The sequence below is a fragment of the Thermobia domestica genome, chromosome 1 (assembly GCF_964235325.1).
Source record: "Thermobia domestica chromosome 1, izTheDome1.hap1.1, whole genome shotgun sequence".
In the NCBI taxonomy this organism is placed as follows: domain Eukaryota; kingdom Metazoa; phylum Arthropoda; class Insecta; order Zygentoma; family Lepismatidae; genus Thermobia; species Thermobia domestica.
Window position 1 is genome coordinate 168,088,889 of NC_137454.1, and position 144,179 is coordinate 168,233,067.

At 36.8% G+C, this 144,179-nt stretch overlaps 1 protein-coding gene and 1 pseudogene across 2 annotated transcripts; both read right to left on the reverse strand.

The window, feature by feature from the left end:
* Positions 1-8,384: 8,384 nt before the first annotated feature.
* LOC145671497 (KRAB domain-containing protein 2 pseudogene) lies at positions 8,385-10,094 on the reverse strand (annotated as a pseudogene).
* Positions 10,095-19,519: 9,425 nt separating this feature from the next.
* On the reverse strand, positions 19,520-110,106 carry LOC145690894 (aldo-keto reductase 1B-like). Of its 2 annotated transcripts, none has more exons than XM_081766316.1 (7): positions 109,947-110,106; positions 60,738-60,905; positions 55,538-55,654; positions 47,622-47,813; positions 43,187-43,393; positions 36,767-36,915; positions 19,520-20,611 (listed from the first exon to the last, which is right to left on the reverse strand). In XM_081766316.1, exons 1-7 carry the CDS (start codon positions 110,019-110,021, stop codon positions 20,569-20,571), a joined length of 951 nt encoding a protein of 316 aa, XP_081622442.1. In that variant the 5' UTR covers positions 110,022-110,106; the 3' UTR covers positions 19,520-20,568. The 2 variants fall into 2 exon arrangements, with proteins under 2 accessions (XP_081622442.1, XP_081622433.1); XM_081766307.1 differs by lacking the exon at positions 109,947-110,106 and adding an exon at positions 103,744-103,914.
* Between the last annotated feature and the right edge of the window lie 34,073 nt (positions 110,107-144,179).

The window sequence follows — 144,179 nt, forward strand, 5'->3', positions numbered from 1 at the left end:
CAAAGCAATCGTGAAGAATCAAAGAGTGACTTCTTATACTAAATGGGCGATCCTTAAGAAAGTAGACCCAAGCACTTGTATCATGATAGAGACGATTTATGCATGTTAATTTGGAAAAGGAAGGGAAATTATCAGGAAATTCTAAACACTTCATTGATCTGCAGTATACACTTTTTGATTTATCGTTCTAAGGAAAAAGCACTACACCATTTGTTAAACAAACTTTGGCTAGCGCAATCGGTGGTGTATCATGGTCTCTGCAATAGGCATATTTCTGAAGAAGTTTGTCTGTTGTAGAGACTCACATGTGTGAAATTCGGGAAGATTTCGTTTTTCCGATCACCGCCCTCTGATACATACCCCTGATTACATATACCTGCTACCTCGTTTTCATTGTTTCACTTCTCTAATAAATGTCACTGGAATTTTTGCCTCGTTTTCTCTTAATGTTTCAAACGGGTAATACGCTCTCTTTTACCACTTCTCACGTGCTGTATGCATTATTTTAAAAAATCGTTCTTCTTTGAGTGGATTCGAACTTACGTTACGGCTGTGTCTACGTGCAACTTTGAACAGTACTTATTCTGATTTAGTTTGTTCCTGTTGTAAGCAGTGTCTCGGTATGCTCTTCCCGCTCGCCAAGTGGCTAGCTTGTGCTCCTTTGGTGTGCAGGTCCCAGTGGGAGAGCCTTTGTAATTTTAAATGTCTTCGAAGTTCCTGTGTTCGTGTCCCTGTCGTTTTAGGTTAATGGAAAAGCGAGTTAAACGAGTAAAAAGCGAGTAAAATAAGTTGAAACCTACTAATAAGTAGTTAAACAAGCTAATGAGGCACGTTCGATAAATCAGTTAACTTTAGAAAAAAGTTCGAACACAAGGGACTAGTGATTGCGGGGTTCTCAAGTCGATTCCCACTGAAGCCAAATATTTTTTGAAAATTATCCTGTCATGTGAGAAAAGCAAATTGAGTAAAAACACATTTCACTTTGGCAATCACAGTAGCTCGAACAAATATTTTCATTTCTTGCAGTACAACCTGGACAATGAGCTACTAAATACGACCGTTTATAGCGGTATTTAATACGACCGTTTATCGGTCGTTTTGTAGACAATGTTCAGTGTGTTGTTGGCAATGCTCTACACTGTAAATTTTAGTCTGCAACCACTGGCGTCGTTAGCTTTTCAACTTGGGGAGGTCGGACGAATCAAAATCAAAATCCTCTTTCCAACAAAAGTTATATATAGAAAGTAGTAAAGTTTCTTTAAATATATTTGACTAAAACCTGTGGGGACGCGTCCCCCCGACTCCCCACTAACGACCCAAGTGATGTATCAATTTCATTGAAGTTAAAAAAGTGAGGAAATCGGCAGTCAATTTATAGTATAAATAGCACCACTCATGTGATAGTGGCTAGAATTGGAACTCGTGCGCTAGCCTGTGAATTGTCCGTAGCCGTCCGTATGTTCATAATTACGACTACGATAGAGAAGTGGACAGTCAAATTCTCAAGGTTCAGTATCTGATCCTGGGTCTTCATTTTAGTTTTCTACATACTCAGAAGTGAAAACATGGAAATGTATACAAATTCATGAGTAAGGTCCTATTTATCAAATATCGACGAAATGTATTCTGTAACAATTTCATTCCGAAACTGGAAGAGAAACGTTTAAAAGGCAAGAATCTGTATGTTATTACGGGAAGTTAAGTTTTGTATGAAATTTTGTGACACAATGTTCAAGTTATTGCTATATGGATAGTAGAGTTATATAGCAATTTCTTCCAATATCTCAAGATTTATTCTATATTCTGTGATTGATCCGAAAATATGTTGAAGTTTCTTAGTGGCAAATGCTATTCTGCTTTTCATGAGTTTTGTGAATACGGCTATAGTGTATGTATTAGTCAAATTCTTGTGAGTATTGAGTATAAATGAATTGTGTTTAAAGTTGTTTCGAAGGTTCCTTATTAGCTTGTTTTGGATCAAAACCATATATTTATTGTATAAAGTGTAATATTCGCTATGAAAGATGTTGTAGTGATATGCGAAAAATATTGGTAAATGTTAACTTTCCTAATTGAATACTGTTTTATCTCAAAGTTATCCTATTAAGTTGATTGAAGATTATTGAAGATTATCAAGTAAAATAACTTTAATAGAATATTGAATATATTTGTGCTGATAATCAATGAATACACAGTTATTAATTTTTTATATTTGTTGTAGGATCTATTTTGGAGTGATCAAATTGTTTATAAAATTATTTAAGTCAAATTTTATGTTCTGTTTCCTTAATGAAATTTACATATTATAATCCGACGAACTTTATGTATTATTTCATTGCATAATTCGAATAGCCTATTGAGCGATTTACTCAGTTGATAGTATTAATGCTTCTGTTTCAGCTTATTTATTACACACCGACACACACACACACACACACACACACACACACATATATATATATATATATATATATATATATATATATATATATATATATATATATATATATATATATATATATATATTTCTTTAGTTATTTAAAACCAATTTACCAGTACTTGTCCCATAGCGTTAGTTTTTGTGGAAATATTTTATCTTCCACAGGCTACGTTACAAGTCACAAATTCAGTTTTCCACAAAAACAGTATTGTTTTATTTTAATAATTACGAAAGATGGAAAGATTGGTCATTCATTCTACGTGCACAATTGTGTGGGTCCGGGCTGAATGGGCTATGACTTTTCTTATAGGTGCCGTCAGAATGCTTTCTTCAGGGAAGGTTTTTAATCTAGCTATTTTATAAACAGACAATAGAAATTGAAATAATACATAATCATCTTGTCCATCACAAATAGGGATTTGTTTATATAAATTACTAAAGCTGTCTGAAGCAATGCCTACACTTACTTTATCTAAATTAGTATTAAAAGGCATAAATGAATTCCCTACACGTGAATCACCAGACACAATTCTTCCAGGTTTAAAGCCTAAAGAAAAATAACTTTCGTTTTCATTTTCATTTGACTTCAAAACAGCTGATTCGCACGAGACGCTGAATGAATTGTTATCAGCCAAGCCATCTAAACAACTCGCGTGAACGACCTTTGGCTCTGTATTCACACACACACTGTCAACCAATACCCGTCCCTTAACGCTATCGCTACTAAGCAAACAATTGCTATGATCACTCTCTGTTTCTACGAGAGAACTAAAAATATCGCCAAAAGACAATTGTTAGTCGTCTATCTGAGTAGTTATATCATATTTTTCTGAATAAAAATTCCATGCCAGCCATTAGAAACAACATTTAACACTAACTGATTTGAATGCTACTTCGGATTGCTCAGGTTCCATTATGAATAATAACTAACAAAAGTCAACTCAACAAGTCGGATCACGACGAAAGTGTGTAGCTTTCGTCAATGTACTATCATGGCGTTCGTAGTTACTTAATCTCATCAATTCTCGCTACCATTTTTGACTATTCTTGTTTAATATGAATGTGATATTAAGATAGAAGTTAACAACCATTAATATAAATTATAACAATGTAAATATACACAAAATTATATATATATATATATATATATATATATATATATATATATATATATATATATATATATATATATATATATATATATATATATATATATATATATATATCCTCAAATTGTTTTAAGCAGATACATAGGGATTTTATAGAACAAGAAGACTCTAGGCAAATACCAAGATTATATAAATACACACACACACACACACACACACACACATATATATATATATATATATATATATATATATATATATATACCAGCTGAATATACCCGTTCTTCGCATGGGGCCAGTACTTGGAAGTCAACGCTTGTGGAAGTATTACTATTCATTTCGGCGACCGCGAAAACTTTGGATGTGACACTAATATCGATCATTTTGGATTACTTTAAAATGTCTCGGTATCCCCCCTCCCCGCTGATTTCCGGCCGCATACAATTGTAGCTGAATTTGCAAGTCATCGCTAATAAAAGTCTCACCATTGATCTCACCGACTGCGAAAATTATGGAATTGACGCTAATATCGGTCATTCTGGATTATTTTTACATGCCTGAGTATTCCCCCTCTGACTCCCGGCCCGCATACATATGTAGCTGAATGTGCAAATCATCGCTAATGGAAGTGTCACCATTGATCTTAGCGGCCGCGAAAACTATGGATTTGACTCTAATATCGGTCATTTTGGATTATTTTTACATGTCTCCGCATTCCGTGTCCCCCTCTCTCCCCGCTGACTCCCGGCCCGCATACAATGGTAGTTGAATTTGCAAATCATCGCTAATGAAAGTGTCAGCATTGATCTCACCGACTGCGAAAATTATAGAACTGACGCTAAAATCGGTCATTTTGGATTATTTTTACATTTCTCAGTATTCCCCGCTGACTCCCGGCTTGCATACAATTGTAGCTCAATTTGCAAATCTTCGCTAATGGAAGTGTCACCATTGATCTCAATGACCGCGAAAACTATGGATTGGACACTAATATCGGTCATTTTAGATTACTTTTAATTTTTTCGGTATCCCCCCCTCCCCGCTGACTCCCGGCTCGAATAAGGTGAATTTGGAAGTTAATGTGATCAGAGTTTCACCATTGATTTCAGCGACCGCGAGAACTATGAATTCGACACTAATATCGGAAATGTTCTACTACTTTTACATGTCTGGATAAACGCCCCCCTGAGACCCCCTGGTTCGAATTTTGAGAAAAACGTTTAACTCTGATCTGGAGCGTGGACCAAGGTATTTGTGACTAAAATTTGGTAACTCTCGGTCTATTTGTCTGGTTCCCAAGCCAGTTCCGGTAAAAGCCCCACTGAGACCCCTCTGGTTCGAAATTTGAAAAGAAAACGGCTTCGTCTTGATCTGGGGCCTAAGTCAAGGTACCCCTGACCAAAATTTGGTAACTCTCGGTCCACTCGTCTGGTTCCCAGGCCGCACACAGACAGACAGACAGACATACAGACAAATACACAAACAAACTCTTTATTTTATTTATATTAGATAAAGAATTAATATACTGAATATCAGCTCTCCAACTTGAACGGCTTCTGAGATACTAAAATTTTCGCCAAAATTCGGAACCTCTTAGAATATGTAATATAATGAAACCGATACATGTATGATAACTTCCTAGTTGAGATTGAGGCCTAAGTATATACCAAAAATCATTTCATTTGACTTTGCAATTTGGGTATGATAATCATGCAGACATAGTTACATTCAATTTTTTATATAATAATTCATATATTACACATGATTCAAACATTTTTCCCAGTAGTTAGCTCCTCTAAGAAATCACAGGCTGCGTCTCAAATAAGTTCTATTGCTATTATTACAGTTGCAAATATCAATATTTAAAATTGCCTGAAGTTCTTTGTCAATAGAAACAAATGAAAAGAAAAAGGATGCCTTGAAAGTAGACAAATTCACCAGTGTTCAGAAGCTGTCTACAATGCACTGAGCAGAATGAGTCTGTGGGTCGTAATACGTTGTTAAGACAGAGTGGGTCCTGGTGGGTGGGGGGTTGCAGTGGGTCACGTTCTGTTGACCCGTGGCCCCCCGACCCGCTCCATCTCTGGACTGTACATACGGATAAAACAATCATATATATGTATTTTAACCTTCTTGATATTACTGAACCTTCACTAATTTAAGATAATTTACAAAAAATGCAAGAAATCAATTATTAATAACATATATAAAAATATAGAAATGTATTTTGAAGGAAAAAGTAACTGGTGTACTCAAGACTCGAACTCGAATTGCCTACTCAATAAGCAGACACCTTACCGACTTATCCACGGCACAATGTGCATTTTGTCGTGTCGAACCTTTATTTCTAGTGTGTGTGTTACGTAACACCGCTACCAGATGTCAGTAGTCGTGCGATCACCCATTTCGCAGTTACGAAATCACTTTTTTAGCTCCCATTAATCCGATTTTTATATACCTCTCTCTCTCTCTCTCTCTCTCTCTCTCTCTATATATATATATATATATATATATATATATATATATATCTATATCTATATCTATCTATCTATCTATCTATCTATCTATATATATATATATATATATGTTACCGTCAGAACCCGAAATTAGGTAAAACTAGAATTTCCTAGTTAAAACTAGTTTTCTCAAAGCCGCTTCGAAAGAACTAGTATTAACTAGTCAATACTAGAATTTACGATGTTAGTTAGGTAGTTCTAGTTTTTACTATTTTTCCTTCTAGTTAAAACGTGTTATTACTAGTCAAAACTAGTATTAACTGAAATGTGTTACCGTCAAAACCCGAAATCTGTTGAAACCAGAATACCCTAGTTAAAACTAGTTTCGTCAGCCTTTCGTATTAACTCAGTATTAACTAGTGAATTGTAAAATTGACAACGCTTATTAAGAATGCGTAGTTTACTATTTATTTTCATTAAAATACAATATTACTAGTGAAACCTGAAGAAATGTATTTATTTTAAGACACTTAGAAATAACTTTTCTTTTGCACAAACATCATAAATGTTTCTATATATTTCTAAAAAGTATTATGGCACTCACAATATCATAGAAATACTTTGTTTTTGCAGTACCTTGCGAAATATAAGCCCTCTTGCATGCATAACATGTGAATCCTTGTCGTTCAAATACAATTCTATAGAAACACTTATTTATTAAGAAATACACAGAAAAGACTTCCGTTTTGCAGAAATATCTGAAATGCTTTTGTATGTTAGCACAAGGTAAAATACACACTACTATTGCACTACTACTTATTCAATTCGGTGGTGCCAAAGCAAATCTACTGACGTAATATTGTATATTTATTATGAAATACAAAGAAAAACGTTTTTATTGCTAAAACATCTGAAATAGTTCTATTTGTTACCACAAGGTAAACTATCATGGCATTTTGAGTTGCAGAGAAAACCTTTTTTCTTGCACAAGCATCTTTTCGAAATACATGCTTTCTTGCACACACAACGTGTGAACCCTTGTGGGGTTAATGCTGCTTCCCTGGCTGCAGTTCTCAACGAAATTTCAGTATCTGGTACTTCGACTGGTGTCAGGAACTGCTCGTGGCAAATGTCGAATTCAGACCTACAACAGACACATTTTGTTTAATCACATGGTGTGGGAATCCTGAATCACTTATATTAAAAAATAATAATGACTTTTCAAAACAAAATAATAATGTATTTTAACGCACAATTTCCACATCGTCATAATTAGTATTTCAGAGAAACACCGGTAGTTAATCTGCGTATTTCCTACAAAAACGCCTATGCACTAAAGCACATTTCACGAGTACCGGTTTCACAAGCTAAACAACAGTCTTTTACCGGAATCAAGTTCGTGACATGTTATCAATCTACTGGTGAGTACACAGCAGACAACAACAGATGGATTACACATTATTAAATCGGTTCCGGAAAAACATAATGGACATTATAACAGAAAATTATTTTGACATAAAATGATGTGAAGAATCCATCATTATTTCGGTTAATAATAATATTACAGATACGTATAAAACACTTGACCAAACTCCTCCCCATTAATTTTTCCGTTTTTTGAAGATTGTGAGAAGTTGTAGGTCACTATCACCATTTTGGAAAGCAAGCAAGACAGAATTTAAGTAATTCTATGATCTAAAAGGATCAGCGCTGTAAACAATTTACTTTCTGTATAGAAATTTGAATAGCTGTGAATAATGATGTCACACGCTGACTACTCAAAAATCTAAACAAAAAAATAAGTTGTTTACAGGAATAATCCTTTCAGATCACAGACTTATTAATTTCTATCTTGCTTGCTATCCAAAATTGTGATAGTGACCTACAACTTCCCACAATCTTAAGAAAAAGAAAGAAAAGAAAGTGGTGGGGAGCTTAGTCAACAGCGTTAACATATACAATATAGCTCTTAATTACCGAGCGGCCATAGATCAGTTGGTAAAGTGCTGGCTTCGCATTCGGAAGGTCGCAAGTTCGCGTCCAGCGGCCTACCATCCTGACTGAGGATTTAGCTTTTATCCCTCTCATACCAATCAAAGAATGTGATAGTGCCTATAAAACTAGGCCTTAACCAACTTCCTTCCCATATGCTATCTCGTACCAGAGATGCTTAAAGGCCTTAAATGAAAATGCTTAAGGCCTTCTGCGGGCGTGGTCGCGGGCTCTAAATCCCGCTGGGAGCCCTCCGCCTCGGATACAAACCCGAGCAATGGTTCGGATCATACTTTAACCTGTAGGTCCCGTCGTTAAAAGCTCCTTAGCTTGTTTAGGACGTTAATACAAATTCTATCAATAAGGAGCACATAAAAGACAGAAAACTTACCTGCAATATAATTTATCCAGCTTTCCATCTTTGGTTCCAATCTTGTGCAGATCTTCATTTTTTTCTAGAACAACTCCAATGACATTCCGAAAATCCGCCTTTGCTCTATCCACATCCGGGATTGGTATTATGACATTATCTCCCACTTCAACAGGTGGATGGGTGGCATCAGAGATACGTTTCATTTTCTTGGCCTGCTTTGACAAATTTTCACGTGCTTCTTTCCTGGATGATGTGATATCAACCGCACTAGGACCAGCCTCATTTTCTCCTTCATCAAATGTTTCATGTTCACTAAGGCGCTCATTCATGTCCTCAATAATACTCACGAGGTCGTCCTCATCGTTTATGTTTTGGAGAACATCTGATGACAGTGCTGAAGTCGTAAGTCCTACTCTTGGCTCAATGCCGAACATCGCACGGTATGGAGACTGTTTTATTCCGGAATGATAAGCTCGATTTTTCATAAACTGAACAAAGCGGAGACCATTTGACCAGTTTGTTGTTTTATTATCATGCATCCACGAGGCAAGCATATTTTCTATATCTTGATTTGCCCGTTCTACTGACCCTTGGCTTTGGCTGTGCCTGGGCTTTCCGTTGACTAACTTTAACTCAGGCCAGAGTGTCGTTAGTTCCTTGATGACAGAATTAACAAACTCTCTGCCATTATCAGAATGTAAAATGCAGGGGGCACCAAATGTCAAAAATATGTCTGTCAGTTGGTAGGCTACTTCTTCAGCTCTTTTGGTTTGCAGCGCTCGCAGTAAGACAAACTTCGTCAGATGATCCTGGTATACCATGATAAACTTGAACTTACGATCAGGGTGTGCTTGCATGTCTATCAGGTCCACTTGACATCGGCTGTTCATTTCTGTGTGAAGTATTGGCTTAGAAACAAAGCCCTTCTTTTTCATACTTTTCTTCCGTTGACATGTTTCACACATTGACAGAAAAATATTTATCATTTGAGTCGTAACGTTGGCATATTTCCTAGAAGTTTCAGCTTTCATTCTATCTCGACCTCCGTGTCCCACAGCAACATGTGATGCTTCAATAACATCAAAGATCTCCTCGGCAGGCAAGTAGTACTTCACAGGCTCACTATTCGACACCAGTTTTTTTGTTTCACCAATTTCCAAAACATTAAACCGTTTCAAACGTCTGTACTGTAAAGGTGTTTTCTTTGCAGCAGATTTTGCCTCTTCAACTTCAGTTAAAAGTTTACTGTAAACGTCCTTGGTCATTGCATTATAGTGACTGTCTTTTTCATTTTCCAAACGAATAATTTCTTTGAAGAATCTTTCCTTCAAAATTGTTTCTTTATCGGACTGACTCATTACAATGAATAATCACCTCACACTTCCCGAAACACTAACACACGCATAGCCACGACAAGAGAGACGCACCTGCACACTTTACAAAGGCTCCGAACAGACTTAGAGAAAACAAAACAATACTTTCCCAGTAGGAGCAAGTCCGAACTTGCAGAAACACTGTTAACTGATCCATTTTGGTCAGAACTAGTTTTAACTAGTAAAAACTGTATATGATTCACATTATATAGCCTTTTTCGTTAATTCCAGAATTACCTAACTAACATAGTAAATTCTAGTATTGACTAGTTAATACTAGTTCTTTCGAAACGGCTTTGAGAAAACTAGTTTTAACTAGGAAATTCTAGTTTTACCTAATTTCGGGTTCTGACGGTAACATATATATATATATATTGACAACAGTAAGTAAGAGTATAGATTAAGTTATTCTTGATTTTAATCTACAGAACAAATGCTTTTAATGAAAACATGGGGCCTGTTGCCGTAGATGGCTAAAGGCCGTAAATAAAATTCAAACTTCAAGTGTAACTGGGGTAACTCCCGACAATGGCTGATTTAAGACGTTTGATAGCGCGAGTAATGGCTGGTTTATAAACATACTTGCTATAGCGTGTGTAGGTAAGTGGTTACAGCGTCTGACTGTTATGCTAAGGGTCCGGGGTTCGATTCTCGGCCTGGACTGAGTTACATTTTTTCAAGGAGTTAAACACTATAAATTATGTTCGCGTTTGATGCTGAATGAGATTTATCCTATGAAGGGAGAAAAACCAGGACGGATACAGGGGGCAGGAGGAAAGACGGACACTGTTTATCCTTAAGTGCTAAAATTTAATTTATTCCCATGTCTTTTGCTCTTTCCTTTCCCTCTTTCCTTCTTTTCTCATTTTGTTTAGCTTTCCATACTTTTTCGGTCTCTGCATGATGCGTATTATTGTTTTCGTTTCCTTTGCATTAATTCCTATCTCTTTGATCTTAAAGTGAATGGAATTTCTGTAGATTTATCTCGTGGTTGTTTCTCTAAGTGATGCTCTCAGATAGTAATACTTTTTCCTCCAAATGGAGGAATATCCTGGCATGTTATGTTTTCGGGCATGTATTTGCTGTCATGTTGGTTGTCCAACTATCAGACATACAGTGAAACTATTCTGCTACTGGAAAAAGCTATCATTTCTTATGTATCCAACCTCCAGTTTCTACTGTCGCTGACTGTACATGTAATAATCTACGCATCAGGTTTAAACCAACAGATTACACGTTTTAATTCCTTCCCTCCCATATTCATCTCCTTTACTAGACATTTGTGAATTTCCCTTTACTACAAGAATGCCTCGAAAGCATGATTCCCACCATTTGCTCAATCGAACTTTATTTTGCTTTTTCCTTATAATTTTGTTATTCTTTAATATGTTTGGGAACAAAATCTTTGCAAAAGTGAATTTGTAATATATGTAAATTTAATACTATTATTTAATATAAATACTAGCCCCAGATACCTGCATTTGCTCGGCCTTCGGTCTCGCACTTCTCATACCTTTGACGTAAGGTGAGTTCGCCAATAGTCAACCGCTAAAAAAAAAAAAAAAAAAAAAAAAAAAAAAAAAAAAAAAAACTTCTAAACACTTATAAAACGTGATGATTTCATATTTGATGAAAGTGAATTATTTGCTTTATTTGGGTTATTTTGTATCATACCGTGAGTTAACTGCTCACTTTTAACATTTTGCAATGATATAAAAATACGTTTTACGAAAACATCAAAATTCCCACTTGTCGACCATCATCGCTCAGTAGTCGACCACATTCATGCTATTAGCCGACCGCGCGCAATTTCTATCGTTTTGATCTCGTAGAAGTAATTGATTGCCTTAGATGATCTTTGGAAATTGTATTATTCGTAGAGATTTGAACTTGACAAGACGAATACAGATTTTCTTTAATTTTCTTTAAGATTTTCTCCTTAGTGATTATAAATGAAAGAATCAGGCTATTAGGATCTGATACATCGCTACTTTATTTGAAATTGGAAGGATCGCAACTATTAGGATTTGAATATTAAATGCTTCTTCCACGTGAAACAAGATTTCTCTCCTGCGTTATATGCACACGTTATCTTGTCACTTGTATTACGGCTTTACAAATTCTAAACAAAGTACGAGTCAGTAATAATTTAGAAAATCCTAAGTGTTCACGTTTTCCCTGTATGAAATAGATTTCTCTTCTGTGTTAGGTTTCTCTCTTGTATTACTTGAGCACATCGAGTTATCTTCTCATATATGATAAGGTTTCTCTCTCGTGGTAGGTTTCTTTCCTGAGTTACTTGAGCACATTGAGTTATCTTTTCATGTGATAACAGTGAGTTCCTGATTGTTTGTTCAAATAATTTATATGCTACAATCCGCACACAGTAACAGCTTATCTGCAAGATCTTCCCATGCATAGCCAGATAAATCGGTACATCGAAGATGGAACCATTTATCACATTGATTGGAATCCACTAGTTTATCCTCACTTTGCAAATAAAAATCATAAATTATCACTCCACATCCTGCGCATATGGCTCCATCGCCGTAGTCAGTTACATCTTCTTCATTGTGATGTTCTTCTACAACAGCAGTGGCCGTCTTCTTCGATCTTTTCTTTGGATTTTCCGGCTTGTTGCTCTTTTCTGCCGTTCTTTCATCTCTTTTTGCCTTTTCCTCGTCTAGTTTCTTCTGTTCTTTTTGTTTTGTAGTCGGTACTCGGCGATATCTTCTGAGCTAATTGCAAACGGTATCTTCTCTACTTTCCTCTTATTCTTTTTGACAAGACTCTTGGGCCAGAACAGATGCTTTTAAAAAGTTGGCATTATATATATTGGTCTAATAGTTTTAGATGTTGTGATATTCTTCTGACTTGATTCATTTGGTCCAGCAACATCATCGCTTTCAATGTCCTTTGTTTCTTGCTGTGCTTCTGGTATAGAAACCAGTTTCAGTAGAAGGTTATTCGGGAGAATAAGTATCTTGCCGAATATCCTTCATAGGTTCAGTTTCATTCAGTAGAGTTGATGTGTAACCTTTCTTCTCAAGTTTCATTTATCAGAATAATTAAAGGCCTCTCTGATTCTGTTGTTGGAGCAGACATAACTGATTCTTGGTTTGGCACAACAATGATTTTCTCTTTCTTCTGTGCTGCAATGGCGTCGGATTCCTCAGGTTTCGTTGGTAGAGTAGGCGCTATATTCACTGTTTCACTTCAGCAGCCAATGACTGGAGATCATTTAGTAATTCTTGACTAACAGTAAGAGTAGCGTGAGACAAGTATTCATAGTTATCATCAACTACAGGGATTTCACCAACTACAACTTCGTCATCTGCTGGTAAGCTGTCACTTTTATCATCTGTTTGTACTGCTTCGTCCATCGGTTCTTTTCCTGGAAGTTTCAAAACTTCAAGGACTGTGTTGAAGCCAACCGCAGCCTTTTGAAGTTCATTCTTGTACACAGTAATAACTTTTCTTGCAGTAAGATATTCTTTACTAACGTTTAGCTGAGTGGAAGTACTCTGTTTTTGCATACACACTTGATGCATTTTGTATAGTTAACGGCGTCCGGATTCAAAGGATACAGTTCACATTTGCGAAATCCATTTTTTATTGTTGATGGTATAGCTGCTGTTTGTAGGACCTCTGCAATAGGTGGTGCAAACTGATCTCTTGTTATGGAAGATAAATTATGTTCCGTTAGATAGCTGCGGAAAACGAATTTCCAGCTTGTTTTTAACGCCTTAAAGACGGATACATCGCATGATTGCAAGATATGCGTTGCATGAGGGTACAGGGCATACAATATAATCTCGTTGTTGTCACAAAATTTGCTTACTTCATAAGTTAATCGTCCGTCAATGAAAAAAAAAAAAAAATACATCGTGATCTAATAGCCATTTATTGAAACCATTGGCTACCCACTCAAAGAATGTCTCGCTATTCATCCAGCCAGATTCGGATCGTCCTATCACAATCGACGAGGGAATATTGTACACAATATCTCTGGGTACTCGCGACTTGTATGGATAAACGATCATTGGAGCTACTGTTTCTCCCGAAGCACTAAACGTTCCTAGAAAAGTAAGGGTTTCCTTTGAATTATCTTGAACCTCATAAAAATTCTTCCAGCGTTTTGTTCCAAAATTTTCCCGCATGATGGGCACAATTGAAAATAAGATTCATACGCGTTAAAAATTCTACGTGGATCTTCTAGAACGAAAAGATTGTTCGTACTGGTGAGGTAGGTCTTAAGATCATAGCACGCGTGCTAGCCATTAGACCAGCGAGGAGGGCTTCTTGTTCTCGTGTAAAAAACTTGGTTTCACATTGAAATAGAAGATTGTCAGAAAAAGAAACTTTCAACTAATGTAACTGAACAAATTCCAGACAGCAAAACGCATAACACAGTATGAAACAGTGTGGTCGATAGGTGGCAAGAAATATTCCAATAGTCGACCAACATGAGAAACAGGCGGTCGATTTTTAGAATATGTCACGAAATCGAAAATTTTATACATGCATGTTGAATAATTGATCTTAATGCCAAACGGAGAATAATTTGAAGCAATTTGGAGTACTCTTAAATAATCCAATAATTGACCACCCTAGGTCGACAATTGGTTTGTATGGGGCAGAAAAAATGCCAAATTCCAACCACATTTTAACGCTTATTTTTTCATTTAATACTTTCTAGTTATTGACAAATTATGCTGATACAGCTTCTAGACGAACTTAGTTATGTAACAAAAACATTTCTTACCTTACATACTATCTATATTCTCAGAAAAACGAAAAATAACAGGATCACAAGACACTCATTACACGCTGTCGTAAACTGCCCAATTGAGTCGTAATTCCACAGATACGTCAAAATTTATTGGTCAAAGACTACCAGCTAATCAAGGGAGAGTGAAACAATGAATGTCATTGGTAGTATATGATGCAAGCTTTATCATGAATAATTTTTCGCTCCAAAAGACCATTAGATATATTTTATATACACAATAATAAACAAAAATTATCGACTATTGGATGGCGGTCTAGTGGCGAACTCACCCTATCTTGGCTTGGTAATCTTATATAAATTGCAACCCCCTACTTTGTTTTATTCCCTTCTAAAGGAAACAAACACAAACACACTTAAAAAAAAAAAAAAAAAAAAAAAAAAAAAAAAAAAACTGAAACACGTGTTTCATTATCAAAGCTTAAACTCCAATTTTCATTCCTCTAACTTTAAGATTTTGAGATATACCGATCTTACTTTCACAATTGCAACCCTGATTTATTGTCCTTCTAGAATAATAATAATAATAATAATAATAATAATAATAATAATAATAATAAAAACGCTTGACATGTCTTTATTTTAAATACCAAAACTCTAACTATAATAGATTTCAAGATATGGAAATCTTGTTTTAACAATTGCAACCCCATTTTTTTTCTTCCCTTCTTTCGATTTCATTTAAAATAATTAAAGATGTGTTTCATCCGTTTTTATCTTTTCCTTCTAACTTATACTAACTTTGATACTTTAAATACCAAATTTCGTGACTAAGCTCAACAAATTTGGAGGTATGGCCATTTTATTTTAACCTTCTCTGTGAATTTGTACAGTACACTGTAATATCGAACTTTGGTATGCTTTAGGGACACATTGATTTATTTGAGATAAAATTTCATCTTAACATTTATTTGGACCCTTAATGTACTTTATAATGAAACTTTTAAAAATATATACATCTACATTTCAAAATGTACATTTTCCTTCAATAAGTGTAAAAAGAAAACTTAAATTTGCCACAGAGGAGGTTAACAATTGTAACCTTACCCTATTTTCTTCCTTTCTAGACTAAGTATTCAAAAAACGTTGAAACTTGTGTCCATTTTAAATTATTTCCAAGTATCGAATTTGATGTCTCTAATATCAACAGATTCCGAAATATGAACATATTACAATAATTGTAATTCCCATCTCTTATTCCTGCTCACCTCTTTTTCTTCCCTTCTGTCAAATATCAAAACAACGCTAAAGGATGTAATTATTTTAAATGAGAAGTCCACATATCAAATTTCATTCTCTAACATACAGAGATTCCGAGGTATAGGCATTTTAAGATGAGTGCCACTGTTCTTTCCTTCCTACCCCGCTGAATTCCCACCCGCCTAAAAAAATCCTTCCTGAGTGGGACCTTATATCACAATCCTAAGCTGTCAAAATTTCAAGTTTTAACTTAAGCGGTTTGGATTGAGCGTTAATCAGTCAGCACTACTACTTTTATAAGTACAGGTAAAGATTAAAATTATACATGGTTAACGAAATTACGGAGACGGATTACAACCGCCATCCCTGTCACCCAGGACACGCTATGAAGGTTTGGCAACCAACTTTCGTTTATCAAATTGTATATATCTAGGAAGTATGTTGACGATGTTTTCTTAATAAATAAAAAAAAAAAAAAAAAAAACTTTTCATCATTAAGCCTTTACACTTTCTTTGAGTTTCAGAGACAACGTGTGAAAATTTCACTTGTACACTCTGTAAAGAAAAAATAGCGACACCTCAATTCTCAAGCTAACTTACACAGAAAACCATAGTTACAGCCCATTAGAAGAGGAATAGAAGGAAATGAAGAGTGGGATAGGTAATTTGCGTTATCTGTGACACCTGTGGTGTACAACATCGCTTGCCAATTGTTTATCAGTAATATTTTCGCTAGATGGCACTGAGTGCGTCTCGTAAATTATTGTAGTGAGAATTCTGCATTGCATTTGTGATGTGTAGGCTGAGGTAAATAGCATTTTATGATTGTTCTTTGCTTTCTCATTGTTTGGACAGTGTCAAGTGGCAAAATTGTTGTTGTGCAGCGTTGTTTGTGTGTGATATTGTTGCTACATGTGGACTGTAAACAAATAATTTGGGTAAGAAATGTGACTTGTTGCCATGTGAACAAGACATAATTCTTGCTTTGCGCAGCTAAGGTAAATCTCTAAGGGAATAGATGGAATACTGAAAATCCATCATTCTACGGCAGGAAGAGTAATTCGCAAGTGAAAACAGCGTAACAAATCGTCCCTTCGTCAACAGTATGAAAGAAAAAAGAAAGCATCACCCAGAGCAGATTGATAAATGAAATCAATAGCACTGCAGATTTAAGGAGTGATTTCCCCAAAAATCCCTTGTGTAGTTTGACAAGATCTTGGAACTGCAGTTACTCGTACAACTGTATTGTCTTGACTGTATGAAGAGGATATTACAAAGAAGAGACGGCGTAGAAAGTCGAAATTGACAAAACACAGAGGACTTCAACATGTAGTTTTGTGAGTCGATATACAACTTGGACTTATGACAACTGCAAACACGTCGTTTTCTTCGTTGAAAAGAAGTTTAGAATAGTGGGAAAAGATGGTGGTGTGAAGTTGTGGATACGAACAAGGAAGGAACTTGACAAGGATTTTGTTTGAGAGATGCAAATATTCAGTTACTGAGTGATGGTATGGGCTTGTTTCACCGCTAAAGACGTCAGAACGACGGATATATGTGAAGGATCGTTTGATGCACGTAAATATCTTCAAATTCTGGTACGTTAAGTTCTTACAACAGCTAAAGATGACTTTTCTGAAGAAAATTTGGACTACTTCCTTTTCCAGGACGATAATGCTTCATGTCACCGAGCGAAACTCGTTAATACGTGGTTCGAGAATATGACTATTTAGAGACTCATGTGGCCTACAAACTCACCTGACATGAATCCAGTTGAAAATTTGTGGATCAATATGAGCAGAAGATTCAATAGACAACTATCTCAAATAGAATGGAATTCAAGGAACAGATAATCCGGTGTTATTCCGTGAAATCGAGGTTGCATTTTGCAATAGCCTTGTTACCAAAGGGCTCCGATGATTCGCTGCACTACAGAAAGCCCATGGTGCACATACAAAATACTAGTTTGGTGTATGGTACTTCCCGATGTTTGCACACAATATGTCTTAACCTTAAGAAATTCCATTTCTTGTTTTCTGCTATTGTTGTTGATCTTTTTTAGTTTTATGTATAACTCTTCCTATAAACGATTTTGCTCAAAACACACACAGCTACTTATATATGCATATAAATTCATTAAATTCATGTCAAAACCCTGAAACTCTGGCGCAAGTATTAAGAATGAACTGCTCATTAGGAATGTGCATTGTAATATTATCAGGAATTCATGTAAAAATCATATTGATTAAAGTATGTTGCGAAAACCATATCCGAGCAAGTGTCGCTATTTTTTCTTTACAGAGTGTACGTACCTCCACATTATTACCAGTGACTCAATGAACAGAACACACCAATACCATTAAGAGCGTTTGAAAGTAAGTGGTTTAACTTTTATAGCGTAAATTATTTACCTCAACTTCGGAAAGAAATAGGAAAATATTTGACCGTGATTGTAGGATGAAAGATCTAAAAGTAACTCACGCCTGTTTTCCTTCCTTTACGGGTTGTAAAGTAACAGGGTGAAAGTTAATTGACAGGCAACTAGTTCATGCTACAAATCCGCTGAATAGTTTGTCCTTTTAGTGGAACTGATTTAATCATCACAAAAATGTCGCGTATTTTAGAGTTTCCTACAAAAAAGAAACAAAACTTGTGGTGAAATTTTGTGGGTAAACGACAAATTAGGAAAGAAACATAGCGTAGATGTTGAATGCATGGCCTGCATCGCTAGAAAAGGGCTGGATAATTTTTACCGATTTGCTTAATCTATTTGTAACCGCTACAACAGCAGCCACTGTCAGAAGCACACAAGAAGCAATTTGAAATGACCAATGGATCCATTTGAGAACTGATACATAAGGTCAACATTTCATACAGCACAGCACATAAAACTGGCATAATCAATAGGACAATCAGTGCGCGACGGATATCAGTGAACATGACAGACGAACAGAACGCCTAGACAATTATCACCATCCTTGGATCTCTTGCTGTTACACATACAAACGTCGTGACAGTCTGGAGACACTCACAAATTAGTTCAATATGGTAGATATGCAAGGTATTCTCCCGTTCAGATTTCGTCCGTTTGGGACTAATGTGATCTAATCACCTGCGCCAACACATTACGAAAGATGTGCGGTTCTCTTCGCGAAAATAGCCCCAACAGATATGACTGAAAGACTGCTTCATGAAACAATGCTCATTCCCCATGCTGCTCAACATGTCTGTACTAAAATTGCTCAATTGGGCTGGGAAGTTGTGGTGTAGCCACTACACAGCGCAGACCTAGTATGTTTTCATCTCTTCTGATCCCTAAAACGACGTAGAGGCGGTCCAACTATTGTATTCGGCTGAAGACCATCATCTGCAAGGCTATACGTTATAGTAACGTTTAGACAAGGGACTTTAAAGAACAAGATATACTAAAACTACTGGAATGCTAAACCAAAGGTTTATATCAGTTTATAGGTTGCAAAAATAAGGAATATATGAAGTTTCACTGTGTACATGTTTTAGGTTGACTATAAAACTCTCTGCAGGGAAAAAAAGTGTGCTTTATTTTTCCACCTTCCCTTGCAATTTGGATTTGTCTCCTGACATCAGCTTTCTAGCGAACGGGAAACTTCCTGTGTATTAGCGGTATGATAAAATCAAACTGTTTTGCATGTTCCTTTTCTTTTGCAATGTAAACTACCTGAGTTGATTACTCTCATACCTTCATGAGCTGTTCATTTGGTTCTTCCGTTAGACAATAGGATTTAAAAAAATAGAAGAAACAACAACAAAAAAGCACAATTCGAGTTTATTTCACTTTCATTGACAAACACTTGAATAAATTTGCTAACAGTCATCTTTATATTCTCTCTGAGCAACTACTTTCACACGTTTGCATATCTGAGAACAAAATAATACATTACTGTATGTAAAGAGCTTTCAATCTAATAAGAAATCTTGACAAAAATATGAAACTTGCAATGATATAACAAAACGTAAGTGTAATAATAGTAGTAGTAATAATAATAGTAATAAAAAAGCAAATTCAACAGATGTTACTGAAATGCTGCTAAACATACAATCTCTTCTATCACTGGTAAAGTTGGGTACGATTTTTTCTCTTTTGAAAGTGAACTTACATATTAATAGCGTCACGTTACTAAATAAAACTACGTGAAATAAAAAACTAAAGCCTTGCTGTGTCTAAATGGAAATAGGTAAACTACTAACATATAAGGACATATGCACAAATATATAATACAGTTCTCATTCTATGCTAAGTAACAATTGTATATAGTGCTCTGTCAACATTAATACTTTTTTTTCTTCTTTTAGTGCTTTACTCAAATAGTGGTATCTGTGCAACTGCAAAGATAATAATCAATTTCTTTTTTCTTATTGTTTAAGATATCACAGTAATTTTACTTCTGGATGAACAATAGAAGTAAATTTATCTCATATTCAACTGTATGGAACAATTGTGTATATTCAGGTACAGGCTACCTTGCAACTACTTCTGAAACATTTTCAAACTTAAAACAAAAATCGCCAATCACCCGGATTAGCTATCACGAGACTAGCATGTTAAAGTTTAAAATTTTTTCTTCTTTTTTCAAAGACTGAAACAAACTCAAAAATAACTGGAATAAAGCAAAACAGAAAAGACATAGGAATAATACATTATTTTCTTATCTATAATTATCATATATTAAAGCATCTCAGTAACTGTTATTCGGTGCTGAATGTTCCCAAAATTCAAGATTTAGATATGAGATATGGAAAATTGTAGACGCGGAAAGTCACCATCATTCATTCTTAACATTCAGTTTCTTCTCGTCGTTAAAATTCAATGCTGAATGGGTAGTGTTTGTGATCATTAACCCTGTAATGAGAGAAAAACGAAAGTATAGATAGTGATACTTAAATTACAAATCTTTTTTCTCAATGTAACTACATATTTTCACTACTTACAAACGAACAGCTTAGATTCCGATTTTCTATGAATCCGTACAAAAGAGAGGGAAAATCCTTCATGTAGTCTCTTGCCATGTTGGATAATATCCTTTGTTGATGCTCTCAGCTATATATATATATGTACACTGTTTTGTCTAATTCGCTAATATACCATAACTAGCTTTCGATATGACTGTATAGAATGTAATAGTACTTATAGGATTAAATGTTATCAAAACACAAATGGTGAACTAGATATAATAGGAATAAGGTGACGATAGCACTAACATATTCTTTTTTCCTGTATCATATTCCTAGTATTTCAGAACTGTATTTCCTAGTATTCCTAGAACTCAATATGAAAGAAGTTCCATGAAAACTATAGTACTTCTCACTATATTGAGAAGTATTGAGTAGCAGCAAATTAAAATCATTTACTTAACAGTACTTCTACACTATTATGTTCCCAACAGAAAGAAATGCCACCATTTATAACGTGAAGTGTAAAACAAATCAAAATATCTTCATAAATTACATTCTTAATACTAGAAATAATGTTCTGTACAATTGTACATGAAGTAGTCACTACTTTACTTAACAAGTTTACATACTATAAATACAACTCCCAGAACTCAACGAAAATCATTTATTTGTAGTGCTTCTTTGAACAAATTATTATTGGCTTATCTTAACAAATAGGTAAGACGGACAATAGTTTCATTTCCTAACAAAAATCCTCAATTTTCCCTGATTTCCAGGTTAAGCAGCATTTCCCCTGACATCTGACCTTCGTTTCATTTTCACTGACTTTTCCCTGTTTTCCCAGTTTTCCAGATTTGTAAGAACTCTGATGACAGGAATATACATAAAATATAAATTAAAAATTACGACTATCATACGTACCACTATCACAAGATGACAGTTTAGTTTCAGTTCAATAATACTAATAATTTTTAATTACATTTTATGTATTCCTGCCATATTTCTTTCTAATACTTTTTACTTTTTTTTATTTTTTATTCTTTATCCTGACGATATGCATGGCTAAGAAATATAGAATGAGTCAAAAATTCTAGGACATCATCCTTTCTCTGAAAGGGATTAATTATTTCGAGTTCACCACTGTATGTATACCATTGCATATAGACCCCATGTTTGACGGTATTTATGGTTCATGGCTGCCAACTTGAAATCTGCCAGGGGGGCGCGGTGGCTCAGTGGTAGAGCGTTCACCTCCTGTGCTTGGGGTCCCCGGTTCGATCCCAGCTCGTGCCGTGTGGACTTTGTGGTGGACAAACACCGTGCTCGTGAGTTTTCTCGGGGTCCTCCCGTTTCCTTCATTCCACCATTTCACTCGTTTCTCATCCTCACCGTCTCCTTTAGCCTAACCGGCATAACCGTGGGACGTTAAACTTAAAGATTTCATTTTCATTTCATTTTTGAAATCTACCATATTGGATTTTTTTTTAATGGAAAGAAGCCCTCGTGGAGTATTAGATAATACTAGTGAGTTCCACTTATATAATATCTGTTGTTACTTTAGGGTTACGAGCACAGATACCCAGTGTTACTTTCTTACAGGCAAATAACAATGACATCGACGACGGGGAAAGGACAGAAGTGATCTTAAGTCTGTCGAACGGAGCTGCCATGCCATTAGCTGCTGACTAACAACCGTCACCCAGGCATGTCGCCAATTCCACATTACACAGTTACACTCTTAATAGACAACGTGAAACAAAGTGCTCTTGGTATGCCTCCTAGTGGTAGTCCTGAACTACTGATTAGGGTACATAAACAATGGTCTTGGCAGCGTTCACGAAGAGTCCAACTGACAGTACAGGCAATCTATCGACACAAGCAGGTGTTAGCCAACATCATGGTACAGATTGTGCATGCAAATAAGTGGCATTCATTTGAAGCCCAACTGTAGCCGACACTTTAAGAGAATAGCCCTAATATAGACGTATGGAGTTTTGCACCCGGGTTTGTACCAATACGAAAGGGAACTCATATCTTAAGGGCACTCTATTCAGTAATGAGGCCCATTATTTTGTCAGTGGGGGTGTTACCTGTCAGAATCGTAAGTATCCTATCTCATTGGAAAGGCGACTCTAAAGAGCTTGTTTCAAGCAAAATTATGGTGGGTGCGGAATATAGAATACTAGGGATGGCCGGATCCGAAGATCCGGATCTCGAATCTCGGATCTGGGTTCGAAATTCGGATCTGGATCTGAAATCCGGATCTCAGATCTTGATTCTTATCCAAACCCACATCCTACCCAAATTGTGATAAACTTGAATATTAAAAATTCGCCGAAAGTAATTTCACGAAGTCCTGACAGTGAAGAAGAAAACAGAAAATTAAGACGAATATTGACAAGTCTGTCTCCTTCATTCTTCACTAAAGATCAAATGCTTGCCTTACTAAAAAATAATCTGATTTGATCCGGATGAGAGTTCGTATGTCTAATCTAGGTCCACCCTGTTGCAGGACCGAGATGAAATACACACACATATATATATATATATTAAACCGGAATACAAAACTCAAATATTTAAAATTCCTCAATACACCTATTTCATTGACAGTTAAGAAAACAAACAGTTAAGACAAGTATCGACTAGGTTTTACGTATATTTATCTTGCTCAGTCTGCTCAAAGTACCAAATGTATATCTTACAATTAGATTTAATAATTATTTAGTAAATCACAATATGAGCACCGAGAAAAAATATGAATTTTGGTGCCCCTTATCTAGATTTGAAATTACGGATTCATACATAGAATCAGGCTAAAAGATAAATATTTCAGATCTGGAAGCCGAAACAAGTGCTAGCACCAAGATCGTAGCCGTTTGTACCTAGGTAATGCGAGCGGAAGGCACTTGCACTAATTCCGCATGTATTTTGGGAAACACGAGAAACTAAAAAAAGATAAATATTCCTTTTCAGAGGCAAGTCGCGCTTTAACATGACTTTTCATGAGTGTTGTGTTGAAATACGAAAACTGTAATGGCGACTTGTTTGAAATAAATGCCTTTTCTTTTTTAGCAATAAAGTTAGGTACTTTCACATTGAATAAAAATTAGCAAAGCACATTCCACTGATTAAAGTGTTGGTTCTTATGGAAGCTTTCACACTGAACCGAAGATTTCTTCATGTGGGTATCGGATTGCCACAATTCACCTTGCTGAAAGACGTGGTTTATCAGGAGGTCGGCCAAGATTCTTTTGGACTTAGCCTGTAGACTGCTTCTGGTCTCAATTATTCCCATATAACAAGACTAACCATATATAAAGTTGGTTCGAAATGATTTAAAATATCACTAATTGATCTTAAGAGGATAATCGCGATTTAAATATTCGTAAATCAGAAGAGATGTAAAAGTTAAGCGTTAAAATAAATCCGATAATTCCTAATGCAACCTAATGATAGCAATAAAACTCCTTATGTAACATTTTCAAAGCTAAGATTAACAGTTATGTTCTTGAAGAGGATTTATGGCAACATAGAATACTATAAATCCAATTATTATAAGTAGTACCTCTGACAGCCCCGCATTTCCCATCACCATCGCCCTTCATCCTGAGTAGTGGGCAATTCACTTACCCACAATGACTTTTCAGGCGTTCCAGTGACATCAATATCTCAGTTTGGGTTTGGGATCATGCTTCGGTGAACCTTGACTATCACCATCAGCAGCTATTAGAGAATCAGAACTTATTTCTGTATTAGATAATGTGAGTAACTATAGCTTTTCGTCTACAGAAGACGGAGAGCGTGCCTTCGGTGCCCGTGGTCATGGGTTCAATTTCCGGAGAGGCACTCAACAATCTCGATGTTGACCCAGCATCGTGAGGACAATTGGGGAGTTATCTTAAGTAAGAGGTAGCGGACTCCAGTCTAGAAAACCGGCATTAGGGACTTCGGGTGTCGATGCGTTGACTACACATCCCCAGTTTCAACATAAGCCCGCTGGTAGGAACCAAAGGACTGTCGTGCCAAGAATTTAGTTTGTTTTAATTATCATAGATGCCTTCTTTATTATTAAATTTTATCCAATATTTTCTTTTCAACTAGTATGCGAAACTCAGAGCTAGCTACTTGTTTTCTTTTTAATTCATGTTCATAGTTAGCACAACTAATCACTAAGGAAAAACAATCTTTTCAATAAAATTCGCCTCGCGTCTTTCGTAGCTCTTGGTTTTTTTTTTTTTTTTTTTTTTAAGTTGAAGAGCAGTTTATCATTTTCCCCTCGCTTTCCCTATTTTTTTTTTTTTTTCTAATTTTACCTATGTTTCTTTGCACGGACATTGCGCCTATACGCACGTGCTTAGTGTGTTCGTTTACAAAAGCGGGCCATCTTCCTGCCACTATAGAAAGTAAGAGTGCACTGTATCAGAGAAATATTAATTGACGTATGTAAGTGAATATATCTGTGACGAAGCCATAATTACTCAGTTTTTGCATCGTACACAGTTTCCTCATCCTCATTAATCTCTTCAACCCCGCTTCCTGAATTCCAGTTCTAGTATTCTTTCTTGATGGGGGACTGATATCTCATGTAGGCTTATTAACTATAACATCAGCAATAAAGAAAGTAGGGTTTAATTTGCATTAATTTTAAAACATTACGTTAATTAAATAATAATAATAATACGGAGCGAGCTCAGGCTACTTGTTAGGATTCTTGCTTCGCAATTGGATAATACTGGGTTCGAATTCGGAGACCAGCCATCCTGACTGGGGATTTTCCAGGGTGGTTCCTCAGTTATAATGGGCAAATGCTAGGTTAGTACCTTGATCTAAGGCTCTGGAAACCTTCCTACCATTCCTTTTCCAATGTTTTCATCTGTTGATTACTACAGTCTAAAGTGGCCTCTGAGGATTATCTGGTAGCTTATAGTAAATAAACAATAACGACGTGATATATCTTCACGAAACGTGTGGGTTAATTTAACTACAGCCTTACAGTTAAAATAGATAGATAAAGTTTTAATATCAATTTCCTGACTTTTAAATACTATTTTCATATTGTTTCAGCTTTCAATTTTCTCATGTATGTTCCCACCGAAAATTGAACCTGAGATCACATGAACAAATGCGAATATGTTAAATATTTTTGAACACTTTAATATACAAAACACAAAACGCTTCAATGATACGATGCATGGATATGTTTTGGTTACGTCCTGCAATGTATGATTAAAGAAACCTGGAGGGTGAAGAAAAATAACAGAAATCTCTTTTATATTTACTCCTTGAACAAACTCCCGACCTCAGAAGGGCATAAGTAATAAAGTCATACAACGAACACAACCATATCGCTCTCCTGAAATTCTCGTGTGTGTATGTTTAAAAATCTACTGTTGTTCCACGCCAACCAGTCTATATTTTTTGTTGTATATACCTTCGAAGTGAAAGATATTCATTATTACATTTGTTGATGGTTGGACTCTAGTGAGTCAGAAACTACTATTAATAAAGAGTTTGTTTTGTCTAGTATTCCTGCGATTAGAAGGGCCTTATCTAAAAGCTATTTCATTTGTATATGAGAAAAGAAGAAAGTTTATTTTCTAAGAATAAAATAAATATTTTTAATGTGAAGCTAACATTAAGTTTCGAAGAGGAGCTAAACAGAAGAATTTGTTACCATTTACATCAGTTTTCAGACAGTTCACTATACTCTGAAATGGGAAGAAATCAAACTTCGAAACATTTTATTAAAGAGACTTCGACAGAAAGTGCAACATGTAAATATTGCAAGGTTAAAATACAGAACAAAGGTAGCACAAACGTGTTATGGAAACATTTAAAAGCACAGCAACTTACTATATCAGTGAATCCGAAAAAAGTTTTACCGAATTTTAGATATTCAATTTTATCATCACAATTTCAGATGTAGGTTTGGATACAAATCAAGATCTGAGATTCGAATTTCGGATCCAGATCCGAGATCCGGACCCAAATCTGAGATCCGAATTTCGGATCCATATCCGAGATCCGGATCTGAGGTTTGGATCCGAGATCCGGATCCGAAAATTTTTGGCCATCCCTATGGAATACCCGCATTGTTGTGTAGCACTAATTGCTGAACGGTATTTGGAAATGCCATAGAAGACAATGTTTCTTTCCCTACTAAATGAAAACTGAAGTTTCCTTTGTTACTTGTAATAGGATAGGTCCCACAGCACTATGGTATTAGATTCGCACATTTCTCAAGATGCAATGCTCTAGTTATTGGACTGGGTATCGTGGCAACTCGAACGGCTCAACTGGATCAAACGTCTGCAGCTATGTGTTACACATAACGGACAACACACCGAACACATCCTCTAATCCACATACAGTATATGTTCACCAGTGCTTGCCTGTAACATTTCCACACAATTACTACTGGACATGTGATGTTGACGTCGGTTCCTCCATAAATCTAAACTGACAAGAGATATGTTACACCAATCGAATTAGGTACCTCTCGTGGACATAATTGGTAATGAATTTTTCTCTTCATAGGATTCTTGTAATAGTGGTCCTAATCAACATACTAAAAATCCTGAATGATCCACCTTGTGCTAACTCCGCAATCCTGGAAAATGGCGGACGATAACAAATCTTCATTCAGTTTTCGGCTAATTTCTCAAAAACGATTATTTTAGAAAGAAAATGAATTAGTTTGAAAGAGCAGAATATTTCCTATTAGATCGAGCTTTTACATTTCTTTCAAAAGGTTAACTTTCTATCACCATTCACACAGCATTTTTGGTGAGGTAATGTGTGGTTAGCACATCGACACTCCTTGAGATATATTTGTGATTTTCTTCCTTATTCATAAGTAATGAAATTTTCTCTTCACAAGATTGTTGTAATTGTGGCCCTCATCAACTTACTAAAAGTCCTGAATAATCAACTTGTGCTCACGCCGCCATCTTGGAAAAATGGCGGACGATCAGGCACCTTCATTCGGTCTTTAGTTAATTTCTCAAAAATGACAACTTTAGAAAGAAAATTAACTGGACATTTTGAAAGAGGTAAAACAAAATCTATTAAATTTTTATATTATTTTTATAAGATAATTGAATATTATTCATCTCCAATTGATTTTTTTTTAAAGAGGGACTAATTGTAGAATATTTCTTGAGTATTTGAGCGCAGAGAAATGTTCTCTTCCTTACCTAGCCATATCACCTTTGCTAATAAAGATATGCTTTCCGCTTCGTCATTTATAAATCGCAAGCGCAGATATTGCTTATAATGTTTGTAAGGTCTATTTCCACACCATCTTTATCATATTGAGAGGTAAAGTCAATTGGCGTTTTTTTTTTTTTTTTTTTTTTTTTTTTAATAACGTGGTGTCCCCTGGAGGCTTAATCCATGAATGTAATCACCATTTCCATCTTCATTCTCATCATCCATTATTTCTATTACAGGTTGATTACTAGATTCCATGCCGCTGCAGTAAGCGCAAAGATCAGTGCATTACTTTTTTTTTTTTTTTCATAAACAAAGGCCTTCACAGTATTATTATTATTATTATTATTATGCAGGAGAATGAAATTAGTTGCATTAATTCATCAGGTGCCGGTGCGAGAGTCATGGGGATAGGTAGAAAAATGTTTCCATGAACTTTCCATTCCCATTCTTCTGGATCAAGGTGTTTCCATAACTGCACTTGATGGAAAACCCTCAATATGTGCATGGAGGCTGCATCTGAAGCTGGAGGAAGACTATCCAACTTCACTTCAATTTTCCCTTTTGCAATTTCTCTGTTAAAACATTTATACCTGTAGTGATTAAGACACTGAGTTTCATATAATACAAGGACGATATCTCATTATAGTAGCATCAGGATTTTTAATTTCAAGTTCTGGAAGTACTAACCTACTAAGTTCATTATTACTTTTCCTATTTCCACATTTCTATGGCAGTTGATGGTATCATCTGCACTGATACCTGTCGATAAGGATAATTCCTTGCGTTCCACAAGTGGATAGTGTATTTCAAGCCAGCTCACAAATATCTTAGTATCTTGATCGTCCTTTTCCATTCTTGTTTATTCGAGATCAACATGTTGGCTCACTGTGACCGGCCTTACATTACAAAATTCCTCGAAGCTTTCAGCCGCCTCAGATGATTCTGATTGTATCCACTTTGACAACATTTTCTGACACTCCTCTTCCTCGACTAAGACCTCCCAACAGTTTTCATGGTCCACATAAGCGTCTATTCAATAGTCATATCGGTTCATAGGCCAGCCCACAATTTGTCTGGCCTTCTGATTGCATAACTTCTCATGTATACTTTCATCTTCGCTTCGGTTAACTTTGTATGAAGAATGCTCATATGCTGAAAGTACATTTGACAAGATTTGTCATATGCTAAGTGGCCAGCAGCGGCATCATTTGTTTGACATATATCAGATGTAGCTTCCAATCACTCATCCTTTCTGCCTTTAAGAAGTTCTTTACAATAGTCACCATATGGAAGTTTGAATACAAAGTTTGGCAGTTGGCCCTTTTATTAGCTGTCGATTTCAGCAATCTTGAAATCTGCTTAAAAGATCCTTAACTACTGCAGAACCATTAATGGATTTGGAAGTACCTAATCCATTGATAGTTTCTTTGGCAATCTATATATATAAAAGAGAACGCACAAAATCCTTTGTCCGCTCATCACGCTAATACGGCTGAACCGATTTCTTTCATTTTTGGGGGGTTGTTAGGATTTGGACCCTAGATGTTTTTTATCATATCACTTTAATTTTCAATTAGCAGTGTCTTGAGATAATTGACCAATCAGGTGTTCATACGTAGAAAAAATCCTTTGTCCGCTCATCACGCTAATACGGTTGAACCGATTTCTTTCATTTTTGGGGGGTTGTTAGGATTTGGACCCTAGATGGTTTTTATCATATCACTTTAATTTTCAATTACCAGTGTCTTGAGATAATTGACCATTCAGGTGTCCATACGTACAAATCCTTTGTTATTAGTTCATCATATAAAAATAAACGTACTTATATGCAACCCGCATGACCCTGTGACTCGGCGGGTTAACATAAATGACAGGCGCTATAAATCACTTGAAAGCGAAAAAGTAAAAATTATCTAAGTAACAAAGTTTATTGCGTTCCGGGATGACCGCAGCGAAGCGGGGCGGGTTGGGGTGACCGCAGCGAAGCGGGGCGGGTTAACATAAATGACAGGCGATATAATGTTAACATTAGTGCAATCTTCTATGGTTTTTATCATATCACTTGAAAGCGAAAAAGTAAAAATTATCTAAGTAACAAAGTTTATTGCGTTCCGGGGTGACCGCAGCGAAGCGGGGTGAACGCTGCTAGTGTGTAATATTTCTACTTTCATCCCATTGGGAATGTCTATGTTGTTCAGCAAAATGTGTGTTAATGCTCTTTGCGTTAACAAATGAGCTCGAACAGTCCTTGCGTAATGGTGACCAGGCATCATTTCAAGAATAATAATTTTTCTTTGTCTCAGTATTTTTCCACTTATCTGGGGTCGATGTTTTTAATAAATCTGCTCTATACAGTCCGGTTTCGGAATTTCCCCCCTGTTAAACCTTCCTCCTTAAACTCATTCTTTACCAATGTATGCTAGAAATAATAAATTATACATTGTACTGAAATCAGTAACAAACTGAGATAAAGAAAGCCAAAAAGCGGCGAGGTCAGCCGATGTGCTGACCACACGTCATATCACCAAAATGCTTAGTGGTCTGTGACGATCCTTCGGATCTCTAAAAAGTGTGAACTTTATTTTAAGAGTTGAATAATGATCAATCAAAACCACAAACATTTCAATAATCCTGCAAAAGTGACTTAAAAAAAAAAAAAAAAAAAGCTAATTTGATGATCCGAAAAGTGGCCATATTGTTTAGAGAATTTAAATTTTGAGAGAAACGTAAACACACTATTTAATAGGAAATTTTCTACTCTTTCAAATTGGCCCGGTTCATTTTCTTTCTAAAATTAACAGTTTTTGAGAAATTAGCCGAAAACCGAATCAATATGAGTGATCGTCCGCCATTTTCCAAGATGGCGGAGTTAGCACTTGGCGGATCATTCAGGACTTTTAGTATGTTGATTAGAACCACTATTACAGCAATCTTGTGAAGAGAAAAATTCATTACTAATTATGTCCACGAGCACCATATACGAGAATCATAATTGGACTGGCCTATGTTGGTTCAGGGAATCTTGCTGCTATTATCTGATACACCATGTGACCTTTCCATTTGAAAAATTTAACCCTGATTCAAAATGGCTGAGTTCAAGACATCGGCAATGAACCGGAAGTACTCTCAACCCTAGAGCCCAGGTCTCCAATGGAGAAATCGGAATGGCCAACACCTCTTCCATTTCACAAAGAAGGCTGTGAAACTACATACTCACTACTGTAAAGCAAGATACAGCTTTACACTATTGTAATGTAAAACAAATATGTCGTAATCTTGTAGCCCTTCAGTGAAGTTTGTTGTTAGTTATTAAAAACAGGGCTCATAGTGGTCTGGTCTCTTATAAAATTGAAAAGTGACCAAAAGCACACGAAAAAGTGACCAAAAGCAGATGAAAAAGTGACCTAAATCTCATCATGCCCCTTTTTTCCTTTGTCAATTTCTCCATCATCTCTCTCTCTCTCTCTCTCTCTCTCTCTCTCTCTCTCTCTCTCTCTCTGTTTGTTGTTTTGCTTCATCTTTTCTGCTTTACTTCTTTCCTTGAGCTTCCTCCTTTCTTGGGTTTTCTGTGTTGGCGCAGAATGCTGCACATATCATGGACCGATAGGAAAAGGAATGAAGACGTACTAAAGAAGCTAATGAAGGACGACAGATCATGAAGATAACACTGTTCAATAACGAAAATGTAAATTGAACAAAATCAGCTAATTCTTATTGATTTTGCGGTGCTGATCACGAATTTGAAAGTTATTTTCGAATATTAGCTCTACTTTTCGTTTTACAGGCATGTCTAATAATAACGCTTTAAAAATAAATATATTCGCTTCGTTTGTGGTAAAATGTTACACTGATCCGGCAACACTGGAGAAACTATATGAGCGCTTGTTTTCATTGTGTTCCTTATCTCAGTAGTGTTCTGCTATTGTTAGAAAAGACAGGTTTAGTGCAGTTATCAGCGTTTTGGGTGTGACGTTTGTGTAGTGCAGGACATAAAAATACAACTACAAGTACGCAAAAATACTGGTATTTCGAATGTATATTTTTAAATAGTTGTCGGAACTATTTTAAGTGACATTTTGAGGATTTCAATAAACAAAAATGCCGCGAAATTGTGTAAACAGTGCGGATAGCTTCTGCTACGTGTGTGGGGAAGTGACATTTTCCTCACAAAAGCAGACTATAACACCACTAATAAGAAAAGCCTATCAATATTACTTTGGTTGTAAAATTGGAGACCAAGATAAATCTTGGGTACCCCACATTGTGTGTAACACTTGTGCCAGCAATCTAAGAAATTGGATTAATGGGAAGGGGCGCTCAATGCCTTTTGCAGTGCCCATGATTTGGAGGGAGCCAAGCGACCACATCAGAGACTTATTTTTGTATGGTTCCTTCCGTCAAGAAGGGAATTTCCACGAAGAAGAAGCGGGCCTTGATCTATCCTAACATTCCTTCTGCAATGCGCCCTGTTCCACATGGAGAAGGACTACCTGTTCCTGATCCACCTAAAGAATACGATCTTTTTTCTGATGATGATCAAGAAGTTGAAGCTCCTGAATCAAGTACTTCGAAGGACCCTACGTTTGTTGTAGAAGAACCTCCATGTAAACCACATAGACTTACTCAAGAGGAACTAAGTGATCTAATCAGAGACTTGGACTTCTCGAAAAGCAAAGCCGAAATTTTAGCGTCATGCTTAAAGCAATGGAATTTATTGCAGGAAAAAGTAAATATTTCAGTGTATCGGAATAGGGAGAAGATGTTCACTTCATTTTTTACTATGGAAGACTCACTTGTGGCATGTACAGATGTAAATGGTCTCATGAGGGCACTTAAAATTAATTACGAATCTACGGAGTGGAGGCTCTTTATAGATTCGTCCAAGGTGAGTTTAAAGGCAGTGCTTTTACATATTGGAAATGAACTTCCTTCAATTCCTGTAGGTTACACAGTTCATATGAAGGAATCTTATGAAAACTTGAAACGTTTACTTCGAGCTATTAAATATTACGATTTTCAGTGGCTCATTTGTGGTGACCTTAAAGTATTGGCACTGTTGCTAGGTATGCAGTTAGGGTATACAAAGTATTGTTGCTTTATATGTAAATGGGACAGTAGAGATCGTGGATCTCATTACCGCAAAAGTGATTGGAGTACCGGAAAAACTCTTCAGCCGGGAGTGAAAATGTGCAGCATGAACCACTGGTAGATCGTAACCGAAGTTTGCTTCCCCCTCTACATATTAAATTAGGTCTTATGAAAAGTTTTGTTAAGAGCATGAACCAAGAGGATGATGCCTATAAGTACCTAAGAGGACAATTCTCTCGATTAAGTGATGCCAAAGTTAAAGAGGGTGTTTTCATAGGGCCACAGATTAGGCAACTATTCAAAGATCACAAGTTCGACGAAATTCTCCAAGGTGAGGAGAAAGCTGCGTGGGAAAGCTTGAAGAGTGTTTGTTCACAGTTCTTGGGAAGACACCGAGCAACAAATTACAAACAACTGGTAGCGAAGTTGTTATTGTGCTACGAAAATCTTGGTTGCAATATGTCTCTGAAACTCCACTTTCTTCACTCACATCTAGACTTCTTTCCCGAAGATTGTGGAGCAGTAAGTGACGAACATGGTGAGCGTTTCCATCAAGATATTGCAGCCATGGAGAAGAGATATGAGGGAAAGTGGAGTTTTAACATATTGGCCGACTACTGTTGGACTATTGCAAGGGATGCTCCAGATGTAACCTACAAAAGGCAAGCCAAGCGAAGACGCTCAAAATAAAATAAACATAATCCTGTACAAGGGATCACTTGAAACTTTTGTCTACATTGAAGTATAGTTCTTGCACAAAAAGGTATTTGTACATATTTTTCATGTTTTGATGTTAATACTGATTTTTATTACGGAATTGTTAATGTTTAACTTGACCACGGTTACTTTATTTTCTGTATCGCTGTGAAACTGGTATTTGCGCAATTTTGAAAAAGGAAGTACAAGGGTATAGAAAGCTATAGGTTAGGGTACTTCTTAACTCCCCAGCTTATCACATCACAGTGAAATAGATAAAAAAAAAAAAGTGAAATGTAGGTTTTTACACGGATTTTGCTTAAATGTTCTAAAGCTACTGTTGTACAAGGGCGTTTTTCTCACAACCTGAGCTAAGAAAATTCTTCTATTATCATTTCCTTTCATATTATGCCTAAATGAATGTAAAAATCGCAATTTCAAAGAATTTACATACTTTCGATCAAAATTTGTTGAACAGTGTAATAGGAAAAAACAGAAACAGCATGCTGGACCATCTTATTCGACACTCCAATTGGATCACTGTGCTGATAGAGGGAAAGGCAGAAGGAAAACCAGGAAGTGGAAGACCAAGGATAGAATATCTAGATGCAGTTACGAGGAAGAGGCCTTATCAAAGTATAAAACAGCTCTCCCAAGCGAGAGAAAAGTTTTAGAATTTCCATGTTGCCCACCAACCTATGGTTGAGGTGAACAAGAAGAAGTATGCTTTGTAGTTACGGTAAGCAGGCTTAGCAGATGTAGGAAGCTTCTGAGTAAGTGGAACCAGTTCTGGCCTATTTCCGAATTTCTTCATCCCAGACATTATATGTAACTTAGCATTGAGAGTTCTCAAAGCCGTGAAATATTCAAATTCATCACATACTCTTAAGAAGAACATACAAGAAGCATAACACAAGACGAACATGATGAACCACACAAACACATGCACGCAACGTTGAGCGGAGTGTTAACCAACGAGAGAAAACTAAAAGTCTATAGAAGAAAGAACAGACACAGAAGGGTTCTCATCAACCCCACCTTGAGAGCTTAAGCATCCACCAACCATCCACTGTGCTTTAGAAAGAATAAAAGCTGAAGTGAGAATAAAACTGACTGTTTTACATGTGAAAGCAAGTAATGAAGCTTTCAGAAGAGTAATGAGTAACAAGTTTCTGCTTTTTTGCATTTATTTTTATATTTTTCTTAGAAAACTGCCAATGCAAAACACAAATCATACTTTAGTTATGAAAGTGACTCGCTATGAGCCCTGTAAAAAGCAAACCACTGGCTTAGTATATAATATGTAGAAGTTTTCATGTATAAAATCATGAATCATTACAATGTGCTAGTATGTTTTTAAAATGACAGAATTTTGCAGAACCGACATTCTTTCATTCAGTTTTCCAAAACAGAACAAATAAGAACACAATTTTAGGTTGTTCCGGTTTCTTTCATCTTAACTAATCGACATTTAAGATTTTCCTATAGGATTATTTTCTTAGGATTAATTTCTAGGAGGGCATTTCCTCACAGAGTAGAAATGTATAGATCAGTGTACGTTACGCTAATTCAAGATTCAAATTGTGATTCAGTAATGGAAATCTCAGCGCTGCTAATGAGACAAAAGTATTCCAAGAAAGTAGTTATTTCAAATTCTATCGATTAACTGACGACATGTAGTGACACTTAAAACAAGAGCACAACATTGAACTGATAACCTATATTTAGTTACAGCTACTTCTCTGGTGAGAGTAAATTTTCTTTGTACTCTCTTCTAATATCCTGGCACAACAAACGTGAATCTGGCCATTCAGATCTTAGCCTGATGTATGTTATAACGTGTTAATTATGTGATGGATACTGTTTCTAACATTACATTATGACAGAAATCAAAATACTGTAAACATTCTACTATAATATAACAGTTTAGAGATTTCAGCAACATGTAGCACCATAATCTAATTAGCATTACTTATAATATTACGCATCAGGTATTACGAGATACGATCGATACTTGTACTTAAAATTATTGTTTCAGTTGTGTAATTAAGCACAGTGCGGATAAGTAACGATTTCTTACTTTCCTAATTCTGTAACCTATTATATAAAAATTAAACTGATCTTGTTGGTAATCGAATCACGCTAAAACGACTGAACCAACTGAGATGATTTTTTGGATATAAGTATCATCTATCTTGAAACTGGGTTTTTATCATATTATGATTAAAATGTATATCATAAGGGGTAAGCGGAGTCATAATTTATGCGAAAAATTGGGTTCTCACAATCCCTCATCATGCTAAGAACATGGAATTCAGTGTATGAACTCCTCATTAAAAACAAACGGACTTATTAGGACCCTGGAGGAGAAAGAGCGAATCCTGAAATCGGGGTGTTGGGAAATCAAGCTGAAAGTTTTGCAAGCACATTAAGATAGCATGGTCGAATCCTTGTTTATCTTGAAACTGTGAGAAAACTAAGGGCGAACCAGGGCAAAACGCGGTATCTATGGGTTGTCCAGACCTGTCCGCTGTGGAATATATATATATATATATATATATATATATATATATATATATATTTATATTTTAGGTTCGCCCTTTTTCCTCCAAGATCCTGATATATCCCAGCGTTTTTGAAAATTTTTGTTTTAAAGAAGTTAATGGGCTATTTTATATCTATATTATACCCTATATAAATGTATGTATGTACCAGCCTAACTCTGGGACGTTTGGAGTAACTTCCCAAAACAATACATATATCATTTACAGTCTAGGAACAAATACTAGGTTTATGACACCTCTAGGCGACAAGAAGGAAGATGACATGTAAAAATTACCGAAAACCCTCGATATTAGTGTCAAATCCATAGTTTTAGGGGTCGATAAGACGAATAGTGACACTCCGGATGCCATTTAAGTATAGGTTCAGCCCTCATCGGCATGGGGGATAAGAGTTGACATTAGATTTTTATCATTACACTTCCACTGAATTGCGTATCCTAAAGGCGTAAAGAGAGTTCAAATACTTTCCACAAAACTTTTCTCCCCGTAAGGAGAACGAGTACATCTGCTAGTAGATAAATATAATTAATGGAACTTACCAGTTCAAATGACACACCCTGCCATTAACGTCAAATTTATCAAGGTACTCAATGTCCTCTGGAGCCAATTGGAAGTCAAAAATATCTATATTTTGTTCAATACGAGATTTAGTGACAGATTTCGGGATTGTAACAACACCACGCTGGACCTGGTAGAAAGACAAAAATATACGAAAATATAATATATCTATTTGAATACATAACCTGCCAAAGGCATGATGATTATTTATACGCTATTTGCCATACGGATCTGATCACACCAACGTTCGCTGCTGTTATTTTAGACACTTATGACCCGACCTAATTGTTTTGGCACTTACTCTCTCTCTTTCCAGTTCAGTTAAAAGCAATGTAATGCATATTCATTTAAATAAATAAATACGAGTGCAATAAACTACCACTTGCTAATTTCACACGCAACAAGAAAGCACTTCTTAAATCATTGGAATTCTTGAGCGCAGCAGTGGTGGTTTGATCACTTCCCATCACACACAACATGTTAATATCTCCTCACGATGTTATTATGTCGCAAAATACTGTAATTTCGTTAAGTTGGTCGTTACGGTCATGTTGCTATTAAAATTGAAGTATATATATATATATATATATATATATATAGAGAGAGAGAGAGAGAGAGAGAGGAAAGTAGTACACAGTGGATCATTGTACACAGTGGATCAGAAGGTGTTATTTATTTATTGCACAAATTCAACTAGCGCACGTCAGTTATTCTGTTTTCACATTACACACTTATTAATGAAATGTCAACAACAATGGATGCTTCTCACTTGTGGTGAAGTGAAAAATCTATTTTCCTCGTGCTAAAGTAAAAAATTAAGTAACAGAAGTGAATGCTCTGACTTTGTGATTTATCTTGTAATTTAGAATATCAGGACATGGGAAGTAGGTAAGAATGAATTTGTAATATAGCATTGTTTATTTTGTTCTTCTACTTTAATAGTTCCTTGTCGTGGGAAATTGTTTGGGTTGACAGCAACAAGTACACAGTGGATCACATCGGTGTGGTACACAGTGGACTGATCCACTCTGTACCTCATTGTGTTTATAGAAGTTCCAGTATTTGGCATACTCATTTAGATACACATCATAATATTGGAATCTTACGAAAGTTTTACTATCATGTCACATGTTACAGATGAATGGTTTGACCACGAGGAAATACACGCAAGGCAACATGAAAGACATTTCGATGAGAGAAGCAGTGCAATTAGTGGTAGAGCAGCGATATTCTATTAGACGTCTTGGTAAATTGAAGAACATTAGTTACAGAACTTTGAACAGACGTCAAAAAATAAGAAAGTACCAGGTGACAATGTTAAAATGAAGTCAAATTATTCTGTATGACAAATTTTCTTTTCAGAGTTGGAGCATTTATTCCCGAAATATATAAAAATGTGCAACAAAATGTGTTAGTCTACCGTGGCCGTGAGGCATTTTGGCGTATGAAATTGCCAAGAACAACAATATATCGATACCTGCTTCGTTCGAAAAAAGCAAAATTTCAGGTCTAGAGTGAATCGTTATAAAGATCTTAGTATTAGAAATCCCGAAGATGTGTTGGAAACAGTAGCGGCTCGATACCATAATCTGAGGTAGTTCTGCACAGTGTGTATTTTGTATATTAAATTTCCCGTTTGCAGGAATTAATTATAAAATGTACACGAATTGCATATCTTTTAGCACTCTAATCGTTATACGTAAATGACAATTATAATTGAAATTAACAAATATACATACAACTTTATTGTATCGCAACCAAAACACTATTGTTTTGCTTATTGGGTGTCAGTGGCGTATTAAGGATTTTGTTTCGGGAGGAGCTATACACAGCATATGAATAAGCACTTAATTTTTCCTTTGGGATGCCCATAAGTTTAAATAAATTTCGGGGGATCTTGAGCCTGATAAGTCCTCCCTAAATACGCCACTGTTGCGTGTACCAAACTTTAAAAATACCATATCCATATCGTAAGAAACATTGTTTTCAGATACCATAACAATTTCGGATTCACGTAATGTCTACAAATAGAAAATTTTATTAATACTGCTGAATTATAAATATTTTATCGTTTGTAAATAGTCTATCCGGACGTGTCTTCTGCTGTACAAATTGTTCTATTACTCTATCATTAATGTTCGGCACGCTCGATTGATAAGGCAGCCAAAGCATTGATTCTTTCCTGACATATTGTGCTTCTCGAAAATGTTTTAACTATTTTAAAATTAGAGAAGTAACGTTCTGCTTCAGCTATTGTCGTTGGGGTAATTAGAAGAATTTCCAAAAGGTTTATGGTTTCCTTAAAATTGTCACACAAATTGTTTGTTCAGAAAATTTGCACAAACTTGAACATGGAATACTATTACTTTCAAAGCGCACAACAATTATACTGAACACCGTTATCAAAAACAAGAGAGGGAAGCCTCATGTACTGTACATCACGTCGTGTGTCTTCGGCTTCTTCGGAAGTATTCGTGAGTTCTGAGCTGCTGGCAGTGCAGCTCTAGTAAATCCTATCCAAGAGACAAGGAAAACGTAATACAGTGCGGCTGGTGAAGATTTTGGTTTCAATGCTAAAGCATAGAGCAATCGGTGCACAGCTCTTGCAATATTATTAACTTTTAGAAGGTGTCTCCAGTAATACTACGATATGTAGCATATCCAGCAGTACAGTTTCAGGACACCGATAGACCAAATATCATCATTACATGTTATTACATTGATTAAATTAAACACAATTCAACTCAATTGAAAATACTCTTATGCCACTAAAATAGCTGGTAGTTCTGCAGCTCTGCAGCACTTATTGGCAAGCCGCCCCTGGTTGGAAAGCGTCAATCTTGGACTATCAAGATTGTTGTCATTCAACAAACACAATGTTTAGGCATTCTTTAGTAATTTATGTAACTTATCTACGAAATATCCCAAATTCTGTAGCCTTTCACGTATTTCCAACTTAGACATGAACTAGAGCAATTCAGACATCCAAGAAAGTAATAGCAGAGAAAGAAGCCAAGCAATTAAATCTATGCATGAGTGGCGAAAATGGGGTCCTCGTTATGACGTGTGTGACTGTGAGCATCGGGTATATTTTTGCCACCAGCTATGGTTTATTCTAGGAAATATTTTGAACAGCAGATGATCAATGAGACATCGCCTAACCCACTTAATTTGAGAACTCCATCAGAATGGATGAATGAAAAATTGTTACCGCATTCGAGCAATAAAATGCAATCAGTTGGATGTGCCTGTTTTCGTACCATTGAAAGCACATTAAAATGTAGCTGTGGATATTTGATTGTTACAAAAGCCAAGAGTGCCCATGTTAATATACGAAGCAGCTCAATCTTGGGAATAGTATTTGCACAAGCAGTGATTCCAACCAACATCAAAGCAGGTTTTAGAAAGACAGGAATGTCTCCTTATGATCAAAATGTATTTATAGACAATGGTTCTTTTCTACGTTGAATGTAAGCAAAAACAGATAGAAGACCAAATCAATGTACCTTCCTCAAGCAACAATCCTTTAATTCAAAAAGTAGAGAATGTAGATGCAGATTCGAAAGAAAATGCTTTCCAGAAAGAAGAACTTAAACAGTGTTTTGTGTCACCTCAAGAAACATCGTAGAAAGAAAGGCAGAAGCCGTTTCAGGAAAGAGCCAAACATTTTGAAGGCAAAGCCAGTAAAAAAAGGGAGTCCAAATTCAGCAGCAATCTGAAACAAAAATTATAAAAGAAAGACGTTCCGTTCCGAAGAAAGTGAAAGAAAATGGTAGTTCAACGGAGAATGACGATTTTCAGCCAATTGTTTTATAAGATTTTTCAAATGATCATGATACTTTAGAAAACGAAATCTTTTAGTTTGTCACACGATTGTGTCCCTCAGGCTAAGGAAGACGGTCGATGTTACTTTAGAAACAGAAACTACTACTTATGATGATTTGAAACAGAGTCAAAGAGAAGTTCAACCTGGTGATTACGTTCTTGTAAGATTTCTTTCACGGACACATTACATTGGTCACATCACGACTAGGAAAAACAATGAAAATGACCTTAGATTTTGTTTCTACGAAGCAAGAAGATACCTGAAAGTTTCATCCAACCAAATAATCCAGATATTTCACCCATACACAATATTTGAATAGTAAGAGGGCTTCCAAAACCTCTTGACTAATAATTTGCATAATCACACAAATTGAATCCACAACAAATTGCTTATGCTATTGTGCATAATTACTTAAACTTCTAAATTTACTAATCCGGAACCAATGATTCTCTGTATAAGATATCAATTTAATTATCTAAAACGTTTGTTTTATAACAGTCATTTGTATTATTTATTTTGGTAATCAATTCCTGAAATTTATAGTATGCTATTAAGATCTTGTAATACTTCAATTCTAACTTTTATTTAGAATTTTAAAATTTATTTTGTTTTGTGAGTAATAGTACAGATTTTGACAATAATGCTTACAATTTATGTAGATTTGGAGATTTTTAAATGATGGGCCCGTTTATTATACGTTTCTATTCATTACTTTCAATACATTGTTCCTTTGATTCACTGTGTACGCATATATGATCCACTGTGCACGATGGTGGTACACAGTGAATCACTTTACAAGCATTAGCGTTAACTGTAACTGTAAGATACAGAGCAGCGCTACAAATTAACAAATTACTTACGAATGTAGTGGAGACATGTGCCCATGTTCTACACTAAACAAATTCCAATAATATATTAAACGGATTTATGCTCAAAATTTTAAAAATTGATCCACTGTGTACTACCTTCCCCTATATATATATATATATATATATATATATATATATATATATATATATAAAACCTCATGGGCATCCATACTGAATTGAGATAAGAGAGAATTTTATCAGCAGTCTTGCATGCTGTTCAAACTAGCACTGTGTTTATTAGTAACAGGGAATAATTTCTACATTATTACTAGCCATTCGAAGAAAAATATTTGTCCAAAAGTGTGACACATCAATCGATAGACCTGACTGAACTCAACCAAATAATGCGAGTGAGCGTAAATCTTCATTAGTAATTTTCAAGAAAAATATAGGCATTTTTTTAAAACAAAAATTAATGATTTACAATAATCACTCCATCTATTATGATTAAACATACTGAAATATACACAATAATCAAGCTTTTCCATATGAGACTAGCAAGACAACAGTATACAGTATGAGATATAGTTCAATTCTTATTATTAACTCTCAAACTTTAATTTTTGTTTAACCCTTAGATTGCATTTTCTTATTGTCAATGTGAAGATTGTTTTATATATATACGTGTATGACTCCTTTGATGTACGAAATTCCTGACATCTGTACACAGGTTTGAAAACTACACAGTCTCCTAGTCACATTTGAACCGACGGGACAACAGCATATACTTTTAGAATTTTAAAAAATCAACATGTATCTCGTTGATAATCAAAGGGTTAATGTTATCTAAAGATGAGACATATACCAATTAATAGCTCTCGTCGAGTTGAACAAAATGACATGCTTGATGAGTAAATTCTCATGCGTAGTATTTCGAGAAAAATGAATTTTTATTAGCATTAAGAAGTATGCTGTTTTTGTCAATCTGACAGATTTATATTTCTGGAATAAATTTACTTATTTATGTATTATACATGAAAATGTACAATGTTAAGTAGCAATCTTCTTGCAAAAGCTTAAAAGCCTTAGTGGGTGGAATAGAAAATTGATCTATTAGCCTTCTCCTCCTCCTACATGGTAGTAAAACAGATATTTTCTCCTAAACCCGGTGTTGCCAAGAAATTCGAACTGTCTGATAGTTCTCGGCCAGACTAGGGGTGAGTAAAAGCTGATCTCTGTCAGTTGACAAAGGAATGCAATGTCTTCAATGTTTTGGCGAAAAAAAAAGAAGCCTGGAAACTCGAGTGGTTTGTGTTGTTTTATTATTTGACACTTTCAGCAGAAACTCTCTCTTCTTCCGTTGAGAAGGAATGAACCATATGCAGGCAGTTGGTCAGTGTGTTCATTTTCGGAGCATCTACCTTTCGTTGGCGAGAGGGGAAAAAGCAAAGTGGCCTCCCAAACCCACATGTGTAATTCATTATCACAGTTAAAAGGGGACCAAAAATATGGTAACGTCTTTGGCAACACGTTAAGTTACAATGTCACTAATAAGAGGATACAACTGTTCGAACAGTTCCGAATACCACCTTTGTTGTTAAGAGAACTGTAGATTGATCCATTGTTTGATTTCTCCTAAGACTGATGAACATACTACAAATAACACACTTTCGGCAATTTAATATTATCTCGTACTTCGATCAGATTTTCATATACTACCACCAATCTACAAGGCATTTTCCAGAATTGCGAAATGTCTTAATTACCTGATATTTCAGAAGAATCTGTGCAGGTGTTTTATTGTATTTCGCAGCTACTTCCTTCAACTTCTTATCTTCAAGCAATTGAGGATCATCTGGCTTAGCCCAAGGGCGATCTGGAGATCCAAGTGGACTGTACGCTGTTATTACAATATCTCTTGCCTTGCAGAATTCGATCAGTTTTTTCTGATTCAGGTAAGGGTGGCACTCAACCTACACAAAATAAATTAACGATCAGAATACAGAAAAATATTATTGATGTAAATACATATATTTACCACATTTTGTAAATGGTATGGTTTTCTATACCATAATTTGTTGCCTTCCATATTTTCTCATGGTAACTAAAACCAACACCGAAAATCAACTTTTCAGTGTGCGCGCTAATCAGTCAATAACATGGAACACCTAACATAAACAACAAAAATTTTGAAACAACTACGAAAGATTCAAAACGAGATCAACGTTCCAATGGGACTGGTTTCGGCGATCTCTTTTCGGTTGCTGCTTTCGTAACTGCAAAACAAACTAAGATCATATATTTAAATATAAAACGAGGTTTTAAACAGTTCTTGAGGAATTATAGTTTGTTCTTCCCAATACTTTATTTTAAAGTCATCACAGAGATTAAGTTATAGTAACTATGTATAATTAGTGGATAAAGATATGTTGAGTGCTTTGAATTAAAATCTATCTATTACAAATATTGCAGACATTAGAGCAGTATGAGATTCGTTTACGTAGAAGAAATATTCTGTAAGCGTACAGTATTGGGCACAGTCATATGTTGGTTACTTTCCCGACGAGCTTAACCCACGTAAAGAGGAAGAATCATAAATGTAGGAGAAAGGATACGTAGAACTATACTACATTAAGTTAAGATTTTATTTCATAGTAAAGAATGTGTTGTTGAAGATGACAAACAAGTCATTGATGAAGTCATTGAAACATCTACGGCCAAGCTTGCCATTCTTACCAGAGAGTGCTTACGTGAGTAAAACATTATTAAATATTTATCATATTAATATAATAAATAATAACGAAAAATTACTTTGAAAGATAAATATATATATCGTGAATAGTTTTAATTTTTATTAGCATTAGCATGAATTCTCATTTATGTTTATCATTAAAATGTTACCAATAAAGCTGATTCTTTCAGAAAATCTTCGTTATCCTTTAGTACAAGCTTCTTTTATTGTATTGGAATTTTCAACTGAAATGTTAATCAACTAATACAACTTTACAGATAAAACAGTACACTTTTTTTAGAGTCTATATGTTTTAAGAATTTTTAATGTTAGATAATTTAAAAATGATCAAGGAAACTAAATGTGAATTAAACTAATTCATAACTTATTTTCTCCCCTGAGAAAATTGTTAATTGTTTACAGGGTGGATTAGATTTAAATCATTTGATTTTTTAAATGAAAATCGTTGATTTAAATCAAAATCCGAAATAAATCAAGTGAAAATAAGTAAAATCCCGTTTCTGTTCTGTTATTTCGATTATGGAAAATAGTAGTCATAATACAATGAGACTCAAATGTATGTATAGCACAGTATGGAAACGAGTGTCATACAGAGGATGATTAGGGAAAATCCAGTTTTGAACGGGTGACGTAGAAGCCTGCTTTCTTCTCTTCGTAACATAGGGTTTGTAAATCGTTAACTATTCCAACATGGAAATGACCATCGACATTTAGGACGAAAATTATTTTGTGTGCGCATCTGTTTGTTTGTTCCCAGATAATAGAGGCGCATTTAGAGAGGTCCAATCCTCTCTCCGGAATTTTATTTTATTTTTATTATTATTATTATTATTATTATTATTATTATTATTATTATTATTATTATTATTATTATTATTTTTAGTTTTTAACTTTAGGCGAAATTTATGTATTTTATATATATATCGTGCCTCAAACTAGTTCCGATTTTTTAAAAATATGTCCCTGCCAAATATCAGTAACTTTTGTGAAAAAAAAAAGTGTATGTTGATAAACATTACTGTACTTTTTCCTTAATGCTTAAGAAACATTGTTTGGGAATGAAATAGGTTAACGATTGGGGATTAATTCAAAATTCAACCCCATTTTTTTTCAATTAAATGGCATATTTAGCATTTAGCATTCCTAATGTTCTTTCTTCAGTTCGCGACTTGTATTATACAAAGAGAAAGATTGGATTTAAATCAAACAAATCAATAAAAATGTTTTTTTTTTCCCACCCTGATTGTTTATTCCACTAAAACCACTGAATGACGCGTTAATCTACTCAGAATGAAGAAGGCTACCAGTTTTGCAAAGAAGAACGTAACTCCTGAAGAGTGCAAATGATTTTTTTCACTTACACGTTTATTTACGCTCGTGTCCACTTTACTATCAATTTGGGTAAAGTTTGGAGTAAAAATATAACTGAAGACCAATTACAAAAATTGTAAGAAAAAAATTGGCTTGAAGTTACTGTTGTCTACAATATTCATGTGTAAGCGTGATTCTTTTTAAAATATTAGCTATTCTACCTGTCAGGTAAATTACAACTATTTCATAATACACTCAAAAATTCATTTATTACTGTTATTATTATTAGTCACAATTCTACATTTGAAGGCTTAGTACTCAAATAGGAAACAATGGATTGCACTATTAGTACAATCCAAAGTTCAAAATTTTCTGCATATTCACAATATAATTTATGGTCAAATGAGAAAGTGAAACAAAAATGAAATCACAATTATTTCTGTTCATACATTAGAGAGTTAGTATTATTATGTTCATATACAACAGAATTATTAGATTGAGGAAGCTGGTGGTGGAACCCCCAATTTTGAAAGCAGCAAAGTGATGTAATTCGGGAGTTGCTTGAATTCACAGAAATCCAATTTAGAAAGCAATATACAACGACGACATAAGCTATGTACTGACCACATCATCATCACTACCTAAAACCCACCAAACAGTAATTGGTGCTCTTAGCCAAGTGGCTAAGAATATGCTTTCTGTGCGCGTGGCCTCGAATTTGACATTGGTGAGCAGAGATAAAAAAAGCAGCTTTTTTTTTTGGGGGGGGGAGTTTTTTTTTTGTTTGTTTGTTTTGTAAGTCGGGTTTCTGAATTAAAAAAATTAAATTTTCGCTCTTTTTTCACTTTCCTATTAAAGTACAACTTTTGTTACCTGCTGTAGATTCTACAATTAAGAAAGTGAGTTTACAACAATCCAGACCTTCAGTCTGGGACTGGCTGCCTTGATTGGTTTCCTGCAGTTGTTGCCAGCAAGTATACGCTATGCAACCATCATATCAGAAATGTTTTAATTGCCTAACCATCTTATTAAGTATCTGGAAGTTATACATCTTGAAATATGTGTTAAAATCTTGCTTATACCTCGTTCTCTTCTGTTCGGGAAACATTTCGTTCTGAGCTTCAGAGTTACGTTTACAAAATTAAAGCTACAAAAGGCTATTTTGGGTTTATCATCATTATCTAAAGAATTTATTCTTTACTGTTCCATCGTGTCAAAAGTTTCGATGTAAGGACTTCATGGATGGCGTTTTAAATGTTCTCTCCTTCGAATTTTAGTGGTCTCAATAAATGTTATACACAGTTATAATGAAGTTTAAGGATATTCATGAATTGTAAATGGTAATTTTGTTCTACGAAATCTATTGCATTTTCAGAAAAGATGTTGCTAACGTTATTAAACTTAAACAAAACGTTAGTAAAATATTTTTGTCGTTGAACTTAATCTAATAGCTCTATAAACAATTCGTTGGAACTAGATTGCGCCTACTGATTTGCATTTTTTGTCCTATCGAATGTTCGATTTTCTTTGATTCTTCGGTTTTTTACACGATTTTCTTTCCACAATCAGTAATTAAATGTTTTCTCGTGTTATAATGGGGAAGCCAAGATGCAATATATTGTTCTCTCTTCACTTAACCTGAAAGGTTTTTAAAAGTATTCCTGCAGTCTTCTGGCTAAATTAAAGCGTGCTATTAAAGAAAAGCACCGGGGAAGATTGAGAGGGGATATGTTGTTTCTGCATGACAAAGTTTTAGTTCACAAGGCTGGAAGAACAATGGATTTTTTTTTTAAGGACCCAGAGTTTCAGTGCATTGACTACCCACCTCACTCGCCAGACCTTGCCCTCTGATTATTCTCTCTTCCCTAAACTAAAAACAAAGTTCTGAATGATAAAAATTTAGCAGTAAATAGTTAGAAGTTGGTGCAATGATGTGTCAAGTGTGTTGACCTTCGGGGAGAATACACTGAATAGCCAAACTCATACAGCTAAAGTCCTGGTTGGGCTGAGAACTTAGTCCACCTCCCGTTCCCTCTTCATAATAAAATCATCCTAACCCTCTAACCCCTTCAACTTCTTTTACCAAACCGAAACAAACTTTTACTAATCCTTCTCTATCTACCGAAGAAAGATCATACCTGATTGGTTACAGGTTTTACTGAAGCAACGGCCAAGATGCGTTCAATCTGCTCCGAATTGAAGTTCGAAAGTCCAATAGATCGTGTATAACCTTTCTTTACCAATGGTTCCATCGCCTTCCATGTATCAACGTAATCTACGTCACTGTAGAGTGTTTTGCCATTCTCTTCTGGAAACAAGTCCTCTCCTTCCTACATAAAACAAGAAATAGAAATTAAATATACACAAAATAGCAGTAGTACTAGAGAAAAAGTCCAAGAAAACAACAATTAACGAAATAAGCTTGACTTTTAATAATTCAAAATAATAAATTAATTTTTGAAATCTAACAGTGAATTCAATTGTTTATTCTTTCTTCTTTTTTGATACATATCGATGTATTTAATCACTTAAAGTCAGTATTTTGACTCTTGGGCTTTACAATCTATCTTACAACATAACTCATTTCATAATTTTGTTTAAAATACATTCCACTTCTTAAAATACATTCAAAATGAAGTAAACAAAAGTGATACTAGTCGCTATGGAATTTTAATCTCTGAACGATCTTAAACATAATAAAAAGAAAAATAACATAGTAAGTGTGTAATTCATCAACTAATATTCTCTAATGTACTAACAAGGAAAGTACTTGGGCTCGAACGGGTGAATACGCACAAAAAGGAAAGCATTGTAATGTTAGCAGTCCGGAAGCAAACAGTGATGTCCGTTTTTCTGCAAGATGCTGTAAACGTCCGCAAGAGGAGGGCAAAGTAGAGCACATGCCATAATTACAGTGCGTTAGCTCCCATAGCTCGCGCTTCATCAAACTCTGCTATGGTGCCCTGCTTGATTGTCTTTGTAGTGGACGATTTCCTTTGAACGCAGCTGTGTTTTGCCGTTTTTTGCTACATATTGTAACACACATTTAATTTTGCTTTTTGCCTTCAGTTTCGGGTATCGTTGCAGGAGTATTTTATATGAGTTGAATCCGCGCACATGATAATCCTGGAATATGTTCTCTAGTGTGGCACCAGTAAACTGTGTGACCACACTGTCGACGGTTCGTATTCACTTTGGCTACTTTCACTGTCTCTTGCAAGACTTACAGTGTTATACGTTTTTACTTCTTCCTCTTCATTCTCTTTACAATCTTCACCACTGCGCTCTAACCTTCGGTTTCTAACTGATTTTCATATTTTTGCATCATTATTTCTTCTAGAAAACATGGATATGTCTCATCTTTCAGACAAATTACTTCCTAATGACGTACCCTGTGTAGCACTTTCACTTCAACCAATCGCACTACATCCATTGGATTGTTTACCACTCTCCACTCCATTTGACGTTTCACTACATATTCAACCTTTTCTCATGCGAAAAACTAGCGTTTGCAGCTTCACTGTTGGAAGTAGTGTAGCGGTAGATATGCGGTGGGCTATCTTTGTCACTATGTAGCGTCATCTATTGGTGGAAATTCCCACCAACTTGCAGACAAACTGACATCACCTATCACTTTAAGGGTATTAACATTATTCATAATCTTATTTCTATGCGTGTATTTTTTTGGTCGAGCTCACGTATTTTCCTGGACGGGCAAATACGCACAAATATGAAAGCATGTGTAATGTTAGCACCCGTGAAGCAAACAGTAATGTCCGTTTTTCTGCAAACTGGTGTAAACGTCCGCAAGAGCATGTGCCATGCCGACAGGGCGTCTATAAATTCTGACCCCAGGCCATTTTTGCGGAAACGCTTGAATGAGTAGAAAGATCGGCGCACACGTATCCCATTAGTTTTTGGGGCACACATGTTGAATGAAAACGTATTGCCCCAGGGGCTCCCCTAGGGTCCCAGGCAGGGTCCACCTCACAAATTTCAAATGGTAAGGTGGGTGAAGTAGTATATCGTTTGAAAGGCATTGTGAAAAGAAACAATCTGCAACAAGTCCCAAGTCTGTATGCGCTCCTTATGCAAAATGGTGATCATAAACTCTTCCATGACTACTGTGTTGACATTTTGACTGTCTATCATTTTGTACAGAGCGAGCGTAGAGACTCGGGACTTGCTTCATCTTGTTTCTTTTCAAATACCTTTTCAATGATTATAATACTTGACCTCCTTACCATTTGAAAATTTAGGTAGGACCCTGTCTGAGAAACTTCGGGTGACCCTGGGACACATTTTCATTCAAAATGTGTGCATCTAAAAATATCATAATATGATACGTGTTCGCCTATTTTTCCATTCACACAACCAATTTCCGCAGAAAATTGCCCGGGATCATAGACGCCCTGTAATTATGGCACGTGCTATACTTTGCCCTGCTCTTGCGGACGTTTACAGCATCTTGCAGAAAAACGGACATCACTGTTTGCTTCTGGACTGCTAACATTACACATGCTTTCCTTTTTGTGCGTATTCACCCGTTCGAGCCCAAGTACTTTTCTTTAAGAAGCTTTTAAAACTATATATAATTCTTTTCCCTTTATTATGGGTTCCATCAACTGATTTGAATAAGATCTATAACAAGGGGGAAAAATCCTGTCCAGATATCACTTAAATCACACTTACTATGCAAAACTCATGAGTTAGCTGATCACTGATTCACGGGCGGACCCCACGTGTGTTCCACATTCCACGCAGGGCTCCAGGACGGCTCGGGATATTACCCATAACATCTTTAGTAACGTACAAATATATAATTCAACACGTAATGTGTTTCCATGCCATATATAGTGTCTGTACTGCCTCGCTTATATATACCTACCTTTACTGACGCGCCTGCTTCCTACAGACGAACCCCCTCGCAATTATTTGGGCCCCGCCATGCTCCTGCCCTGATTTGATTAGATAGTATTCGTGCTTTTTAGTGGCCACCTAGCACAAATTAGTTAATTTTTTTTTTAACAGTTCTTATGTACATACACTGAAGCCCTTCTAAAATGGTTCTGCACTGAGAAATGAAAGTACACATCTCAAAAATGGTTGTTGAGATACAGAGTCTATTTACAGAAAAAGAAGTGTACATGCAATGAATATGTGTGGATCTGTATAATAAATCTGCACCAGAGATGTGATCAAATTTACATTAGCATCGCCAGTCGGTAATATTATACAAATCTGACAGTAAATTACTAAAACAAACTTTGTTTACTTAGTTGCAAGATACGTCGACATTGCTGGAGTAGAGCGAAACAAATTGACGACACAGATGTAAACTTAAGCCAAATTTTGGGTTTTAAAAAGATTTACGAACTAGGATCGCGAGGGAGATTTCTTGTTGCGTAACTGCTAAATAAAGTGTCAAGGTGTGAAGCGGACATGCGATGACCTAACGTAACCTAACCTAACCTAATTTGAAAATATCGGATAAACATTGGATGTAAAGTGAACTAACGTAACGTAATAATGATGACTAAACATTGAGTTAACGTAACCTAACCTAATCTAATGTACACTACTCTACCCTACTGTACGCAACTCTATAATCCTCTCTACTCTTCTCTTCCCTACCTTACATTTCAGTACAAGGACCAAACGTTGAATTTACGAGAAGACAGTATTTGTGGGAAATTTAGTATCGTCTTTAACCAAACATGATGTAACAAAAGGAGGATGTTTCTCTCAAAATGTCCTTACTTGAAAATGTCGCTTGAAATGCCGATAAGAAAATTTAACCCGTTTTAGAACATTTTTTTTTTTTTTCAATATCTGAACCCGATATAATACATTATCCATAAAATTAAACTGAGCACCCCTAATATTCTGAAATATTAGACATGCAGCTTTCTTTTCAGTATTTGATACCTTTTTTTTTCCGTTCTTTCCCAAGAATACGTTTGTATTTGTCCACCACCATTAGGACATATTCGCTTTCCCGAGGACTGAAGCTCTTCGTTTGCTTTTTTTCCATATCTAGTAACAAAAAAAGTCACCATATGCTACGCGAATATTTTCAGTTGTTACACGTTTTAGCCAATCAAATGTACTATACTGCATGACGTCCTGCCGAAAACGCCATTGTTTATGCAACTTCCGATTATTCGTGGATAAGTTAATTCTTTCTCACAAGCTGTTGGTGCAACGATGTAAGATTCTTATCCAAAGATGAAAATTATCAGATCAGTTATCTGATTTTAACCATCGATTGGTGCAATTGAGCATCAGAGGAATTATTCTGTTTTGAGTCAAAGCGAAGTCCCTTGTTGCTAACGTCACCTGTAGCATCATTATTCTATTTGGTTGCAAAACGCTACATAATGCATACCCTATATTTTCCGGACCTTGCACAGTCGGGTTACTATGTTCGATTCATTAGAAAACCGTCTGTGTGTATAATCGTTCCGAACCCTCGACTATCTGGCTCAAGCACTGGATGTTTTCTTCGGCTCAAAACTTGGTGAATTCTACCACTATGTGGTTCATAGTCTTTTCGGGCATTGGAGACAAGTTACGGTTGCTGATGGATATTTTCCAGGCACATCTTATTTCATGTTATAATCTTTCTATTTGTTGCATCAAAATTCAACAGTACTTTTTTGGATACGTCATACAAAGCTGAGAGAGTTCTTTGCTGAAAATCTATCCCTACTGTTTGCCTACAATAATTACCAAGACTTTAAAGAGAAAATTATGAAACACGACTTTTTACGAATATGCTAATTTCATACTTCTTTTCATGTAGCTGCAGGGTGTCTACTAAAAATCCAAATTAAAATTTCGTGACCTTTTCTTTACCAAATCATACAATTTCGCAACATTCTCAAGATCGAATTTGGGTGCGAATTATGCCCAATATTCATGCATGCGATAGAAGCGTGCTTTGCTTGTGATCTGGTAGCGTCTAAAGCCGATCATAGACATTTTTGGTGATGAATTTTGACGTTTTATAGAATAAAATTTTCCAGTCTATACTTACATTTGTACAGATAAAAAAAATCGTGACCCAAAAGGTAAATTTCTTGACTTTCATGACCGTTTTTTGATTTCGTGACTTTTCCGGGACTTCCGTGACCGACAGACACCATGAGTTGCCATCAATATTAGTTCAACTTCGAAATACAGTACAAGAGAATGGCATTATGAGATTCAATAGAATCACAGTAGAAGTTAACTATAAATAGCTTTACGGAAATATATCAACTCTGCTATTCCAGGCTGGGCCCGAGAAAATTTGCCTACTCTAACACACATTTGAGAAATTGAAGGCAGAAAACAAGAAAACATCCTATAACAAAAGCTTAAACTCATTAATATTCGAAGCAATTACGCATTTTCCATTGGAGGAGAGAGAGAGAGTGCAACCAGATTATGCCATTGTTTCAAGACAGAGCACAGTGTGACATTTTGCCAAAGAATCTGTCACATTAAAGTGACGTCTCGAGTACAGTAGTACAAGTAACTGAACCCATGCTATTGAACCCTATATGTTTTAAAAAAATAGAAATAGTAACAAATCCAAGGCAACAATAACAACTTTCGTAGACACACGTTAAATAAAAAGGAAGAAAGGGTTGCTCACAAAGAAAAACGACAACGAGAGGAAAGTTGATTGTAAAAAACAGTAATGACCATTAGTTATTGAAACAAAGCATGGAAACATTTTTTTAGCCTCTATTTCCCCCTGCCTTGGACAAGTTCTTTTGGTTTTATTCATGGCAGACGCAACTGCCTCTTACCAATTTGTTCTCTCTCTCCTACTTTTTTCTTTTCTTGTTTTGAAACATCAACAGGATGAGCGAGGTTGCTATTTTTTTTTTTTTTTTTTTTTTTTGCATGATACTTTATTAGTTTAAGCCATGCCATTTATTTTCTCATTTTATTAATTTATAATTTATTATTTTTATTACAAAAGAAAAGGGAAAAACACAAAGTTCGTCATTAAAAGTGGACTCGCATAATTGAGGATAAAAAAGAAACAGGGTGAAAATAGAACAAACAAACAAAAAGAAATAATTTAGTATACTACTTTTTGAAGCAGAATCCCTCTCTCCTTCTTGTCTAAGTTTTAGTTAAGTGGCCAACGACAGTTCCTCATGGCTGGTTTCTTCAATGAGAATCTTCACTCTACGTTTTCTGTTTCTCACCATTTTTGTTCAATATTTGTTAATTATTCCTCCCCTGTGTTTTCATTTATCACATATTCTACTTTATATAACACAACACAAAATATAACATAATTTGTACTATAAAACTATTTGGACAGTTAAACATTATTTTGGCTTATAAATTCTTCACATATCACCCTCTGAACCACTACTGCTGAGTTAGTTGGCCGATGAGTCATCTGATGAAGATTGATGTTCGTTGGGAGTGTGCAAAGAAGGCTCATCAAATAAATCAAGTACGACTGTGTTTTGTTTTTGGAGGAAATCGGTAACTTTCAATGACTGGATCAGATATAATAAGCCCGTGGAGCAGATCCTACTTGTATTAGTTCTCGATATATTCCTCGTTAAGAATTCCCTGTATTACCTGTGGTGCTTATTTCTGGTCTGTTGTTCTTCCTCCAAAAGCTCGCCAATACGAAGAATACAAGACGAGATTTCATTCTAGTTCCTCTCTGGGGAGAGGCACTTGAAAGTTCACTCACAATTAAAGCAGGATCCTCTTTCCTTCTTGTCTAAGTTTTAGTTAAATGACCAACTACAGTTCCTTATGGCTCGTTTCTTCAATGAGAATCTTCACTCTACGTTTCTTTGACTTTCGGCTGCAGTCAATGAAGAATTTGTGTGGCCTTCCAACATGACCTTGGGATGTACTAGGCTGTAATGTCATGATATTAGGGAATTGAAGACTTCCTTCAAGCCAAGAGGAATTATTTTGCAGTAAACGTTCGAGATGTTTTGATGCTGTCTTCCACTTCACTTCAAGTTTGTGAGTGAAAGTCCTAAGCAACGCCTTAATAGATGATAAATCATAATCAGATAATGGGGTGTAGCCAACTGATCGCTCAACATGCATCAGTAAGGCATCAAATCTCATCGAACTTGAATTCTGTACCCATATCTCAAATAAAGTGTGATAGGAAATTTGTAGCGCCATTGTAATTAAAAACCAAAATCCTTTAAGAGCGCAAATTTGCACAACAACTCTTTTCACTTTTGAAAAATCTAAATTCTCAGCAATAACTTACATACAATTTAACACTGGAATAATGCGGAATAATATACTAAAAGCTCTTTTCTACATTTCAATATAATTGTGTGTTTAACACTTACAGTTTTCCGTACATTTTTTCAGAACGAACAAAATGTTTTGAACCGAAACACTACAATTCAGAACAGACGTAATATGATCACCAATACATGCCCACTTCCCTTTTGCTGTTACACGACTCGTGTGATCCACACTGGGCAAGCGAAGTCGCATCACAGATTTACGAACGCGCACTGTGAAACCACTGAGCAGGTGTTCCGACAAGTTTGGGCTTATCTATGGGCTAGATTAAATAACAGAATTGGAAACAAATGTTGTTTTGATAAACTATGGTTATTCTATTATTGGAATAACTAGCAGTTATATGTATATTAATAACTTGGAAAAATGGATTTTGTCCTCCTAAATCATCAAAATGTCACACTGTGCAGAGCTCAAAACTAATTACTACTTGAATTGTAAATTGCATATCCATATTTACACATAGGAAAATATCTGTTCGACCGGTTAAAACCTTTCCAAGAATAATGAAGAAAAAAAATGTGTTACAGATAATCGAACATTATTGTTCTCGAACAAAACATAAAAATAAAAAATTTAGTTTACATACTAATCAACTTGTATTTCAGGATATTCTCAAATCTAATTAATGAAAAGATATTCTGAATCATCAAAAACTGTACTTTCTATCGTGTTTTCTCTTCCAATTACAAATGAAAAAAATGTTTTTGTATAATTACCTGTCTTTTTTTTATACACAAAATAGACAATTTACCTTGTATGCCATAGGCCAGTGAATCAGGTATAAATCAATGTAATCTAGGCCCAAGTTCTTCAGAGTTGTCTTTACGGCAGGTTCCACTAGATCAGGTCGGTGGAAGGTATTCCATAACTACAAAACAAACATTTTACTTACACTCGGCAAAGAAACAAATTTTAATAACTATTACCTGAAATTTTACTTTCAATGTAAATTCCTAGACAACGAGTAATATCTATAATAGTAACGTTTCCAAAATGAAATATCGCAAACATTAGTTTTATCACTGTACCTTAATCACAACTGAAAAATAATTTACTAAAACGTCCATGAGAATCAGTAGTTAATTTTCATTTGAATGATCTTCAATAATATCACTTTCGAATGAATCCGAGTCTGCTATTATAACTGGATTGAATGCTATTACACTGGACTGAATTGTTTCAAACCACAGACTGTTCTCGTCACAAATTAGGTATATATATATCACATAATTAAGGCAGTTGTGGAAAAACATGCTGTCAACACATTCATAAAGTTAAAAAGATGTTTGAGTACATTTAAAAAAAAATGATCTACAACAAACTGTGTAAAATTTTATTTAAATCCGGCCAAGGTTTGAAAAAACCCGGGTATTTAAAAAAAAACACCTGGGCCCATATGGGGTTTTCGGGTATTTTTGGGTTTAATTGTTGTTTTGGGGTTTAATTTTTTTTCCGAAATATTTCAATGTCCTTGGGGTAAAAGTGCTAAAATGTGATTTATATTTCAAGATAGCCATTGTGACAACTTGCAACAATATTCTATTCACTGCTGTTTGACCGAAAAAAAGAAGAAAAAAAAAACGTCATTTTGAAATTTTACATTGGATAGCCGAGAAAATCTATATAGCAAATTTCGAATGTCTCGTGCTTCTACCCTCAATATTTCAACTTAAAAATCCGAAAATTGCAACATGTAAAATGGATACCCAATAACTTGAAAAATGGCCACCATTTTGAAATTTTACGTTGGATCGCTGTCAAAATATTATAGGCTAATTTAGAGTGTCTCGTGCTTCTACCCTGGAAATTAAGAAGTAAAAGACCGAAAGTTGTACCCTGTAGTGTGTGTGTATAGTACAGGCAGACAAACGAACAAATGTAGATGAGACGTTCGCCAAATATGAATACTAAATATATTAATTTAAAACAAAGATATAATTCATGTTTTATAAAATAAATGTTTCAAAATGTCTTATATGAAATAAATATTTTCCAGCGTAAAATAAATAGTTTTATTGTTGAAGTTCACTTCCAATGCTTTAAGCGTTCCATTACGGGAATTTCCCGAGCACTTGTTGCAAAACGGTTCTTTCCCGAAAATTACTTTAAAACTATTAACAAAGATATAATTCATATTTTATAAAGTAAATGTTTCAAAATGACAAATATCTTCCAGCGTAAAATAAATAGTCTTATATCTCGAAGTATTCATTTCCGATGCTTCGTGCGTTCAACTGCGGATTTCCCGAGCACTTCTTTTCCCGAAAATGCAGCTTTCTTTACTGTACATCGAAATTTCCACTAGTACGGTAGTTCAATTCAGCATTTGAAATAGTAAGCGTTACGTAATCTTCGAAACTCAAAGCATTAAGCTTCTTAAATTTGACAAGAACAGGGTGTCTACTAAAATTCCAAAATGAAATTTCGTGACATTTTCTTTATCAAACCATAAAATTTCGGAACATTTTCACGAGCGAAGTTGGATGCGAATTAGGCCGAACTTTCATGCATGCGATTTGGTAGCGTCTAAAGCCGACCATAGACATCTTTGGTGGTGAATTTTGATGTTTTATAGAACAAAATTTTCCAGTTTGTACGTATATTTGAAAATATATATATATATATATATATATATATATATATATATATATATATATATATATATATATATATCGTGACCCAAAAGCTAAATTTCTTGACTTTCATGACCGTTTTCTCATTTCGTGAATTTTTCGTGACATTCGTGACCGATAGACACCCTACAGAATTTTTACCCTATTACTGGTGTTGATTCTACAGAATGCTTATTTGAAGAGTAGCAACAAATGACTGAACTAAACTATTGTTGGAAACCAAATTTTACTGAAGAATACTCATGTTATCATCAAAGATAAGAAATAATACTAATAGTTTTACTAATGTATTTACATATTTACTGGTAATACCGGTGCCTATGGCCTTAAATCCATCAAACGTATGAAGGACAACGTCCCTCGGCGTCGCAGAGTCGGCGAGCGCACTATTCACGGAAAATGGTTTCTAAAATATAAAACTGCATGTTTTACTTCACATAGGCTATAAGCATAGTCCATACATTAATTTGTTCTGTAATTATCTCAAGCCAAGTTTTTTTTCTTTCTTTTAATTCATCAGTGCATTCAGAATTTTATAATGGTCTTATGTTGAATTTTGTATACCTTAACACGAAAGCATCTAATTTGCCCTTAGGAAGTCCAAAATTTGATAAAAATTACTTTCAATGTAGTCACCTTAATTGTACCAATAATATACTAACAAAAAGATCAAAAACCCAGGTGGGTTTTAAAGTGGATTTCTTCAGGTGGGTCCAACCAGAAAAAACCCGGTGGGTTTTTTCGGGCTGTGCCCACTTGTGCAAACCTTGAATCCGGCATAAAAATGTCAATCAAATACGTTACGTTATAGGTACGTTGCATTCAGTTACGTTATAACTAGATATTAGATGTTTAGGCACTAAAAATATGGCAAATGGACACTTATGATTCAAAAAAATAGAAACTAAATTCTAATTCGAAATAATGAAGATAAACAAGCAATGATATAGCAGTGCTATTAGTTTTTTACAGGCCAAAGGACAGAAACTATCTGATAATCATCGAGAATTTGTGGTGATCTATGGAGAAAGGGAGATTTATGTTGATGAAACAAGTGAATGTATGGTGCAACGGATTCGCAAGTAGTAGTGGTAGAATTGTCATAGATCTCGACAAAAGTGATTTGATTGAATTGGATTGTCAGTTTAGCGTCCCTTTCAGCATCGAGGTTATATCAAACGTGGACCTACAGATTAGCGTGGAATGCAAACCACATGAGCTCCCACTGGGAATCGAAGCCGGGTGTCTCATGCCAAAGGCGCGTACGCTAACCGCTTCTCCACGAGGAAGCTAATGACAGAAGTGGCAGACCAGCAACATCCATCACCGACAGGGATGTGTGTGATGTCGATGTGATGATTCGTGAAGAGAGAAGAGTGAGGCTGCATGTCATTATAGATGCACTGCAAATTTCATATGGTTCGATGAGAAGTACCGTCCATGACTAATTTGGTTTTACGAAAGTGTGCGCGCAATGGATGCCAAAATATCTGACTCAGAACCAAAAACACTTGACCCACTTCGCACTATATGACCCTGAAGGAAATTCATTCCTTCGTCGCATCATAATGGGCGATGAAACCCCAATACTCCTATGGACACCTGAATCAAAATCCCAGAACTTGACATGGAAACATCACTTATCACCGCCGACCAAGAAATTTAAGACCACAACATCTGCCAACATCCTGTGTTTTGGGACCGTAAGGATGTTATTCATGTATATTCTGGCAAAGAGTGGGAACATAACTGTGGACACCTATTGTCAAACCATGGACAGGTTGAAAGCAGCCATATGTCAAACTAAAAGGGCCACTACGCGAGAGGGTTACTGCACGATAACACACACGACCACATGCAGTCCAACGGATTCGTACACACATCATTGGTTTCAACTGGGAAATTCCTGACCATCCTCCGTCAGATTAGCCTTTGTTTGGACCCCTAAAAATATCTTCATGGGCAGTGTTTCAATACACAGGAAGAGGCAAAACAGGTTATGATTATCTAGTTAGGAAACCTGGAGTAATATTATATTTGTGAAGGGCATGAACGACTAGGTGTCACATTGGAATGCATGTCTGGACCGCAATGGCTGTTATATCAAATATTAGTATGATATGTACAGTCCGCAGCAACAACCCTACAACATGAGCATGTAAGTTTCTTGTGAAACGACGAAGTCTTTTGCTCCAAAATAAGTGTACAGGGGAGGACGCCGAAGTTTCTCCTGGCGTGATTCGAGCTACTTAGACGTTTTGTTGATTCCCTGCGCTGTTAGGCTTAGTTTTACAATAAACTTACATGCTCATGTTGCAGGTTTTTTTTGCTGTGGACTGTACCAAACATGATAACGTTTCAGATATTTATCTTTGCACGTTTTTCAGTAAATCGAAAATTCACTTTACTTTTTGAAACACCTTGTTGTCAGCGTATGTGCAGACGTTTCAATTACAGTTAAAACGCTATGATATATATATATATTACCACAATGAGTAAAATTCTGAAGTAAAAATTTTGAGTACTGAACGGTAAATGGGTTCACCTCCTCAAATCTCATGTACAATATGAAATGATTCAATTAAATACACTGTCGAAAATCCATGGCCCATTTATTTGACACCGTAGGGGTATTATTCATGGCCCATACATGACCTTTAGTCTAAAAACATGCATTATTATTAACATTCTATCATCATGTAGTACGAATTAGGATGCTAGTTTCATACTACTGACGTTCGATTAGTATCCAACAATGATCAGAAATACCGCATTTAATTCTGTTCTAAGCAAAATAAATTTTATTTAAATAACATTTTAACCGTTAAATCACGAACATATCGTTTTCGTAATGTAGAGACCCAACTACAGATATTTCATTTTCGAAATACGACCACAATAACTTTTGTACCACTTTCAATTCTGTTTATATTATCGCACGCAAAGAGCTCGAATGGCTTCTGATATAATCTTTGAAGAATGGAAAGAAGAGGCCTAAATACTTGACTCCAGCTAAACCAAACATTAGAAGTTGTTTTTTTTTTTCTCAACCCTACAAAATCAGTTTAAATGGCTTCATAATTTACGAGACGCAGGGTTTTGAAGCGCGCGTACTATTTAAGGGTTAATATTATATATATATACGATTTAAACCGTGATTAAATCAATCAACCCTGCCAAGGTAAACGCTTCCACATCTACAGCACCCTTATACACTTCTCACATCCCGCAATTGTACGGCAATGATATCCAAAGGATTGGACCTACGTAGAAATCTAATCAGAAAAATCAACCCTCCGTATAATTGGAACTACTTACTTTGCTTGTTATAAACAGATCTTCTCTTCTAACAACTCCAGCATCAATTTTACTCTTCAACCCTTCTCCAACTTCCTGCTCATTGCCATAGACATGAGCACAGTCAAAATGTCTGTAACCGGCATCGATGGCATCCTTTACTGCTTGTGTCACTTCTCCTGGTTTGGACTACAAAGAGAGAGAGAGAGAAATTATACCTGATTAAAAAATGTATCACAATGTACATTTTTTCTGCATAAAATAAATATACATTAGAAAGAGTATTTATTTAGTTTTTGTTATATGTGCGAATGTATGCTATACACTAATATATGTACTGATCCACACAGAAAACAAGATTCATATTATAGGGTGCCTCAAAAGTGCCCTGATACAAGGTAACTATTATCAGAGTTACAACAAAATGTAAGAGGAAAAACCATATCCAAGAATGTTGTTTTCAATCTAAAGTGGAGGAATACTTCAAAATCGGACGAGCCGTTTGGGCTGTACACTCTTTATATGCCCAATGTTAAATGAAAATGAAACGTTGCCATTTACCTGAACCCACAACATAAGTGAATGAAGTTGCTGTCTTTTACGCTAATGTGTCGATGGCCAGCCCTCATTTCAAACAATAACTTAATTCAATTATGTTGTAGGACCAGGTAAATGGCAACGTTGCATTTTCATTGAACATTGGGCATATAAAGAGTTTACAGCCCAAACGGCTCGTCCGATTTGAAAAATTCGTTCACTTTAGATTGAAAACATCATATTTAAATATGTTTTTTCCTCTTACATTTTGTTCTAACTCTGATAATAACATAGTTACCCTATGTCAGGGGACTTTTGAAACACCATATACAGGGTGTTAATGAACTATATATACACACAGGGTGTTAATGAACTATACCGACAAACTATAAGAGGTGATTTTTCACATCAAAATAAGAGATAAAGTTCATATGGACCTATGGCGAAAAGTGCATAGTTTCAGAGCCAGGGTTGTCCAAAATTGCGAAAAAGCTCAATTTCAACAGGCCCTATTTCGTATTCCAGAAACTTTGGATAGTGGTTCTTACCAGCGTAAAGGAAGCCACGCATACACAATTCAAAAGTGCATATTTCGTTAATTTTCAATAGCTATACAGGGTATTCCCTACAGGGTGTAATTCTCAGATATGTTCTCAATACAGTTTTCAGATATACCCTGATTTCAAAGAGAGTTCAAAGCAGGCAGAAGCTAAGCCTTGACAACAATGAACATCCAATGCTTCAGACGGAAGTCGGAAGAGTCTGAAACCGGCAGCTCCATGTATTCGTGAGTTCGGATTTGTAATGTATTTCTTCACAGTATATATTTCAAGTTTTCTTCACTTATAAGCGTGAAAGAAAACATTACAGAATGCGTTTTCCCGAGTACCAGAAACCGTGCTGCTGACGACACTTAAAACTTACGACATCGGGCCAAAGGATTCTGTGTTCACTGCTGTCAATACTTATCGTTTGCCTACTTTGTACCAATCATAAAATCAGAGCATATCTCACAATTCGGTTGATGGCATGTCTGGGAATTTCCCCCTGTACGAAATACTCTGTATACCCACTGAAACTTAATAAAAAATATATATATATATATATATATATATATATATTTTTTTTTTTTTTTGGATTGCGTATTCGTGACTTCCTTTACGCTGATAAGGACCGCCATCCAGTTTCTGGAATTCGAAATAGGGCCTGTTGAAATTTGGCTTTTTCGCGATTTTGGACAGCCCTACTTCTGAAACTATGCACTTTTCCCCACAGGTCCATATGAACTTTTTCTCTTATTTTCATGTAAGAAATCACATTTTACAGTTTGTCAGTATAGCTTATTAACACTCTGTATATATATATATATTACTATTTTACATCTAAGAAAGGTAAAATTAACTGTTATTGTGATGAAAAAATTACTTGTGTAAATGCAGTGAGTTGTGCCTGACGTAGTTTATAGGATCACATGAACTATAGAATGGAATTCAAAGGTCAAAACTGTAATATTTTATTGGGACTTTCATTGCTCTTACAAGGAAAGTACTTGGGCTCGAACGGGTGAATACGCACAAAAAGGAAAGCATATGTAATGTTAACACCTCGGAAGCAAACAGTGATATCCGTTATTCTGCAAGATGCTGTAAACGTCCGCAAGAGCAGGGCAAAGTAGAGCACGTGCCATAATTACAGGGCGTCTATACTGTCTGATCCCGGGCCATTTTCTGCAGAAAAGGGTTCGGTGAATCAGGCACGTAGCCAAGGGGTGGGTCCGGACCCCCCCTTCAGAATCAGAAATGTAAAAAATTAAGGAAGGATGAAACAAAAAGAAACGAGAAAAAAAGAATCAGCGTTGAAAATATAGAGCTACAGCGCTAGCTACAGCAAGCGCTTCGTTGCTCTTTCTTATGAGGAGCTTTGTATGGAGAAAACTGGGAGGAGGTCAAGTTTAAATGGATATTATTGTAACGGAGCATTCCGAATTCCATCTAGCTCAATGCTAATCCTATGGACTACAAATGACGATCGATAAACCGGTTCGATCAGATAGACTCTCAGAACAACTTAAAAACTCGGAAGATTATATATTTTTCAATACTATTGTTTATTTTCTTTTACTGAGATTCTTCATAGTTCGTTATTAAAATACCAAAATATCCTCATTTTATTGTCCTAACAAACCAATATGGGTAATTAGCAGTAAAATAGTTTAGACTGATCGAGTCACTGGTATGTAACCAGAGTATTTCATGCCATGCCCCCCCCCCCCATTACGAAATCCTTGCTAAACGAACCAATATATGTTTGCAGTAAAATTGTTTACAATGATCGAGCCCCTGGTGACAACCGCAGTACTTCGTCACGGACCCCCCCTATTACGAAATCCTGGCTACGTGCCTGGGTGAATGGAAAAATAGACGAACACGTATCCCATTATTTTTAGAGGTACACATTTTGAATGAAAAAGTTGTGTCCCAGGGTCACCCGAAGGATCTCAGACATGGTCTAACCAAAATTTTCAAATGATAAGGGGGCTCAAGTAGTATATCATTAAAAAGGTATTTGAAAAGAAACAAGATGAAGCAAGTTCCGAGTCTCTACGCTCACTCTGTACAAAATGATAGACAGTCAAAATGTCAACACAGTAGTCATGAAAGAGTTTATGATCACCATTTTGCATAGGATGCGCATACAGACTTCGGACTTGTTGCAGATTGTTTCTTTTCACAATGCCTTTCAAGCGATATACTACTTCACCACATTACCATTTGAAAATTGCGAGGTGGACCTGCCTGGGACCCTGTTCCAATACGTTTCCATTCAACATGAGTGCCCCAAAAAATAATGGGATACATGTGCGCCGATGTTTCCATTCACTCAAACGTCCCGCAAAAATGGCCTGGGGCCAGAATTTATAGACGCCCTGTCGGCATGGCACGTGCTCTTGTCGACGTTTACACCAGCTGCAGAAAAACGGACATTACTGTTTGCTTCACGGGTGCTAATATTACACATGCTTTTACATTTGTGCGTATTTGCCCGTCCAGGAAAGTACGTGACTTCGACCGAAAAAATACCTTAGAAATAAGCGTATGAATAGTGTTAATACCCCTAAAGTGATAGGTGATGTCAGTTTGTCTGCAAGATGGTGCAAATTTGCACCAATAGATGACGCTACATAGTGGTAGAGATTGCCCACCTCAAGTCTATCGCTACACTACTTCCAACAGTGAAGATTAGTGCTGTCGAAATCGGTTTTTGAAAAAACCGAAAACCGGTTTTTGAAAAAAGTGAAATTTCATAAAACCGAAATGTCGGTTTTGAAAACCGCTTTTGCGGTTTCGGTTTTGAAAACCGCATTTGCGGTTTCGGTTTCCAAAACCGCTTTTGCGGTTTCGGTTTTGAAAACCGCTTTTGCGGTTTCGGTTTTGAAAATCGCTTTTGCGGTTTCGGTTTTGAAAACCGCAAATGTCAAAAATTCTACAGCACTAATATCAAGTAACGACGAGAAAACAGCAAAGAATCTTTCCCCACACCGGCTCTTAGTTGCCAGATGGAGGGAAATTTCCCTCGGCGGCTTAGGGAAAAATGATCAAAATTTGCAGAAGGAAAAGAAGGTATTTTTTCTTAAAATGTCCTAAAGTGTAGGGAAATTCTATACTTTTACAATTGGCAGAATAAAAAAAAAAAAAGTTGCGATCTCTCAAAGAGGCACGGCTATCGTTATTGGGAAGTAAAAAGATACAGAATAAAATATGATCGGTGTTTCCATCTAGTATAAACTATTGCAGGTGTCTGGGACTTGCGATAAGAAGCCAGTCGACACATGCAAAACCACAACATTCACATTTATCGCAGTGGCAATAAATCAACAATAAAATTGTGTGTTGCGATAGAGATTTTCTTTCTTTCTTTTCTCTTTCTTTATATTAAGAAAGGGAGGTGGTGCCTTTTTGTTAACAAAAGAAAGAGTGGCAGTACTATTTTTATTAAATAGGGATATATCTTATTTCTATTGAGTGTTGGCTTATTACCCTATTTTAGCGGGTACCACCCGATTTTCAGGTTATATATTCGTCCCCCGCTTAAACATATCTTAATCACGAAAAACCACCCGCTTTTTGGGATTGGAGAAAAATCTAAGAGGACTTATTTGATAAAGTGTTGGTATGGTATATTCAACGTAAACCGCTACACCTTTGACAATCTCAATCGCGATTAAGTTAAATTTGGACTCGCGCTCAGGCTCAAGCTCTGGGCTATCTGAGCAGTGCGCGTGTGCAGAATCATTTGCTAATAAGAGATCTGCTCTAATGCACAATGGTTTTCTTTGTATAGTTCATGTGTTTTCTATGTAATGTATTGGAGGTTCTATACGAATGAGTATTCGTTTGTAGATGTTGTAACAAACATACTTGAATTATTCATACCTTCACAAGCTACAAGAATGCCGAACGACAATTTCAAGTGTAACTTTAAAGACTCTTATAGAAGCGAATTTACGTTTCTTAGCCAGGGCAGAACTCAATTTGAAGCAAAATGTACACTCTGGAAAACTGTTTCGTTTGAAAAGTAGGATGCAGGGAAGCAAATTGGACCTCCCCTGATTTTTATATATTTTGTAAACTAGATCACGAGGAACACGAATCTGAAGGCGTTTTGACATTCCGACCTCCGGAACTCGAGATATTAAAACTTAAAGTTTAATATAGACGTTATATGAAAAAAACACAATATTCTCTATACGAAACATATTATGTCCTGAGAGATATATAAAGGTAACCAAGAAAGTTCTGTCGCTTTTTGTGGAATTCTGTGTAAAATTGACCCTCATACCGTGAGTTTAATGCAAATGGAGATAAGGCGAAGGTCAGTTGTTGGTGTGGGTATATCCGACATTCTACATGGTTGTGGAAGTTCAGTTACAACGTAAACGTATGTAAGGACGGAGTGAATATGGAACCTCCACAGAGCGTCATAGGGGCGTGTATGCTGTACGAGTTTCAACTTGGATCAAACGCCACTGTAGCGGGGCGGAAGATACCTCAGGGCTTTGGTGAGGGTGTCGTGATTACGCAGACAGTGCAAGGGTGGTTTAGCAAGTTTAAGGACGGCGACGGAACACTCACGAAAGACGCACCACACGTGCCGGAAGACCAACACATGTACAAAATGAGGATCTTCAGGTAGCAATTGAGCCGAACAGACATGTGAGGAACTGGTGCTAACATTCAATGTTAGTCGAGAAACCATTCGCCAGCACCTCCATCAATTTGGGAAGCACTACAAGTTGGGTCTATGTGTCCCAGATGATTTGTTTCCCGTTCCAGAAAGTCCTCCTGTGTGTTTGGTGGACTGCTCACGACATCGTGCATCGGGAACTGCTACCGGGCGGTCAGAGAAGAACATCAATGCAACTGTCTACTGTCAGCAGTTGAGCCGTGTTCAAGAAAAACTCAAAACCCTGGAGCCAACACTTCTCAATCGCTAAGGGGTTCCCCCTTTACGGGACAACGCTATGCCCCACATAGCTAGAATGAGCCGGAACACCATCCTACACCTTGAATGGGAAACACTATTGCATCCGCCATACTGTCCGGACATTATACCGTCCGGTTATCACCTGTTCCTTTCCTTGGACACTCACTTTAGAGGACTCCAGTTCAACTCCGTAGTAGAGGTGCTAAATGCACTTGATACCTTCTTCGCTTCACGGCAAACCAAGTTCTACCGCGAAGGAATCCATGCCCATCCCGAACGTTGGCAGAAGGTCATTGATACTGATGGGTACTATTTTTGATCTTCCAGGTACGTCTTTGGTGACATATCTATGCTCTAAGTGATAGGTCAAAAAGCGACAGAACTTTCTTCGTTACTTTTATACATATTACATAAAACTACTGTATAAGTTCTAGTATCTCGAGATCGGGAAATCGGAATGTCAAAATTCGTTCAGATAATTGCTAATTTTGGTCCAGTTTACAAAATATATAAAAATCAAATAGTGTCCTTTTTGCTTCCTGGTTACTTTATGTTCGAATATCTCGAGTTCCGAAATTCGGAATGTCAAAATTCCTTCAGATTCGTGTTTCTCGTGGTTTAGTTTACAAAATATATAAAAATCAGTTGGGGTCTAGTTTGCTTCCGTTTTCACTTGATGTTCAAATATCTCGAGTTCCGAAATTCGGAATGTCAAAATTCCTTCAGATACGTGTTCCTTGTGGTCTACTTTACAAAATATATAAAAATTAGGTGGGGTCCAGTTTGCTTCAATGGTCAATTTATGTTCGAATATCTCGAGTTCCGACATTCGAAATGTCAAAATTCCTTCAGATTCGTGTTCCTGGTGGTCTAATTTACAACATATATGAAAAACAGGTGGGGTCCACCGGGTTTGCTTCCCTGCAGCCGAAAGGTACATTGAAAGTGTCGTCAAAGAAATAACTAAAAAAAAAAAAGAAAGAAAAAAGCTAAGGATTGAACGTCATTATTTGTCACCCTAATTTAGCTGTGACTTGTACAATCCGCGGCAAAAAACCTGCAACATGAGAATATAAGTTTATTGTGATACTACGCCTAACAGCATAGGGAATCAACATAAAGTCTAAGTGGCACGAATCACGCCAGGATAAACCTCGACATCCTCCCGTGAACACTTATTTTGGAGCAAAAGACTTCGTCATTTCACAATAAACTTACATGATTATGTTGCAGGTTTTTTGCCGCTGATTGTACAACCATCGAATTATCCCTTTCGCACTGTGCTGCACATATTACCATAATAGTCTTGGAGCAAATAAAAAAAGTTAAAACACACATATAAATCAATACATTTGTCTCGATCGATAGATGCTTTCACAATTGATAAAAGGTGTAATTAAAAACAGCAAACATTGTTTCTGCTTTGAAAAGGACAATCCCTTATAAAACCGCAAACACGGTTTCGGGCGGCTTTCGCTTTCGAAAAGAGCTTTTTCGGTTTCAGTTTGGAAAACCGCATTTGCGGTTTCGGTTTTGAAAACCGCTTTTGCGGTTTCGGTTTTGAAAACCGCTTTTGCGGTTTCGGTTTTGAAAACCGCTTTTGCGGTTTCGGTTTTGAAAACCGCTTTTGCGGTTTCGGTTTTGAAAACCGCTTTTGCGGTTTCGGTTTTGAAAACCGCATTTGCGGTTTTCGGTTTTCAGAAAATCGGTTTTCTCAAAAACCGAAAACCGCAAATGTCACAAAAATTCAACAGCACTAATACGAACCGTCGACAGTGTGATCACAGTTTACTGGTGCCACACTAGAGAACATATTCGAGGATTATTATGTGCGCGGATTCAACTCATAAACTGTAACGATACCGGAAACGGAAGACAAAAATAATATTAAATGCGTGTTACAATATGTAGCAAAAAACGGCAAAACAAAGCTGCGTTCAAAGGAAATCGTCCACTACAGTTAAAAACAATCAAGGAGGGCACCATAGCAAAGTTTGATGAAACGCGAGCTTGGGAACTAACGCCCTGCTATTATGGTACGTGCTCCACTTTGCCCTGCTCTCGCGGACGTTTACAGCATCTTGCAGAAAAACGGACATCATTGTTTGCTTCCGAGGTGCTAACATTTCACATGCTTTCCTTTTTGTGCGTATTCACCCGTTCGAGCTCAAGTCCCTTGCTTGTTAGTTGTAAGCCATCAGAATTGATTCCAAAGACGTCAATGGATTAACAGTTTCTTTACTTAACACCATCTTAGAGTTTGCTTACGTACAATATCTGGAAAGAAGGTGGACCTATGCATACATGTGACTGTTATAAGTTAAAGTTAGTACTGTCAATTCTAAAAGACCAAAAAAACACGGCGAAACGTGCATTCCAACGTTTCACGAATATGCTCTTTAGATTAAGGGAAAAGAAGGATTAACAAAAGTGAATGATTGTGAATTGGTGGAATGTGAATGTGGGAGGAAATGATAGAACCCTGAGAAAACCACAGTAAGAAAGGAAATATATATACTGTAAGAAAGGAAATGAAAATGGGAAAACACGACATGATTACAGGAAGGGTCTCAATGAATACAAAAACACCGTCAAGAACGGTATATTTCTCCACAGCAATGAGTATAAACGTTAACGAAATTGAAAAAGAAAAACACTGACAGAAAGAAATGTTTCCGAGAAATCCAGAATATTACTGTAAGAAAATTTTATAATGAGTTCTATGAAAATCGGAAAGTGTTTATACTAGTAATAACTTGCCGAAAGAGTACTAGTAGTTTTGCGTGTAAGTCACTATTTATTCCTAACGCAGTAAATATCTTATATTGTTCCAAAACTGCCTATACCTCACAGTAGTAATCCGAATTTCAATATTAATCAAAGAAGGACGTTTAGAGCCCACTGTTTCTCAAGATAGCAACTAATCAGATTATTTAAAAACAACTTCAATATTCACAAGCAGCTTACAAAATTTGGACTGTATTTCAATTTTCGATTTCCCGAATTACAGGACCCGACCTAAAATGAATGCTTTATAGATAATACTGCTTTATAACATACAGTTCTCTGTATATGTGTTTCAAATTTTAAGGCGCGCCATTTTTGGTTTGAGTGTAAGTTTTAAACAAACAAATTGAACGAATTTCTTATTTGTATACGAAATTCCATTTGTATTCATTAGTATTACGGAAGTTCGAGATACTCTCAGTGGAGGCAGAATTGAACTGATGCTTGGCTGAATAAACGAAATCTCCAATTGTTTTCCCTTTTCTTTAACTGTTTAGTACTTATAGTGTCTAAATGGAGAAAACTGGTACTTTTCTTAACACATGAGTGATTGGTGATATTAAAGGTATGCATTGATTTGTGCTATTAGACGTACTTGCGACATTCTATTCCTATATACGCTTGTTAAACACAATTGCAGAACTAACGTTCTCCGAGAATCAGATTAATAACTGAAAATTTGTTATATCTGAGCAATATTTAACACAGTGGAGTTTCCTGTGCACTACAAAGAAGACCAACGTTCTCACTTTCTGCGATTATTGCTACTTTACAATTCAGTATTGGTTACCGGTCTGATTGTATTATTTATTCCTGCCATGTTTGAAATTAGAGTTTTCCAAGGTAACAACAAAAATTACGGCACATGCATTACTGCATCATGATTATGAAACTATTGTATACAGTGTTGCCAGATCGTTTTATTTTAACTATTATGATTCTTTAGTAACTATTTTTCTTGTATTTTGTTTTAGTGAGCTACAAAATTTCGGGTAAAATTTCTAAACTAAAATTTTCAGAAACTTTTCAGCAAGTGTAAAACAATTTTCGAACTAAAACGTTCAATCAACAACTTTCAGAAACTTTGAAGTACAACAATTTTTAACCTGAAAAATTTTAAACAAAGATATTCAAACAAAAAAACTTCAAAACCTTTTTAAAATGCTCAAGCAATCAAACTGCACCGAGAACACCTTTACATTAATGGACTTACAGTACGAGTTCTGACTAAAGTTAAAATTTTTGTTGTTACAAATCAAAAGGTTTTATTAATTACCTATCAGGATTTAAGTCCTAATTTTTTCACCAATGATCTTAGACTGAAACGAAAATGAATCACGGTTATGCCGGATACGGTAAAGGAGACAGTGATGATGGTAAATGAAGGAAGTGGGAGGAAACGGGACAACCCCGAGAAAACCAACGCACACGGTGTTTGTCCACCGTAAAGTTCACTTGACGCGAGCTGGGATCGAACCAAGGACCTCATGTACAAGATGTGAACACTCTACCACTGAGCCACAGCGGTCCCTGATCTTAGATTGAGTCGTAACTACAATCCTATGGTTCAGAAATTTTCAAACAAATTTTACAATAGTGGTAAGAAAAATTTGCAAACTAAAAATATAACAAAAACTTTCAAGCCTTTTCCAAAAATTAAAAGTAATCAGTCAATCAGATTATACCAAGAATAATTTTCCTTCAATGACCTTCAACTTTGAGTTGTAACTACAATACTAGGGTACAAAAATTTTTAATTAAAAAAATTTAAAAAAAACACCATTTTCAAACAGTGTTTATTTTTTTTTTTTTCAAACAAAAACTTTCGAAGATTTGAAAGTAACCAGTCTATCACAATGCATCAAGAAAATCACTGTCATGTCCCACCAATGACTGTCATAACTACAATCCTAAGGTTAAATATGGAATCGTTGATGTATGTCAATCTATCTATTAAAATGTTACAATAGCAATTAAGAGCGACTGAGCTCCAACCTATAACTTTAGCTTTCAAACTTTTGATTTACGGATATTTGTGATTTCACGTTTATAACAAAGACAGATATTTTTAAAAATGTGTACTTTAAATAAATTACTTAAAGAGATATTTTTCGCAAAGTTTATCCTTTTAAATTATTGTTCAAAGCCTTTGCATTTTAATAAGCCTTCTACGAAATAAATGCAAATTAATTATGCTGCCATCTCTGGAGTTTTTTAAACTATGTTTGTGGGCGTTTATATGTTTGTGGCAAATCATATCGACAGTGACATCTCGGAAACTACAGGCTCTAGAAAGATGACGTTTTCACTGATCGATTGCAAATTTTGCGTAGATTGTCCAGTTTTAACTTAATATTTAAAAAAAAACTTGGCCATTATTTATTTATTTATTTATTTATTTATTACATTTTTACGGGTGCACTGGAAGTGTTGAAATTTAAAAAAATAAATAAATAAATAATCATATCCTACTTATTATACATTCCAACACCGTATCATTGTATATAGAGGTTGCATATCTCTCAGGTGTTTCTTTCATGGCCAAATTATAATGAAAAACGAAGGATAACCATTTCTCCAGTCTAAGTTGAATCTTTATTGTTTGGAGTGTTTTGCCCAATGAACACCATATATCACTGACATTATAATTGATTGTATGTGTAATGTATCAGCTTATTTTAAAATGTATAAAACGATAATCATGCCTGTTGTTCTGTATGGTTGCGAAATATGGTCTCTTACTCGGAACGAAGAACATAGATTGAAAATATTTGAGAACAAGATAATGAGACGAATATTCGGACCCAAGAGAAACGGAAATAGGGAATGACGGAATCTTCATGACGAAGAACTACATAATTTATACGGTTTATCCAACATTGTTAGGGTCATCAAGTCTAGGAGGCTCACGTGGGCAGGTCATGTAGCCAGGATGGAAGAAAGTAAGAATGCTTTCAAAATCTTAACTGGAAGACCAGCCGGAAAACGACCACTAGGAAGACGTAGACGCAGATGGAAGGACAATATTAAGATGGATCTCGCAGAGATAGGAATACAAAGTAGAAACTGGATGCAATTGGCTAAGGATAGAAGTCAGTGGAGACCTTTTGATAACACAGCATTGAACCTCCAGGTTCCATAGGCCATAGAGTTATTTAGTTTAGGTATTTGCTTATTACATACTACATGCAAGAAGGAAGAAAACCCAGCTCATACATGAATTAAAAACTTCAACCGGAAGTAGGCTCAAATCTTGCAAACGGTACGAGATGTTGAAAAAGTAATCGAAAAAAATCTCCCCTTTACGGTATCTCTTGCCGATTTTTACCAAGACTTCTTTCACTTGTCTGCAAAGGGACATGTACAGATGTGAGGAATAACAAGGAAAAATTAAATGAAATCTTTGAGTTTTACGTCCCACGGTTATGCCGGTTAGGCTAAAGGAGACGGTGATTATGAGAGATGAGTGAAATGGTGGAATGAAGTGGGAGGAAAACGGAGAACCCCGAGAAAACCCACGAGCACGGTGTTTGTCCACCACAAAGTTCACTTGGCGGGGGCGGGGATTGAACCCGAGACCCCAAGCATCAGAGGTGAGGGAATAACAAGGAGATTCACGCTCATATATGAATGATGCGCTGTGTAAAGAGCGCAGGTTCAGCTAGTAGGCTATAATAATTACCTACCGGATTTCAAGCTCAAGGGGTTGCCCACCCAGATTCCATCAAAAGTAACTTTTTATCAATGATCTTCAAACTATATCCTGTGCTCATTTATATAATAGATTCTCTCATTTTAAATGAAGTCAAAATTCCGTAATTTTAAAATTTGATAATGCTTTACCTACGCAAGGAATCAATACGGCCGTCCAAATGTACTAAAACATGTTCTCAACTTCTTAAGAACGATTACTAATTCTTATTTTTTGACAATTCCTAAATTTAACGGCGGCCCAAATGTACCCCTCGCGAAATTTCGGAAGACTATCTCACGGCACTCATATCCAATGAAAGAAAATGAAACCTTGTGTTCATCCAATATGATCATATATTACGATAAAACCACACCATAAAAGACAAACTACATCATAAACCTCCCAGATTTGAGTATGCTGGCAATTTTTTACCCATAGAAGGGAATAACACGAATCACCCAAATTTACGGACGTATATGCACCTTAGTTCTGGAGACCATTTACTAATTTTTAATTTCGACAACAATTAAAATTTAAGAGTAGGCCACCTCGAAAAGATGTATCATGGTACCCATGCCGTATTCAAAAGAAGGAACCAGTGTACTCATCCATACGATCAAATCTTACAATAAAACCTAGTCTTAGTGGAACTTGGGGTATTATATTCAAAATGCCGCCTCATGCTAATTCAATTTCCCGCTTAAATATAGTTTTGGCATTTTTTATCATATTTGGTCTAGGAATTAATTCGTGCGGGTGGACAAGAGATGGCGCAACGAACGGAGCGTCCCACAGTTCCGTGTATCCACACATGTGTTGCAAACCCCTGTCATCGCGTATCGTTCGTAGTATAGGGCAGTGGATTAAAGCGTCAACAACACCAGTTTGTAGTTAAGTGAACATGGCGCAATTTGTGCCTGATAAAGTGTTTTTGCGGGGTGTCCTGCTGCATTACTTTAACATGCAGAAAAGTGCGGCTGAAAGTCATCGTATTTTGGTGGAAGTGTATGGTGACCATGCTCTAGCTGAGCGAACGTGTCAGAAGTGGTTTGCACGGTTTAGAAGTGGTGATTTCGGCTTGGCAGACCAAGAGCGAGCTGGACAGCCAAAAAAATTTCAAGACGAAGAATTGACAGCATTGCTCGAGCAGGATTTGTGTCAAACGCAGGAACAACTTGCAGCAGCATTAGGCGTTGATCAAACAACAGTCTCCAAACGCTTGAAAGCCATGGGAATGATTCAAAAGATGTCACATTGGGTTCCACATGAATTGAAAGACAGAGACGTTGAAAGACGAAAAACCATTTGCGAATTGCTGCTTCAACGACAGAGCAGAAAGCAGGGTTTGAAAAAACCCGGGTTTTTCTGAAAAAGCCCAACCCACCTGGGCCCATATGGGTTTTTTCGGGTATTTTCGGGTTTTATTGGGTTTTTTCGGGTTTAATTGGGTTTTATCAAAATATTTCAATGTCTTTGGGGTAAAAGTGTTAAAATGTGATTTATATTTCAAGATTATCATTGTCACAACTTGCAACAATTTTCTAATCACTGCTGTTTTGAAAAAAATGGCCGCCATTTTGAAATTTTACGTTGGATCATCGCCAAAATATATACAGCTAATTTAGAGTATCTCGTGCTTCTACTCTAAAAATTTCGGCTTAAAAGACGGAAAATTGCGCTTTGTAGCGTGCATACCCGCTATTTTGAAAAAAATAAATTGTCACCATTTTGAAATTTTACGTTGGTATGCCGCCAAAATCTATACAGGAAATTTAGTATGTCTCGTGCTTGTACTCTGAAAATTTACACTTAAAAGACCGGAAGTGATTCCCTGTAGTATGTGTGGTGCAAGCAGACGAACGAACAAATGCAGATTGAATCATCCCAGAAACCTCAGTGACGTTTGCTAAATATGAACACCAAATATATTAATTTAACAGCGTAAAATAAATGGTTTTTATTGTTGAAGTTCACTTTCGATACCTTGTGCGTTCAATTACGGGAATTTCCCGAGCACTTGTTGCAAGAGAGATCTTTCCAGAAAATTAATTTAAGACCATTAACAAAGATATAATTCATATTTTATAAAATAAACTAGCTTTTGGCTAGCTGGAGGCTCTGCCCCCAGATCCCCGAGTTTGCTCAGCCTACGGCCTCACATTTCTTATCTATTGCCCTTTGCATCAACAGTGAATTTCGTGAACCTGCTCTTCATATTTCCTGAATTGCCCACCCGGGGGTATCGCCCCCACACACTGTCTTCGCTCGGCCTACGGCCTCGCATCTATTGAACCCACAATTCTATCATACCTTTTCCTATTTCGACTATTTAAAAGGTAAGATTTTGTATCCCAAGAAAACGCCCATTTGAATAACATGGGGAAATTCTTCATCCAATCTTTAGACCCCCTCAAAATTAAAAATATTCACTTTTGGCAATTTTCCTGTGGGTTTGTCCCGAAAAGCTACAATGATGTCAAATTTAACCATTGTAGGCCTACAGGAAGTGCTCAACAATTTGGGGGTGTAAAAGGTGTTCCATATAAATAACATGGGGAAGATTTTTCAGCTCCCTATAAAACCACTCTAAAGTTGGATTTTTAAATTTTTACTGATTTACTTAGGTACTGCTAAGAAAACGTACAAGCACACCGAATTTCAAGTTTTTATTCCAATTCTAAGTATCTAAAACATGACATTATAGGTCCAAAAAAGGTCCATTTAAATAACACGGTGAAATTTTTCATCCCCTCTTTAGACCCCCTAAAAATTAAAAATATTCACTTTTGGCAATTTCTCTGTCGGTTAGTCCCGGAAAGCTACCATCATGCCAAATTTAATCATTGTAGCCCTACAGGAAATTTTATATATAGTTAGGATGTTTCAGAATGTCTTAAGTGAAATTAAATATCTTCTAGCATAAAATAAATAGTTTTATTGTTGAAGTATTCAGTTCCGATGCTTTGTGCGTTCAATTGGGGGAATTTCCCGAGAACTTCTTTCGGGACGTGCTTTTTTCCTCCTCCCTCGAAAATACAGCTCCCGTTCCTGTACATCGAAACTTCCACCAGTACGAAAGTTCGAATTCAGCACTTGAAATAGTAAGCAGTACGTAGTTCGGAACTTTGAGCATCGAGTTTTTTAAATTTGACGAATTTTTACGCTTTTGTTGGTGTTGATTCTACAGAATGCTTATTTGAAGAGTACCTACAAATAACTGCACTAAACTGTTGTTGTTGGAAAACAATTTTACTGAAGAATACTTGTGTTACCATCAAAGGTAAGAAATAATACTAATAGTTTTACTAATGCTCTACATGTTTACTGGTAGTACCGGCATATATGGCTTTAAACGCGTCAAACGTATGAGGGACAACGTCCCTCTGCGTCGCGAAGTTGGCGAGCACACTATTCACGGAAGGTATTTTCTGAAGTATCAAATTGCATTTTTTTTCCTTCAAATAGGCTATAAGCATAATCCATACATTAATTTGTTATTTAATTATCTCAAGCTAAGGTTGTTTTTTTTTATTATTTTATTCATTCAGTGCATTCAGAACTTTATAAAGGTCTTGTGTTGAATGTTGTTGTATACCTTAACGTGAAAGCATTCAATTCGCCCAAGGAAAGTCCAAAATCTGATAAAAATCATTTTCAATATGATCACCTTGGTTGTATCAATAATATATTAACAAAAAGCTCAAAAACCCAGGTGGGTTTTTTCAGGTGGGTCCAACCCGAAAAAACCCGGTGGGTTTTTTCGGGCTGGGCCTACTTGGGCAAACCCTGGCAGAAAGGGGTTTCTGCATCGAATTATTACGGGTGATGAGAAGTGGATCCATTACGAGAACCCTAAACGAAAAAAGGCCTGGGTGAAACCAGGTGAACCAGGTCCATCACAACCAAAACGAGATATTCACTGTGCAAAGGTTATGCTGTGCATATGATGGGATATGAAAGGTGTGGTGTACTATGAGCTGCTGCAACCGGGTGAAACTATGAATGGAGAACGTTATCGACGACAATTAATGCGTTTGAAGCAAGCTCTGGCCAGAACACGACCAGAATGGGAGAACAGACATGATAAACTTATTGTTCAACATGATAACGCTCGCCCACATGTCGCAAAACCGGTCAAAACCTATTTAGAAAATGTCGGATGGGAAGTTTTACCCCACCCGCCGTATTCACCAGACGTTGCTCCTTCGGACTACTACTTGTTCGATTGCATGAACAACGATTTGATTGGACAGCGGTTTACTTCTTCAGAAGATATCGAAACATGGGTCTCTGACTGGATCGCTTCCAAGGATGAGGACTTCTTTCGCCACGGAATCCGTACATTGCCTGACAGATGGGCGAAAGTGGTGGCTAGCGATGGACAATATTTTTCTTAAGGTATTTATGTATTTTGTGTTTGTACTACAGCTTCAATGTGTGCGTACCAACCGCACGAATTAATTCCTAGACCAAATAGAAAGATACAAGGTGAACCAATCAAATTTAATGAAGTATGTATTTGGGTGCTAGGGAACATTTACCAATTTTCTTTCTGACAATTCCCAAATCTGCGATGGGCCAACACAATTCCTTTCAAAATTTTGGAGAGTATCAAGGTACTCACTGTCCTATAAAAGATAGGGGACCTCAACCATGTACTCATCCATATAACCATGTCATGCAAAAGTCCTATCAAGAATAAATTAGGTCAAAAACCTCCGAAATTTACATTTTTGGTAAATTTTTACCCATGAACCGGAATGAGATGAACCAATCAAACTTACAGAGGTACGTACATACCTCGGTCTTATACTACCGTACCAATTTTTTAAATTTGGCAATTTCCAAAATTTAAGGGAGTAGTCCTATTCACCACTCCCAAAATTTAGGGTTTGGTCAAAGTATCTCTACCAAAATCAAGTATGCAATGACTCCTATGACATACCACACAATCCGGTCACGTGACGACCTTCAGCCAATCAGCGCCGAGTGAGATGAAGAGATGGGTATACTACTATTGTCATCTCATGTCATCAACTTCTGTGTTCTGATATCATAAGTCATCCGTCTGCAACACTATCAAAATCTTACTGGATAAGAATTTGCTGAGGCGCAAGGCGGCATGAAAATCGCTCGGAGGAAGATCCGGGCTACGATGGGTAGTCAAACCCGATCCAGTATAATGACTGCAAAGCTCGATTATTCAAAGTCACTGTGTCTTTGCTTATCACCGTAAGGAAATTAACTTTCTGGACGCGCCTCATATATAAATACGTATTGTGATCTACAAGGACTCCCCTCTTTACTGTGTCACCTTCGATCATAATAAATAATCTTGTACCCGTAAATAATGTTTAGAAAGCGGAAGTTCATGACCTAAAAATTGCGAAAAATGACGATTAAATTTGTAACTAAAAGAATACAACATACCCAATGATGAGTATCATAGCAGAAAACAATGACGTACCTTCTTCAGTTGAAATATGTAAGTTTGATTTTCAATGAAAATAAGCAAATAAAATATAAACAAGGAAATGAAGACAAATAAAGTAAATTATGTGCGTAAAATGCATTAGTTGCCTGCATAGCATAATATGTTTTAATGTCTTGCGCGTCACTACGAAAATAAAGAAACAGTATTGCCATGTAAATCGTGTAATTGGTTAGAATTAAACAAATTGTATATGAAAAATCAAAAGTGAAAACCAGACATATTCGGGGAGGGGGACTCTCACAAATATTAGACACATACAAATTAATTTTAGAAATATTTAATGAAAATTCCAATTTTTTCCACTTACTTTACATACGATTGCAGTACATCAAAATTGTTTAACTCTTATAGATTCCGGCTTTTTACAGGTAACTTATAGACTTTCAGTCAAGCGGCTACAGCATCATCCCTATTTATCGCAGGATCATGCTTCATACCTCGTTTTTTTACAATGGAGCAACCTTTCAAATGATACTATTCACATCTCACTATCATGTCCTTGAGGTGGTCAAGTTTGAGAGAAATCGAGATTTTTCTCTGAAAATATTTTTTTCAAATTTTGAGCCCCTCTGGACCTCCCTGTGTTAACGCAGAGACCTGAAAACCGACTGAAAAATACTAAGGGTGTGCTAAATGTGTGTATAAATTTCAAGCTTCTGTCTTGAATAGTAAGGGCGGTAAAAATATTTATCAATAATCCCCACAATACCCCCAGATTACCGCAAAAGACCCTGATCTCAGGTCCTTATTTATCCTAGGATCATAGTTTACCCATCATTCTCTTCAGAATAGAACTGCCTTTCAAGCGGTATTAGTCCACCAGCGAACGAGTGCGGGTGGCCGATTTTGGAACTAAAATACGAACAACAGTGTTTCTAACCGGATCACTTGTAATTAATCTATCACAGTTGTTTTTGCCCTGTTCATAATAAACCACTTCATGCATATGTTCAAGTTAAGACAAACACAATTTCAAAAGTTATGGAAGTTATTTTCAGAACATTTTATGGGACTGAAAAAAAAAAGTACATACACCCTCCATATTAATATGACAATAACTTGCGAATAAACTAACCTCAGTGTTGTACAAAGGAACACTGAGAACTTCGTAGCATTAGAGTGTAAGGAATTCCTAATTCATCTGTTAACGAAACCTCGAAGTTCATCTTTGTGAATCAAAGTTATACTTTGGCAACTGCGCTTTCATTGTTTAAAGCAAGTTCTATTGTGTAGTTTTGAGATAAGGCGTCTTCGAAATTGCTACCAATTTGGACCATGTGATAGATCGATTGACAGTACCTTCAGTAACAAATTTGCATTGAGATCATTTTCGGATGTGCTGCAAAAGACTGGTGAGAGAGAAACTGATAAATCTAACCGCCTCCGAAGGAGATTTGGATCCGCCCCTAATTAAAAAGGTAGATAAAGATAACTTTCTCTGATATCTAACCTGTCATTATTTAGCATGGTTTGGTAATTTAAAAATCCAGTATTTCTACCATATTTTGAAAAAAAAAAAAATATTTAAAAGAAATAAACCCAATGTTACATTGAGACGGTAGGGGAGCGATTAAAATTTAAAGTGGGGAGCCTGACAATTGATTTCTTATAGCTCGTGAAATTCAGAAAAAATGAATTTCATATTAAAAAAGAAATACAAAATACATTTTCAGGGTAACTCTTACATTCATTATGTTATTATAAAGTTAATGGTAATTTTGAAATTGATTAGAGTGAATAGATATGTATTTAAGTAACAAAACCACTTGCATAAGTTTTTCAAAATATCAAGTTAGAAGAACGAAGTTTGTCTTCCACTGCTATCTCATTGCTCAAAGATACCGGCGATGAAACAATTGGCCGGAAATCTACGTAGCACATTTTAGTACTTATACTTGAAATAAAAATACAGCTGTTTAAAGACGATTGATTACCTTTGTCTTTGAATTTCATATGTGCATACAGGATTTGTTAAACAAGACCGTACATCTGATATGTTTGAACTATATGCAACTTATGCTCACGGGCTAAACTCAGTCTTCTGAAGTCAATCGACAAATGATTACGTATTACAGACACAAAGACAACACTAGGCTCCCAAGTTTCAAAATTATATTGTGTATGAAAACAGATAATAGAATTAATTCTTTGTCACAAGAGACCTAGGGTCTGAAAGAAATTCAGAGGGAGTTCAAAGGGAATTTCTATACTCATAAATAAAAGTTGTGAATTTATTGTGTATTGAACCAATGATATTTATGCTTACATTACCCATACGCTGATGTTTTATCGATACTTTTATTTCACATTTACCAAAAGGTTGGATTACGATTATAATCCTAAAAGAAAGATACATTGTAATCAGGTTTTACAAGGCAATCCCGCAAGCTATCCAATCCCGTAGCTCTTTAAAAAATTAAGGAAAATTTCTTCTTCACTTCCTTTTCCCCCAAAGGGTTCACATTAATCGAAACAATGAAATGAAATTTCTTTAGTTTATCGTCCCATGATTATGATCTGTATGCTAGGAGACAGATGATTAATGAAAGTGAAACATTGTAAAATTAATTGTTGGGCTCTCACAGAACCACGTACAACAAAGACACATGCGCTAGCCAATAGACCAACGGAGAGAACTTCCACAGTTCTCGAGTGGAAACGTATCGGAATTCTTTCTTGGCTACAACTCAAGAAAATAATTTAGTTGTCAATCGATAGACCTACATTAAAACAAATACAAGCATCGCGAGCCTTAACTTGATTTAAACTTACAGTTACAAGATATTGCGCAAGTATCTAAGCTACCAACCCATAATTAATATTTTAGTCATTACATCTTATTACTGAGTTTTACAGGTTTCTACTGCTTTATAATGAAATCAAATAAAACGTAATCATTTTTTTTATATAATCTGCTTAATACACGGTAGAAACTCACTTGTATGCTATCTTGTTCTTAAATTGTTAATTTCCATGCATATGCCATTATCCACAATACATCTGCATTACTGCAGGAATAACCATTACTGCATTCAATAACAACTATATAACTTATGGAGTTCTTTATTAAGCGAAACAGATTAGGCTACTTATAACATGTAAACTGCAACTTTTGAAAATCGTTGGATACACTGCAGAGTGACGCTCTCCGTTCCCCTGTCTCACCGCGCTTACCTAGAAACTGATGTAAACACTATACTAGCGCCCTCCACGAAAAACCGCACTAATATCCTGGTCAGGTAATACCATTCACAAGTTTTCATCATGTATCTGAGGCGGGAAAATCGCGAAGAAAGGGATTTTTTGGTTAAAATATCCCTTTTAAAAACTTTTTGCCGCTCTGGACCCCCCTGTGTTAACGCAGAAACCTGAAAAAATCTGATAAATACTACTCGGTGGACTCAATGTTTGTGCAAAATAAGCCCGCCAAAATAATAATAATAATAATAATAATAATAATGAAAATAACATTTTTTTTAAAGTTATGGCGTCATCACCTCCTGTCTCGAAGCAGGACGGCGTGAAACATACGTAACGTCTTCTACAATGCCTCTAGCCAAAAAAACACGAAGTAAAAAGGTTTATTCGTTCTTTTTAATCGAATAATGAAGACACTACTTTAGTACCTAAAAGTAGGTACTAGAACTCCAAAGGGTTAAATAACATAGGAAAAAAGGCGTAATATATGTAGTTCAGATTCTTTATATGTTGCTTGTAAATTGTCATCTTATGAGAAAACGTGTTTACCTTAGCCTGGAGCATATCACCAAAATTAAAAGAATGACAAAAAAGGAAAAAATTACCGGAACTTAAAAAAGAAAAGACCTAAAAACTTAAAATTGGCAAAATATGCACTATAAAATTACCATTTTTTTCCAGAACGAAGTTTAATAGCTCTATTATGTGTATTTCAGGAGCATTGTGTCCGTGGCGCAAGAAATCAACTTGCGCCCCTAATAATGTTATTTATGGCCCTCAAATTTCAAATTTCGTTAAGAGAATCGAAAAAATTAATAGCTCTAGGTATTACATGCTACATTCATTTAGCATAACTCGTGGAAATCCACGGAATTAACAGTATCGCAATTGGCACGACACTTAACGAAGCTAACGAAAAGTATCTTAGCTATCTACTGTTTAATCGCTACGCTCGGGTATTCATTTCTGTATACATTCTACATTTTTACTTATGTAGGTATATATTCCATCATTGATTTCTTTAATTTAAAAAAAAAAAAAATGCGTATGATAGAGTACTTAGTATGTTAGGCTGCACTCCGAATAAAATTCTTCACATGTTGCTTTCATTTTCATAGGCAAACACCAGATGAATTGAGGACTATCATCTTAACAAAGTGGACTGACCAGATTCTGTATCCATTCTTGAACACAGTAAAAGATGTGACAAATACAGATCATAATTTCCAGTAAGTTTGTATTAATAAATAACATAATTACGGTGTTAATGTAAAACAATATGTTTATTTGTCTAATTTAGACGACAATAGGTTTGAAAATAAACCATACGTATTTTAAATATATACCGTACGTATATATTTACCGTATTTTAAATATATACTGTATGTGTAACTTCCTTCCGCATTCGTAAAACGTAGTTTGGTTAGCTGGAGACCAGTCATCTGACTAAAGGAATGTCAAGGCTATATGCGTACCATAACTTTGCACCGTTAATATGACGCAATCTACAATGTTCTTGCATAGTTTATTATGTACCTAATTGGTTTCCCTGCGAAGAGTTTTGAACCATATCTCGACTTCAGTCAAATGTTTATTATCCTTGCGAGTTAAAATGTACACTCATGAATATTACATCGTATTTGTAGAAATCTTATTTCCTTCTGTTTGTCAATCGATACCTGAAAACTTAAACGCAAAGCTAGATTCCGCTTACTTTATACTAGGAACATTTAAAAAACACCCTAAAATCTGACTTGGGAGATGCAGCTCCCTCATACATACTAAAAGACGACTTGTTTATTTAAGGGAATAACTCGAAATTTATTACTTACAGATTTCCGCTGCTACAAGATAGGCTAGGTAAAATATTTCAAATTCGAAACCCGAATATATAGGTTATATTGAATTTTGTATTATACATTAAGAAGTTGCATTATTATATAAATCGTACCATTATAGTTTTGTGAATGCAACGCGTAGATAGACCAGTGTACATTCAAACATCAGGTTCAACTGGAATATTAAATATACTGGTAGAAAATTAAAAATGAACAGCCAGAAAGAAATGAGGTAGAAACAGTATTGGTGTGTGTTACTGGTAGAGCGCTGCATATGCGATGATAACACCGTGTTGCGGATACAATAGGAAGTGAGTATGGTTATTGAGTCTTGGAGCCCAATATGGAAGTTCATAGCTTGTTCAGGATTTCCCAGCACAATACTGTGCACCAAATTGGTTGTGAACGTTAGAAATATGACAAAGCAGTACAGTTCCAGTTTCTAGATGACAGGTACCGGCACCTATTATACAGTATATTGAGATCTAGTGTAAGTTCATTGAAACCTCTCAAGCTTTGACCAAACTAGGATCGTATAAATCCAGTAATGCATATCTCCGCAAGACTCTCTGTTCACTTACCTAGTCCATTGTCTCAAAAACAGAGTAGTTAATAGCAGCAACGCAACTATCCTCTAAATATCTGTAATAATGCCAAACATATCGAGAGAGAGAGAGGGGGGAAACGTTTATTCAGAAGTTGACTGAAGACTTTAATGTTGATTACATAAGGACAAACAAGAACATCTCTCACGCTATTAAAAGACAGGAAGTTTAAAAGTGCAAACTGTATCGGATATCAAATCGATGTGAAAAGAACGAAACCAAATTCCTGCTACGTATGTGGAAGTTTGGTTTGTAAACTTGAATATATATAACATTTACCAAAATTTAACTAAAATTATATCTTACTCTGTGGCTCCGAGCCTTCTTATCGCCCAAGTTAACTCCTAGCCGCCAAAGGTAGTGAGAGAGAGAAAGGCAATAGACATTACACAAATTAATTATGACCTATTTTCAACGTTTATCTAACGACAAAATCATAAAAGGACTGAGGAAAAATTGTCCACCCGTTGGTGTTTAAGGTAGTTGAAAATCCTGAGCATTTGAGTGTTAAAATTTAAAAAGCAAGGTGCACAGTAACAAAACCAAAACGCAGATTGATCCAGAAAGACTTGTTACGGAGACTGAATTAACACCATGCTTATGGGACGAATAAAATAAATAAATTAATTAAAAAAAAAAACTGACATTTGTGCAGGCATGAAACGAGAAGAAAGTAATTCATTCGAATTTTTGATAGTCTTATCAAATCAAACTTAAAATGCAATTACAAAAACTTGTCGCGACGTCTCGATCTTCTCATGTTGACTCACAACACTGACTGAGAATAATCTTGTATGTAATCACGAGACGCGTAGCGCGGAGCTCCGGATGACCATGTAACGAGCTTAATGGTATCGCGAAGTAAGCAACTGAAGGGATGAATGAAAGTCATTGTATTTAGTCGACTCTGCTCCTGATGATGAATGTTGGAGGCGCTATTTCCAGAATAACAGCAGCGCCAGAGGACCAATCTTAGGCAGCAAGGTATGGGATATAATAGGCTACAACATTCATACGCCTCTAGTGTTCTTACATGAACACTGACAAGTGACAAGGGGGCACGTTGGCTCAATGGTAGATCTCTTACCTCTGGTGTACGAGGTAGCTGGTTCGATCCCAGTCCATGACAGAGTGTATTACATAACATTGTCCATGAATTTTCTTCTCTCGTTTTCATCCACAGTATTCATTCCACCAATTGTCTCAATCATCCCTTTCCTTTGACCTAAAAGGCATAATCTAGAGACGTAGAACTAGTTTTTTTTTTTTTTTTTTGGGGGGGGGACAGGTTCTAGTTAACTTGATATTAGACTTCAACACAAGAACAGGGGATGAATTTCTAGAGCTAATACATTTACAAAAAGCAATAGTAGTACCTCGTAAAGAATCAAGATTCCTTCTACATACATACATTGCTAACTATCGATACTTCTTTAAAACTTCTCGATTACTTTTTTAGCAAGGAAAAAGTTATTTATTCAACTTATCTTTATGAACGTGAGGTAATGTTTAAAAAAGCTATTACTAAGCAACTGATAAAAAACATAATATATCAGTTTACACACGGTGATAAAAAAAAATCATCTGACTGCGCGAAACGTGATTACACGTTTTAGTTTGCTGGTTAGCTTTACGGAAATTTGCAAAAAGGATATAATAAAATAGGTCTTAAGACGAGCAACGAAAAAAAAAATGAATGAATAAATAATAATAATAGTGTTCTACATACACATATTTAAATGAGGCACTAAACTTTATTCACACTGAATTCAAGGTTAGCTTAAAACTACCAGTTTGTGCGTAACTGGAAACTTACTAGGGATGTACTTCAACCTGAACCCACAAAGTAGGGGTGCTGTTAATTTTTCCTGAGAGCTTGGGTCAACGTAAGATCAAAACTGGTTATCAAAATTGGGGAGATCTCGTGCATTCCGCGTGGGGCAGCATTTTACTCATTTTTATTAAAATTTAAGCATGTCCATAAAGTCCGTTGCAACCCCGAAAAATCTGAAACGGTGAGACAGATATGAAAACAGAAAAACATGTCTTTCATCATTTCAAAAGTACAACATATCAAAGTTAAAATAAATTGTCCCAGGGCCCCAGACGGGGTCCAACTCAAAATTTTTAAATGGAAAGGGGGGGGGGGGTCAACTTGCATATCGTATGAAAGTTGGTGTTAAATGGAGAAAAAAAAAGATAAGTCTCGACTCTGTACGATAAGCCTGTGCAAAATAGTGGTGAGTCAAAATATCATTGCAAAGTCTCTTATGACCACTCGTATGAATTTGAAACGGTGGGATAGATGTAAAAACAAAAATTTTGACACACAAGTATTTTGCACAGGCTTATCGAAGTGACTTTATTTATCTTCATTCATTTAACACCAACTTTCATACGATATGCAAGTTGATCCCTCTTTCCATTTAAAAAGTTTGAGTTGGACCCGGTCTGTGACAATTTATTTTACTTTGATATGTTGTACTTTTGAAATGATGAATGACAGGGTATCTACTAAAATTCCAAAATGAAATTTCGGACATTTTCTTCACCAAACCATTAAATTTAGTAACATTCTCAAGAGCGAATTTGGATGCGACTTGGGCCGAATTCTCATGCACGCGATGGAAGGGTGTTTTGCTTGCGATTGGTAGCGTCTAAAGCCGACCATAGACATTTTTGGTGGTGAATTTTGACGTTTTATAGTTTTCTGATTTCATGACTTTCGTGACCGATAGACACCCTGAAAGATGTTTTTCTGTTTTCATATGTCTCACCGTTTCAGATTTTGCGGGATCGCAACGGACTTTATGGACACGCTTAAAGATTTTTTTTTTTTTTAAATGAGTAAAGTGCTGCTCCCAAGCGGAATGCATGATACCTCCCCAATTTTGGTAAATGGCTTTGATCTTGCCATGAGCCAAGCTTTCAGGAAATATATACACCACCCCCACTTTGTGGGTTTAGGTTCAAGTACATCTCGGGTTAGTATAAAGAAAGTAATTTCCTGGAGATTGTAATTTATCATTTTCATTATTCAGTATTTATTTCGTTGTCCATAAACTGGTTCATATAGTGTCAACATGATCACCAGCAGCAATGAGAGCAATAATAAGACCAACGAAACGTATCATGAAAATTGCGGTCCATGCCAGTTCTGACCCGTGGCTTCGTTTATTAACAGTTGAAGTAGGCAATTATAAAAAAACTCCTCTTAGGGTGTCTAAAATACAAACCCGACATGTTGGAATACAGTAGAAAATTGACTCGTTGCACCATAATAATCTTCTCCAATCACCGACAGTTCACATTGTATGTTCTCGACACCAATGTCCTGGTGACGGTGATTAGACGCTTAGAAATAGCAAACGTACCGTGGATGTTGATGCTATTTAAGTCTCCTCGAATTCTGATGATGTCTTACCACCAGTTCTGTGTTCTGTCATTACCTCGGACTCTTACTATCGAAATAGTAACATAATTGTAGTCGCGGGTACACTAGCTCCCACTAACTGCATACCTAAAATTTGCCCTCTTTGAAAATATAATCCCCTCACCCATTATGCACCACAAATGTCTGGTCTACTACACATAACCTGTACTACACCGCCTCACATACTACTCATTACGCAATGTAGCATTGACACGAGCTAATCGCACTGCACAAACGTTCAGGTTAACACATAAATATTACGTCTCGTAAAGCATTTCCATTATTTTGATAACCATCCATACATGCAGGTATCAAAATAATAGGAACCCTCTGCAGAAAATTGAATTTACCTTATTAATACGGCGTGGGACCATCGTAAGTCTAAAGAACAGCTGATTTATAGTGAAATAGAAGCATATAAGTCATAAATTGTAAGATTACAATGGAACTTTTAAGCCTAAAACACACGAAAGAGAAAACTTGTAGCATTAGCTTGTTTGTTGTTAATTGAACAGAAGTTATGAATCATTAAACCCACAGAAACATAAATAACATCATTGGTGGTGATTTTACGGCTGGGAACACGAAAGATTTTAGCAACAAATCCACAACATAAGTGAATGAAGTGACTGTCTTTTACACTAACGTGTCGATGGCCAGCTCCCATCTACTTTATGTTGTGGATCCAGGTTAATGGCGACGTTGTTTTCAGTTAACATTGCGCGTATAAAGAATGTAAAGCACAAACGGCTCGTCTGATTAAAAAAAAAATCCTTCACTTTAGATTGAAAACTTATTTGAAGACGGTCTCCCCCCTCACATTTTGTTGTAACTTTGATAACAGATACCATACATCAGGGGACTTTTGAGACAATCTTTGAGTTTTACGTCCCACGGTTATGCCGGTTAGGCTAAAGGAGACGGTGATGATGAGTGATGAATGAAATGGCGGAATGAAGAAAGTGGGATGAATGGGAGAACCCCGAGAAAACCCACGCACACGGTGTTTGTCCACCACAAAGTTCACTTGGCGGGGGCAGGACTATTGAGACACTATATATATAATTCCAAGAATATATATTCCAAGAGTAATAAATTCTGCATACTTGAATGAAACACCGTAAACAAGGAAACAATAACTAGAGCTGGTAAGAGTGGAGACTTATAGCCGCTCATTAAATCTTTGATAAACAATATCACGGCGACATGCTGGATAGAAAAGAACGTGAGTTTTGCACTAGAAATGTCTTAAAATGCTACTGTACATTTGTGTACTTTTCCAGTAAACTTTATTATAACGATAAATCTGTTCATTTAGGGTATCTTAACAGAAATTGGCATTACACGAAAATTCATTGTGTTTTTCTATATTCATTTTATCGTAGAGACAAATACTAATCTATGATTGAACAAACACAGAAGTTGGCGATATAACGGAAGATCTGTTGGAGAGCAAAACCAGTAAATTAAAAGAATTTTTCACCTTAGCATTACGTAAAATGAAAATGCGAGAACAATCATTCACATATTGTACGGCTTATCTGCTCAAGTATGTGCTATCTCACAATACAACATTCACAGGATAAGATTATAAATGCCTTACATTAAGAACATGACGGTATGACGACATGTGTGTGGTATTTCCAATCTATAAAAAGTTGCATTTAACCTTGATATTACACTTCGACAATGACGTTCATATGATGGAGTCAGGTGACGCTTCGTAAATAACAAATAGCTGGGAATATAAATAGTGAATACAAGCCAAACGAATCACTGTATAAAGAGTTATTATAAATCCCGGCTGATTACCACCTGACGGAACAAATGTTTGTCAGACAGCATATTATTCACCTTCTAGTCAAAGAGACAAAAACCAGCTTTCACTGCTGGATTGGCCATCATTGCAATTCTTCTCGATTTCATTACAAAAACATGAAGTATTGCAATGCACAGTACCCCAAAATATTTATTTATATACATTCTAGCATAAGTAGAACTACTGCATTTCGTAGAAAAATGTATACAATCATCATTACACATTCGAGTTGAGTTGATTTTAGTTTAGCGTCCCTTTCAACAGCGAGGCTATATGAGACGTGGACCTACTGATTAACGTGGAGTCCGAACCACATGAGGTCCCGCCGGAATCGAACCCGGGTCTCCCACGCCAGGGGCGTACGCTAACCGCTTAGCGACGAGGGAGCTCATTACACATTCGAGTTAGTTCAAATTATCATCCCAATATTATGTCCCAATTCATTTAATCAAAACGTCAGGTAAGTGAGTGGCTCAGTGTTAGAGCGCTCCCCTCTGGTGTGAGTAGTCCCTGGTTCGATCCCAAGCTATGTGAGTTTGTAGTAGGCAACATAATGTTTGTGGATTTTCTCCAGTTTCCCCCACATTTTCATTCCACCACGTCTTTCATCATTCACTTTTTGAATTTACAAGATAGTTTCAAAATAAATGGTCCTACCTATACATAAGTAATGTGTCATAAAAGATTCAGAAAATGAATACGTTCTTTTTAAAAATTTAACGTCCCGTGATACTGTATCGTCGAGGCTAGGGAAATCGGTGATAACATGGACGATAATGGTGGAATACAAAAGTGGGAGGAAACGGAGCTACCCTCAGAAAACCTACGCACAAGTGTTTGTCCCACACAAAACTTACTTAACGAGAGCTAGGTTCACAGGGAGCCACACCTGCATCAGAGGTGAGGCTACAGCCCCAAGTAACAAATTTGACATTGTCATAAATGTTATACGTTATTGTGCATTCTTTTTTTGCTCCGTATGACAATGAGATCAATAATAGATGTAAGCTTGAATTAAGACCTCAGGCTATTGGTCGACACCATTTTATGCCCTTGGTCTAGTTGTTCGCAATGTCGGTGTTGGTTTACAATGTAAAGTAAAATCAGAGTTTCAACACAAGTGGCGGACTTTCTTACGATTTCCGTGTAGAACATTTAAATAAAGAACGTGGGAACGACAAGGGGAGAGAATTCAATGTTTGGAGAGAGGCTCTCCGCTGATTAAAAAAAAAAAAAAAACCTAGGGAGATGCCCAAGTTTTTATTGAATATCGAATGTAGTTGGTCCGTTTGTAAGTATGGTCTAAGACCGGCCTATATTGACCAGAGGAAGTTCAGCCAAGCGGAATCAGATGATGTTGAAGTAAAAGTCGAAAGGACTGACTATGCATTTCAGCCACAACGTTGGATACGCCTTTATCTAGCACGTGGTCACGTGAATATGCAGTACGAGGTTTTGTTGCATTGCTCATAGTACTGAACTTCGGTCCTGCTGTCCTCTCCTCTGGTCAATATATGGCTAGCCTAAAGGTGAGACGTAAAGCGATAATTATATAGTAATCATACCTTCAATGTTCCTAATTCACTACGACTTGGTACTGTACAGTGATATAGATATCGTGAATGTTTGCAAGAATCCATTAGAACACAGAACATAGTCCTAAGCTCTGCGCCTGCTTAACCTGAACTTGAAAAAAAAATGGACAGGGCACGTTGAGTTGATTCTGAGTTTAGCGTCCCTTTCAGCAGCGAGCCTATATGAGACGTGGACCTACTGATTAACATGGAATCCGAATCCCTTAATTATTGTTCTAGCACATTCTAGGAAATTATATAGGAAAAATAGAATTTAACATTCACAATACGCCGTTCCTGTATATACAACAGCGTACTTTTCTTAAATTTGGAAGTCCAACTCGTCAAAATCGTCGTTTTTACTGCGAAGAGGGAAAACAGCCTCACAAGGCTTACAGCACATCTTTAGTACTACAATATTTTTCTTAAAGCAGAACGGCCGAATAATCAAAATTGTATGCCATTTCGGAGGAGAGGGAGGTAACTCCGTAAATTAAAAAGTTATAGTAATTTGTATTTAAGTTTTTTTTCCCCCTTTTTATATGAAAAAACTATTAAAATTTCATTGTCACCATGTGCTCTGAAAGCCTGTTTTATCAGACAATTAAGAAATGACTGAAGTTCATCGGTTGCAGTTTAACGTTTCCATCTAGTACTGAAGTATCAGACAGACTAAGGAACTCGAACCACAAATACTCCCATCACTAATTTCACTCCCGGTTGACTGACTCCAAAAGCTAAACAATTCTCGAAATGAAAACTTATTGCACAAACGATTGAAACGATTAAATCAAATACTGATATAATTCAATTTCTACCTTCAAATTTTGTTCCTCAAAATAGATACAAGAAAAGGAAGAAAATAACGTTTTATTCTAATATGGAAAACACGCAGCTATATGCAAGAAGCCAACACAGACAACAGACGGCCTTGACAGAGCACATCCTGCGCAATTGGAACTCGTATCCACTTCAAGGACGTGATCCGCATGATATTCAAAGCATCTTACTTCCGCAACGCAAAATACAAGTGTGCGAAACCCGATGCTGCAGAGCTTGCAGATCTCAGCATAAACAAAACAGTTTCACCAGTAGCGTTGCAAGTTCCCGAAATATTTATTTGCTCTCGACCCTAAGCAGATTAAGGTATCATAAAAAAAAATCCATTAAATTGTCTCTAATTAAAAAAAAAAAAAAAACATTAAAAACTTCTAATAACATTAGTACCCAACTTCATATCTATTAATTTCTTCGGTGCGAGACAATCGATTCCATTCTCAGTGAAGTGTATACGGTTCAGGTAGTAGGTCTAAATTTCATATAGCCTCGACGTTCCGAAGGCACGTTAAAACCACACAAATAAGCAAGCTTTACCCGTACTTCTGCCATCTGCCTGCAATACTTTACACACAAAATTCAGATAAGAACTTGAAATTTATATTGATCAGTAGAACACTGATTTCTGGTGCAAGGGGTCTCTGGTTCGATCCCCGACTGTCTTAAGTGGACAATATCATGTCCGAGGGTTATGCTTCCTTCCACATTACCATTCTACCACTTCATCATCATTCACCTTCATTAATCATTCGTTTCTATCCTAAAGGACATACCGTAACTGAGGAACGTAAAACTAGATTCTCATCGCTTCGCAACATGTCACGGAGGACATGAATACGCAAACATCTGTGTGTACAATGCGATGGAGCACATATACAGGGTGGACAATTTATCTAGAACATCCGTAATAACGGAGAAACCAAATGAGGGAGAAAAGCAAAACTTTGCACTAAACAACTATAAGGAGGGGGACATCGTCTTACGTACTAAACAACAACACCCGGTGAACAGCGTTGCCATCCCAATATAAAGTTACATTTATTCAAATGGCACTACGTCAGATAATTACATATTTCAAATCAACATGTCAAACAAAAACTTAAAATACCGCTTTATTATTCAGTGTTGCAAACTAAGAATGCAATAGTATCACAAACATCCAAAGTTTGGAAGCCTTTATAACCAATACAGCACAACGGAAATGGACAAGACAATCCACATCGGAAGTACCTTAGCGTTGGATACTAATTTCAGGGTATGACTTGTTTTGAATGAAGCAACGAAGTTACAAGGGCTTGATTTTTTTTTTTTTTTGAAAGGCTTTATTTCGAAAAAAAAAATGCTTAGATAAGTATCATATCTAGTTCCTCAGTGGTTTGCAATTGATGCGTAAATTAATTAGCAATTTACAGCACTTCGATATCTCAAATCGTTTCGGATATATGATAAATTGAAGTTTGCAACACTGCTTAAACCATGTTATTGCGAGAACTTGTAAAATTACAGCTATTAAAAGTTATTCCTTCAATGCTATAAATGAGCAGGAAAACAACAATCATTTAATATTTTCCAGAAATACGCCATTTTCAGCAGTGTTACGAACTTCATCGATGTTTATCATATCTTCGGAGCGGTTTGAGATATAGAAGTGCTGTAAACGACAAAATGATTAGTTTGCCAATTGCTACCACACAGGTAATTACATATAATACTTACTTAAGCATGTTTTCGAAAAAAAAATAATTTTTCAATCCCTTGCAACTTCGTGCTATTCATTCAAAAGAAGTCACATCATGACCATAGTATCTAACGCTAAAGTACTTCCAATGTGCACTGTCTTGTTTATCTCCGTTGTGCTGTATGTGTGATAGAAGCTTCCAAACTTTGGTAGTTTGTGATAATATTACATTCTTAGTTTGCAACACTGAATAATAAATGTGGTATTTTAAGTTTTTGTTTGACATGTTGATTTGAAATAGGTAATAATCTGACGTAGTGCCATTTGAAAAAATGTAACTTTATATTGGGATGGCAACACTGTTCACTGGGTGGTGGTGGCGGTTAATTCGTAAACGATGTCCCCCTCCTTATAGTTGCTTCGTGCAAAGTTTCGCTTTTCTCCCTCTTTTGGTTTCTCCGTTATCACGGATATTCCAGATAAATCGTCCACCCTACATTATATATATATATATATATAGTGGCGGATCCAGGATATGATCAAGGGAGGAAATAAACCATAGTTTGCCGCTTTATCCAGTGTAAAACAGGTTTGAAGTCCATTTTATCCAGTGTATACCTGAGCGTTAAGCAGGGTTTGAAAAAACCTGGGTTTTTCTGAAAAAGTCTAACCTACCTGGGCCCATATGGGTTTTTTCGGGTTTTATCAAAATATTTCAACATCTTTGGGGTAAAAGTGTTAAAATGTGATTTATATTTCAAGATTATCATTGTCACAACTTGCAACTATTTTCTATTCACTGCTGCTTTGAAAAAATGGCCGCCATTTTGAAATTTTACGTTGGATCATCGCCAAAATATATACAGCTAATTTAGAGTATCTCGTGTTTCTACTCTAAAACTTTCGACCTAAAAGACCGAAAATTGCGCTTTATAGCGGGCATACCCGCTATTTTGAAAAAAATAAATTGTCACCATTTTGAAATTTTACGTTGGTATGCAGCCAAAATCTATACATATATCTATCAAAATAAATTTAGTATGTCTCGTGTTTGTACTCTGAAAATTTACACTTAAAAGACCGGAAATGATTCCCTGTAGTATGTGTGGTACAAGCAGACGAACGAACAAATGCAGATTGAATCATCCCAGAAGCCCCAGTGACGTTTGCCAAATATGAACACCAAATATATTAATTTAACAGCGTAAAATAAATTGTTTTTATTGTTGAAGTGAACTTTCGATACCTTGTACGTTTAATTACGGGAATTTCCCGAGCACTTGTTGCAAGAGGGATCTTTCCAGAAAATTAATTTAAGACCATTAAGAAAGATATAACTCATATTTTATAAAACAAACTAGCTTTTGACTAGCTGGGGCTCTGCCCCCAGACCCCCGAGTTTGCTCAGCCATAGGCCTCGCATTTCTTACTATCGCCCCTTGCATCAACAGTGAATTTCGTGAACTTGCTCTTCATATTTCCTGAATCTATCCACCCGGGGGCATCGCCCCCACACATTGTCTCTGCTCGGCCTACGGCCTCGCATCTCTTCAACCCACAAATCTATCATTTCTTTTCCTATTTCAACTATTTAAAAGATAAGATTTTGTATCCCAAGAAAACGCCCATTTAAATAACAAGGGATTTTTTTCATCAGCCTTTAGACCCCTAAAAATATTTAAAATATTCACTTTTGGCTATTTTCCTGTCGGTTAGTCGTGGAATGCTATAATCATGCCAAATTTCATCATTCTAATCACGCCGGAAGGGCCTAAACATTTTGGGGTGTAGAAGACGCCCCATATAAATAACATGGGAAAGATTTTTCAGTTGTCCATAAAACCACTCTACGGTTAGAAATTTTTATTTCTGATGTTTCACTTACGTAACGCTTACGAAAACGAACAAGCATACCGAATTTCAAAATTTTATTCCAAGTACCTAAAACACGATATTATAAGTTTTTTTTAAAAAAAAAAGCCCATTTAAATAACATGGGGAAATTCTTCATCCAATCTTTAGACTCTCTCAAAATAAAAAATATTCACTTTTGGCAATTTTCCTGTGGGTTTGTCCCGGAAAGCTACCATCATGTCAAATTTAATCATTGAAGCCCTACAGGAAGTACTCAACAATTTATGTCAGCTAATGTATTTTTATATATATAGTTAGGATGTTTCAGAATGTCTTAAATATCTTCTAGCATAAAATAAATAGTTTTATTGTTGAAGTATCGGAACTGAATACTTCAACAATAAAAGTATGATCGCTTAAGATGCTTTGTGCGTTCAATTGGAGGAATTTCCCGAGAACATCTTCCGGGACGTGTTTTTTTTTTTTTTTTTTCCTCCTTCGAAAATGCAGCTCCCTTTACTGTACATCTAAACTTCCACTAGTACGGAAGTTCGGAACTCTGAGCTTCGAGTTTCTTAAATTTGACGAATTTTTACGCTTTTGTTGGTATTGATACTACAGAATGCTTATTTGAAGAGTCTGCACTAAACAGTTGGTGGAAAACTAAATTTTACTGAAGAATACGTGTGTTACCATCAAAGGTAAGTAATAATGCTAATAGTTTTACTAATGCACTACATGTTTACTGGTAGTACCAGCATCTATGGCTTTAAACGCGTCAAACTTATGAGGGACAACGTCCCTCGGCGTCGCCGATTTGGCGAGCACACTATTCAAGGAAAGTATTTTCTAAAATATAAAATTGCATTTTTTTTCCCCTTCAAATAGGCTATAAGCATAATCCATACATTAATTTGTTACTTAATTACCTCAAGCTAAGGTAAGGTTTTTTTTTATTCATTCAGTGCATTCAAAACTTTATAAAGGTCTTATGTTGAATGTTGTATACCTTAACGGGAAAACATTCAATTCACCCAAAGAAAGTCCAAAATCTGATAAAAATCACTTTCAATGTGATCACCTTGGTTATATCAATAATATATATACAAAAAGCTCAAAAACCCAGGTGGGTTTTTTCAGGTGGGTCCAACCCGAAAAAACCTGCTGGGTTTTTCCGGGCTTGGCCCACTTGGGCAAACCCTGGCGCCAAGAGGGCTATGGCCCCCTTTGGATTCACCCATATATATATATATATGAACCAAAACTACACTGACGCTGTTCTATGATATTCAAAACCTAGGGATTCGGGGATTTCTCGGGCACCCTATACGTTGACAAATCCAGAATTTCTCTAGGTTTAAATATTGTAACATTTGTACTCAGTATATATGTATATCATACCTATTTTAGAAATTATTCATTTAGAATACAAATTGATATTGCCACACACCCAATTCCTATTACACGCTTCTAATAATAGCAATCAACACCATATAACGCAAATTAATCTAGGCGCGACACAAAGAAGCTTCACAGCTTCGTACATACACTGTTGTTTATGAAAATTGCAACACTCAAAAAATCTATGCTAGAACAATGAAATTTACCGAGATTAGGTACATGACAAGACACAAATGATTAGAATTACAGAACTATACCTCACCTGTGACCTTGACAAAATCAGTATCGTGGGTATCCATCACGTTCTGGGATCAGCGCCTCTAGTCTATACGTCTTAGCATGGAATCAAAAGATTCTGCATTTCTTCCTGGAGGTTATGCTGCCATGCGGTTTGTACACGAGTCCACAAGAATCCACTTTTGCCGGTATCAGACCGTGATGAAGTTTGCGCCCAATCATATACCAGACATATCATATGTACTAGATATCAAGCGACTGTGAAGGCCAGGAAAGTAGTAATACTTGGCGTTCTGCAAAGCTTCCACATTCCTCACTACATGTGGCTTTAACATTGTGCTGCTGAAACATGGTATGTGGAGTTGAGTGTAGTGAGGGCATCATCGCGAACTCTAAACCTCGCCAAGAGATCGGTTGCTGTTCAGACTGCCCTGAATACGGATGAGTTGCGATCGCATACTGTAACCAATGATGCTCCACACACCATCACACTGAACGTTTGACGGCTATTATGCTCAACAAAGCAAGCTGGCAGATTGTGCTCACCACGGTAGTTTCGTACGCGTATGAACCATCACTGTAGAACAAGCTAAAACGGGACTCGCCCGAAAACGCCACTTTTTGCCATTCAGCACGCCTGTAACAGTGTTAGCGTGCCCATATCAAGCTGTTGCGTTTGTAGCTTCTAGCCAAGGGAAGCCGTCGCAACGGTATGCGAACCACTAGTCCAGCCTTCGGCAAACGACGTGGACAGTTGATGCAGACATTGCAACACTAGTAACAGTGCTCCCACGTCGAGCCAACCCTATAAATGCCGCTGTCCGGTCCGTTATGATCATCCGGACAAGGTGTCTGTCATCCCGTGCTGTGGTCACATTGCGTGGACCAGCCCCTGCTCGTCGCTTTGTATGACCCTTTCTGTTAATTGCCTCCACACACGCATCACTGTTGTCGCATCGTGTCCTGTACGAGCAGTAATTTAGCAATACGACAAATCCGCTTACCGCTGACCGATCACTCTGCCCCGTTCGAACTCCTCCAACTATGTAAGTGACAATACCTTTCTCTCGCTAGAACTCTCACTCCGCAGTGAACAATAAATGTAATTCACTACCACGCAAATCACTCTTCCCAATCTCCATTGATCACACCTTACAATAAGCAGCTTCTGCTCAGAGTAGAGTTGCACTTCGAAACGTGCACTAATGTTGGAAATATTGATTTTTACAATGCAATTTAGTTTTGTTTTAGAACATACAGTAATTATTTGCATGCATCGCGAAAATATTTTTCGCAGCACTCGCGAATAGCCACGCAAAGTAGTAGAATTATATATATACTACGAGCTTCAAGACAACGAATTTATACAAACTACAACCAATTGGGAAGAACAAGGCACATTAGAGTGCATACAGTTTATAGATAATGAAAAAGTGCTCAATAAAGTATCGTAACTGTCTCTAGATACTATCCAACACAAGGTCTATGTCAAATGTCATTCTTTCCTCCTCCCCTCCTTAAAAATGAAAAATGGAACATTTAACGTTTTAAACATTTAAAATAAAAGTTACGCACTAAATTTCTCGCTCCAATCCCTTAAGCTAAATCATGATGTGCTGCAGTTATTAATGAAACATTTCATTGTTAAATATTAACAAAATCATCCACAGAACATTAACTTCACCCACAGAGAAGTCATCCCCAAAAGTAAATTACCAATTATAGAATTCTGCATGACTCAAGCCATAAGTTAGAAATGAAATTTTTGAGCTTAACACGTCCCACGATTATGCCTATTACACTAAGGGAGACGATGATTAAAGCAAATGAATGATAGAATTGGTGGAATAAGAAAGTGGGAGGAAACGGGAGTACCCCGAGAAAACCAACGAGCATGGTGATGCCCACCACAAACTTACTTGGCCGGGGATTGAACCAGAGACCCCATGCACACAGCTAAGCGCTCTACCACTGAACCACCGTGCCTTCCAGGCAACATGTTAAGAGTTACTAATGAAACATTTGTTTACAAAATAGCAAAATCACCTGAGTAGTATTTCACACAATCGTAAAAAACTTACCCCAAGACTAAAATACCACTTGAAGATATTCTCATAAACGTGATTTATAGAAATAAAAACGAAATATTTATTTATGAACAAAATCGCCTGAATAGTTTACGAGAAAGTAGTCTAGCCAAGAACTCACCCCCAAGAATAAACTAACCGTCGTAGATTTTTTAGAAAATCATCCTCAAAAATACACTATTCCTCGCAGATTTTTTTTAGGATAAATAAGTTCAAAAACGCCCGAGTCGTTTGAGAAAATTATCAGAAAAAAACTCGTCGCAGGTATTAACTACCCTCGTAGACTACTTCAGGACAAATGAGTTATGCCATATTGTCAGGACTTCAATGCAATACGACCAAGATCGCCTGAATAGTTTTTGAGAAAATTGTTTGAAAAACTCACCCCCAATAATAAACTACCCCTCGCGGACTGTTTTCGGGACAGCAAATGAGTTATGACATTTTGTCAGGTTGTTAATGAAATACTTATGAAATATGAACAAAATCGCCTGAGTAGTATTTTTTTAAAAATGTCCGAAAAAATCACCCAAGAGAAAACTAGCCTTTCTCGATTATTTCCCGAGAAATGACTCATACCACAGTATGGGATTGTCAGTGGAAAATTGAGTTAAGAATTTAAAAATTAATAAGCAAAATAGAGCCATTTGTGAGAAAATTGCTTATTTTCACACTTCAGTGAACTACTCTTATTTTCAGGGATACGAAAAAAAAATCGAAGAACACCTCCGGAGAATCACAAATATAACCTTGAGTTCAAAATATGGGTGAGATACGTTGAACGGATGGCCTCTAAGCAAGTATACATCAGGACGCACGGACGTCGAAAAATCACTTTTTTTTTTTTTTTTTGGTACACATGGGCCACAAAATATATAAATCTGTTGAAATGTCAAATTCGATTTTTTTTTTATCACAATCACTATATCTTCTCTCTTTTCGGTGCTCGAAAATATAGAACTCTGACACGTAAGAACAAAAACCTATAATTTATGGTTATTAAAAGGTCATACTTTAAGCTGAAAATCTAACACTTGGAAAATGTTTTGTGATATTTTACGTGTCATGGTAAATTGTGCTTGTATATACACCATATAATTACAAGAACATAGTGTCTAAAAATAGTGTGTTCGGTCATGATCTGAATTCTAAAATTCAAGTTACTGTCTTATGGAGTCTTCAGAAATCTTTAATCAAGAAAAAATAAATTAACATCATTCAAAAACTGAAAAAATCATCAGGTTTTAATTCTTCAGGGTAGCACACTGTGGCAAACCTCAACAACAAACTGAGCATATAAAACATTTTCAAAATTAATACTTGCACTAACCTTTTTGTATTCTGCTGATTATCGAATATCTTCAATTTCTCATCGATATTTCAGGCATAATACACGAATGCCCTTCACTGGAATGAACTGTAAGCTTTCAGTAGCAATAACCAGTGATCGAAGTGAGACGGTATGCAGTGGCATGCCATACCGCCTCTGGTTTTTCAGTGATCAAGACATACCGTCACTGGAGAGTAAATGCTGAATACCTTTAATAAATCTATTTTTATACAAAGTAATTGACGAATAGCTTTGCACTGAAAAGATTTTATTTCTTATCTAACCTGACAACATCGACATTTTTATTATCTTTTTCCTTCTTTTTGTTTTTAAAATTAGGTGTCTTCAAAGAAGTTCATCTAGTTCATATTTTGATGTGCCATGCTGAATTGTTTCTTTCTTATGTATGTGTATGTCTTGCCTGAATGCATATAAATATCATGTTTTGAGCATGGACTGAATTACGGGTTGTCTGTTGAGAGGAGCGAATCTTCCGGGGGTTTGGAATACCCCTCAGTCGAGTGGAGGGTCCTGAAGGTTTTCTGTAAGAAACTGTTAATATAAAAACTGGGTTTTTGATAATTTACATGTATAATCCTCGATAATACAACATAAGGGGATTTTTTTTCTTCTAGAAAGTTCCTAGTGGGAAATCCAAGGATCTCCATGACACCTCCAACCCGGAACTACAGAGCTCCTCTCCAATGATCTTCAGTCGTTATGTAAATAGAAATGCAATCTTTCAGGCAACATACCCTCACTGTATTTCCACATTTAGATAGCCGGTATATCAAGTCAAAAATCGTAATAAAAAATACCGCCTCTGCTTTTTCTCCACTTCGAACACTGGCAATAACCAATTACCGAAAAGTGTAGTAGCCCAGTGTTTCACTGAATGACGATAGCACTTCATTAACGTGTTTTATATCACTTTCCTATCCATTATATATATTACTAAATAGTGTACCATTTAACTATGTGTACTGTTCTATTTTTCTTTACACGTCTTTACAAATCTTTTGGTCAGTCTTGTAAATATTCATTGAAAAACACGTCTTCCTCTTCTACATAAATATCGTAGTAAATTCTATACGCTTAAATACAATATAGTCTCATGGAATCAATGTTGCCATAACGAACCGACGGAAAGAAGTTAGTGGTATACCCTAGTGCTCCCCTAACAGTACAGGAAATTTAAGACAACTGCCAAAGGATTTTTTGTTATTATTATCCCTAAGCAATTCACTCCTTTAATACTTTCAAATCCGTCTGTCATCCTTTAAGTGTTTCTCTGTAGTCAGGTGTAGTCACGATATAAGCCCATTTATCTTATTTACTTAAAATGTTCCGTTTAATTGAAGTTGCGATTTATTAGCTAATCAAACGTAATGATACACATAAATATGATCGAACTACATGAAACTTCCACTGGCATCCTGAGACCTAGTCATAAACTCAATTAACTTATATAACACAGGAGTGGAATATTTTGTAGAAACGGCGCTGCGAATTGCAAAATGCGTAGAAAATATTGTCGTGCATCCGTATTTGAAGGAGTCCCATTTATTCGTAATAAATAACTAGCCAGTAACGAGGAGCGTATGGAAGACAATAACTTACGGATTTACTGTACTCATTATTTCCATGAAAAAAAGAAGTACTTACCAAGAATACATATTACATGGTACACAGAGTCAAAAGCATTTCAAGGAAATTTTTACGAGTTCCTGGCTATATGGTTAGTGTACGTGCCTTCAAATTTGATTTCCCGGTGAAAGCTCATGTGGTTCAAAACCAACGCTTCATACAGCCTCGGTTAACTTTAAATCATCCACTTAACATCCAAGAGAACATTCAGACAATAACCCATATAAAAATTTAAATATCTGAAAGATATTCCACAAGCGTAAGAAACTTGTATAAAGTTTCTGTCTCTCATAAATATCGTATCCTAAAGATTTATTACAGGATCCTACAAAAATTTTCCAATCCCAAGGCTTTCCCATCTTTAATGAAAACGGTTAAGGTCCCGAAAATAAGTTCTTTCAACGTTGAGACTTGCCTAAAATTCTTTCAAGTGCTGGTACATCGTAAATCATGAAAGATGTTAAGACTCCTTTCGAGATAAACGTATTACCAAATATTCAAGTAAGAACTACTTGCTTAAGAATATAAGATACGATAGCACACTAATCAGTTTTTCAAACAAAACAAGACAACGAAATAACCGTGAACTGATCAGCTCTATTAAGGTTCTTTAAAATTATGACAAAAAAAGAAAAACAATTTTGTCTCATCTCGGACACAGAATAATATTCCATCACTTTAATCACAGACGAGGTACAAGCAAGATTAGAACATTACGATTACAAGTAAGAATTCTATATTGTGGAATAAAAAATAAAAAAATGTTTTAAGTTATTCATCTATCCTTCACTGAAAAAAAAAAAAAAAAAAGTTGTTTCGAGGTACTTCGCTTCTCCGCTCGAGAAGTATACAAATTATTGGTTAAGTTACAAAATAGTACAGATGTATTTAAAAGACAATAAAGGGGAAACTATCACTCCGTTGAAAATGATAATAAACTATTATCAAATCAAGATGAATGGATATTCAGGGTGTCTACTAAAATTCCAAAATGAAATTTCGTGACCTTTTTCCTCACCAAATCATAAAATTTCCTAACATTTTTAAGAGCAAATTTGGGTGCGAATTAGGCCGAATTTTCAACCATGCGATAGAAAAGTACTCTGCTTGCGATTTGGTAGCGTCTAAAGCCGACCATAAACATTTTTGGTGGTGAATTTTGACGTTTTATAGAACATCATTTTCCCATCTGTACTTACATTTGTACAGTTTAAAAAAAAAAAAAAAAAAAATCGTGGCCCAAAAGCTAAATTTCGTGACTTGCATGGCCGTTTTCTGATTTCGTGACTCTTTCGTGACACTCGTGACCAATAGATATCCTGGTATTAAATCAAGTTGTGACATTACATTACTTCAAAATTATTTCGAAACTATCCAAATCGAGGCGAAGTAGTCCAAATTGTCGATATTAGCAAAAAATAAATAAAATATATATATATATATATATATATATATATATATTTTAAATGACCTATTTCATGTTAAACCCTTACCTTCCAAGTTCCAAATCCCAAGATGGGAAACAATCTCCCATTATTTAACTTAACGTTAGGAACTTTTGGATTTGGTGCCATCTTTCCGGTATTACAAAGTACACATAAGCTTCAGAAGTGCACGCTACACAATACCCAGCAAACGAGTTCGCAACAGACTTGCGCGGAACGTTTTATCTACAGGTGCGGCACATGATAAGATACAGAAAGCCAATCCCACAGGGCGAGTAAATTACGTAATATGTGCTTAAGAGTAGGAAACCACTTCAGTTACGTAACTGCTATCAATAAGCGATGTGAGATTATATATATATGCAACTGTCGTTAAATCAATTAATAAGTAAGTATACAGAAGTTATCATCATTATACAAATGTTATCAGGAGGTCAAATACCACGATAACACGAGAAAGGTCAAATATTATCAGAAACATAAAGAAAAAAAACCTAATACACACCTAGTAGCATAAAAATTGATTAGGTCATTAATAATGGATATAAAACGAGTTACGAATTACCTACAAAAGAAAGTATTTAAAATTAAAGCCTACGAAAACAACTAGAACATTATGGTCAAGGTGGGAAATTCATTACCCAGAAGGAAATCTCTTATAGGCTTAGATGGGTCAAGAATAATCGGGAGCGGAACAATGCCATCTAATCATAAACTGCTTATTAGAAATGTACTGTAACTGGGGTCCATATAGCTACAACTTTCTGTCCTTAAAAGGTTTCGCTTACTAATGTAGAACACCACTTCAATTGATACCACCTTTATAAAGAGCTAAGTGGACGTTAATTTACTACAAGAAGGTTTCCAAGCTAAAATAGTCCAAATGGTGTAGCCGGACGAAATAGGTTCTTCCAGTAATGAAGTTGACGGAAATCGTAGTGGTGATTGCTGTTCCTGGTCGGAGTGAATACATACAGGCTACAAAACTGAAGTGCGGAAAGCAACGAAAATATACATTATTTTTCCTAATTTGCTTCACGAAAAACTAAAAAATATGTGCAATAGTCGTTGCCAAGGATTTAACGTGAGCATAATGTTGTGAGATAATGGTAGAATTACGATGGTGAACTAAAGAGGGAAAAAAATAAAATAAACATCTCGCAGCAACACCAACTATCGTATGTTACAAGAAGCCTGATGAGATTCCTGTAGCTGTTATTTTTCTGAGATTCATTAGGTCAGTTTAACATACTTATCTTCAACGAATTAAATTGCTTAGTGAGACACTGCTCAAAATAAATAAATAAACATATGGTTAAATCTTCCAACCTACAGGTGCCAATCATAAATGAATTTCAACCCCTCAAAGCGTAAAGCTAGCTTATAATAATGCATTAGTTGATGCTTATTTTGGAATTTAGTGACCCTTTTCAGTACCAAGGATAGAAGAGACGTGAACCTACAACTTAAAATGAAACCCAAACTACATTGGTTTCCACCGGAAATTCAACCCACTCAACCCACGTACGGTAATGATATAGCCACGAGGGAGTTCGATTATTTAAGTTTCATATGTATGTATGCATATAACATAGAGATCTGTACACAATCATTAATAGTTATCATGTAAATCGAAAACTGGGCATCAAAACGTTTACAAACTAAACAGTAGTTGAGAAAAATGTAATTATATTTCAGAGTATCAAGGTAACGGCGAAATAGCGAAACTCGAAACACGTGTAGCTTGATTTCTAACATCGTATTTTTTAAATTCGGGAGTGAGCTGTTAAATATATATATGACTCTTTTCAATTTTTCTACTAACGAATTTATGTATTACCCTTAAGAAACTGTACAAATGTATTTTTTACTCTCATATAAACTTTGTGTGTGTGTGTGTGTAATCATCACCCTCATGTTTGACACATTAATTTCAGAAATTACTGACATGCATTCTGGATCTACTGCTTATCCTAAGAGACTTCTCTGGTAATCAGTTAATGACCGTAACATAATAATAGGAAAAAACTGCACGTCAACAAATCGGAAGGTTTTGTGTGATACCGTGAAGAAACTTAAAAATTACACACAATTGTTCTGCGAAAATAAATAAATAAAAAAAAATAGCTATAATATAATTGAAACTCTACTTGACTTTGATTCTCTTGAGCACGCATGCTAATGAATTATAATTCGAAAACACACACACAAGGAAGACAGGCATGAAAAATTTGGAAAGTTGCATCATGTAAATTTGAATATGGCATTCCTCTATTCACATACGAAAGTCTAGCCACGTATGATATAAAAAGTAATTGTCACCTTACTAGATGCTGGTTTTAGAAAGAACATTGGCGTATATTAACGACCAAAATTTAGTTTGCATAATTTTAAAGTAACACAATATCACATTAGCAAAGCTCTAGGTCCGAAAGTGACATCCACACGACTGAAGGTTAGAATCTCCAAAAATATCTACTTTTACTAGCTAGAGGGCTAATACCCATTATAAAACTTCTGCATCCGAGTATATCACTTTAATTGAATATTACTTTCCTCTCCGAGAACGTCAGCACTATTTTTATTACTGTATTGCCAGGTCCCTACTTTTACCACTCCTATTATTAAGTTTTGTTTTCTTTACGGAACAATTAGTGCAAAGTATTCAAATACCACAAATTGGTTCCATATCATATGTTAACAGGGAGGTTAAAACTAATGAAATATATTTTACGTGCCTCATTTTGGCTCCTTTTCGTTCCATACTCTTCTTCTCGGTTTGGGACTTTTTTTATCGTTGAAATATTCTATTACCGAAACCAAGAACGCTGAAATTCTATCTATGAACAGTCTATTGCCATAACCACACCAGTCATATGTAGGTTATTGTTTTACACATTAATAGCAATGTTTTAATTAATTATAATTTTACATAAATGAATATTTTTTAGGAGTATGTTTAGCAGAAGGGGTCCAGAAGCACGTAAAAAACAAAGTTTACAAGAGAAATGGATGATGCAAATACTTAGACTAAACATAACATAACCAAATCTAACCTAACCCCAATGAAACTAAACTAATAGCCAATATTAGTCGAAATAAGCAAAATCTTTTTTTTTTTTTTTTTTTTTTTGAAAATTATGCTGGACCCCTACACTAACATAATATAACATAAACCTGAACTAAACTAATGTGAAGAGAAATTACCAAAATTGTAACATCCTTTTAGAAAGAAAAAAGTTTTGGACCCCTTCTGCTAAACATAGCCCGTTTTTTATTTCTTTGATGTTAACTGCATAAATTTTATTTTAGTTTGCTTTTTATTTTCGAAATTCCATTCAGTTTCGTTTCCGTATTCGGAATCTATGTTGAATTGTTTACTGGCGGTAGATGCGGTATGTGATTGCATTGTGTTAATCTGTCGTAGTATTTATATATGGCAATATATTGCTTTACAACCCGTGTGTTATATTTACATTTTATAGTTTCTTTTAGTGCTGTATCTCTTGATTCATACTGAGACAAAAAAAAAAAAAAAAAAAAAAGGCTTCTTAACACCACGCCCATCATGTTCAATCCATACATATTTAAAAAATAAATAAATAAATAAATAAATAAATCATACAAAGTCACGAGATAAGTGTTAGTTTCTATTACATCCTACTAGTAACTTCAAAAATCGACGTTTCTCCGTACTCGTTTAAAGATAAAGAGCTACAGAATCGATCATGGTCAAGTCTAGATACATCACATTTTGCAAAATTAACAGGTACAATTCAATACTCTGCATGCTTATAAGGAACAAATTTCTACAGGTAGCAAATTATAAACACCAAGTAAGCAATACAGCTATATTTTAGGTTTACAAGAATAGCCGTACTAGCCTGAAACCATTACAAGTGCTATTGGAAGTCTTTTAGGTAATTGTTTAGAAATGGGGGCCAAAATTAGTGAAAAACTAGACGATTTAAAGGAGAAATGAGTTGATAGTGTTGAGAAAATATCGTACACAATTTTTTAAAGGCAAGTGGAAGTGATTGCCCATTTTATGCCGAGAACAGAATCCAACCAACCCCTGCACGGCTTCTACTCCGTTACTATTACTACTACTACTTATACTATGGACCCTAATATAACGTTTGAAACCATAATACGACCGAATCGGAATAGAATATCGCAAAAAAGTAGATGAAAAAGCTGGCCCCCCAAAGCTAAATAGCAGTCTTTTATCATTACGAAAACCTATGTGTTATCACCTCCTTGCTTACATGCATAACCACCATCCCTAAGGCTCCTGCACCCTTCGGACGCAGCCGCGCGATAACACACTGGCCCAGCAGCTTTGCCCTGACTCGGTTACATAGCATTCGTGATTTTTCGTGACGATCTAGCACAAGTTAGTTTGTATTTTTGCATCGTATTTTGAATGCCATACACCGGACACTGTACCTATAAGGAAATACAGGGAAACTTTTTAACAATTACTTATGGCGAGCCCCTTTCATCTATGCGAAGTGGGGTAATGTCATGTTGCCCAGCGTACACCTTTTGAAGAGCATTAAGAAAATTTGTGAAAGAATTATGGGATAATCTTGGAACTGGCGGGCCAAAATCAGGTTTTAAAAAAAAGCACGGTAGTAGTATACATGAAAACGTCGTGATCTACGTTTCTTCTGTGTTCTATTACCACTTCTACATGAAATACCATAAATTTTCTACGTAGTGCAATAGTAAGAAGTATCCATGTGCACAAGACATGCGATATGCGTTAAATTCCCCCCCCCCCCTTACACACACATAGTCATAGATAAAGTACAAGGGCACAACACATGCAGATAGGCATTTATTCCAAAGTTGGGCGTCCGCTTTCGCCACGTTTTTTCGCTGTTATCTCCTCTGCACACTTTGTGTAATTTGTTATTAGGTTCATTAATTCGTGCTCTTCACAAACTTTTAAAAAATTTTGCTCGTTATCAACGTATTGCTTCACAAATGTTAAAACTGTTAGTTCATTGCCCTTGTACATTCGCCATGTTCATAACATAAATGCTCGTTTCTTTCCCACAATGCAACTGTTTGGTTACCTTGCGCCAAGTAGTTCCCTCCGCTCGCCGTATAGTCCCATGTTTATAGCCGCATATATATAACAAATAAACATATTTTTCGAGACTTTTATATATTATCAAGCACACAAACGATCAAATTATCCATATCTTTCCTGTAAATTTTAAAAATTTTGCAGGAAACGGACGCCCAACTTTGGAATTTAACCCTGCAGATATGAAGTACAGGTACGTTCTGTTTTATTTTCGTATCAGTCGATAAGTAAATCAAAGTCGCTTTGTTACCCCCTTGGTAAGTTCGTAGATACTCAATGAATAATCCCTGAAAGTATGAGCGTCCAGCTCCTTCGGGAACTGACGCGGCTTTACGTATACTATATCCAAAGCACAATGTTTACAGGAGAAATGAGTTGATGTTATGTAAGAGTAACTGCTAACCTAACCTAGCCCAAACCATCAAAAATACAGATAATATAGAAATACAAATTTTCAGCCAATTTTTGACCCCTCAAATCGAGAAGTCCTTACCTAAACCATCAAAAATTACAGAAAATATAGCAAGAAAGCACAAAACTTATGCAAAATATTCTAGTCCCCAAATCCAAAAATGTCAAGAATTATGATTTTTTAACAATTCTTTGGAGTGGTGTGCCTAAACTTGGCACCTCATCTGCATGATGGAATCAACTTGTGTAAAACAATAATAGGAACATTTAATCAAACAAGAAGCTAATATTGAGCGTAACCTGACGTCCATGAAAAGATGTAGCTCCTTATATGAGAACACACTGTCCCTAAACTAAACCGCATCGTAAGCAATTTATTGAAATAATCTCATGTTATATAGCCTTCTCGAGGTGGACTACATAAACTACAGCCAGGTAATTAAACAAGTATAATTGTTATTTATCCTATGTATACTTTTTCACTTAATCTCATAATTACTACCATCACGCTCCCTACATTTCACCAAGATTTTACCTCTATATCTGTTTTTAATTGATTGCCTTGTTAAAGAAAAACTTGATCATTAAATAGCATAACAATAAATTTTATAACAAATCAAGTAGCATAAAATATAAACAAACACGTGACCTTGGATACCGTGCCAACCTTGGTACTAAAGCTTATTCTATTTGTGAGCTACGCCTATTCTAAGATCAATAAATGTGTTTGCAGATTATTTACCTTCCATGTACCAAGTCCAAACATAGGCATAGTTAAACCATTATTTAATTTTATTTTTGGAACTTTAGATGCCATTTTTAAGGAAACACCGGCTTAAACCACTACTCTTCCACTAAACAATCAATTCAAATCCTCCCACTCTCGCTTCTCTCGTACTACAAGTGCAAAGTAGAGATGGGCAGAATCGAGTCCAAGAATCGATTCCACTCGATTCCTTACTGTACTCGATTCTCTTGTGCTCGGTTTCTCTGGACTCGATTCTGGATTCGGTTTAATTATTCTCACTCAGTGGCCTGCGTTGATGATCCTAAGTTCATGACTTCATGTACGCGCTTTCTGGATCGGTTCTGTATTCGGTTTTATTATGCTCAATCAGTGGCTCACCTCCCTGGCAGTGCATTCAACAAGCTGCGTATACACAACACATTTCTGCTATTCATATACCAACTGATGGGAAACTAACCCTTACGCAGCGTAAAGAGCTTTGACTGAATTCACTAAAGTAGCGTACTCCTTGTTTCGTCTTGTTATCAGCGGAGGGAGGGAAAGGCCAGTAAAGCAAGCCATGGAAGGAGTAAGAATCGAGTCCAGCAGAAACAGTAAGATAAGAAGTATGGAAGCAACAAATGTGGCACAGCGAATTGCAACATGCTTCTGTGCATATGATGCGCATTTTTTTTTTTTTTTTTTTTAAATATAGCGTAGGCCTAGAATGTTTGTTTATTCACATTGGAGAGCCATGATTTATTACCCAAGTTTGTCCGATTCAATTGAAGAGAATTTTAATCGAGGAAGGAAATATTTCATAACAGAATAAAGGAAGATTTTAGCAAAATATAAATAATATCTTTCTGATTGAGGTAAATGACAACGTTCGTCATATTTCTTTAACATCTCTGTGACCAATTACGCATTCACCCAGCCGAAACGCCCCGTACCTAACAAGATGTTATTAGCTTAGAAATATTTTTACATAGGATAACAATACGCCTCTCCCCAGCAGATAAGTGTAATGTCATTACAATAAGTGAAAATGCTATGCCTGTAACTTGCATAAATTTGTATCCTACTTTAAACAATGATTTCCATATCAGCTTGGGTTGCGAAAAAGCGCATTAAAATTAAACCAATCGATCAATCAATGAATATCGGGAAGAATGAAGTAATTACCTATAGGCCTACACGAAAAATAGAATCGAATTAAATGAATCAGCTCAGTTTCCCTGTAACGTATTGCAATGTAGACAATTTAATTATAACTAATCATTCTTACATTTAACCAACACAGAATAAACTATGATTCATAAATGAACTCTACTCGTAATCGATTATTATTATTATTATTATTATTATTATTATTATTATTATTATTATTATTAAGTTTAACATTCTGCGAGCATGAACCGAGGCTAAGATACGGTAATAATGAGATGGATAATAATAAAATAATAATGGTTGAATGACAAAAGTGGGTGGAAACAAGAGAACCCCAATAAAAACCCCACACAGTGTTTATCCACCACAAAGCCCACTTCTTCTTTTAGCACAGAAGTGCAATTTTGATCGCAGCTGTAGTTATTTCTAGTTCCCTGCATCTTTCTTTATAATTATAGGCAACTGTATAGCAATCTGATAGCATTTGTGGCAGTTTCGGATCTAGAAGGTAAAAACGGGGGGTGGGGGCTACTAGGTCTCAGACTATGATAGGTATGCTATGAGTTTACTATAAACTTTCAATGTATATAAATAATAGCTTAAATTATTTTTGTCACTTAGAAAACTGGGGGGCTAGGCTCCCCGACCCCAGACTAGATCCACCACTGATTTGTGGTAGGATTTGCAGTACCTACCACAAATGCTGCATGCGTAATTCAACTCTGGATTTACTACATATCTCATAATTCCTATGGTTCATTATAATTTTTGTGAGTGTATTGTAACTAGTCAATTGTAAGTAATGAGTCCAGAGGCTTTTCTAGAAATTAAAAACTTGTGGGGGGCCAGCCAGACTTCAGACTATGATATGTATATCATGAGTTTACTATACACTTTCAAAAATACATAAAAAATAGCTTAAATTATTTTTGTCACTCAAAAACTGGGGGACCGAGGGCCCTGGCCTCGGGCTACAACCGCCACTGAATTTGTCGAAAAACAAGAAACGACACTGAGTCGTTGTACTGACTAGCGACGTATATAGGAATTTATTTTGAGGGGGTCCAAAGTCTTTCCGGGTGCATTCAAATTCAATATGAGAATAAATTATATTAAAATTTGTAAAATTACCCCTAAAATTATATTAAATTTACAGACAGATCGAGATTTCAGGGAGGGGAACCGAACCCCAAGAACCCACCCTGCGTACGTCCTTGGTACTGACCACATATCATTCTGTTGAACGTTATTATCTGGCGGGATAAAAACATTCATAGGATGAAGGCTATAATAATTATAGCAAATGTATGTGTTAAAATACGCGTATGGAACACCTGTAATTTAGAAATTGTAATTATCTTGTATATTGGTGCCATTGATGGTGTTAATGTTGTCCCTTTATTCAAGTCTGACTGAGCAGTAACGAACAAATAGGCTGATAAAGCATCTGCTTTCCTGTACTTCCACTCCGAGCACAGCTGGTCTCGATTCTGCTTGTGCTCACTTTTCACAAACCGAGTCCAGGACATCTGAATCCAGAATCGATTCTGTTTGTGCTCGGAATTGTTTTCTCATAAATGAGTTCTGAGCTCCGTACTCGATTCCCTACGCTTGCTCTGATTGGCTGGAATTGATTCCGAATTCCTTTGAACAGCATGCACCGTAGAGTGAACAGCCTGCACCAGAACTCCACCCACTCGCTTGGCGACATTTGGCTTATGGTAAAGAGTGAGAGTGAACTTCAGTTAGCCTCATGTGCTTGCGGGTTACAAAGCGTGGGATTCAGTGTACAGAAACAACGGGAATGCAAATAAATGTGAAAAGGAGGGTAAACAATGAAATATATAGGTATGCATAAAATAGAGGGTGAGCAATATAAAAAGATTCTTCTAATTCGTGTTGCTAATCGTGATGTACTTTATTAACTAAAATCCTACCAAATATATATATATATATAGATATAGATAGATAGATATAGATATATTACAATGCCAAGTACTTAAAATTATTACTTAACGTTAAATATAAATTGTTTGCCACTTAAGTACCGTTAGATCGCAAGAGCGCGCTGGGGGGGGGGGATAGAAATGAAGAAAACCGATTCCGATCCGAGTCCAGAATCGATTCTCTCCCTGCAGAATCGAGTACGTACTCGATTCTCAAAAGTACTCGATTCTGCCCATCTCTAGTGCAAAGCAAATACAAAATTAGGTTAAATTGGTGATACTCCCTTCCACGTTTCATTGCCATATTCTGGACTAGCGTGCAACATCAGCAACCCAGTCGACGATCCTATGCGCGCCTTTCAATCTAACCAACCATGGCCAGCTATAACAAACAACAAACCCACCCATCTCTTTTCTCATTGTCAAAGACCTTGACCATGGACATTGTTTACTAGGTAGCGTAATGAATAGTTCATTACATACTCATAAACAGTGTTTCTTCCAGACCTGTTTTTAGGGGGTACTGTCCCCCCGGAGTTCTGAGAGTGCTCCACCAGAGCAAACCAAAATAATAAGTCTATAATATAATAATAAATAGAATAGTATCAGCTGTGCCCTGAACATTGTTTCTGAAAGAAACACTGTTCATAAATCAACGGAAGAACTCTTTCTTCTGGATTATAATTTTTAAAAGGAATTTTTACAGTCTGAAACTGTTTTATAGAAGTGATCGAATTCGAGCGTTGAATTTAACTATACAAAAATTAGGCCTATATAACTCATTAATTATCGCCCGGGCAATACTAGAATAGGTAAAAATATGCAATTTGGACAGAGAATTCATTGTCACGAAATCGAGAGGTAAGGAATGATTTTCGGAAAAACATCCTAAAGGGGGTAAAAGGGCCTCAATTTTTTTTTCAAGAATAGAATATCTCGCGAATCCTTGAAGTTAAAGAAAACGAAACACGGCTTATAAACTTGCCATTAAAATTAATTTAACACATTTCAGCTTTGTTCCACATCTAAAGGAAGGGAGGAAAGGAAACAGTATCTATAATATTTAAATGCCCTATTATTTATTCAGAAAATGTCAAATGTAAGGATTCGCTGATGTTGGGGTCAGAGCAGGCACGTAGCCAAGGGGGGGGCGGACCCCCTTCGAGACCAGAAGTGAAAAAAATTAGGGAAGGATAAAACAAAATGAAATGAGAAAAAGAAGGATCAGTGTTAAAAATAAACTACAGGAAGCTTTTGGTTACTCTTTTTTATGAAGAAATTTGTATTACTTGCAATACATGGTCGCGAAGTGAGCGATATATACTGGAAGAGTCAGGAAATTTGAAATTTCTAGAAGAGTTGCGGAATACTCAGAATTTCTGCTACTAGTCAGGGAGATATCAATCTTCCGAAAGCATAGTGCCGTTGTGTAACAGCGTGGACATATTTTATCATAATTTTTCGTCATCGCATCTTTGCAATATCAAACATGTTATTTCAAGTACAATTTTCTACTGCTCTTTAACCTGTCATTTGAAACAGACAGTAGTTGACGGAAAAATAAAAACAAACATATATATGTGGAAAGAAAGGTCTGTTAACATTTGATTCAACAGAAAAAGGAACGCAGATATTGCAAAATATTTTACAAGACATTATTGAGTATGTACTTTTTATATTAGTGAATATGTACTTTTTATAATTAGTGAGGTCATAATGAAAGAAAAATTGTTATATTTGAATAAACAGAGGAAGGATGTAAAATACTTTTTTTTAAATCGAGATTTCTTTATAGTTTATTATAATACTTACCGACATATCCTCACCAACCAATAAATGTTGATAGTGAAGTAGTTTAGATTGATCGAGCTCCTGGGCCTTCAGAATTTTGTCACTCCCCCCCCCCCCCGTTACGAAATCCTGGCTAAACGAACTAATATATGTTCCAGTAAAATTGTTTAGAATGATCGAGCTCCTGGTGTGATGACCACAGTATTTCATGTCACGGACCCCCCCCTTCACGAAATCCTGGCTACGTGCCTGGTCAGAGGAAGATCCAGGACGGACTTCTGGGGGGGGGAGGGTTGTAATGTAGCTACTTGGAGCTCTAAATTCTGGAATGGGCTTTATTTATATATAAAAAATAAGAAAGTTTCATCTTCTGGGGGCGTCTCCCCCTGGATCCGCCACTGGTTGGGGTGTAAAAAATCAACATTTAAACTCTTAACTACAAGCAATGGAATATGTATTTGAGCGTTTTCGAAAACTCCGTTTTAAGGGGAAAGAGGGAAGGTGGAAATTTTCTGTAATATTTTATTTTTTCATTATTTATTCAGAACATCCCAGGTGTAATGATTTTTTTATGTTGATGATGTCAAATTTAAACTCTCAACAAAAAAAAAGGCTACATGTTTCAAGAACTTCAACATTCCAAAAACACTACTAAAAGGGAGAAGGGCGAGGATCAAAATCCACTTGTGTTAGGCAGTGTTCGTAGTTTGAGGGAAACTTCGTAGGTAATTTAGCAAAAAAGGATTTTTTCTATAAAACGTGAAGATCCAGGGAAATTCTCGCGTAGACTAGTTGAACAATATAAATGTTTAAATTTTTCTTTTGTTCTTCAGAAATGAATAAATAAAATAGTAATAGTCTCCGTTTGTGTTCGAGGTAGCATAATTTGTAATCATTGTTGGCTGGGCCTATTGGCAGGCCGGAAGACAGCCCAAAAATGTAGGGGGGCCCGGCTGAAGTTAGTGGGGGTGATCCAACCATATTATAGCTGATCTTTTTTTTTTTTTTTTTTTTTTTTTTTTAATGCTTAGATCCGCCTCTTCGGTTTCGGCATCTGAAGACTTTAACCGAAACGGGCTATCATCATCGCATTTTATTTTTCTTTAGCCTTTTTTCATCATGGGAAGGACGGAACCACAACACTCAACATCAAACAACAATGAACAACAAACAAAACAAAACATTTTGAAAAACAAAAAGAAAACGAAAAGAAAAACAAAATGGACTTAAGCTATCTCAACAATATTGCTAACTAACAAGAATTTAATTACTATCTAATTCCTACCAAATTTTATTATCATAATATTTAACAGAATTCGATTGCTATCTAGCTCCTACCTAAATCGTCATGTATATTATGTTGATAATTCTTTAATATTTCCAAAATCTACAATTTCTATTTTCGTCTTATTGATTTTAGAGTTCATTAAAATAGCACGAAAAAATTTTCCTGTTATGCTCTGATCTCCAGTCAGATAATTTCGGTGTCTGCTTAATGCTGTTCTCTTCCTAATCTTGGTTTCTCACCTAAGTGATTTTCACCTGTGTGTGTGTTCCTCTCCTGTGTCATGGTTTTCTCTGTGTGGTTAATAATCACTATGTACACATTACTTCACTAAACACTGCACACACATCACTTCACTAAACACATCATTTTTCTGTAATGCACATAAGTGTCATGCTGACAAAGTTGGTTCTCTGATTTTTTTTTTTTAAATTATGATTAAATTATGATTTTGGCTGTATTTGTTAATGTAGCTGTATTATTCATTGATCTCGGTTCATCCTGCACATCAAAAAACGGACCGTGAGTATCGACATGAGGCCCAGGACCCACTCGGAGCACTTAGTGCGGGCCCTGGTCAGTTGTGTCCCGCCGCCGCGTACACACGGACCGGAAGTCGCACGCTATCGTGACCGGATCGCGAAGCGGCTTCGAGATGATGCTCTATTTCAGAGTCTTCATGTCACAATTTCGTATATTATTATATATGATTGTTTCTATTACATATTAGTGTATATTTATTCCCACTCATTTTATCACCATCGCATCACACACACACTCCCAGAGCATCCGGAGTTCCTTACCAGTCAAAAGACCGAGAATGCTCTAGGCACTCACACACCATCACTCAACCTCCTTCCTGGGGGCGCGGAGATCCAGCGCTTCCAGAAGTTTCCTTCGGTCCAGGAGGAAGGAATCCTCATTCATTCTATTTTCCATATTTTATGTCCATTTAGCTTGTGTTTTCTCTGTAAAATGCTTTTTTGCATAGTTCTGAGTATTCCTCTGCTACATGTGCCAGGATTCTATAATCCTCTTCATCTTCCAAAATAGCTTTAATATCCTTCTGTCTAATTTGGTCACGAATTCGCAAGTGCTCCTCCAGGAACAGGCACCACAGAACACTGTGTTCAGGTGTCCCTAGTTCTCCACATTCACACCTATCATGTTCTTTCTTGTTGATTCTATAAAGATGGGTTGGGTAGGGACCATGTCCTGTTAGGAAATGAATTAGTCCTTTGTTGGGATTGAAGTAATTCCATTTAAGTCGCGTCCCAACGTCTGGAATAAACGTAAATAATCTTCTTGATGTTTTATCTAGTTGCCAGTCCTGTATCCACTTTTGTTGGATTTGCCTTTCTATTTCATCCAGTTTTTCTGCTTTGATCCCTAAGAGTTCTTTCGTCTTATTTAAATTTCCTTTTTTATACCAATACGTTGCCGCTCTCTGGATTACTATTAAATACATTGGTTTGGAACCCATCAAAATACACAATGCGCTGTGCGGTGTCGTGCTGAAGGCGCCACCGAGCCGAATTAAAAGGTTTCTTTGTGGGCGATTTATTTTTGCTTTTAAGGAGTTATTCTCTAATAATCGATGTGCCCAAACGCTGGAAGCATAGTTCATCGAGGCGCTTAGGATTACCTCCTGATAAGTCTTAATTAATTTTCTCGGTAGCCTATAATTTGTTTGAGCCAATGAAATGAGTTTATTTGTTACTTTATGACCCTTTTGAGTGACATAATGAATATGCTCTCCAAAATTCAGTTTATCGTCTATCATAATCCCTAAATATTTAAATACTGATACCCTCTCGATCTTACTGGTGCCTATTTTAATTATTGGGCCTCTTAATAATTTACTTCCAAAAATCATGTATTTCGTTTTCCTCTCAGAGACTTTTAGCTTAGACTTTCCACACCAATCAAGTAATTCGTTTATAATTCGTGCTGATTTTCTCTCCAATTCTATTCTAGAGTTTGCTGAGATTATTACAGCCAAATCATCAGCAAAAGCAATTACTCGTTCAGTTTCCTCTAATTGGTTCAGTCTTTCTAAACACGGCTGAAATTCCAAATCCCACATCAATGGTCCTAAGATCGATCCTTGTGGACATCCCTTTTGTGCAGTAACTTTGATATTTCCCAGGTTCTCATGGATGATGATCTGTCTATTCAAGAAGCAATCCCTAACTATATTTACTAAATATTGTGGTAAATTTAGTTCTTTTAACCTTTCAATGAGGGATGGCGTCCATAAGTTATCAAACGCTCCCTCTATGTAAAAAAACAGGGCCAATGCATATTTTCTTTCCATGCTACTTTCCTTAACTTGATATACAAATGCATTTAAGGCATCTTCCGTAGATTTGCCCTTTCTGAAACCATATTGTAAACTATCATCTTCAATATTCCTATACTTTCGAATTCTATTTGCTATTATCCTTTCAAATAATTTTGAGATGTTTCTCAAAAGGCAGATTGGACGGTAAGAACTCACTTCTGTTAAATCTTTATCCTGACTTTTTAACAAAATTAGCAATTTCGATTCTTTCCACAACGAGGGAAATACCTGCTTCTTAAGTAGTGTGTTGAACAATTTTGTTAGATATGGAGTCCAAATATCCTTTTTATTTTTGTAGATCTCATTTACTATACCATCTAATCCTGGAGCTTTTTTAGTTTTTAGTTTCTTAATTATTGTTTCAACTTCCTCATTGTCCGTTAGTTCGATATCTTCTTCTGCTGCCAATGCGATGGGTTGCAAATATTTGCTTCTTAATTCTTTCTGTTCTTCCGTATCATCTTCCTGATTATCTTTGGGAAAAAATTTGTTACTTAATTTCGACAATGTGTCCTCTCTAGTAGTAGTAAATGAACCATCTTCATTTTTTAACGTTGATAGGGTCAGAGGATTAATTTTTTGCATAGCAAGTTTATATGGGAATCCCCATGGATCCATTTCTAAATTCTTTTTTAAAAAATGTTCCCAACTTATTTTCTTGGCCTTTAATATTTCCTCTGTGTATTTTAGTTTGATTTCTCATTTAATCTTCTTCTTTTCAAGACTGTAGACCAGGTTTCTTGATAACTTTTCCGTTTAGCTTTGACTAATTTTTTTAAGCGATCTAATTTTGGTGACCAAAAACCATTATATGTTCTTTTAGGAGCCAAATCTGGAGTAGAAGTTTCTATTGCTTTTTTTGTATTTTCTTCTATTAAGGATACCAATTCATTCATATCTTCGAAATTGCTTATTTCAGGTAATTCTAAGTTTTTCTCAATTTTGCTCCAATCGATTTTATTCATATTATATTTCTTCTTAATTTGCTCTTCGTTTGATTCACTTCCTATTTCAAATGTGATTACTTCATGGTCGCTGGTGGTTACTCTCTCCTGTACCATCCAATTTTTTATCCATGTCTCCAATTGTGGAGAGCATAGTGATATATCAATATGGGATGAGCCCATGGGACCCACAAAAGTTGGCTTATTACCCCTGTTCAATATAATTAATCCATTTTGATTTATAAAATCCTCTATCAATTCACCTTTATTATCAGTTTCAGGGGATCCCCAAAGAACAGATTTGGCATTAGCGTCCATGGTAAATATATACTCGTTATTTGGGTTTTGTTGAATACTTTCCTGTATTTTATCAATAAAAATTTCAGTGTTCATGCAGAATTGAAAATATGAATTTAAAAGCCAAAAACTTCTTCCATTGTAGTTAATTTCGACACAGATCAACCAATTATCACAATACTGGCCAATTTTGAGTACCCCAATTTCATTATTCAATACAGCAATTGCTACTTTTGATTCATTTCCTCCTATTAAAATCCTTGAAGATGCTGGAAAAGTTGTAAGTTTGTTTTTAGCTAAATAAGGTTCTTGGATAACTACGATATCCACTTCATTTATTTCTGCCTGTCTCCTGAGTTCCATTGTGGCGATTTTTGATCGCTGAGCATTGTTTTGCATTACTTTTATAATTTTTTTACGACTATGCATACCTCGTATGAACTATTGCCTCCCTACCTGATTTGCTGAAATCAAAGTAGACCCTGCCATGTGCGTTTACTAGCTGTTTATATACATTTTTTATACTCCAATAGATCCCTCGCCTTTCATAAACTTCACTCACCAAATCGATAAGTTCCCAGCCATTAGCTGGAAGATCGTAGATTCTCAATTCCATCCTGTCTACTTCCTCAAGAGATGGATATGTTATCGTTCTACCTTTTTCGTGCAAATCCCTCACAATTTGCCTAAAAGCTATTGTTAAAATTTGTCTATCCTCCAATTTCGCTAATTTATACTTGTGATCCATATTTTCATATAGAGGTCTAGGGCCTAATATGATTGGATCATCTCCTAGGAATTTTGTAGTCGTAGAAGAAACTGCATTGTCCTGTATGTTGTTCTCTCTATTTGGTTGAAAAGGTTGCTCGTTGCCTATTATAAAGGATTCTTCTATTTTTGGGATATTGTCCAATTTTTCAGTTTTATTTTTCTTATGTCTATTTTTTAGTCTATTTTCTAAGAGGGTAGAAAATTCGTTATTACCTTGATTGTCCTCCACTTGAGGTTCTGTTTGTACTATTTTATCTTTAGTACTTGATGTTCCTTTCCTTTTCCTTTCTAAGAATTGTTCCAGTCTTCTTTTATCCCTTTTTTTCTTACTTGGTGATTTATTCTTCCTGATTGTTTGTTTATGAATTTTGTTTCTATCCATAATTGATTTTACTAATAATCCTCTCCCGGGCTACCCTGTAAGATACACATTCTTCACTATTGGGAGTCTGGCAAATCTTGTGCCGCAGTTTGCACGGAACACATACTTTTTTATCTTTTTCATCACATTCATCTCCTTTGTGGCGTAGACTACCACAATACCGGCATCGCTGTTTTTCCTTATTATCGCAGTATTTTGCAACATGCCCAAACTCTTGGCATATGTAACATTTTGGTACTACCATATTACTGATCACCATATTACAGTTCATTTGCAAACCTACTGTGAAAATTTTAGGGGGGCAGCAAAAAATTAGGGGGGCCGGACCCCCTAGACCCCCTGGATACAGGCGGTGGGGTGCTGACTGCCACGGGTGCTGACTGCCACAGCCAATTATTGGTGCTGATTGCCACGACTGGTTCTGATTGCCAATATCAAGGTGCTGACTGCCACGATGGCGTGCTGACTGCCACGAGCCTGAGAGAAAGTTGCTAGACGTAACATTACCGGACGCCAAGAAGCATGAAAGAAACTAGATGATCCTTAGGATCGTGTTGTTCAGACCAACACATAACAAAGGTAGACAGGTCTCTGTATGTACACTCATGTCCAAAATTATTGTCACATGATTATAAATATATTGTTCTAGTAATATAATTTGAAAACGAATTCGCCCGGTATTTCTTATAATGTTAGTATGTGTATAATCGGCAAAGACAAGTATGTGGTAAATTTCATGTCAAAAGAGCAGTTAATAAGAACAATAAAACGAAAATAAAATTTTCTTGTCCATTTAGTTATATTTTATTTTACTCATTATGATTTTCGTATTTATAATTCTTTTCCTATGAAATTTATCACAAATATAAATTTTCTGATTATACACATAATATAAGTATTAAAAGTACTCTGCAAAATTATCAAATTATATTCTTACAAGAAGACAGTTATAGATATGCGACAATAATTTTGGACATGAGTGTACTTTCAGTTTTGTCAGGGAGCGGTGCGTACAAAATTGGTACGATTTGTGTGTTCTCACTTGAATTCTCTATGTCAGCATGAATTGTGTACAGCTGTGCAAATTGTTTCGAGCAGGTCTTGAAAGTTCCATCAAAAAAGCACTGCTGGCTGTACCTCACAAGGGAAGTTCAGGATAAAGCACTCGCCTGCAGAGATACTAAGCATGCCATTTGAAGTCCCAATTCATGCTGATTATAACAAGCTAATAAAATTCCTGTACGGTTGAGAACGGTTCGAGATATTCAACTTGGAAGTTTATATGAGAAAATGAGGATACACGCATTTATACGCGTTAAGTACAACATAATTAGTAACGAATATTGACATACGAATTGAAAGCTGTCGGAAGTAACAGAAAAAAAGTGTTTCGCAATAACTAACGGGTTTGTTAGATACAATTAGTCATTACATTGTTCACAATAATCATAGGTTAGAGATGAAAATTGATCACTGTTGTTCTTCTGTTTTATGAAGAAATGACGCAGGCAAAATACTCCCTTGCACCATGAACATTTTATATGTGCAATTGTGTTGCATCCGTCAAGAGAACAGTTCGCAGAAGCAAAGCAAAATGCAAATTCGACAAGTGATTCAAAAGTTATAGGCTTTGTTCACAACCTGCCTTGCAGAACGCAAACTGAAACAATACAATGTATCGCGGTGATCGGAAGTGATTCGTATGGACACGAACTTTATTTGATTGTTTCGTTGGTACATTATAACATCCAGATGAAGAAGATTCATAATATGTATATACAAATCTCCTGCCATAATCTTTGATTGATCGGAAGCAAAACACATCAAATGTTTGCACAAATCGTGTGCAATTCTTTGGTATCTTCTCAACCGTTAGGTCTTTGCCACCTGTCATGCAACTTGTAATGGACAATTTGTCTGTGAATGGATCTCAGTGATCAAGCAATAGCAAGTTCAAACCATCAGGCTTCGCCATGAGTGAGAATACTTAACGCATTGAAACGTGCATCCACTCATTTTCTCATATAAATTTCCAAGCTGAATATCTCGAACAGTTCTCAACGTACAGGAGTTTTATTACCTGTTGTAATCAGCATGAATTGGTCCTTCAAATGACATGCTTATTTCTCTGCAGGCGAGTGCTTCTCCCAAACTTCCCTTGTCAGCTGGCTTCAGACCATCATATCCATTAAATAATACAATAAAACAATTAATATAAACAATGAAATGTGCAAATTGTACATATAACAGAAAAAACAATCCCTTTATAAACATCCAAGTGTATGTCGTTCCACTTCTGAGTAACTTTGTAACTTACAGGATGCCACATAGATTTGCTGTGATGATTACTAAATTAATCCCTACTAAATTAATTAATAATCATAAATTTAGTACTGTCATTTCCCATAACTATGGTCCAGATTTTGCATATATTTGGCCATATGTTTTCTAATATTTGCCTCAGAAGTGCGTAATTTTGGCTTTGGGTAGTCTATACCTTCCACTAATAAAATAATTTACTGTTGTTAAACTAAGCACTCTACGTTCACATTTATGAAAGAAAATATGGTGGTACATAGTTATGCTCTGAGTTGCCCAACAATGGTCCATGAATAGATTGTGGTGTGGAAGGCAATGTTGGAAGTCAATTTACATGAAAATGAAAATCTACAGAATAGAAAATTTATTAAAAAGAAACTGAAAGTATTAAAGTACAAAGTTTTTAATAAAACGGCACTGTAAATTATCAAATAGTACCATTTATAATATCAGTGGTATTTTAACATTAACACTACGGTACTACACTAAAGAAAGCACCAGTACCATTACAGGTTAAAAACTAATTCAATTCCAAATACTGTGCCATACCTCTGTCAAGTTCTTTCACTTTGAAAAATCCTCGGGAAGAGGAAATTTGCTGAGATGGAATAATGTTAATGATTATATCACTTAGTGGATAATATAACCTATCTTCTTCTTGTGGCCATTTTCAGTACGAGCCAGCTTTTTCCATACAAGAAACAACAGTCCCTGTCTCCCTTGTTTTCTTTACAATGCCTGGCCATAGCCTACTGTCATAAGACACAATAACATACACACCCTCTTGCAAGTCAACGCCATTGCAACTGGAGTTTTCATGGCTAAAGATGGTAGAGAAATCGTCTTCATGTCTTCATGTAACAGAGACATTTGTATCTGTATCTGAAATTGAAAGAGTTAAACGTGAGAGTTCCGGCTCGTCATCTTCACTGTCTGAAGATTCAAATTCTTTTGAAACTCGTCTGCGCTTCACTTTCATCTTACTTTTAGAAACCTTCCGTTTTGGTGCTTGAGGTCCACTTGTGGAAGGCTGTTCTGCTCCAACATTTCCCAAATCTTGAAACTCATCTATTGAAATGCTCTACCAGGTTCAACATGTAGTTGTCTCTTCCGGGTAGTACCGGTACATTTTTTGAACGCTAACGCATTGGTATCATCATTATTAGCACTGGTACTGGTGTCGTTTCCATAACGCATTTTCTCTAAATGTTGTAAGAAAACGGTTGATACAAGAGAGGAAGTTTTGTTCCTTTCAGGATCAGATTATGGCAATCTATCTAACACTTCGTTCCTGTTCAGTGGATATATTCCAGTTTTGCGAAACCCAGACTGTAGGTTAACTGCTCCTCGATCATGAAGCGTTTCCATCAGCTTACGCAAGAGGTTCGGAAAAATAGTTTTCGGAAGGGTTCCTTGTTTCCGTCTTTCACCAGTAAAATAAGCAATCAATTGCTTCTTGGCATTTAATAATTTAGTAATTTTCAATAAAACTGATAGACCGGAACCCAGGGCCCCAGCCTAGATCCGCCACTGCCTATAGTCAATGAAATAGACCTAGGGTTGAACTAAGAAATAAAGGTGCAAAACAAATGGGATACATCTATGGTCCACATTGTAATAACACGCTACTACATTTCACAGACTAGAATTCCCAACTATGGTCCACGAAAATTGTGGTACATTGTTGGGATTCAAGTTGAAGACTTTTGTTTACTAGCCTACTACACAGAAACAATATAACTTCCTTCAGTAGTTTATATCTAGTTTTAGTGTAGACATAAGACTGTTCTTAAAATAACAACTTTCATGTGTATCATACTTATCAATTTTATCCACCGAAGCTTACTTTCCAGACTTTTGTGCACGAGGCAGTTATTGTTATTTTTATCACATCACGTCTCCCGCGCAAATAAGACCCACGCGTTCAAACCAACTATGTTGCCCTATTGCACCATCTATTGGATGTTCTTTCCGATGCCTAGCTTAACTCCTGACAGGAAACCGTACTAGCTATTGCTAATGACGTCATGAGAGTTGTCTTGGACCATAGTTGGATGCCTGGACTATATTTATGGGAAATGACGGTATGAGGGATTAATTCCTCTCTTTCCAAATACAGTTTCTCCCAGGCTCGTGGCAGTCAGCACGCCGTCGTGGCAGTCAGCATCTTCATATTTGCAATCAGTGACAGTCGTGGCAGTCAGCACCAATAATTGGCTGTAGCAGTCAGCACCCGTGGCAGTCAGCACCTATCCATAGAGGCCTGCCTATTGGTGTTTATCTTTTTTTGTAAAAAAAAAAAATTAAGGAAAAAAGTAAAAGAAATACAAGCAAAAAAAAAAGATCAAAACAAATGTGGCTGGCACTCTCTTTAATATAGGTAAATTAATCTTATCACATAACTTTTGTTGCAACCAATTGGAGTTCGGGTCGCTGTTCGGGCTTCCATTTATTTGTAACCATTTCAATTCGAGGTCTCTATTTGGGTGAACATTTATTTGTAACCACTCCGGGTAATCTGGTCGCTGTTCGTGGTTCGTGGTCCTACCAATAAGTATCTTCCTGATACTTGAACTTACCTGGACAGGACGATGAAGGACCTCTCCAAGAAGAGATTACAAACTGTTTCCAAATCACTCGTCGGTCTCAATAATGAGATGAGTATTAGGCGCCGAGAGGTTCGGGTGTCTCGTCTCGAAAAACTCACGGACGATCAGATGATCATTCAGACCGTAACGCACACAAATATCACTCATACAAACAACGAAAACACATTGGATTAAATGACACTATACTTATTTATTAGAACATTATTATCAGCGGCGGTTTCTCTTAATGTTTGCATGTTTGTACAAACCTCCTTCCAATATTTTCAATTTTTATTTGTGCTAAATCACTTTTCGTTTTATTGGCAACATAATCTCTTTTTAAGTAAGTGCGTTTGAAACGGGGCTTGCTAGTTGCTTTCTGCTTGATAGTTTGCCAAACTCCCCAGCTTAACAGCTTCTGGGCCACTGCGGGGGTTGCGCAGTAAGAGGGGGGGTTATCCCGCCGCGCACTGCCTCATAAGGCTCCATATGCTTGCAGATCTTTTGCAAACAAATCTACCAGACAAAGCAGCTTTTCCAAAACATAACGCTTTGGAACTGGAACTTCTCCACCGTCCCTCCCCCTGTAGTATTGGTTGACACGGTTCTCACCTGAAGGGGAATAGTCTGTTTCTTTGTGACACCAAGTCGCTACAGAGAGAGAGAGAGAAAAACTTGCGCCTCGCCTAAATGCGAGATTGCCAAGTGGTCATAACTATTACGTCTGTGAAGTTGTCCCGCCCACCTAACGAATTTTCCTTTTTTTATCTACATCGTTAGTTTATCGTTAGTTTACGTGAGTTTTGCTAAAATTATCGTTAGTTTTGCAAAAATAACGATTTTATTCGAGAAATAAATGGGCAGGCCAACTTCACGGTTCCCCGCCCACAATCGAATTTCAAAAGTTTTTCATATCACATCGTTAGTTTATCGTTAGTTTACGTTAGTTTTACTAAAAGTATCGTTACTTTCGCAAAAATAACGATTTTATTCGAGAAATAAAGTTTCCCGCCAACTGTGAATTAGCCCACCCATATTGAATTCTCATAAAATTCCAACTCATATCGTTAGTTTTCGTTAGTTTTACTAAAACTATCGTTAGTTTCGCAAAAATAACGATTTTATTCAAGAAATAAAGTTTCCCGCCAACTGTGAATTAGCCCGCCCATATTGAATTCTCATAAAATTCCAACTCACATCGTTAGTTTACGTTAGTTTTACTAAAACTATCGTTACTTTTGCAAAAATAACGATTTTATTCGAGAAATAAATGGACAGGCCAACTTTACGGTTCCCGCCCACAAACGAATTTCAAAAGTTTTTCATATCACATCGTTAGTTTACGTTAGTTTTGCTAAAAGTATCGTTAGTTTCGCAAAAATAACGATTTTATTCGGGAAATAAAGTTTCCCGCCAACTGTGAATTAGCCCGCCCATATTGAATTCTCATAAAATTCCAACTCATATCGTTACTTTATCGTTAGTTTTGCTAAAACTATCGTTAGTTTCGCAAAATAACGATATTATTCAAGAAATAACGCCTATCATGTTCCCTCAGGTACATGAGAATGTGTCCAGTATGTGTCTTATATACTTCTTATGTATGCCTGTTATGTAAATGTGCTCTTAGGGTTTACATTTGGCGGAAACTTTTATTTGTCGAATAAAATCGTTATTTTTTCAAAACAAACGTTAATTTTAGCAAAACTAACGTAAACTAATCTTAAACTAACGATATGAGTTCGAAGTTTAAAGGAATTCAATATGGATTTGTAGCCGCCCCTTCACATTGCCGGGTCACGACTATTAATATCACCAAGGCAACACGAGACAGTTCCAAATAGATTTAGAATTTATGTTGGCCTGGATATCGAAAGGTACGCTGCCAAGTCCCCTGGTCGTGATGCGTAGCAATGTGGTCGGGATTGGGAATCTCCAGATGGTCTTCGTGGCATAATGATAATTATTAAATATAGCTGGATTGGCAGTTAACAGATTTATCAGTGTAACTTGTAGGAAGGAAACACCAGATGATGGTATGGGAAGGAAGTACGTACATTTCACTATAACGCCGCTTAATGTTACATGTCTCAATCAGTCTGTAAACTTATTTAAATACCACAGACGTGAAGTCTTCAAAGAGGGCAATTCGCTACATGCAAACTAGATAGGGCTCTATTGGCACCATGCATTTATATATTGCAGCATTGCCTCAAGTATTTAGCTTCACAGTGATCATTACAGTTTCCTGACGAATATGCATTAGCGACTAATGTTGTATTACTATGCTACCCGGCCACATCCATCATCAGTACGCTTCATCACTCTATATTATCTGCCAAGAACAACTAACTATTTTCATCTGCTTATTATCTGGAAATACGTAAATAAACGAAAGAAGTCCGACGTATTCAGGTGATGAAATATTGTCAGGGATCCTAACTATTTACTCATACATGTTTATCATATTTATATCACCTTCAGTAAAATATAAATATTATTATATAAAATTTTACAGTACAGATGCACCAAATTAATTAACGCTAAGTCTGTAATAATCTTATGTATTTGGCAAAGTATTCTTTTTCACACTTTTTCAATTATAAAGCATCAATAACAACTTTCATTAATGTATCAATCTTCTTTTTTTTTAATACATTCTGTATCTACTACTTTTTTCTTCTTCTTACAGATTTGTTTTAAGATATTTTATAAACAAATTTAAGATTTCTTTAATATCACACGTTTCGTAGATTAAATTGATCATAGATACAATATAAAAATGTATAATTATTTTGTTATATAATTTCAATCAATATTTAACTAGAAAATTTAAATTGTATTACATAGTTCATTATTCCGAATCTGCGAGTTTACTAACATATTACACATCTAGACATAAATAATCTTTGGCTCAATGATAAAAATCGATTAAATAAACAAACTATTTCAAATTTTCAGATAAACAGCTAATGCAAGAGTTGACAAACTGTATTTACATTAAAGCATAAATATACTGTAAGGACCATGTACCAAAATGGTCCGTTACAGATTGGCTAATTCACAGTTGGCGGGAAACTTTATTTCTTGAATAAAATCGTTATTTTTGCGAATCCAACGATAGTTCTAGCAAAACTAACGTCAACTGACGATAAGCTAAAGATATGAGTTGAAATTTTATGAGAATTCAATATGGGCGGGCTAATTCACAGTTGGCGGGAAACTTTATTTCTCGAATAAAATCGTTATTTTTGCGAAACTAACGATAGTTTTAGCAAAACCAGGGCCGGCGCGACGGGGGTCTGGCCGTGCCACTGCCCAGGGCGGCAAGTCTAATGGGCGGCAAAATTTGAAGAAAGAATATTATCAAAATATAATGCTTCGTATTAAGTCCACATGGTGTTCTCCTGAGAATGTAATTAAACTTATTTCACTCACATTTAAAAAAATACTCATTTAGGAAACTCAGAGCACTTCTCATCATTTTCAGTTATCAAACTACTAGCCACATGTATCTCGTTCAATATTTCTATTGCAGCGACGTAGATAAGATTATCAGCTACATTGTATAAGTTCCTAACGTTCCTCCAAATGACAATGAGTCAAAAAAATAGATTTAAATGAAGAACTCAGTCAGTCAGGAAATATAATTCAGTGACTGCTCTCTGTTAGTGATACACCTTCGTTTTCACATTTTCTATAGATACAATGAATGACGATCTCACCACAAAAGCGAGCACAAATATCACACATAGTGATGTCGTTATAGACCAAGATCCATAAATAAAATACCTTTCACAGTTGATGATAACAATTGGCGTCACGTTTCTGAAGCTTTTGCTAGTCATGATAGGTCTTCTATTCACCTTGAGTCGCATAGAAGGTAGATGGAGCTTTCGATACGACTGAAGAGTGGTCTTACAATTGACGCAGAACACGAGAAAATGTTAAATGCCGAAGCACAACATTGAAAGAACGTAATAGAACGACTAGTTGCAATAATACAGTTTTTAGGTGAATAATGTCTACCGTTACGTAGAACATCTGATAAACTTTACACGAGTAATAATGGTAATTTTCTGAAACTGGTAGAACTTTTTGCAAAGTTTGACAGCGTCATGGCCGAACACATGAAAAGAACCATGGGAGGACAATTAAATACCACCATTAGTTAGGAAAAGATGTCCAAAATGAAATTATTCAAATTCTTAGTGAATAAATTAAAAGTAAAATACTGTCTTTGTTGAGAGTTGCAAAATATTGTAGTATGCGTCAGGAAGGAACACGTTAGCAGTCTCACTTTAAAGCCATTAGGCACCACAAGGAGGGAGAGCCGAATTGATGCTCTGACTTCACTTAGATATAAAATAGGCGAGGTTTATGATATCTAGTAGAATGTTTTCCAAATCTGACCTCCCTGAGGCGATATTATTTTAATTGTGGCCTTTTACGCTGTATTACGGGCTTTTTAGCGTTGCGGTGTTGTCAAATTATGCCCTAAAGGGTTGAAATTCCCCATTTTGTATATTTATAGTGTAAATTATGCAACATTGTAAGATATAATTTAATTAAATTTTGATATCAATTTAATTAACCCTTTAATTAAACTCCTATCAAATTGATTTTTTCCCTGTTCATTTTTTATTAGGCATTAGAAATCCCTATTCATTTTTTAGCAACCCTTAGAAGGCCCTGTTTATTTTTTATTAGGCATTAGAAATCCCTATTCATTTTTTAGCAACCCTTAGAAGGCCCTGTTTATTTTTTATTAGTCCTCAGAAAGCCCTGTTCATTTTTTAGCAACCCTTAGAAGGCTCTGTTCATTTTTTATTAGTCCACAGAAAGCCCTGTTATTTTTACCCGCGACCAATGTTTATTTTTATTGCGCATTAGAAAGCTCTGTTTATTTAACAGTGCTCAGAAAGCACTGTTTGTTTTTTATTTACCTTATGACGCGTGTAAGATGTTTCCGCTGGCGCCATTACTGTGTGGTTTTGTTACTGATTTTTTATACATTAGTAATTGTTTTGTATGATTACGTGATTACTTATAGCCATACCTGTTTGAATGGTTTTATGGACTTGGAATTACAAGACGTGGCGCATATATACGCGGGAACTACGTATTGCTTTACATGATATATTTACATAATTGCAAACGTGCATTATTGTTATTGAATTTTAAAACTAATTAATTTATGGAATTAATTAACCTATAATACTTACCATATGTATATACTTACGTATGAAGAATTGAGCTTTGCCACTTGTGGTTTTTGATGGACGGATTTTATTCTAATATGGCGGCGTTGCGTGATTGTTGAACAGAGGTTCTTCCATAGTAGGAGTGTGAAATGCGAATACGCGCGTTTTGCTTGCATTTTTTTTTACCAGCTAGCCTACGCTAGCTACTACCCGAAGAGGGTTACGCCCTCTGTAGGGGAAGAGATGTTTAGTATATTCTGCTATTCAGAAAGCAATGGTTGGGCTATGGGTAGGTACAGAAAACTTTATTATTCAAACTTTCACAGTCATTATGGCCTTTAACCATAATCATGAGGAAAGGTAAATACATAAACTGCAGTGAGGGAAAACCATAACTGTAAGTGATATGATGTGGAATGATGAAATGAAGTGCGAAACTCACTACAACACATAGGTTTTGTTAGTTGAACTAATGCTGGTTATCTTTAGGGGCTGCGCTAGGCATCAATGAGGACAGAGGAGCCCTGTTAGTACACAAAGTGTCACTGTGCATGTGATGGCCATATGTGAGGTAGATGAGCGGCTGTAGTGTATGGCTCGTAGTAGACGGCGTCTGGGTGGTCTGGAGGTAGAGTGTAATGGTACAAAGTGAATAGTAATGAGAGCGGAGGGAACAAAGCGGCAACGGGAGAGGTACTTCGGGCATGATCGTCAAAAGTTTGCTGAAGAAGTGGATGATTGTTGTGCAGGCGCTGGGTAATATATTTAGTGCGTAATGTTTCTAAATGATATAAGATATGCGGAAATGTAAGTCTATGATAGAGATCTTGAGTGGGACTTGGTAATTTGATACGATAAGCAATTCGCAAGGCATGACGTTCCAAGATGCATAATTTCTCATAGTATGAGGTCGGAGCAGATATCCAAGCTGTAAATCCGTACGTCAAAATCGGGCGGAGGAAAACTTTGTACGTGTTAAGAAGTGTATGAGTATGGAGTCCCCAGGTAGTTCCAGCAAGACCTTTCAGAAGATTGAGGCGAGAGTACGCCTTCTTGGAGATATCTTTCAGATGTGGTGTCCAGGTTAGTTGATGATCGAAGGTTACTCCTAGATATTTGACACTGCGAGTAGGTTTTAAAGGTACATCTTGTACAGAGAGGTGTAAGAGTGTTGGGTTGCGGTGTACACGTGAACGATGCTTCGGGGCAAGAAATACAATACATTGAGTTTTTGCTGGGTTTATTATCAGTCTCCAGTGGGAGCACCAATCAACAAAGACATTGATAGCATCCTGGAGAGCCAGATTAAGCTGATGAATTGTTTTGCCCGTCGCAAAAAGTGCAGTGTCATCGGCATACTGAAAGAGCTTAACATTATCTGGGACTGCTGGGAAGTCGGAAACGAATAGAATATATAGTAAGGGTGACAAAGCCGATCCTTGGGGAACTCCAGAATGAAGAAAAATAGGAAATGAAAAACTAGTGTTGATACAGACATAAGCCAATCGACAGCTAAGAAAATTAAAGATGAATCTAAGGTAAGCAATAGGCAGGCGGAGCTGTTTGAGTTTATAGATGAGAGCGGGATGCCAGACCTTGTCGAAAGCCTTCTCGAGATCAAACAGGACCAAGCAGGACGGGTTGCCTGTGTTAAAGTGAGTATAGATGGAATTTGAGAGGCGGAGCAATTGGTCATTAATGCTGAAAGAAGGTCTGAAACCAGCTTGCTCGAGTGGAATGACGTGGTGATGTGCCAGGTATGAATGAAGACGTTTGACAATGATGCGTTCCAGTATTTTACTGAAGGTCGATGTTAGTTGAATAGGACGGTATGAGCTAACAGAAGCAACAGGTTTATGTGGTTTGAGAAACATAAGAGTTTTCGAAGTTTTCCAGTCAGCAGGTACAAAGCCAGTGCGAAGGATAAAAGTAAAGATGTGACAAAGCAGATATAATACTACGTACGGACTTTCTTTAATGTGTCTATATGTAATAGAATCCATGCCAGGGGCTGTGTTACGTCTGTGAGCTACAACTGAATTGATGTCAGATATAGAGATCGGTGTAGTAAGAGGATTGTTTTCAGGCAGAGTGTGATTAACATTAGGCTGTAGATGAGGAGAATCCACATTGAGTTTGTCGACTGGATGAGAACGATGTGGAATTTCAGGTGCAAGAGGCGTAAAGATGTCCTGGAGATATCTTGCAAATGCATTGGCCTTGTCTGTATCAGTGTGCAGCGGAGTATTATTGTCGATAAGAGGATATGTTGTACGAGTATTTCGACCTGTAAGCTGTCGGAATCTTTTCCAATACTGAGTGGGATGTGAAAGTGAGCCGAGATTGTTGCAAGCTTTGACCCAGCATCGCAATTTGTAAGCCTTAAGATAGTTGTGCACCGTTCGTTGCAACTGCCTGTAATGATGAAGAGAGTCAAGGTTGCCAGTGGCAGCAAAATCTCTATAAAACTGTCGGGACCGTTTGATCAATGGTAAGTATTGAGGAGGTAAAGAGGGTCGAAAAGTCGAAACTGTTGACTTAGGGATATGTTTGTCTGTGGCGTTATGGATAGCATTAACTAGAGAATCCAAAGTTTCAGAAAGTTCTGATTCTGTAGCTGGTGGCTGTAAATGATGAAGATGATCCTGAAGATACGATCTGTAAGCTGTCCAATTTGCTTTATCGTAACGATAGACAGTACGGGGAGAAGAAGACTGAGAAGTGGTAGTTACACGAGTCTGAATGTCTAGCTTGATTGGAGCATGATCGCTACCAATGAGATCAAGAACGTTAACACAGCTACGATGTGACATGTTGTTCGAAACAATAACTATATCTGGAGTAGTCTGACTCGCGGGACGAGTCGGTTTTGGAAGTGGCAGAGTCACTCCAGTAGTATGACTGGTGATGTAGTTGAGGAAACGATCCCGTTGAGTATGTGTCCGGCTATGTAAATTCACATCTGCCATAATGATGTAGGTACGGAAGGTATTGGAGATATACTGAAAGAAGCTGAACGGAATATCATGCCCAGGACGGATGTATATAGTTGCTACAGTCACATACAATTCCTGATAATATAATGATGTGATAAGGTATTCAGGAAGATTAGGCAGAGTCGGAGAGTGACTACGAAATGGAATGGAAGGTGAAAACCCAATCGCTACTCCCCCGTTGGCTCGCCTAGCAGGGAAAGTGCTATCTTGGCGTAACAGTTGGAAGCGAGGTATGCGGCATGACAATCTGGGTGTGAGATGTGTCTCATTAAGGATAAAGGCATGGATTTTTTCTTCGAGTAAAAGTGCTTCGAAGAGCGGCTTATGCTGTGGTAAAGAACGGATGTTTAAGAACAAAAAGGAGAGCGCCATAATGCAGAGAATGATGACAGGATAGCTGTTAAACCTCAGTTTCGAGTACATTTGAGTGATAATAGACGACATTGCCGGAATATGTTGGATAGATATTGGCGTGGAAAATTGCCTTAGCCGCGATTTGAATTTGTTGGGCGATGTGATCTCGAAGGAATGGATGGATATTTTGTAGCGAGAAGGTAAGAAATGTGAGAAGCTGATGGACAGTTACAGGTTGCTGTAAAGCTGGATTGGCGGGTGGTTGGATTTGGTCCGGTATGCGTAATGGTGCCACAGTCTCTGGCTTTGTTGGTTCAGGAGCTGGTTTGGATCGGCATTTGTAACTGTATGTAGGGTGAGAATGATCTTGACATGTGGAGCAGGTTGGAGGTGATTGTAAATTTGTACAGCTTCTTGTAGGGTGAGGGCCGGAACAATAACCACATTTGAATGGATTTTTACATTGGGAAGTGGAGTGCTGACCGTAGACCTGACACCGTTCACAGCGAATGGGTAAAGGAGCGGAGGTGCGTGATGGTTCAACACGATGGCGTTGTTTATAGATATAGGCGCCACGGGTGAGTAACTCATCGATAGTCTGTTGAGAGTTTGTGAGAACCCGCACCATGTAGGTCAACCCATGATCGTTTTTGATTCGGATACATTTTATGATATTGTGCCCTTCCAGTTTAAGTTCTTCAAAGACCTCCTCGTCACTATAGCTCGGATCTACCCCTCGTATAACTACAGACAATGTTGGTGATTTCCTCGGTGGTGGTGGCTGTTTCGGGCGTTGGTCGCTAAGCTTGGTCATGGTTGATTTGGAGCCAAAAATCTCAAAGCTGCACTTGTTCCGTGTCGTACGGAGAAACTCCGGGTCAGGCGTCTTAATAATCATGCCGTTCCTAGTCTTGACTATTTGAGTGATGTTCGCCCGAGGCATGTATTTTGTGATCTGTACTAAAAGTAGCTTTGGATTTGAAAATTTTGGATCAAAGTTCTGAAGCAGGAAAGAATGGATGGCTGGTCGACTAGGAGGAGGCAGGTTTGGAAACTGACGATCATCCTGAATGTCAATGATCATGGATGCCTCAGAGCTGGCATCGCTTAGCTTATGTTGACGTTTAGCGGGTGGTAGTTTTGTGGATGCAACAGGAGAACGTTGACGAGCTGATGAACCCTGACTGCTAGAAATCCTTTCCAGAGAATGGCAACGTCGTCTAAGCGGTTTCCCAGATGAGCAAGAAGGTTCCGGTGCTATAGGTGGTAAGCCAGAATGTTGTCCAATGACAGGTTGGGACGCCATAAGTCACGGTGTAGGTAATGAGTGAAAAGATGTGACGAAATGAAAAGATGAAATGAATGAATGATGAAGCTAAGCTTCCAAAAATATGTACACTAATGTGTACGGTAACGCAGTCTCCACTCGAGTGAAACCCTTAATCTCTCCCACTAGAGATTATCAAAATAAATCGTAAGCCTAGAGAATAGCAAGGTTGTCGACAGTTAAGATCAAATCAAAGTGCCGACCTCCGTGGAGGTATGAAAATACAATTCGACGGTTGTTTCCTAAACCCCAAAGAGGCAAGTATTCCAACCGTATGTACGAAGATCGCGAATAAAATCAACAATTGGGGATGGACACACTAAGTGACTTGGTTATTTTTCTTCGCCAGCAACGAATACCCTATTTTTTTACCTGGTTAGAGATTCCAGGTGGCCAGTTCCGCTTGCATTTACATACATACATACATACAAAAGCAATTTCATTCCCATCCGGAGATGGGCGGGCCACAGAAGGTTACGCCTTCTCTCTGGCCAGAGGTCTGAGTGATTGTGGAGTGAAGAAAAGAGAGATGGAAATCAGGGCAAGTACAAGTTTGGAGGAGAAGATTCGGCCTTAATGGGCTGTATGATTGTTAATTATTCTGGCATAGCAAAAGACGACAAAATGCAGTGGACAAGTGAGCAGCCAGAAGAATGAGGTTTAAGTAGGGTATATGTGCGGATGGTCTATATATATGCGTCGAGTTGGATTATAGTCCGCCGTTTGAGCCTCTCTTTCATAGATCGCCAGCAGATGATCGACCGGTGGGTAGATGCGACGAGGAAAGGTAGGTGTCTGATCTAAAAGATCTGCAATGATCGGATGAGCATTTGTAATATGGTGGATGATATATCGGGTTCGGAGACGATAAAGGTGAGTAAGGAGAAACGGCATTGTCGTCTGTTTATAGACTAGGGCGGTTGGTGTTCGGGGTGGCAGTGAAAAGGCTATTCGGATGGCTCGGCGTTCTAAGATCTGGAGGCGGTCATAGTAATATTGATTGGCAGAGAACCAGGCGAGATGGCCGTACGTGAGTGCGGGGCGAACAAATACTTTATATGTATAAAGTAGAAGGGTGGAATTTAAGCCCCATGTGGTACCCTTTAAACGGCTCAGCAAGTACAGTCGTTTACGGATGTTTTGCTCCACAAGTCGTAATTGATGTCGCCAGGTTAAGTGGCTATCAAAATGTACGCCAAGGTATTTAATACTATTGCTAAGAAGTATAGGTGAGCCCATGACTGTGATATGTAAACGGTCCGGATTCCTAGAGTGACAGTATTTATGTTTTTTAGGCCCGAAGAGCGTCATTTGCGTTTTAGCTGGATTTATCTTGAGTTTCCATTTGAGGCACCAGGCGAGCAGATTGTCTATTGCAAGTTGTAGCTGTGTTGTTATGCGATCCACGGACGATCCCAGGGCAAGATAGGCCGTGTCATCAGCATATTGAAAGGCATGTATCGGTGAAGGTGGGAGAGGCATGTCAGAGACATATAGGATATATAAGAGGGGGGATAAAACGGACCCCTGTGGTACTCCAGCCTGTAAAGGAAAGGTAGTAGATTGTGCGTTATTGATCTGGATGAAGGCTCGCCTATGAGATAAAAAGTTTGAAATTAGACGCACATAGGGAAGAGGTAAAAGTTTTTGTAGTTTATAAATCAATCCTTCATGCCATACCGTATCAAAGGCCCGTTCAATGTCAAAGGAGATCAGGACCGCGGGAAGATGTTTATTAAAGTGATTAGCGATCAGTGAAGAGAGTTTAAGTAGCTGGTCGGAAGTGGCAAAAAATGGTCTGAAGCCGGCCTGCGTGACTGGAAGGAGGTTATGTTGTTCTATGAATGTATGAAGCCGTTTCACTATGATCCGCTCAAATGTCTTACTGAGTACTGTGGTTAGGCTGATTGGTCTATAGGATGTGACCTCGGTGGGATTCTTCCCCGGTTTGAGAAAAACAATTTTGGCTAATTTCCAGGTGGAAGGAAAAAAGCCCGTGCTGAGAATGGCAGTGTAGAGTAGTGCTAGCAATTGATGAAAGAGAGGCGGCGCGCGTGAGAGTTGGCGGTAGGTTATTGAGTCCACCCCCGGTGAGGTGTTGCGCCTGTTTGAGAGAACGGAATGAATGTCTTCAGCAGTGATGGGTTGTATGAGATTAGTACGGACTGTAGGCTGAGGTGCGAAGGTCGGTTCCAAAAGAGGCTGATGTGGAGTACCTGCTGCGGTGATTTGATGGTGACTAGGATGAGCGAAAACGGGATCCATATGTGGTTGAAAGACTGTTTGGAAATGGTCTGCGAAGGTTTGTGCAATATCTGCATCAGACGTTGGAGCTACATTATTGATAAGAAGTGGATATTCCGGTCTATTGGATTGAAAAGTAAGGCGTTTGAAGAGGGCCCAGAATTTCGTTGGGTTTTGTTCGTTGCGGAGGTTGTTGCAGGAAGCGCGCCACGTAAGACGTTTTTTGGCGACGATATAAGAGTGGACCATGCGCTGTAATTGTTTATGTAAATGGAAAAAATGGTGGTCCTTGGTGCGTCTGTATTCTGTAAGGTAACTCTGGGAGCGGACTAAAAGCGTACGAGCGTATGGAGAGAGAGGGGGCCTGGACTGATGTGTTGCTGCTTTAGGAACTGAATGGTCTGTGCCCTGAATTATAGCGTCGGTGAGCGTGTCAGTGAGTTGAGTGATGGCGTCTGGAGTAGTAAGATCGGTGGATACATCAGCGAGCTTCTCCGTTATAAAGGTGTTATATTTTTGCCAGTCTGCCCGATGGAAGTTGTATTTGGTATTCGGTATATGGGGAACGGCACCACGGCTAGGACGATTGATGGTTAGTAGGACCGGCAGATGGTCGCTCCCGATGGTCCCCAGGACGTCGACAGTGGATATTGTGACCAGATTGTGAGAGACTAGGACTACATCAGGCGTAGTGTCTGTAAGCGGTCGAGTGGCGTGCGGTATGGGCATGAAGGACGCGTGTGTTGTCAAGAGAAAGTCCTCAAAGCGTTGCTTTTGTTCGGCGGTGCGTGATGAATAATTAAGATCTGCCAGGAGTACGTATGTATTAAAATGAGTATCCAGGTAGGTAAGAAAGCGGTAGGGTAGTGGTTGAGTCGACCGGACGTAAATGGTGGCGATAGTGATAATTTTGTTGGCGAAGTAGACTGTGGCAATGACGCTCTCCGGGTACAAGGCAGGATGAACAGGCGTGACATGTCGATATGGTAGGAAAGATCGAACGGCCAGTGCAGCGCCACCCCGAGCAACTGGTTGTGGAAAATCTGAACGTAACATATGATAGTGGGGAAAATAGTAAGGATCTGTGCGTTTGAGAAATGTTTCATTTAGTAGTATGCAGTCCGCTTGGTGAGCTGTAGCCAGTGTCTCCAGTAGAACCCGATTTGTTGGAAGTGAGCGGATGTCCGCTTGCATTTCTTTTCTTTTTTTTTTAATGCTAGTCGTAGTGACTAGCTACCTATAAGAGGGTTACGCCCTCTTTGAGGTGCGTGGTGGGAAGGAAGAAAGGAGAGCTATGGGAAAGAGATTGGTGAGCTAAGAGATTTTATTTTATTCCATTATCATATCGCTTTCATAATCTTATAAAAGGTCGGCCTTAAGGAACTTCGTTCCTTAACATGAGGTGAGGAAGGAAAGGAGAAGAAACATATATATATTTACACATAAAACATATTCATATTTATACACAGTAAAACAATGTAACATATTAATATAGTAATACAACTTAATGATCGCGAAAATAACGAAATAACAAATGATGTTGGTACATGGAGAAAACGGCAGCCACTATGATAAGAGAGTTAAGGCATGGTAATTGTTAAAATGTAACATGTAAAATGGAGATGAGGTATGAAGCGAGGTGCATTACACAGGACAACACATAGGTTCTGTTAGTGAGACAAATGAAGTCATCTTCTGCCTAGGGGCAGCTCTAGGCGATAATGAGAGACGAAGGGAGCCCAAGTTAGACACAAAAGGAATTACTGTGCAGGAAAAGATGGATGGATGAAAGGAAGATGTTCATGAATAATGTAATCTCCAATGACTAATAATAAGGGATCGTCTGGCGGTAAAGTATAATGGTATAGGGTGAACAGTAGCGATAATGGAGGATGAAGATGTCGGTGTGGTGTAGGGTGGAGTGCGAGATGATGCATTGCGTCTTGAAGTAAGGGATGCTGACTGTGTAGGCGTTTACTGATATAGGTAAGGCGAAGTTTCTCGATGTAATATTGTAAAGTTGGGAAGGAAATAAGGCGGTATAAATCCTGAGTTGGGCTAGGTAATCGGATGCGGAAGGCGATGCGAAAAGAGTGACGTTCAAGGATTAGCAGCTTATTATAGAATTTAGGTGGAGCGGCTACCCATGCAGTAAAGCCATAAGTTAATATTGGACGGAGGAACACCTTATAAGTATTTAGAATGGTGTGCGGTCGAAGGCCCCAGGTAGTACCTGTCAAGCGCTTTAACAAATTCAGCCGATTGTAAGCTTTAAGTGTGACATGTTCCAGGTGTTTAGTCCAAGTTAGGTGTCTGTCGTATGTTATACCTAGATATGTAACTGTGCGACGTGGTTGAATAGGAACGTGATCAACGTGTAACGTGAGCAGTCGTTGATTTCGATGAACTCTAGAGTAGCGTCCACGTGGTAAAAACACTATGGCTTGGGTTTTGGCCGCATTAATTGTAAGTCTCCACCTAGTACACCAGGATGTAAAGCGATCTATTGCGGTTTGGAGGAGAAGGTTGATCTGTTGGATAGTGGTAGCAAGAGTGAGGAATGCCGTATCGTCGGCGTACTGAAATAAATGAGTACGTTCGGGTAGTCGAGGCATATCTGAGACATATAGAAGGTACAATAAGGGTGATAAAGCTGAGCCCTGTGGTACACCGGAAAGAAGAAAAATGGGATGAGATAAACAGTCATGAATTGAAATGTATGCCAGTCGATTAGTAATGAAATTATAGATGAGTCGAATGTATACTATGGGCAATCGAAGTTGTAGTAGCTTATAGATAAGTCCAGTATGCCACACTTTATCAAAAGCTTTTTCTAAATCAAAGAGAATTAAACAAGAAGGTTGGTTTGAATTGTAGTGTTCTGTGATAAGAGTTGTGAGTCGGAGAAGTTGATCGTTTATGGAGAAGGATGGTCTAAACCAGCTTGTGTGAAAGGAATGAGATTGTGATCGTTCAGGTAAGCATGTAAGCGTTTGACTAGAATACGTTCAAAGATCTTACTAAGTGCAGTGGTCAGTTGTATAGGACGATATGAGGTAATATCCTGAGGAGACTTGTTAGGCTTTGGAAACATTAACGTTTTGGATGTTTTCCAGGGCAAAGGATAGTATCCAGTGCGTAAGATAAAGGTATAGATAGCAGCCAGTACTACTAGTAATGATATAGGACATTCTTTAATATGGCGGTAAGTGATAGTGTCAAAGCCGGGAGCTGTGTTGCGTTTATTTTGAGTGACGGAAGTTATGTCCTGTACGGTGATAGGGGCCTGGATAGGTGCATTTTGGGATAAGACATGGTGAAGGTTCGGTTGAAGGAGAGGTGATGATAGGTTGAGAGTATCTGCAGCGTGTGGGGCGTGACCTAGCGTAGTTGGAGTGAAAATCTGTTGTAAGTGGTTGGCAAAGGCGTCAGCTTTGTCTGTCGAGAGAGCATTGTTGGCGGTTAAGACTGGATACGGAGTTTTGGAGAATTTGCCACATAACGCATTGAAGCGAGTCCAATATTTACTAGGGTGTGATACGTCGGAAAGAGAGTTACATGTTTTCACCCAACATCGTAGTTTATAGGCTTTGATATAATTTTTGACCGTGCGTTGGAGTTGCCTGTGGTGTCTCAGTGCTTCTGGATTTCGGGTGCGTAGAAATTCTCTATAAAACTGGCGTGAACGACGAATCAACGTAAGGTATTGGGGTGGTAGGGTAGGATGATATGGCTTAGCTGTAGTAGTGGGTATATATAACGAGCTGGCTTCTTGTATGGTAGTTGTAATAGTGTCAATAGTGGTGTATAAGGTCTCTTCAGAGGTGGGCTCGGTGAGATGAATGGTGCATTGAGTAATGTGATTACGGTACTCTTCCCAGTTAGCTTTGTCGTACCTAAAGCTAGTACGAGGCGGTACAAGAGAATGAGAGTTGCGGACTGCGAATGGGTTGTAAATGACTTTAATTGGAGCATGATCACTGCCTAGAGTATCTAGAATTTCAACTGTACAATGTGAGATGATATTAGAAGATGCAATGACAATGTCCGGTGTTGTATTCGAAATTGGGCGAGTGGCTTTCGGCAGATCTAGTACGATACCTGTAGTGTTGGACGTGATGAAATTGTGAAAGGTAGTTTTGTCGTGAAGTGGGCGGCTGTGCATATTGAAGTCTGCCATGATAAGGTATGTTTTGTAAGTATTTGATATATATTGTAGAAATTGATACGGAAGTGGATGACCTGGTCGTATATAGATAGTGGCTAGAGTAATGATCACGTTTTTAAAGTAAATTGTGGTAAGCAAATACTCCGGCAAAGGTGCAGTCAGATAGTGATGTTGACGATATGGTAAGTTGGGAGAAAATCCAATGGCAACACCCCCGTTGGCACGAAGAGCCGGCGAGGGATTTTCGGCATGAAGCATCGTATAGCGCGGGATGCGACAACAGCGAGACTGCGTTAAAAAGGTTTCATTTAGCAAGAAAGCCGTTACGTGTTCTTCAAGAAGAAGTTGTTCAAATAGAAGTTTGTTTTTCGGCAAAGAACGAATGTTTAGAAACAGAAAAACCAAAGCCATGATGAGGTTATGGGTTCGATATATTTTGTGATTTATGAAAGTGAACGGTGTTGCCAGAGTACGTAGCGGTGAAGGTGACATGAAACGTCGTTTTGGCTGCATGGATGATTTGTTGTAGTATGTGTGGTCGGATGAATGGATGTATGTTCTGTAGTGAAAGTGTTATGAAAGTGAGAAGTTGATCAAGGGTAACTGGTGATTCAAGCGGATGAGGTGTGTCAGTAGCCTGAGCTGGAGGTCGCAAAGGAACTATGAGTTCAGGATGTTCTTGAGCTGGTTCCGGTTTTGCCTTGCACTTATAGCTATACGTCGGGTGTTGTTCGTTACAGGTGGCGCATTGCGGTGGCTGTTGGAGATTGGTGCAAGTGCGAGTGTTATGATGACCAGCACAGTAATCGCATTTAATTGGATTCCTACAATCACTGGTGAGATGAGAGTTATAGGTCTGGCAACGTTCGCATCGAATCGGCATAGGAGCTGAAGATCTAGAAGGCTCTACTCGATGGATGTGATTGTAGATAGAGGCACCGTGTCCTAACAGCTCATCGATGGTGGCTTGATGTGGAGAAAGTACTCGAACCATATATGTAGGACCTCGATCGTTTCGAATCCTTAGCACCTTGTGGATGGTATGTCCTTCATACTTAAGCTCGTCTTCAATTTCTTCATCTGTGTAGGAAGGATCAACCCCACGGATGACGACGGAGAGCATCGGTGGACGTCTTGGTGGTGGAGGTTGCTTGCGCCTTGAAGAGGTAAGAGACTGAAGCTGTGCGTTCTTCCCAAAGATGTCAATTGGTACTTTGTTCTTGATAGTGCTGAGGAGTGTAGAATCAGTAGTCTTGAGGATTATCCCATTTCTGGTGTGCACTATTTGAGAGATCGTAGCACGTGGCAGATATTTGCGTAACTGGATCGCTACCATCTTAGCATTGCTGAACTTAGGATCGTAGTTGGTAAGCAGCATGGAGTGAATTGGAGGTGAGCCGTCATCAGTGTTGGAGGTTCCTACGTCCATCTGGTCAGATTCGGAAGCCGTAGTAGAATCCAGGTGATGCTTCTTGGACGGTGGAGAGTGCTGTACTCTCTCGGCATAGGTGGTATGTTTGTCGGTCGCTGGAGGCGATCTGGAGCGGATGGAAGCGTTTGAAACGGCTGAGGCAATGGACTCTGCAGAATCATGGCGTTTTTGACCCTTCGCTTTGCTGGAGCTGGCCGATGATTGGTCCTTCCGTGGTCGCACTTTTGTGTTATTTCCCGATGGGCCGGTTACCAGTGGAGGAAGACCTGTATGTGTACCTTTCTCATTGTAGCCAGAGACTGTGCGCGGGTCCGCCATGGAAAAGCTGTCCGTGGGCTACTGCCCAAAGTATGTATGAGTCAATGTCTGCTAATGGCTTGATGAAATGTGATGTTTGATGAAAGGTAGGACTACCCGTTTGGATAGTAGTCCAGGTGCAGCTAGCTTCCAGTCAGACCTGTAGTACCGTTCGCCCTTGGCGAGATGAGTCTGACGAACGAAACTCGACAGAATGACGAGGAAAGAAAGCCGAGGATGAGGAGCAGGAAGATATTTCCAAAAGCAGGTGTTCTGACGTCTGGTACGTCACAGCTGATTGATCGATTAAGCAATCGATCGGAAGTATGCTTGCATTTCCGTATAGATTGATGCTAATTAATCTTGTGAAGAATTTGGTTGCGCGAAGT

Bases quoted from the DNA above. Each gene is read 5' to 3' on its own strand.
- LOC145690894 (XM_081766307.1), bottom strand. From the start codon at position 103,824: ATGGCACCAAATCCAAAAGTTCCTAACGTTAAGTTAAATAATGGGAGA. The intron at 47,814-55,537 runs GTAAATTGTCTA...TGTTTTATGTAG, and splicing joins ACTGGCCTATGGCATACAAG to GAAGGAGAGGACTTGTTTCC. The intron at 36,916-43,186 runs GTAATTAAGACA...TCTTTCTACCAG, and splicing joins AGATTCTTCTGAAATATCAG to GTCCAGCGTGGTGTTGTTAC.